The sequence below is a fragment of the Garra rufa genome, chromosome 4 (genome assembly GCF_049309525.1).
Source record: "Garra rufa chromosome 4, GarRuf1.0, whole genome shotgun sequence".
NCBI classification, from domain to species: domain Eukaryota; kingdom Metazoa; phylum Chordata; class Actinopteri; order Cypriniformes; family Cyprinidae; genus Garra; species Garra rufa.
This window is the reverse complement of record NC_133364.1, coordinates 21,607,265-21,719,343: the sequence shown is the minus strand read 5'-3', so window position 1 is coordinate 21,719,343 and position 112,079 is coordinate 21,607,265. Positions and strand designations below refer to the sequence as shown.

Here is a 112,079-nt window from a genome sequence, read left to right as displayed (position 1 = left end):
GTTTGTCTGATTTTCACCAAAATTGGCTCAGATCATCTTCAGACCATGCAGGCAAAAAGTTATGGAATTCAAGTTGATTGGACAAACCGTTCTCGAATAACGCGCTAATTAATTCTACGAAAAGCGCGCAAAAATGGATGTGAGGCCGTATCTCGGCAACGGTTTGTCGTATTCAGACCAAACTTGGTGTGTGTTATAAGAAGCATGACCTGAGGCGTCCTGCAGTGTTTCGTCACAGTGCCACCTAGTGGTCAGGAGATATGAAAAATGGCTATTTTTGCTTATAACTTCTCAGTGGTTTGACCAAAAATCTCAAAACTAGTCTTGTTAGATTCGGAGGAGCATGCCGAGTCGAACCATATCCAATTTTCCCATGTCAGCCATTTTGTGTGTCGGCCATTTTGAATTTAGATTTAAAATGCTGTATCTTGAGAACGGATTAACGTATCGTTTTGACAATAATTACAAAAATGTTCGGCACCATGCCCTGAATGTACATACCAATTTTGGGGCCAGCGCCACCTTGTGGTCAAAAGTTATAACGAAATTTCGAAAAATGCTAATAACTTCTGAAAAAAATGGGTTATTGTAATAAAAGTGATCTCAAAATATTCCTTGAGTCAGACCGAGAACATTGATACCCATTATTCCAAAATTGGCCTAACTTCCTGTTCACCATTTTGATGAATGTAGAAAACCTACTTTTTCGAACTCCTCCTAGACCGTTAGTCGGATTTTCACCAAATTTGACTCGGATCATCTTCAGACCATGCTGACAAAAAGTTATGGATTTCGTGTCGATATTCGAAACCGTTTTCATTTAACGCATCAACGAATTTGCAGGTAAGATGCCAAAGCGCATCAGAAGCTGTATCTCTGCAAAGCTTTGAGATATTTGCACCAAATTTGGTATGTGGCATTACCACCTCACACTGATTACACCACATCAATTTGGTAGCAGCGCCACCTATTGGTCAAGAGTAATGAAGCATTCATTGACCATTAGTTTTTAAATGAACAAAAATGCTAATAACTGTAGATAGCATTAGCCTATTGTAATGAAGCTGGTCTCAAAATATTCCTTGGGTCATGCCGACAACATAGATACCAATTATGCAACAGTTGGCCAAACTCCCTGTCCGCCATTTTGATTTATGTTGAAAACCTACTTTTTCGAACTAGTCCTAGACCGTTTGTCCGATTTTCACCAAAATCGAGTCAGATCATCTTCAGACTGTGCTGACAAAAAGTTATGGATGTCATGTTGATAGATGAAACCGTTTTCGTACAGCGCCTCTATAAATTTCAGGCTTGATGTGAAAATGACTCTAAGGCTATATCTTTGGAAAACTTTGACATAATGACACCAAACTTTGTGTGAACGTTTGTCATCTCACACTAAACACACCACATGGATTTGATAACAGCGCCACCTGTTGGTCAAACCTAATAAGCCATTAAATCATATCAGTAGGCGTTCTACATCACTTTTCTGTCGTTTTGACTAAAATCATCCTAAAATGGCTTCTTTTTACTTATTGTTGCAGTTGGTCTGCTGTTCCTGCCATCGTTAGCTCCTCATTTTCCGCTTTGAGTGCTTGGCCCCGTAATTGCTGCTTGCAGCTATATTTATTATTATTATTATTATTCTTCCGCCGCAAGTCTATGGCAGCCCATAGAACCGCTTGCGGGAAAGTTGTATAATTTGGCACACTGATAGAGGGCCGACTCAACATTAACCATAGCAAGTTTGGAGTCTCTAATTCAAACTCTCTAGCGCCACCACTTGTCCAAACTTTCACTTTCTTTTTGCTAATAACTTTTGAACCGTAAGTCATAAAATCAAAATTCCAATTTTCCCTGAATCCTTGGGTCATGCCGAGTCGAATGAACACCAAATTTCAAAAATCCTAAGGTTTAGTTTTTTTTCTATATTTTTTTGTTTATAAAACCTACTTTTTCGAACTCGTCCTAGACGGTTTGTCTGATTTTCACCAAAATTGGCTCAGATCATCTTCAGACCATGCAGGCAAAAAGTTATGGAATTCAAGTTGATTGGACTAACCGTTCTCGAATAACGCGCTAATTAATTCTACGAAAAGCGTTCAAAAATGGAAGTGAGGCAATATCTCCGGAACGCTTTGGAATATTGAGACCAAACTTGGTGTGTGTTATAACAAGCATGACCTGAGGCTACCTGCAGTGTTTCGTCACAGTGCCACCTAGTGGTCAGGAGATATGAAAAATGGCTATTTTTGCTTATAACTTCTCAGTGGTTTGACCAAAAATCTCAAAACTGGTCTTGTTAGATTCGGAGGAGCATGCCGAGTCGACCCATATCCAATTTTCCCATGTCAGCCATTTTGGGTGTCGGCCATTTTGAATTTCGCTTTAAAATGCTGTATCTTGAGAACGGATTAACGTATCGTTTCGACAATAATGACAAAAATGTTCGGCACCATGCCCTGAATGTACATACGAAATTTGGGATCAGCGCCACCTTGTGGTCAAAATTTATAATGACATTTCAAAAAATGCTAATAACTTCTGAAAAAAATGGCTTATTGTAATAAAAGTGATCTCAAAATATTCCTTGGGTCAGGCCGAGAACATTGATACCAATTATGCCAAAATTGGCCTAACTTCCTGTTCGCCATTTTGATGAATGTAGAAAACCTACTTTTTCGAACTCCTCCTAGACCGTTAGTCGGATTTTCACCAAATTTGACTCGGATCATCTTCAGAGCATGCTGACAAAAAGTTATGGATTTCGTGTCAATATTCGAAACCGTTTTCATTTAACGCATCAACGAATTTGCAAGTAAGATGCCAAAGCGCATCGGAAGCTGTATCTCTGCAAAGCTTTGAGATATTTGCACCAAATTTGGTATGTGGCATTACCACCTCACACTGATTACACCACATAAATTTGGTAGCAGCGCCACCTATTGGTCAAGAGTAATGAAGCATTCATTAACAATTAGTTTTAAATTGATCATAAATGCTAATAACTGTAGATAGCATTAGCCTATTGTAATGAAACAGGTCTCAAAATATTCCTTGGGTCATGCCGACAACAAAGATACCAATTATGCAACAGTTGGCCAAACTCCCTTTCCGCCATTTTGATTTCTGTTGAAAACCTACTTTTTCGAACTAGTCCTAGACCGTTTGTCCGATTTTCACCAAAATCGAGTCAGATCATCTTCAGACTGTGCTGACAAAAAGTTATGGATTTCATGTTGATAGATGAAACCGTTTTCGTACAGTGCCTCTATAAATTTTAGGCTTGATGTGAAAATGACTCTAAGGCTATATCTTTGGTAAACTTTGACATAATGACACCAAACTTTGTGTGCACGTTTGCCACCTCACACTAAACACACCACATCAATCTATTAACAGCGCCACCTGTTGGTCAAAGGTAATAAGCCATTAAATCATATCAGTAGGCGTTCTACATCACTTTTCTGTCGTTTTGACTAAAATCATCCTAAAATGGCTTCTTTTTACTTATTGTTGCAGTTGGTCTGCTGTTCCTGCCATCCTTAGCTCCTCATTTTCCGCTTTGAGTGCTTGGCCCCGTAATTGCTGCTTGCAGCTATATTTATTATTATTATTATTATTCTTCCGCCGCAAGTCTATGGCAGCCCATAGAACCGCTTGCGGGAAAGTTGTATAATTTGGCACACTGATAGAGGGCCGACTCAACATTAACCATAGCAAGTTTGGAGTCTCTAATTCAAACTCTCTAGCGCCACCACTTGTCCAAACTTTCACTTTCTTTTTGCTAATAACTTTTGAACCGTAAGCCATAAAATCAAAATTCCAATTTTCCCTGAATCCTTGGGTCATGCCGAGTCGAATGAACACCAAATTTCAAAAATCCTAAGGTTTAGTTTTTTTTCTATAATTTTTTGTTTATAAAACCTACTTTTTGGAACTCGTCCTAGACGGTTTGTCTGATTTTCACCAAAATTGAGTCAGATCATCTTCAGACCATGCAGGCAAAAAGTTATGGAATTCAAGTTGATTGGACAAACCGTTCTCGAATAACGCGCTAATTAATTCTACGAAAAGTGCGCAAAAACGGATGTGAGGCCATATCTCCGCAACGGTTTGTTTTATTGAGACCAAACTTGGTGTGTGTTGTAACAAGCATGTCCTGAGGCTACCTGCAGTGTTTCGTCACAGTGACTCCTAGTGGTCAGGAGGTATGAAAAATGGCTATTTTTGCTTATAACTTCTCAGTGGTTTGACCAAAAATCTCAAAAGTGGTCTTATTAGATTCGGAGGATCATGCCGAGTCGAACCATATCCAATTTTCCCATGTCAGCCATTTTGGGTGTCGGCCATTTTGAATTTAGCTTTAAAATGCTGTATCTTGAGAACGGATTAACGTATCGTTTCGACAATAATTACAAAAATGTTCGGCACCATGCCCTGAATGTACATACCAATTTTGGGGCCAGCGCCACCTTGTGGTCAAAAGTTATAACGAAATTTAGAAAAATGCTAATAACTTCTGAAAAAAATGGCTTATTGTAATAAAAGTGATCTCAAAATATTCCTTGGGTCAGGCCGAGAACATTGATACCAATTATGCCAAAATTGGCCTAACTTCCTGTTCGCCATTTTGATTAATGTAGAAAACCTACTTTTTCGAACTCCTCCTAGACCGTTAGTCAGATTTTCACCAAATTTGACTCGGATCATCTTCAGACCATGCTGACAAAAAGTTATGGATTTCGTGTCGATATTCGAAACCGTTTTCATTTAGCGCATCAACGAATTTGCAGGTAAGATGCCAAAGCGCATCGGAAGCTGTATCTCTGCAAAGCTTTGAGATATTTGCACCAAATTTGGTATGTGGCATTAACACCTCACACTGATGACACCACATCAATTTGGTAGCAGCGCCACCTATTGGTCAAGAGTAATGAAGCATTCATTAACTATAAGTTTTAAAATGAACAAAAATGCTAGTAACTGTAGATAGCATGAGCCTATTGTAATGAAACTGGTCTCAAAATATTCCTTGGGTCATGCCGACAACATAGATACCAATTATGAAACAGTTGGCCAAACTCCCTGTCCGCCATTTTGATTTATGTTGAAAACCTACTTTTTCGAACTAGTCCTAGACCGTTCGTCCGATTTTCACCAAAATCGAGTCAGATCATCTTCAGACTGTGCTGACAAAAAGTTATGGATTTCATGTTGATAGTTGAAACCGTTTTCGTACAGCGCCTCTACAAATTTTAGGCTTGATGTGAAAATGACTCTAAGGCTATATCTTTGGAAAATTTTGACATAATGACACCAAACTTTGTGTGTACGTTTGTCACCTCACACTAAACACACCACATCGATCTATTAACAGCGCCACCTGTTGGTCAAAGGTAATAAGCCATTAAATCATATCAGTAGGCGTTCTACATCACTTTTCTGTCGTTTTGACTAAAATCATCCTAAAATGGCTTCTTTTTACTTATTGTTGCAGTTGGTCTGCTGTTCCTGCCATCCTTAGCTCCTCATTTTCCGCTTTGAGTGCTTGGCCCCGTAATTGCTGCTTGCAGCTATATTTATTATTATTATTCTTCCGCCGCAAGTCTATGGCAGCCCATAGAACCGCTTGCGGGAAAGTTGTATAATTTGGCACACTGATAGAGGACCGTCCCAACATTAACCATAGCAAGTTTGGAGTCTCTAACTCAAACTCTCTAGCGCCACCATTTGTCCAAACTTTCACTTTCTTTTTGCTAATAACTTTTGAACCGTAAGCCACAAAATCAAAATTCCAATTTTCCCTGAATCCTTGGGTCATGCCGAGTCGAATGAACACCAAATTTCAAAAATCCTAAGGTTTAGTTTTTTTTCTATAATTTTTTGTTTGTAAAACCTACTTTTTCGAACTCGTCCTAGACGGTTTGTCTGATTTTCACCAAAATTGGCTCAGATCATCTTCAGACCATGCAGGCAAAAAGTTATGGAATTCAAGTTGATTGGACAAACCGTTCTCGAATAACGCGCTAATAAATTCTACAAAAAGTGCGCAAAAACGGATGTGAGGCCATATCTCCGCAACGGTTTGTCTTATTGAGACCAAACTTGGTGTTTGTTGTAACAAGCATGACCTGAGGCTACCTGCAGTGTTTCGTCATAGTGACACCTAGTGGTCAGGAGATATGAAAAATGGCTATTTTTGCTTATAACTTCTCAGTGGTTTGACCAAAAATCTCAAAACTAGTCTTGTTAGATTCGGAGGAGCATGCCGAGTCGACCCATATCCAATTTTCCCATGTCAGCCATTTTGGGTGTCGGCCATTTTGAATTTAGCTTTAAAATGCTGTATCTTGAGAACGGATTAACGTATCGTTTCGACAATAATTACAAAAATGTTCGGCACCATGCCCTGAATGTACATACCAATTTTGGAGCCAGCGCCACCTTGTGGTCAAAAGTTATAACGAAATTTTGAAAAATGCTAATAACTTCTGAAAAAAAAGGCTTATTGTAATAAAAGTGATCTCAAAATATTCCTTGGGTCAGGCCGAGAACATTGATACCAATTATGCCAAAATTGGCCTAACTTCCTGTTCGCCATCTTGATGAATGTAGAAAACCTACTTTTTCGAACTCCTCCTAGACCGTTAGTCGGATTTTCACCAAATTTGACTCGGATCATCTTCAGACCATGCTGACAAAAAGTTATGGATTTCGTGTCGATATTCGAAACCGTTTTCATTTAACGCATCAACGAATTTGCAGGTAAGATGCCAAAGCGCATCGGAAGCTGTATCTCTGCAAAGCTTTGAGATATTTGCACCAAATTTGGTATGTGGCATTAACACCTCACACTGATGACACCACATCAATTTGGTAGCAGTGCCACCTATTGGTCAAGAGTAATGAAGCATTCATTAACTATTAGTTTTAAAATGAACAAAAATGCTAATAACTGTAGATAGTATTAGCCTATTATAATGAAACTGGTCTCAAAATATTCCTTGGGTCATGCCGACAACATAGATACCAATTATGCAACAGTTGGCCAAACTCCCTGTCCGCCATTTTGAATTATGTTGAAAACCTACTTTTTCGAACTAGTCCTAGACCGTTTGTCCGATTTTCACCAAAATCGAGTCAGATCATCATCAGACTGTGCTGACAAATAGTTATGGATTTCATGTTGATAGTTGAAACCGTTTTCGTACAGCACCTCTATAAATTATAGGCTTGATGTGAAAATGACTCTAAGGCTATATCTTTGCAAAACTTTGACATAATGACACCAAACTTTGTGTGAACGTTTGTCATCTCACACTAAACACACCACATCGATTTGATAACAGCGCCACCTGTTGGTCAAACATAATAAGCCATTAAATCATATCAATAGGCGTTCTACATCATTTTTCTGTCGTTTTGACTAAAATCATCCTAAAATGGCTTCTTTTTACTTATTGTTGTAGTTGGTCTGCTGTTCCTGCCATCGTTAGCTCCTCATTTTCCGCTTTGAGTGCTTGGCCCCGTAATTGCTGCTTGCAGCTATATTTATTATTATTATTATCAATGTTTTCGCTGCTTAATATTTTGTGAAAATTGTGATTTTTAAAAAAAGGGATTTTTAAATAAAATTTGAAAGAAAAATATTTTAAGAGTGTAATAATGACATTATTATTTGTATTTTGAAATATTATTGGAATTATTGCCGTTCAAAATGTATGTTTTTTTTTTAAAGAATCAAAGTTGCATTTACTTGATAAAAAAACAGAAATATTGTGATATATTTTTACAGTTTAAAATAACGTTTTTCTATTTTAATATATTTTAAAATATAATTTATTCCTATGATGCAAAGCTGAATTTTCATCAGCCATTACTCTAGTTTTCAGCATCACATGATCCTTCAGAAATTCAGATATGCTGATTTATTAATTTTATTATCAATGCTGCTTAATATTTTTTTGGAACCCGTGATTCTTTTTTCTAGGACTTTTTGATGAATAAAAAGTTAAAAACAACAGGATTTATTCAAAACATAAATCTAACAATATACTCCTTTGCTATTACTTTTTATCAATTTAACACATCCTTATTAAATAAAAGCATAAATTTCTTTTCTTTTTTTGAAAGAAAGAATAACAATTTACTGACCACAAATGTTTAAATTGTAGTGTATATTGTTACCAAAGATTTCTATTTTAAATAAATGTTCTTTTTAACATTTTATTCATCAAAGAATGCTGAAAAAGCATCACAGGTTCCAACAAAACATTAAGCCACAAAACTGTTTTCAACACTGAGAATAAATCAGCATATTAGAATGATTTCTGAAGGATCATGTGACACTGAACACTGCAATAATGATGCTAAAAATTCAGCTTTGCATCACAGGAATAAATTCTATTTTAAAAGTATATTCAAATAGAAAACTGCTATTTTAAATTCTAATAATATTTCACAATATCACAGTTTTATGAAACAAAATTCATAAAATTGGTACTCAATTATTAAGTTCTAATTAATTTTTGCTGTTTAATATACTGTAGAAACCATGACTTTTTAAAGATAGGATAATAATAACATTATTTATATTCTGGGGTCAAATATATATAAGTTCAACCGTTTTGCTCAGTCTGAAGGGGTTACTATATGGGCTATTTTGTCCATGTATATCATAATCCATTATTCTACTGTAGTATTATTCTTTCTTGCCAGCTTTTATTTTGGAAAAGTGTGACGGGCTGTGAGGGACTCTTGCTTTGTCAGAGTGAGCTCATGTAGGGAGGTGGGTCAGATTCAGCGCAGCTCCGCCGCAGCGCTCAACAAACATCAGCCTAAATAGAGAATAAGCATGAGCGATCACTGAGCCACTCCGACCTGCCTGCTCAACTGACGGCCATTCACGTGGCTTCATTTCATCCTTATTTTGATCCCCAGCTGTCCGGCAAACTGTCTAATCTGGAGGAGGACGGGGAGGTAAGAATTTAGAAATATGATGGTGGAAATGAATCACAGTGCTGCTATTGTAAATCATCAGCTTTATGCAGGCTCATCACGCTCATAATAAATGATAAAGAAGCAGATGTATGACGACTAAACAAACAATCGCAGTGCTGGTTTGTTATATCATCTATTTATCCATCACGACGTTGTGGGTTTTTGATAAACGAGGGTTATTTGAATATGACCATCTCGCTGTGGTCTGTGTGGGGTGTCCATCTGTTTTTATAAACCTGTCAAACTGCATGTCACGTCCGCAAGGTCACGCACACAGACGCGAGGCCGACGCTCTTAAATCAAGTTTGCGTTTTCCAACGTTCATCTGAACATCGCCGGCTCCTGCACGAGCAGGTGCAGGAGCCCTCTCAGACCCGAGTGGGTACATTTAACAAACAAACAAACAATGCTTAGACGTTAAAAGAAATAAGACGTGAGCACACCGTTACACTGAATCGCGCGGTTGCGATTGGACTTTTTAAGGCACAAAACCGCAAGTATTTGATATTCAGAACAACAACAAACTTGCTTTCGTGATATTGTTTGAAAACAGTTCCATAAACAAGAAATTAATAGCGAATAACTTACTTTTAAGGCAAACATTCGACGATTAGTTGGTATAATTCGTCTCTCCCAAGGAAAATAGTTAAAAAGAAGCCAAACCGTCAAGTTTTGCTTGTCTGCAATTATCAATGTACAGATTGAAAACCCGGCCTGGAGCAGGGTGTATGCAATATAATTGGAACGGAGCGACTGAATAGATTTCTCCATATGACTCAAAGCATTCTGAAATCGCTCATTTTAAATTCCATACCGGGTTTTTCCATTTTCTCGCAAATTAGAGAAATTCAATTCTGTCAATAATGAACGAAATAACTGATCACTTTTTAAATTTACTACAGTGTTGTTAGTTTAAGCTAATATGTTGAAACCGTTTTTTATATTTTATAATTATTATATTTTTAGGTTTTTAGTTGTTACTCTTTAGTTAAAGTTTAGACAATTTTGTTGTGCTTTTGTCTTTCCGTCTTTGTTTTAGTTGGTTCATCAAAAGTGAAAAATGTTGCCTTTGTAACTAGCTAAAATATATATATATATTTTATTTTATTTTATTTCTTATACTTATATTCAGTTCATGTTTATTTATTTCAAGTAACAAAAACTATTTTTTATGGTTTTAGTTAATATTTTACCTATTTATAATTTTAACCTGTAATCAGAATCAGAATCAGAATGAGCTTTATTGCCAGGTATGTTTACACATACTAGGAATTTGTTTTAGTGACAGCAGCTCCACAGTACTATAGAGTGACAGTGACAAGACAAGACATAGATTATAAAAAAGATATACAACAATATACAAGTACACAAGGCAAAGTGCAAAATAGCAAAAACACAATATAATAATATACAAAAAATAAATATGTTATTATATTATTGATGAATAAGTTTGCTATATTTTTATTGTTGTTGGTCACTGTGATGGTGCTGTAATGATGATTATTAATAATAATTACATTATTTATTTAAAAAAATATTTAATATATAATTTACGATAACTGAAGATCAATACATTTTTATGGTTTTAGTTAACCAGTTTCTATTTTAACCTGTAATAATTTACTAAAATTAATGTGATAAAGTAATAATATTTAAAAAATAAGTTATATAATTATGATGAATCATTTTGCTATATTTCTATTGTTGTTGGTCAATGTGATGGTGCTGTTATGATTATTATTAATAATAATTACATGAATATTATCTGAAAATAAATATCATTTACGATAACTGATGATTAATCGATTTTTATGTTTTTAGTTAATATTTTAAACTAATTTTAATCAGTAATAAATTTACTAAAAATTAAATTGATAAAATAATATTTAAACATAAATCTCAAAATTATGATGAACCATTTTGCTATTTTAATTGTTTTTGGTCATTGTATTGATGCTGTTTGGATGATTATTATAAACTGTTACATTAATATTATCTATATATATATATATATATATATATATTTTTTACGATAACTGATGATCAATACATTTTTATGGTTTTAGTTAATATTTTAGCCTGTAATAATTGACTAAAAATTAAATTGATAAAATTAAAAAATAAATCTCAAAAAATTTAATTGAATCGTTTTTCTATATTTTTATTTTTGTTGGTCACTGTGGTGGTGCTGTTATGACGATTATTAATACTATTACATTGATTTGTAGCTAAAAAAATATATAATTTACAAAAAATTATGATTTATAATTTTCTATGGTTTAGTTAATATTTTAACCCATTTATAATTTTATGAATAATAAATAGGTGAATAAATAATTGTATTTAAAAATAAGTCTTATAATTATGATGAATCTTTTTGCTATATTTTTATTGTTGTAATGGTGCTGTTATGATGATTATTAATAATAATTACACTAATATTATCTAACAAATATATTTTATGATAAATTAGCACATTTTTATGGTTTGAGTTAATATTTTAACCTATTTATAATTTTAATCTGTACCAATTTACTAAAAATTAAATTGATAAAATAATAATATTTAAAAATAAATAATTTTGCTATATTTTTATTGTTGTTGGTCACTGTGATGATGATGATTATAATTAATAATTACATTAATATTGTCTTAAAAATAATATAATTTATGATAAATGGTGATTAATCAATTATACAACAATTGTTATTATTATTAATTCTTCATAAACATGTTGACATACTGTACATGTGGTTGGTTTGTTAGTAGGCCTCTTTGGTAAAGGTGCATTCATTTGTATTCAAAGAGCTCTGCTTTGCAAATGATTTTCCTGTTCTAGACTAGCGTGGCCATGACGGGAGGCATGGCAGCGCCACTCCCGATGAGCAATCATACACGTGAAAGAGTCACGGTGGCCAAACTCACGCTGGAGCACTTCTACAGCACCCTGCTCACCCAGCACGAGGAGCGGGAGATGAGGTAACCACAAAAACGCTACAACCCACTACACCTGTATCACTCCACATATCATTTCAGTCGAGTAGTATTTGATTAGAATAAAGCTAATTTGTTGTGGCTGCTCATTTCCCTCTCCTCCAGGCAGAAGAAGCTGGAAAAGGTGATGGATGAGGAGGGTTTACCTGATGAAGAGGTGAGATGCCCTCAGGGAAGATATAGAGTGACCTCAGAGACAGAGTTATATTCTAAACGACTGCCTGAGTTAATAATCACAGTAGTGTCAACAAAAAACCTGTTTTGCTTATCTGCGAAGTAGTTTGAATAGGACTCAGACTGTGTGCTTAGTGTGCCATGAGTATGCCAGTGATGTTTAATGTGTGAACAAAAGAGTATTGTTGCATTTGATTTAAAATGTTTTACTGAGTAGTTTGTATTTTTGTTGTAGAAGAGTATGAGGCGCTCTCTGCACGCTCGTAAGGAGACCGAGTTTCTGCGGCTCAAGAGGACCCGGCTTGGTCTCGATGACTTTGAGTCCCTCAAAGTGATCGGGAGAGGAGCATTTGGAGAGGTGTGTCTGTAGATGTCTACTGTTTAACTAACTGAAGTGAAAGCTCATTAATGATGTTTATATGAAATGCTCTTTGTTAGCAAACCACACTTCCTCACAGAGACTCGTCTCACAATTGATTGCAATGGAGTTTGGCATTAACAACACAATACTATAAGAAACACAGATCAGTTTTATACTGATTTGTTATTATTCAATGAACTATGAGGATGTTTATAATCTTTATCTATATGTTTGTAATTGCTTTATTTATTCAATTTATATTTCAATTTTTTTATTTTCAGTTTTATTTTTGATTTGTTATTTTAGTACTTCAGTTAGTTTCTAAGGCGAAATTTATTCGATGTAATATATATTCATTTTATTTTAGCTTTATTTTAATTAACTTTTTTTTTCCAAGTTTTAGTTAGCAATAAAAAACATTGGTTTGTACTTATTATGCTCAATAATTATTTGCTTTTTTTTAGAATTTGAAACAGCCATTGTGTATTTGTAACAATGTTATTTTATATTTTGAATTATATTTTATGTATATATTTTATGTTATCATTTTAATTTTGTATAAATTTTTGATTATTTAATTTAATTTTTTTTTTTTAGTTAGGCAGCTGTCGGGGATTTGAAATAGCTATTGTGTATTATTTGAATTATTTTTTTATTTTTATTATTTAAATTTATATTATATATATATATATTCCTCATTTAATTTTTCCATGTATTATTTTTTTTTTTTTAGTTATTATTTTTGTTTTGTTTTAGTTAACAGTAGAACACTAGTTAGTTCTCATCCTGATCGATAATTCTTTGCCTTTTTTAGTTTTAAAATGTATATTAATTTTTTTTTACTGTTGGTTCAAAATTATATTTTTTTCATGTAATTATTTTATTTTAGGGATTTAAAACAGCTATTGTGTATTTGTAACAATGTTATTTTTGTTTTATTTATGTGCTGCATATATGTATGTGTGTAGTATGTATATATTTTTGTTATAATTTTAATTATTTTATTTTTGTTTTAAGAAATATTTAATTTGTTTTAATTTTGCTTTTAGTAATTTTAGTACTTGAGCTTAAACTTATTTCAGTTCATTTCTAAGGCAAAATTTAATTTTTCACTTTAATTTTTTTTTATTTTTCACTTTTTTATTTTTATGTTTAGTTTTAGTTGGCAATAAAAACACTAGTTTGTATTCATCCTGATTGATAATTTATTGCTTTTTTAAGTTAGACAGCTGTCTGGAATTTGAAACAGCAACAGCCATTGTGTATTTGTAACAATATTATTTTTGGATTATTTATAAACTCTTTATTTATTTATACATTTTCAGGCATATATATATATATATATATTAGCATTAATTTTTATTTTAGTACTTCAGCTTAAATTTATTTCAGTTAATTTCCAAGGCAAAATTAAATTTTTCCATTTATTTTAATAATTTATTTAATTTATTTAGTTTTAGTTAGCAATAAAAACACTGGTACTTATCTAGTTTGAACATTCTTAGCTTTTTTGGAGGAATAGGAAAGATTTTGATGCCATCGTGAAGAAAAGTGAACTCACATTTCATTGAGAACTTCATCCAGTTCTTCAAAAATCTTAATTTTGTCCTGTTTTCAGGTTCGCCTGGTACAGAAAAAGGACACAGGTCACATTTATGCCATGAAGATCCTCAGGAAAGCAGACATGTTAGAGAAAGAACAAGTATGCACTCCGTTCAATTCTATTTAATTCAGTCATCTCAGAAGTTCACCTGTCTGTCATACCAATCCACTGATAATATCTCTCCTCACCTGTGTTCCTCCCCTGGGGCAGGTGGCTCATATCCGGGCCGAGAGAGATATCCTGGTGGAGGCTGATGGCGCCTGGGTAGTAAAGATGTTCTACAGCTTTCAAGATAAACGCAATCTGTATCTCATCATGGAGTTTCTGCCTGGAGGTGAAGACAGATGTACAAAATGTCACATGTTTTTTTGACTGATGTAGCAGTTAGGGATTTAAGAACTGGAAAAGGCAGTCTGCTCATAGCAGCGCTATGGAAAGTCCTATTTTTAGAGCAGCTGCCCAGAGGCCGTAACTCTTCTGTGTGTGTGTGTGTGTGTGTGTGTGTGTGTGTGTGTGTTCAGGAGATATGATGACTCTGCTGATGAAGAAAGACACCCTGTCGGAAGAAGCTACGCAGTTCTATATCGCAGAGACGGTCCTGGCCATTGACTCCATTCACCAGCTAGGCTTCATTCACAGAGACATCAAACCTGACAACTTGCTGCTCGACTCACGGGTGGGATTTCACCTTTATCTCTTTTATTTATTCACGTGCAAACAATATAACATGGTCACTGTGTTCAAAAGAGATGAATGGGTTTGTAGAAAGCTATTGTACTCAATGAAACTGAACACCTCATAACAGACTGTCTTTGTGATTTGTAGGGCCATGTCAAACTGTCTGACTTTGGCCTCTGCACAGGCTTGAAGAAGGCCCATCGGACTGAATTTTACAGAAACCTCACGCACAACCCCCCAAGTGACTTCTGTGAGTAACTCACATACACAGATTACACAGAGAAACAATACAAATGTGACCCTGACCACAAAACCAGTCTTAAGTAGCACGGGTATATTTGTAGCAATAGCCAACAATACATTGTATTTGGCTTTTAAGCAAAGAATAATAGGATATTAAGTAAAGATCATGTTCCATGAAGATATTTAGTAAATTTCCCACTCTCAGATTTCAGATTTTCAAATAGTTGTATCTCAGCCTAATATTGTCATTTGATAACAAACCATACATCAATAGAAAGCTTATTTATTCAGCTTATTTAAATGTGTATATAAATAATAATAATAATAATAATAATAATAATAAAGTCATATCATAAGACATCAGTTTTCCTGGACAATTACTGGCGAGGAGGCTGAGACCCACTAGAGACCATCAATAAACAAATTTGGCCTCAAGATGATTTAAAATAATATAAAATAACTGAAAATCAAGACAGATTTCCTTTTAGTTCCATTTTTGAAGAACAGGGATTCCCATGGATATTTGAGGAAATCTTGTGTTAAAAGTGAGATTTGTAGACCTGGGAAAGTCATAGAAATAAAAAAATCTTATAACTCCATGGGTATTTTTTTTTATAAATATAGACTTTTCTAGTTATGCTAAGACTAAAATATTTTACTAGGTAGAAATTGTGTAAATGTTACTTTTTAAAAGTTGAAACTAGAAAAGTCAAAAAGGATTAGCAAAAATACTGTAACATCCTAAGTGCAAAACGTCTTGTTCCAAACTTATGCAGCTTTTTTACAATTTTACATCAGTATTCAAAACATTTAAGAAAAGTAGGAGAAGCCACTGAATATAATAATGTTCATATATAATAACTTACTTGCGCCTCAGAGTATGCAAACGAAACACAATAAATGTGGTCATTGTTTTCGGAGTGTGGATGCCTGCTGTTTGGGAACGCAGTTGTGTAACAGTTCTGGGAGGCAATTATACAGAAATACTTTTGCTCAGGCATTAAGGAAAAACCATAACAACATTTCAGATGCTGTGCAACAAGATTGGTCCACTGGTTAGTCAGGTTATGCCGTCCCATAGCACAAAGTCACATGACTTCTCACATGACTCACACCTCAAGTGAGTGTTAATTTTTATGCGATACTTTAAAATGTGCAGAAAACCAGGCTGATGGGAATGTAGCTTGTGGCACCATCTACTATACTTTAAGTGGACCTGTAGGCAAAAGTTAAATAATAAGAAGAAAAACTGTAGGACTCTAATTAACCACACAAAATGAACCATATTTGCTCTGTCTTCCCCTCTTTTAGCTTTCCAAAACATGAATTCAAAGCGGAAAGCAGAAACATGGAAGAAAAACCGAAGACAGCTGGTAGGAGATTGTTTCTTTCTACCTGATCTCAAGACGAAAACGTACCTGTGGGAACTTTTTTTCAAGATGCGAAAGTGAGTCACGATGAAAGAGCTGAAAGATGAGAGATTGGAAAAAACAAGCTAAACGGCATGCTTGCGATCGCGTTTTTATGTCACGTTCACTTTTTATTCATACTACCGGATAGGTTTAGGTGTAGTGGAGATGGTACGTTATTTTAAAACGTCACGGAGCATTAGAGTTATACGCCACTGAATGGACATTTCAAGTCAAAACCAACGTCACATAAAACGTACCCTATATATTCATCTGTTCCGGGACAAAAACTAACACTCTTTTAGCGCCACTCAGTGGATATTTCACATCGAATATGTCACAAAACGTACATGGTGGTATATAATTTGCGTCTTGCGAAAAAGTTTCCACAGGTGCATTTTCGTCATGAGATCAGGTTGGTTTGTTTGTTACAGAACAGAAATTTCCTGGTAGTGTCAGTGATTCTATTCCTTTCAAATACAGGCGTATTCAACCGTCGGCACGCCAGACTATATCGCCCCTGAGGTCTTCATGCAGACAGGCTACAACAAGCTTTGTGACTGGTGGTCTCTTGGAGTGATAATGTACGAGATGTTAATAGGTTAGTAATTTCAGCTACTAAAAGTAAACGGGTCATACCAGGTCAGTCCTTTCTTTCTGTAAAAGCCTTTTACTGTAGCCATTTCCTGTGCTAAAACAGGTGTTTGTTTTGTTTTCCTGTTCCAGGCTACCCACCCTTCTGTTCCGAGACGCCACAGGAAACCTACAGGAAGGTCATGAACTGGCGAGAAACGCTAACTTTCCCCCCTGAAGTACCCATTTCAGAGAGAGCCAAGGACTTGATTCTTAGGTCAGAGATATTTCCATATACAGTATGTAACACAAACCAAAAACGACAAAAACAGTCGTAAGTAGCACGGGTATAGCCAACAATACATTGTTTGGGGCACAATTATCGATCTTTCTTTTATACCAAAAATTATTAGGATATTAAGTAAAGATCATGTTCCATGAAGATATTTTGTAAATTTCCTACCATAAATATGTAAAAACTTAAGTTTTGATTAGTAATATGCATTGATAAGAACTTAATTTGGACAACTTTAAAGGTGATTTTCTCAATATTTAGGTTTTTTTTTGCACCCTCAGATTCCAGATTTTCAAACAGTTGTATTTCAGCCAAATATTGTCCTATCCTAACAAACCATACATCTGGTTTTATGGTCCAGGGTCACATATCAGAAAGGAGTTGAATTACAATTCGAAAACAAAGCACCACTGGGCTTCTGAGGTTAAAGTGATTGTTTCCCTCAAGTAAAGAGTGCCACCGCTTTCAAAAACTAGCTTTTCATTAGGTGAGGTTATTTGAAATTTGATCTGAGCGAACTGTTTGACTATGTTTTAAGGTATTGCACAGATGCAGAAAACAGGATTGGATCAGGAAGTGTGGATGAAATCAAATCTCACGCTTTCTTTGAGTCCGTGGACTGGGAGCATATCAGGTACTTCTGCGCACACACACATACTGTTCCTTGCGTCATCACAGCATCTTCCAGAACTGCAAAATCACTGTTGATAAATGGGACAAATAAAATATTTATTTCGGCAACGTTAATATAAATCAAGCCTTTTGTGTGCAATGTGCATGATCATAGAGAACCACTGTTTGAAGTTAATAACTGAAATTGAACTGTTTAACCTTTTCACAGAGAAAGACCTGCTGCTATTTCCATTGACATTAAGAGCATCGATGATACGTCCAACTTTGATGACTTTCCAGAGTCAGACATCCTACAGCCAGGTAGCGTAAAAGGTTTTTGATAATCAGTTAAAACATAGACGTACTGTACATACAAATACACACACAGACAGAAATTATTTGAATTGGGATAGTTCACCCAAAAATTTAAATACTGTCTTAAGTACTTAATTATTCACCCGCAAGTTGTTCGAAACTGGTTTGACCTTCATTCATCTTTGGAACACAAATTAAGATATTTTTGATGAAATCCAAGAGCTTTCTGACCCTGCACAGACAGCAAAGCAACTATCACATTCAAGGCCCAAAAAAGGAGACATCAAGCTACAAGAATATTACATAATATATATTTCTCTTTACCTCTCATTTCAGTGACAAATGTAACAGAACCAGACTTCAAGTCAAAGGACTGGGTTTTCCTCAACTACACCTACAAACGCTTTGAGGGATTGACACAGCGTGGCACCATCCCCACTTACATGAAGGCAGGCAAGGCGTAAAACTGGCACTGATGCTCTGGAAGAGAAGGATCAGAATGTAAATGACAATTCAAATGCAGATTTCTGCAGATGAAAAGCTTATGCACTGCCGCTTTGAGCTACACAGTAGACCTGTTCTCAGAGGAGTCCCTGGCGACAATAAAGGAAAATGGAAAAAAAATAAAAAGCATAATTATATGGCCAAACATACGGAGAGACTCTCTTGTCCTGCTGCTCAGCTAAAAGGAGACACAAATAGTGTCTAAACGCTCTTCAACACTGGATCAAACAGGGTCACAGATAAAAAAAAAAAAGGGAAGCAGATACATCACTGAAGCCTTATGTTCAGAAAACCTTTTAGGTGACTAAACTGCAATAAAGTTGATTTCTCTCAGTCACTTTTAAGCTTCTTTCCCCCAGGAAGTGGAGAATCTGTACAAACCCAAAATGAAACATATACACTGTTAGACACACTGTATGATATAGTTAACTACCTGATGCTGAATATTTCCCACAAGTGTATTTTGTGTTTTTGTGCAGTTGTTTTAATGTATGATTGCAACCTACCTAGAAGAAACTTGAAGAAGAGGGGTTTCTGTTCTGTTTATGTCGGTGCCAGTGAGCAGCCAGCCCTCCTCTACCTTGTTCCTGTGCATTTCATCCACACGAAGTGATGTAGTTGATTCATTTTTGTTTGATTGTGTGCGTTGTTCACCTATGCAACCATTTTTGTAGTTCTGTTGTAATACGTGTGAGATGTAGCTTCAATCAGTGGTTTTAAAGGGATGATAAATAATGCTAAAACCTGCTCTTCTTTATGAAATTAAGTCTTACAGGGTTTAAAAGGATGAAAATAATCAGCTAAATTGCGTAAGAAATAACGTAAGATGATCAAAGCTTTAACCAAATAACAACTACTTAATGGTGGTAAACGCCGGTGATTGGAGAACACAAATTGGTAAGTTGTATACGGAGTATGAGACATTAAAGTCATCCAAATTTACAAGCTGTCTTAGTTGTTGAGGATATTTAGTGACTGATACCTGCTGTTGTGCATGACTATAAAGTACTGACCGGATAGAAAGGGTAAAAAGAGAGCAAATGCTGTAGCATATGTGTAAAAGATTGGTGCTGGGGGTTTTTACTTAATATATTCTCTTTTGTTGCTTTGTTATCTGTTTACTTGGTGTAAAAATGTAAAAGCAAGAATAAATGTTAAAAACATGGGAGTTTTCACAGATTTAATTGGCTGAGCATGGACCTAGTTTGTAAAAATGAATCGAGACTCAAGCACCCGCTCTAGTGGTGATTTCTCTAACTACAATTTATCATTAGACCTACAGTCGTGGCCAAAAGTTTTGAGAATGACACAAATATTAGTTTTCACAAAGTTTGCTGCTCAACTGCTTTTAGATCTTTGTTTCAGTTGTTTCTGTGATGTACTGAAATATAATTACAAGCCGTTCATACGTTTCAAAGGCTTTTATCGACAATTACATGACATTTATGCAAAGAGTCAGTATTTGCAGTGTTGGCCCTTCTTTTTCAGGACCTCTGCAATTCGACTGGGCATGCTCTCAATCAACTTCTGGGCCAAATCCTGACTGATAGCAACCCATTTTGGAGTTTGTCAGAATTAGTGGGTTTTTGTTTGTCCACCCGCCTCTTGAAGATTGACCACAAGTTCTCAATGGGATTAAGATCTGGGGATCTTGGGCCATGGACCCAAAATTTCAACGTTTTGTTCCCCGAGCCACTTAGTTATCACTTTTGACTTATGGCACGGTGCTCCATTGTGCTGGAAAATGCATTGTTCTTCACCAAACTGTTGTTGGATTGTTGGAAGAAGTTGCTGTTGGAGGGTGTTTTGGTACCATTCTTTATTCATGGCTGTGTTTTTGGGCAAAATTGTGAGTGAGCCCACTCCTTTGGATGATAAGCAACCCCACACATGAATGGTCTCAGCATGCTTTACTGTTGGCATGACTCAGGACTGATGGTAGCGCTCACCTTTTCTTCTCCAGACAAGCCTTTTTTCAGATGCCCCAAACAAACGGAAAGAGGTTTCATCTGAGAATATGACTTTGCCCCAGTCCTCAGCAGTCCATTCGCCATACTTTTTGCAGAAGATCAATCTGTCCCTGATGGGTTTTTTTTGGAGAGAAGTGGCTTCTTTGCTGCCCTTCTTGACACCAGGCCATCTTCCAAAAGTCTTGGCCTCACTGTGCGTGCAGATGCGCTCACACCTGCCTGCTGCCATTCCTGAGCAAGCTCTGCACTGGTGGCACTCCGATCCCGCAGCTGAATCCTCTTTAGGAGACGATCCTGGCGCTTGCTGGACTTTCTTGGACGCCCTGAAGCCTTCTTAACAATACAGTGGAAAGTTTTTTTCGGGATTAAGTTAATTTTTTATGGCAAATAAGGACTATGCAGTTCATCTGATCACTCTTCATAACATTCTGGAGTTTATGCAAATTGCTATTATAAAAACTTAAGCAGCAACTTTTTCAATTTCCAATATTTATGTAATTCTCAAAACTTTTGGCCACGACTGTAGTATTGATAAGGACAGCAAATTTAAGAGTATGAGAAAAGTTTTCAATAGTTTACTTAATGACACTTCTAAAACTAAAACATCAAGCTAATTGAAAACGTTTAATGATATACACTGCTGTTCAAAAGTTTGGGATCAGCAAGACTTGTCATGTTTTTTATGCTCATCATTTTTGATCAAAAATACAGGAGAAAAAAAGGTAATATTGTGAAATGTTATTACAATATATAATAATGGTTTCTATTTTAATATACTGTAAAATATATTTTATTCCTGTGACGAAAAGCTGAATTTTCAGCATCATTACTCCAGTCTTAAGTGTCACATGATCCTTCAGAAATCATTCTAATATGCCTATTTATTATCATAAAATAAATATTTTTGCAACCTGTTGAAATATTTTTGGAACCTGTGATAGAATCTCAGGATGTTTTGATGAATAAAAAGTTAAAAAGAACAGCATTTATTACAAATATAAATCTTAAATCTAAACAGTATGTCTTTTCTATCACTTTTTATCAATTTAACACATCCTTACAAAATAAAAGTATTATTTTATTTAAAAAAAAGAAAGAATAAAAATGTACTGACCCCAAACTTTTGAACAGCAGTGTATATTGTTAGAAAATATTTCTATTTTAAATAAATGCTGTTCTTTTTAACATTTGTTTAATCAAAGAATCCTGAAAAAGCATCAGATGTTCCAACAAAATATTAAGCAGTCCAAATGTTTTCAACATTGATAATAAATCAGCAAATTAGAATGATTTCTGAAGAATCACGTGACACTGAAGACTGGAGTAGCCTTGACCACAGAAATAAATTACATTTTAATGTATATTAAAATATAAATGTTATTTTACGTGGTAATAATATTTCACAATATTATTTTTTTTTTTTTATTATTATTTTTTTTTATCAAATAAAAAAAGCCTTGATGAACATAAGAAACTTCATATGAGACATCTTTCTGATCCCAAACATTTGAATGGCAGTGTATGAAGATTAAAATGTAATACTTTTAAACAAATCGATATTTTGCTAAATTAATATATAATACCATTTAAATTATAATTATATTTTATAAATACAAAAATAAATACATATAAATATAATCCATCATACAGTAACAACAGTAACACTCTATTCTGTAGACCAAAGAGTGTGACTTCCGATTGGCTCAGCTGTGTTTTGGATCCGCCTTCTTGCTCATATGGCAGACCTTTTGTAAACACCGCAAGTGATGTCGGGATCGGCAGATTCAGAAATTAACTTTCGGTTCGATCGTGATGTTTTATAGGTCACAGGTTCAGTAACCTTGATCATTTCCAACTCTTAAAGTTCAAAGCAGTTCGACCAATTCATTTTAAAGAGCCGGTTCAAACGAACGATTCGTTCTAGTAGTAATAGATTCGTTATAGTAGTAATAGATTCGTTATAGTAGTAATAGATTTTGATGATGTTTAGCGTACTGTCTGTGTTCAGCACGTCGATAACCCGAAGCGACTAAAATGTAGTGTTTTTAGTTTAGCCAGAAAGTTTGTATGCAGTTAAATGACTGCTGAGACGTGAAATCAGGTCATTTCCTCAATCTCAGGACTGTGGACTCGCTTTCTGCTAAATCTGTGCAGAACAAATAACACACATGTTGAGATTAAACACGGTTTTCGATACTCAAAAAGATGTTGTGTCAAGCATTTTGGCGAAGGAGGAAAGAGCGAATATAGGTAAGCGGACTTAAGACACTTGCTATATTATAGTTTACTCATTTAATAATAACATTATTAGTAGTAGTAGTAGTAGTATTGATGGTGTTAATAATACATCGCTGAGGGCATGTTCTTATTGTTTATACAAACGTATACACATTCACACAAGTTGATATACTTGTTTATAATGTGTGCAGGTGTTCTTGAGCCTCGCATTCTGAGTGTGGAGAGAGATGGAGGGGTCGTGTACTCTTGGAGAGTAAGTTGGCTTTAGTTTCATGTGTCACTTTAATTTGACAGGTCATGCGCGCTACGTTCCATTCATAGCAGCGCAAGTGACGCGCACAGGGACAATCTGTCGCCAGTCTATGGCAAATGAGCACTACGTGCCATACATACAATAGACACTATAGTAAATGCCTTACATGCAAACTGAATGGATGTCACTGTGTTCACTTCCTGTTATCGTTTTGCTCTTATATAAAAGCTGTATTTTCCAATCCTTATGTTTAGGGTGCAACAGGAACTACACGAATTGGAAAATATGATCCTCACAATACAGAAAATAAGGTATAGAATGGCTATCCATGTTGGAGAGTGGGCCTATGGTTATGTAGTGTCCTCCACTAATATTGGCACCCTTGGTAAATATGAGCAAAGGTGGATTTGAAAATAAATCTGCATAATTTATCCTTTTGATCTTTCATTCAAAGAATTTACAAAATGCTAACCTGTCATTGAAGTAAAACAATAGAACCTAGGGGTGAAATCTCATTATGAAATAAATGTTTTTCTCTAGTTCACGTTGGCCACTATTATTGGCACCCGATTATTGCAATGTCCTTTTCCCAAGATAACAGTTCTGAGTTTTTTCAACAATGTCTAATGAGTTTGGAGAACACCTGACAAGAGATCAGAGACCATTCCTTCAAACAGAATCTCTCTCTTCCCAGCTTCATGTTGGTGCTTCTTCTCTTCAGTTTCTATACAGGGTTCAGGTCAGGGAACTGGGACGGCCATGGTAGAAGCTTCATTCTGTGCTCAGTGACACAATTTTGTGTTGATTTTGATGTTTGTTTTGGATCATCATCCTGCTGGAAGATGCAACCATGGCCCATTATAAGATTTCTAACAGAGGCGGTCAGGTTTTGATTTTTTATCTGCTGGTATTTGATAGAATCCATGAAGCCATGTATCTAAACAAGATGTACAGGACCTCTGGCAGAAAAATAGGTCCATAACATTAAAGACCCAGCAGTAGTTTTAACCGTGGGTATGGGGTACTTTTTTATCCCTGTCTGCACCAAAACCATCTGGAGGGTAAGCTGCCAAAAAGCTCATTTTTAGTTTCATCTTACCATAGAAGCCAGTCCTGTTTGAAGTTCCAATCATGTCTGACAACTGAATATGCTGGAGTTTGCTTTTGGGTGAGCCCGGAGGATTTTTTTTTCAACATGTGGTGATGTGGGGGCTGTTTGATCATTTTATTTTAGGCTTTCTGACCCCAAGTCTCAACAATTCTCTGCAATTCTCCAACTGTGATCCTTGGAGAGTCTTTGGCCACACAAACTATCCTCCTTATCGTGCATTAGGATGATATAGACACACATCCTCTTATAGGCAGATTTGTAACATCTTTAGTTGATTGGAACTTCTTAATTATTGCCCTGATGGTGGGAATGGGGATTTTCAATGCTTTAGCTCTTTTCTTACAGCCAATTTCTATTTTGTGAAGCTCAACAAACTTGTTCTGCATATCAGAACTACATTCTTTGGTTTTACATCTTTCTGATGGATAATTAAGGGAATTTGGCTTTTGTGTTCCTCATATTTATAATCCTGTGGAACAGAAAGTCATGGCTGGACAATTTTATACGCGTAGCCACCCTGGTGTGCTAAAAAAAAATGTAATATTAATGGGAATATACTTCAGAGATATTTTACTTGCCGATAATTTTGGCCAACGTCAACTAGAGAAAAACATTTATTTCATAATGAGATTTCCCCCCCATTTTCCATCGTTTTACTTCAATGAAAGGTTAGAATTTAGTGAATTTTTCAAATTAAAGATCTAAAGGATAAACGATGCAGATGTATTTTTACAGTCACCTTTGCTCATATTTACTAAGGGTGCCAATATTAGTGGAGGGCACTGTAATTCCAATCATATATGCATTATTATAAACTGAGTATAAATTTACAGTCCAGTTAACTTGGATTGATGTATTAAAAATAAATGTGAGAATTGTGCATCACCACGTGCCTTGTGTGTTCACAGCTCCTCTACACTTTTGACAAGCAAGTGTGTGTCAGCAGCTGCTCTTTAAATAAAGAAGAAACACTCCTAGGTGAGACTGCAGGCCAAATAGAAGTTATTTTTAGCAGGAATGCATCATTGTATTACTAGTGTTTTATTTGGTTTATAATTATCTCCTTTTGGGTTTGAGAAGGGGATTACTAATGTGTGCTTTTTCTGTACTAGCGGTCAGTCTATCTCAGTCCACACAGGGAGAAGGCCGCTTTAAACCAGGTACAGGACATCATTCATAACAATATATCATTTACTGTGACTTGATATTAATTGCAGGCCACGACAGGTCAAGCGTTTCACCTAAACCAACTAAAAATAGATGTGCGCAAAACGAGAATGTATTTAGGAGTGTGTGTGAAGTCCCTATATGTCTACTGAAACCCTAATATGGTATATAAATAGTCCTATTTTGCACTTTAATTACATTTAGTATTACATTTATTACATTTATTAATACTAAATGTATAATTACATTTAGTATTACATTTGGGGATGAAAAACAGGAATCATGATACAACCAGTGATTATTAAACTTCATAAAAAGTTATAATTACGTTAAAGAAATAGGAGTGCTGCTAACTGTAATACACAAGGTTGTGTGTGTGTGTGTGTGTGTGTGCGTCTGTGTGTGTGTGTGTGTGTGTATACACTACCAGTCAAAGGTTTTTGAAAAGTAAGATATGTTTATGTTTTTTTAAACATTTTCATCTGCTTACCAAGCCTGCATTTATTTGATCCAAAGTACAGCGAAAACGGTAACATTTTGAAATATTTTTACTATTTAAAATAACTGCTTTCCATTTGATCCTGTGATCAAGCTTTTGTAAAATTATACACTATACCATTCAAAAGCTTAGTCAGTATAATTATAGAAATTAATACTTTTATTTAGCAAGGATGCTTTAAATTGATCAAAAGGGATAATAAAGCCATTTATAACCTTACAAAAGATTTCTATTTCAGATAAATGCTGTTCTTCTAAACTTTCTATTCATCAAAGAAACCTGAAAAAAATCCTACTCAGCTGTTTTCAACATAATAGTAATAATAATAAATGTTTTTTGAGCAGCAAACCAGAATATTAGAATGATTTCTGAAGGATCTAGAGTAATGATGCTAAAAATTCAGATTTGAAATCACAGGAAAAATTACATTTTAAAATATATTCAACTATATTCAACCTCTTTTGGGCCTTTTATTCATTTAATAATAATGCTAATACTAATAATAATGATCAGTTTTGTAAGACATTCAGAAATGTTATTGCATTCATTCAAATAGACAATTTAATAAATTTGACTGAACTCCACTATTTCACTCGTCGTAATTTTCAATTATTAGTTACAGTTTAACATAGTTTTATTTGCCTCTATGGCACAAAGTCACAAGTTCCTGATTCTGAAATATTTTTATGGTTAGACCATTTGAGGAGGAAGAAGCTTCTTTGCAGCTATACCAATATGCTTTCACTTCTCTTATAGGTTGCTGTGGTAACATAATAGTGAAGTTGATAACATAAATGTGAAATAAAGATCAAATAAATCTGTCAGCAATTACATACAGAGTTTAATTATAAGCTTAATGATTCTTTAGTTTGTTTCTCTTTTAAATTCAAGAGGCATATTCACAAATGTATACTAGTTATACTAGAATCTAAATGCATATAAATGAGTTTAGCAAAGGTTTGCAGTCATGCTGTCTAGGTTGTTCTTTAACTCCTGACATAATTCTCTTTTCTTTTTGCTTTAGTGTCAAAATGTTTAACTCTTCTCATTGAGATACACCCAATCAACAACACAAAGGTCCTGAAGGCAGTGGACTGCAAAGTTAAAGTGCAGGTAATGATCAGCTGTCATGTGAAGCTGGTGATGAAACACACATGACACAATACAGAATTCCTTATGATGGTCCAGTGGAAATCACATTGAAATTGTTTGTTTATTTCCCATTATAGTTTCTTTATCCTAAGACATGCCGGACCACCGTATTGGAGAGCCATTTGCTATTGGCGGCAGAGGATGGCTGTATGTATTGCGAAAATATTTCAGAAACTATCAGTATGCTTTATTGCATTGGACTATACCATATGTTGTTCAAGGGAACCCCGGGTATAAAAAATTGTATGGCTATAGAAAACCCATAAAAGATTTACTTTTGTTTAAAAATCCATATGTTTTTTTTTTTACATATTTTGAACTATGGGTGCGCCATTATTGTGATAACGAGAAATGGTTGCACTTGGTGAGCTAATGGCATTTCCTGTTGCTATTTTTATGGCAACACAACTAAAATAAATAACAAATGCAATGACCACAGCTACTGAAAGTGCTTACAGGTGGCGATGGATATAAGTGTAGGCTTAAACCAAATGCTGTACTATTGATTTTTTCCCATAAGGAATCTAAACACCCCTGGATATTGAGTGAAATCCACACAGAGAAACTCCTTCAATGTCTGCGGCGTCATGACAAGCGTCAACATGTTTACATCCTGCCAGGATGGCATCTAGCGTTTCTTGTCTTTGCCGTTTGTAAGCTCTTACATTAGCTGAGGTCTACTAAAAACCTCAACAGGACTGAAGTGGAGAGAACAAAGATGCAGGTCTTTAGGAAGTTTTATTTGTCCACAGGCATCTTCCCATTCTTTTCTCCTCTTCTTATCGCTAGGAAAGCAATGAAGACTTAACATCGCTTCTCTTGTTGCCTTTTCAACCAAAATGTGTCATGGTATCATTTTATTTTCTGAGTTGTGTTGTGGTAAAAATAGCAAAAGTAGCACCAGTAGCTCACCGAGTGCAACCATTTGATGTCATTGAAATAATGGCGCCCACTATAGTCCAAAATATGTATGAAACAATCTGGATTTAAAAAAAAAAAATAATAATAGTCTTTCTTGGGTTATCAACTACATATTTCAGTAAGAGACATCAAAAGACCCAAAAGTCTTACTTTCAAGCCACTAGCTTAAATATATCTGTTGTAATTTTTCATGAATGGTTATTTTTTTGCTACAGATGTTGATCAGTACCACATTACTTTGACGAGACAAGAGGGCTACAGAGTGGTAAGGGCTGCTCTAGATATTTTTTACTATAAAGGATTACAAATCTAATGATACTCTTATGAATGGTGAAAACACAGGTAATGCTGAATCCTGAGCGTCTGAGCAGAGAGAGAGTGGCAGAGGACTTCAGTTGGGTCCAATGGGACTCAGATACTCAAAGACTCTTCTACCTCACTGCACGGGTCAGAATCTCTTTTAATTCACTTTTATTTTTACTTCTGACAAATTTCCAGTACATATTTCCAATATGTCAATCTTTTTTTTTCCACTCTACAGGAGAAACACACACTGAAGTGTGTACAGTTTTACCCCGATCGCAACTTTGAGACTGTGGTAAACATTTTTGTGTCCCATCTGAACTGCTTTATTTTAATAATATTTAGAGAAAGTGATTAATTCAAAACCACTGCTTTTATGTGCAACAGTTTGAGCTTCCATTGGAAATGCCCAACATTTCTTCTGTAACTTCTTCTGTGAGGTCAGTGAGTGACTTAATTCATTTGACTTTGCCGTTAAAGGTGTTGTATGTAATGTTGACGCTCATGCAGGTTGCCATATTGAGCAATTGACAATGGAAGTTTATCAGTTGATTTATCTGCGTTTTAATATGCCTCTGGTCATAGAGCTTTTTAATTAGATGTTTTAGGTTTGGACAGAATCTGTGATCTCTGAGCCAGTTTATTTGCTGCCTTCAGTGGCGTCAATACGCTGTGTTTTACATCAACTGGCAACCCGGGGTGTTCAAATACAATTGGTTAAATTAGCAGTGGGTGGAATCACACAGAACAAAAACAATTTGATACAGAATGCGCATTTTCAAAGTAGAATAACTGGCTGTAGCATTGTTTTTTAGGGAAACAAGTATGTGAACTTAACATTTTTTCTAAATATCTGTGAAAGTATTATTGTGTTACATACAGCACCTTTACAGACATGCAAAACAGCTTAGAATACATACAAACATAAATTATATGATTGTAAAAACCCTTACAGGTTTGTTAACTTTGGGTACGATCACTATCAGGACAAGGATGAGGGTCTCAGGTTAGAGGTGTTCACCAGCCCAACAGGCAAGTTATTTAGCATGTGCTCTTTAACATGAATTCATACTGTGAAATACTGAAACATTGGCTCCATATTCATCTATGTGTTTTTTCACTTTTCTAACTTATCATGGGATAGAGAGTAAGTTTATATTTTCTCCGCTTTTTTGCATGTACTGATTTAATCATAATCAACATGCTTCACATATAGTTTGATATCTCGCATATAATTGCAAAAGCAGTTCCTGAAATCATCCCACAGTAAATCGCCGGAAGGCACCGTATGCTGTAAATCGCCTACATGATTTCTGCTGATCTGCATTTCAGCTATAATTTTGTGTTTGTATGTAATTCATCTGATATGAAGTGGTATAAGTTGTTGTTCTGAATCACTGGATATCTTGAACAGGAACCATGTGTGTTTGCTACAGCCATCCGGTGCACTGGCATAAGGACGCCACCTACACTATTGCGTTTGTGCACAGAGGTACAAAATATCATGCTGCAGTGATATAAACATTCACACAGATCATTATATAAAGGATTAATTAGACTCTCTCTGATAGGTTGCAGTAAGACGTTCACTGTGTCTCTAGAGAAGGGCTGTGCACCTGCTAATTTGCCAACCGTCCATCCTATCTTCATTCATCTGGGTTAGTATAGCCATCATCTCTCACTCAGCCCACAGAAATCCATCCAGCCAAGTCCTAAAGTCTCTTATGTACAGTACATTCAAAGATGGTAAGTGGTTCATCTGAAATAGTGTCACAGGTTATCTTCTAAGTTGATGTTTTATTCATTTCAGATTATTATATAGTGGTTTACCTAGCTGATCATTTCCTGCACCTTATCAACTGCAGACAACAAGACCTGCTCTGCTACAGTCTTTTCCTGTCAGGTAAAGACTTATGTTTTGTTTTGGATTGTTTTGTTTTGGCTTGTTTTGTTTAGACTTGTCTTGTTTTGACTCGCCTTGTTTTGTTTAGGCTTGGCCTGTTTTGTTTCGGCTTGTTTTATTTTGTTTAGGCTTGGCTTTTTTTGTCTGGTTTTATTTAGACTTGTTTTTTGTTTTGGCTTGGCTTGTTTTGTTTAGACTTGTTTTTTGTTTTGGCTTGGCTTGTTTTGTTTAGACTTGTTTTTTGTTTTGGCTTGTTTTCTTTAGGCTTCGCTTGTTTTACTTGGACTTGTTTTTTGTTTTGGCTTGGCTTGTTTTGTTTAGACTTGTTTTGGTTTTGGCTTGGCTTGTTTTGTTAGACTTGTTTTTTGTTTTGGTTTGGCTTGTTTTATTTAGACTTGGCTTGTTTTGTTTTGGTTTGTTTTGCTTTGGCTTGTTTTGTTTAGACTTGTTTTTGGTTTTGACTTGTTTTGTTTAGGCTTTAGTTTGCTTTGGCTTGTTTTGTTTAGGCTTGTTTTGTTTAGACTTGTTTTTTTTTTTTTTGGCTTGGCTTGTTTTGTTCAGACTTGGCTTATTTTGTTTTGCTTTGATTTGTTTTATTTTGTTAAAGCTTGGCTTTTTTGGTTTAGGCTTGGCTTGTTCTGTTTAGTTTTGGCTTGATTTGATTTGTTTAGGCGTGTCTTGTTTTGTTTTGTTTTGCTTTGACTTGTTTTGTTTTAGCTTGTTTGGTTTAGACTTGTTTTATTTTGCTTTGGCTTGTTTTGTTTAGGCTTGGCCTGGCTTGGATTGTTTTGGCTTGTTTTGTTTAGACTTGTTTTTTGTTTTGGCTTGGCTTGTTTTGTTCAGACTTGGCTTGTTTTGTTTTGCTTTGGTTTGTTTTATTTTGTTAAAGCTTGGCTTGTTTTGTTTAGGCTTGGCTTGTTCTGTTTTGTTTTGGCTTGATTTGATTTGTTTAGGCTTGTCTTGTTTTGTTTTGCTTTGACTTGTTTTGGCTTGTTTTGTTTTAGCTTGTTTGGTTTAGACTTGTTTTATTTTGCTTTGGCTTGTTTTGTTTAGGCTTGGCCTGGCTTGGATTGTTTTGGCTCATTTTAATTAGTTTATGCTTGGCTTGTTTTGTTTTGCCTTTTTTTGTTTTGCTTTGTCTTATCTTGTCTGGTCTTGCCTTTTGTTTTGTTTTGTTGTGCCAAAAAAAGGGCTGATCAATATAAATTCTATTTTTAACATATATTTAGGATGATTATAACTGAAATTTGAAATGCCCTTGATACATTCGCTTAAACTGATCCTGCAGTACTGGTTCATTCTGTATTTTCTGTGTGTTTTCTGTGTGCGTTACCTTACTCCATGCTTTCTCACAGGGGCAGATGGTCACATTGATGCCCTAGGTTCAGGCAGAGAGGTTGTGAGAGTGTCTGGCAGCAGGCTGCTTGATATCCGAGCTGGCAGGATTTACACCATGGAGCTCAACCCTGACTTCCTGCTTGAGCTTCTCAGTTCAGGCAGGCCTGAAGCCCAGCGGCTTGCTGCTCTACACTGCATGCTGGTCTTCCTGCAGCCAAATCCTGTAATAGAGGTCAAGGTGAGCGAGAGAGAAAGAAAGAAACAAATAGATTAGTTTTGTAATAAGGATGTGCTGAAAATTCGCTCAAATGTGTGAATCTCATTTCTATGTGGTTTCAGATTATAAACTGGATCAGTGAGAATGTCATGAGCTTTGATGCTTTCGATCAGATTCAGGAATTTATTCTAGGTGAGTGCTTGTGTTTATGTGGCCCATGGCTGTTTAGCATGCAAAACTGGGATTAGAATTAACTGTATATCTCTAATTTCAGCCACTCTGTACAGAATAAGCTACCAGAAGTGTGTGAGCCTAGATAAGTTGTTGCCATACTCCTGTGTGTTCGAGAAAAAGGTGCAATGAGTACTTTTTATAATTACTCTTTCTAAAATATCTGCTGTGAATTTTAATCTGTTTAATGTAAGCATAAAAGAAGGCCTTATATCCTCTTGTCTAGGAGCTTCCTGTGGCTCTGACGGCAATCCCTGGGGTTAAATGCACCCCTGAACTGCTCTGTCAAGCAATAATCAAAGGGAAGGTAAGAGATACTCTAGAATATATATGCATTAATATGTTACATGAAATGTTCTTTCCATGATAAACAGCATTTAAGATGATCACTATTTATAATTTAAAGTCAACTTTGAAATAAAAAATATCCGATTTACTTTCTTGATACATGTTACTGAGCACATTGTGCACGATTAATTTGCTGTATGCCAGATTAGAGACATTAAATGGGCTGACAAATAACTTCAAGAGCAAAAAGCAGTTCACTTTCCAAACACTAGATGGCAGAATTAACAATGGCAGATCAGTACTAGTGCATAGACTGAACCAGACTAAGGAGAATCCATATCTAATTCATTAAATCTGCTTGGGAGAGTTGTTAGCAGAAAACATATCAACAGGAAATGTTTAAATGGTGAAATATATTTAAACTGTCAACTGAAACCAAAAAATTGATAGATCAGAATAAAATTGTGAACCCCCCCCCCCAAACATTTGCCAGGGCTTCAGTCCAGATCGATCACTAAGACACACTTAATTTGTCAAAAGGGAACAGTGACTTATGTGCTTGACAGCTTTATTTATGAAAAATCAGTTTTGCAAATCTTCTTTTGTGATAATGTTGTAATTGTATTTTATTACTGTGGTAATAATTTTGATTTCTCTGGGTTAAAGCCTAAAAGCCTGCAGGGTTACTGGGAGGAGCTACAGCATGTTTTGGACAAGATGAGGTACTTTGAGGCGGTCCCAAGCCCACGCTTCAGGACCAGTCTGATTAAGGAGGACTGGAACAGATTTCAAGCTGCTATGGTGAGCACTATCACCAGGACTGAAGTGACCCAGAATCTATATTGAAATTTAATCAAATTTGTTAAAATGTTTATTTAATTTGGTCAAAAAGTTGAATTATGTTCTGTGGAATTTGTATAAATTGATTAGAACTGATTGGAGTCACAGCACAAGTGTCCATTTTTACACACACATTCACTAAAAGACCCCAGCGGAGCATGCATTTTTTAGTAAATAGAGAGAGACTTTGTTTACACATAATTTTAAAAGTTTTAAATTAAACCCAGGCGAGATGTTTAACAAAAGTCATTTGTAAATCATCACTAAAGCTCAAAAAGTTAAATATTACCCACGGGTGAAACATCGTCATTCATAGAAAATGTGAACACCAGCTGAAGACTGCAGACTTGTGGCGAAAACATCTTTATGGCCATATTGGGAAAGATGTTTTATAATTGAATCCCAGCACATTTGTATGATTTTTCTTGAGAAATACAGAGGTTTAAGAAATGTATAATTCAAACAAATTGCAGAACTGAATAATTACACAAGATTGTTTTTTTATCGACAGCCCTAGTTATAATATATTGAATGGTTAGGTAGCTACATAAATATACATTTATATGCTTTAAAAAATAATATTATATGCAGTATATATTATTTATATTGTTATAAAAATGAAGGGCCTATATTGACTGGTCAGCACCTATGCTACAACTGTCTGTTTAATAATATGCGTTTTTGTTATTGCTGCAGAACTCCGAGAAGAAAAAATCTCCCCGCTGTCAACGCCAAATAGAGGAGAACACAAAAAAGTGGGTGGAGTTCGGCATGTGCCAAATATTATGTGTGCATAGAGACCATTTCATGCAAAGCAAACTAGCTCTTATATGAATAAGTTGAACCTCTTTAAAGTTTTTACTTTTGCTGTTTTGCTGTTGATGTTTGATGAGACCAAGAGGTGAAACGCAGCTTGATATAATTAAAATACTTCTTTCATGTTTGTTTCTTACATGTAGAGTTCTGTCCATGGTGGACACCTGGCGTTTAGGTAAGAGAAACTCAGTTTAAATGGCCAGTTGTGTCAATGAAAGGCCACTTACTTGTGAGATTATTTATCCCTGATCAAATCCTGGAAATATTTCAAACTTTCATGGAAAGTCCCAGCAACTAGAGTTTCAGGGTCACATTCTCTGGTTTGCATGTAATCGGTCTCCAGGTTTGTGCGTAGTTAATCAAGCACCTCTTTAGATACGAGGGAAATGGGAGGAGGAATTCCATACTGTTATATAAGAGTGATTACAGTATCAACTACAAAACACACACAAATTGTGTTAGTCAGAATACCTTCACTTTTTTACAGCTTGTCATTCACCAAAAAGCTTGATTTCCAGTTCCTGTAAAAATAACAGAAATGTGTTGAACTGTTAAAATCGTTCAGTGTTGTCTGACAGGAACTTATAGGGATAGCTCAGGCAGAATGAAAAGTCTGTCATCATTTACTGATACTCACGTTCCTCATTTTGTATGACTTCCTTCTGTGGAACACGAAAGAAGCTATTTAAAAGAATGTTAACGCTGCTTTTTTTCATGCAACAGAATCATATATTGACCAAAAAAGTCTAAATGTGCACTAGTGAGAGTGAGATATGAGAGCTATGATGAGGGCAAGGCTTTTGGGTTCCAAAGAAAAATGAAAGCTATCCACTTATAGCTATTCTTCCTGTGAGAGCGGGCGTAACGGTAATTTGTAAATTTTATGGGTCTGGCTTCCAGTCTCATCTGCGTCCAGTTATTTTTAGCTGTACAAAACAGCTTGTTTTGCTGCTTGATATTGCAAATTGATGTTTCTTACCATATTATTTTATTAATATATCATCGTAATTATGAACACAAACTGTAAACAATTTTACCGTTTACTGCAGGTTGTTATTCTTCTCGTTATTTATTTTCATATAGAGGCTAATGAACCGGAAGTCTTGTCTATAGGCTTACTTCCGTGTTGAAGAATAAGGTGGATATGGGTTTGTAACAGCATTGGATGAGTAAATGATGACAGGTTTGTGTAAACTAAACCTTAAACTCTCACTTACTCTCTGTCCTTCCAGATAAGCGTGTAGTTCCATTGTTTCAAGAGGAGGACCAACAGCAGAGGGTGCTGGTGGGCCTGGTGAGTAGTGGACCTGTCAGTTCATCATCCAGCAGTAGTCAGCTGTAAATCTACATACAAAATAAGCAGATATGCCATCAAAGTAGCTGAAATCAGAGTGAACAGAGGACAAGAGCATTAGATAATCCTTGACAATGACAGTGAGGATAAAAGCACTAATTGGAAAGAGAGGACTTGACTGCCCTCACACAGAGACTTTCCTTAAAATGTTCTTGTGTCCGCATTAGGCCTCAAGATTTATTATTCTTGTATGCACACCTCACTCCAAATCTAACGAGGATTGAATGTGAGATCATCATTGTTAAAATCATCCAGTTGGATAAATCCAATAAAGATTTCATTTAATTTAAAATTTTATGTTTGTAATTTACTGTACAGCTTTCTGGAATACATGATTCTTAGTAGTCAGTAGTCGTTCTACAGTCACATTTCCTTGGATAATGACTGCTAAACTGCATAATTGAGCATAAGCAACCAATTTCCTTTATAGTTATATTATATTCATGTCTCTTGGATCACTTGGTGGTCTTCTTAATTACATATATAGACAGTGGAAATCAAAATTAAAGAACCTGCAATTTCCTAAATGTCAAGGTCACTGCTTAGTACAATTTAAAGTTATCCTAACAGGAGTAGAAGGGCAGTTTTTTTCATAAATGAATTGTATTCTGAAGCACAGTATAAAAAATTTAAATGAGACATTCGAAAACGAACACATAATTTCCGTAATATATGTGACCCTGGACCTCAAAAACAGTCATAAGGTTACATTTTTTGAGATTGAGATTTATACACCATCTGAAATTATACATCAGCCGCTGAATAAATAAGCTTTCCATTGATGTATGGTTTGTTAGGATAGGACAATAATTGGATGAGATACAACTATTTGAAAATCTGAGGGTGAAAAAAAATCACCTTTAAATTTGTCCAAATGAAGTTCTTAGCAATGCATATTACTAATTAAAAATTAAGTTTAGATATATTTACAGTAGAAAATTTACAAAATGTCTTCATGGAACATGATCTTACTATCCTAATGATTTTTGCCATAAAAGAAAAATTGATCATTTTGACCCATACAATGTATTTTTGGCTATTGCTACAAATATACCCGTGTGACTAAGTCTGGTTTTGTGGTCCAAGGCCACATACAGCATGACAAACCCTATTTAACTAGCAGCATTTCTCTAATTTTCACTGAGATTGCAAGATCGCGGGTCGCTCTAAGGTAACTAAAACCCTGCGACGGGAGGCTGTCCTTTCATTCCTTCCATTGCAAGAAAAGTTAGTCATTCCAAAACTGTGATTTCTCAAATATTGCAGCTTTGCTATGACACAAATTCATTAAAGTCCCCCATAAAGGCTGGTCATCCACGTAAGAAAAATGTACGAGAAGACAGGATAATGCAGAGACTCTCAGTGGGGAATGGGTTCAGCACTGCAGCTGGAATTGCTTGCCAGTTCAGTGCTGAACAGGGTAAGGATCTGTCTCTGCATGTTTAAGAAAAGTCAGAATGAACATGCACTCTGCAGAGACCAAGCCTCTCATCAGCAAAAAGAATCACAAGCATCCCCCAATCAGCCTGCAATTTCATGTCATGCAACACAATTCCCAAAGATATAAAACACAAAGACATAAAATATCTGTCTTTTTCAGATGGTGGACAAACTCAGAGAACACTTAAACAGACATTTATCACGACTGGGGAAGAAAAGGATCGATTCACTGGTGGTGAATTATGCTGCAAAGCTGGTATGTGTTTGTGCTCTTGCGACATCATTATGCCAGAGATCTTTTGCAGCACACGTGTTAGCAATTGGCAGCTGTGGGACAAACCTCCTGTCGACTCAAAACAAAGCAGCACCTTAAGCAAAACACCCATTTTTGAGTATTTAAGTGTTTCAAGTTTGCCACTAGATCAACTGATAAACCTATTCTGTGATTAGATTATAAATTGTGGACCAAAATGAGTCTTTAAATATGCACAGGGCGACGACCTTCTGTCCCAGAGCGATAAACTCTTGTCCTTATGCCAAAACACAGTTATCTTCCTCCTGTTTGGAAGATTGGAACGAACCCACATAATGTACTACTCTCCTGTTACGTCAAGGAAGAATAGTTCAAGATATGCACTATATATCTGTTTCCACCAAATTGCCACTGGATCGAGTTAGTCTGGGAAACCAGAGGGGAAGCAGACTTTAGTGGTCCTTCCTGTTTTTAGACCGGGGCGAGCATGAGGATGTGACAACCCAAGCGTGATCATCCTAGCGTAAGCTCGTGTTGGAGCTAATAAGCTTGCTCAAGTGAAACTAAAATGAGCAGGGGTGGTGCTCGGGAATTTTGTGCACTTATTGAAAACAGGAAGGTAGAGTGAGTCAGACTGTCCAGTGCAAACTTTGACAGAACGTGAGAGTTTATTTCTACTAAACATCTTGACAGATTCATATAGGATGGGTGTTTTCTTGAATCTGGTGTTTGCTGTAATATATGTTTTTTTTTGTAATATATGACTGTGTTTTCTGTTTAGCTGGAACTAATTTGGCACATATTGGAACGGATGTGGCAGAAGCTGAAGTTGGGCCCTTGGGTGCTTTGCATGTATGTGCACCTGTCCATATTTTGGGGGAAATGAGAGTGCTTGATTCCTTGAACCTAAATCCTTTAATTCTCTGTTTTAGTAAGCAGCAGGGTAGTTCAGAAGAGTGGGCGATGTTTCATGCGATGTTTCGCATTCTGGAAGCAACTAAAGGCCTCTGCCTCCCCCTCCCTCCAGGTAAGAGGACGCCTGACTGAGACAATCTGAGAACACTTTGAAAACAGTTCTGAATCCTAGTGAGCTGCCTTTTGTATACTACCTGCCTATTAAGACAGAATCCTAACTGAAACTCGTAGTTGCGACTTGGAACGCTCTACATGGGCAGTAACTCACACAAATCTCCCACCTTACATGTAGAGACTCGACTCACAATTGATTCCAATAGAGTTTGATGTTAGCACCTTACTACAGTATACTTTAGCAAAAAGTCTATTTGAATTAGATTTAACATTTTTAATGAATATATCTCAGTATTTAATGACATAAAAGTATATTCACTATATCTAAAATATAGAAAGTACTAACTTACTTCATGACTTTCTACATTTGTCATGGGACCTATGGTATCAGTTGGGTCACTCCTGTGGCCACATAGGATAGTAAATTAGTCCATCAGATGCATACTTCAAAATCTGGGTAGATGTACACTACCAGTCAAAAGTTTTAAAAGGTAAGATTTTTAATGTTTTTTAAAGAATTCTCTTCTGCTCACCAAACCTGCATTTATTTGATACAAAGTACAGCAAAACAGTAAAAAATTGAAATGGTTTTACCGTTTTCTATTTGAATATACTTTAAAATGTTATTTATTCCTGTGATTTCAAAGCTGAATTTTTAATATCATTACTCTAGTCACATGATCCTTCAGAAATCATTCTGATTTGCTGCTTAAAAACATTCATCGTTATTATTATGTTGAAAAAAGCTAAATAGAATTTTTCAGGTTTCCTTGATGAATAGAAAGTTCAGAAGAACAGCATTTTTCTAAATAGAAATCATTTGTAACATATAAATGTTTAATCATCACTTTTGATCAATTTTAAAGCATTCTTGCTAAATAAAAGTATTAATTTCTATATTTCCCACCCTCCCCACCCCCCAAAAATATACTGACTTCAAGCTTTTCAATGGTATAGTGTACAAAAGCTTTTTTTTTAAATTTCAGATAAATGCTGATCTTTGGATCGTTATATTCATCAAATACTGAAAAAATACTGTTTTAAATATTGATAATAATAATAATATGCTTAAAATTTAGCTTATATATTGAAATAGAAAGCAGTTTCTTTAAATGGTAAACTGTTTTTTCTGTACTTTGGATCAGATAAATGCAGGCTTGGTGAGCAGAATAGACTTCTTTAAAAAACATTAAAAATCTTACTGTTCAAAAACTTTTGACTGGTAGTGTAGTAGGTCATCTGAGAACTTTTAGCTTACTTTTCGCGTTTTTTATTTTTAAGTTTATAGTACTATAAGTTCTCGTACTGCTTTTCATCTACTATATAATAGGGAAGTAGGCATCTTTGGATGCAGGGACAGTTCTCTCACCTCATTTGCCATTTTGAATCAGGTCTTGGTGTGGTGTTTTTCTCCAGAAAAACATGATTTTTGTATTAAATTTTTAGCGTAAATGAAGAGTCTTCAACAGCCTTCTTGTTGGGTGTATGTTTATGCTGTCTACAAGCAGGTCACTGGGTCTCACAGAGTTAATGTTGTTATTATATTAAGAAAAAGGGAGCTGCTGTTTATTTTCTTCCATGTTTAGACATATTTAGAGTTTGTTTAACGATGCCAAAAGGAAAAACTGAATCTTCAGTTCTCCCATGGCTGACATTTGAACTCTCTAAAGATTAATCAAATGAGCATCTCTCCAAAATCCAAATGAATTTCCATGTAGCTATTGGGTGTGTCTGATTCTATGACCCAGTGAGGGAAAAAAGCTGTTTCTGAAATCTAAAGTGTGCCAAATCTATCTGGGTGGATCCACACTTTGACACAAATGCTTTGGCCTGGGCTCAGGCCTGCTTGGAAGATGATTAGCAGTGGAGTCACTGACCAAGCGCTTCATTTCTGTCCAGCTTATCTATCAAACTGGTTTGAAGAACTTGTTAAATTGCTTATTATGTGTGCACTTGTAGGTTATTCTACACTCTTAAGTGTGCTCGGAGTCCGTTGTCTCCCACAGCACACATTTCTCCAGTATGTGGACCACGGCCTTCTTCAGCTCACAGAACCATTTGTTTCACGCCTTATGACAGGTATTTATTTGAACACATATGTGACCCTTTTATGCCAAAAATCATTAGGATATTAAGTAAAGATGTCCCATGAAGATATTTCCTACCGTAAATATATCAAAACTTAATTTTTGATTAGTAATACGCATTGCTAACTTAATTTGGACAACTTTTAAGACAACTTTTCTAAATATTTAGATTTTTTTTGCACCCTCAGATTCCAGATTTTCAAATTGTTGTATTTCGGCCTATCCTAACAAACCATATATTCATGAAAAGCTTATTTATTCAGCTTTCAGATGATGTATAAATGTCCCTTTTGTCTGGTTTTGTGGTCCAGGGTCACATTTTAATATACCCTGTTCTGAAAGCTGTCCATTTATATACAGTCACCTTTGAACTCCTGTGCTTCCCTGCAGCATATTCTTGGTCACCGCATTAAGGTCTCCAATAGGCAAAAACGTATCCCTGACCTGGAGAAAATGAATTAGATTTGAATCAAACAGTGACTTTTAGATAAATACGAAACCACATTATTAAAGAAACAATGTTATGTTCTCTTACTCTTCCTGTCTATCTACCTCACAACAGATTTAGATAACAGTGATGCCAACGAGCAGTTGAAGTTCAGTATTCTGAAAAGACTTCCTGAGGTAAGTTTCCTACCTAACTCTTCTTTTGAAATCTGTCTTATGGAATCCGACGCCTGCCTCACTTCTTTCTCAGCGCTTGGAGCTGCTTTTGTAGATGTCAGGATTAATTCTGTTTAGAAGAAAAGGAATGTGAGCATGTTTGTGGTCATGCTTTGGGTCACGAGATGTGCTTGGGCTTCAGTCTTTGTTTTCTAGTCTCAAGGCAGCCAAGTGAGAAAGTGCAGCAGGTGTTATTGTAATTGAATCATCAGTGCATGTTATTCCAATGAATCTAAATTTTCTTCGGAATCTATCATCAAAATAGATGATATTCCTTCTCTGGGATGTAAAAATGTTAACACATAATTAACACAGTATTTTAATTAGGGATAAAATTAATGTTAATCCAATCAGTGTTAATCCAATCAACTCCCAACGTCCCACCCAACAATTTTATTTAATGAATATTCCATTTGAATCATAAATGTCACATTACATGTTGTAAATGCCATTTCATGTTGACATTATGCGTTTATAATTAGCATATGGAGCAGAAAATGAGCCAGCAGTGGGATCACCCCATCACTTCCGCATGCATCTCCAGAGAATACGTCAGGACACTGCTGGAAAAAAATGCAGAGAACATGGTGAATATGGCAGAGATGCAGACACGGTTTCTGAACCAGAACCAAATTATGAAAGGCTTATTGCCTATTTAAGGCACTATGAAATCTGTTTTATTTTTTCCCAAATTCCATTTAAATTTTGTTCCAATTTCCATTTTATTTGATCTTGATTTAGATTTTTTTCTGTTTTAACATTTCTTGACTCTGTTTTAATTATTACATTTTAAAAAGCAAGTGTAATTAATTGAAATTGCTTTTTAACAGCAACAATTTAACAGCAACTTATTAAAAGTTTAACAAAAATAATTTAAGGCCCTATAAAATCCATTTTTCCTTTTTTTTCAAGTTTAGTTGTATTTTTTACCAAATTCTGTGTGTTCCATTAATTTTATGGATTCCATTGTAATGGTTTCATTCAATTTTAATAACCGAAAGCATATCTAATTAATTGATTCCATCTATTCAGGTGACTGTAGTAATGTATAGAAATTTTAATATTAGCAACATCTTACTAAAAACCAAAGCTCTGTTGTATTGGTTAAATTAAAAAAGCATGTCTAATTAATTAAAATAATAAGAATAATGAAATTTAGTTTAATTTTCTGGATTCCTTTTGAATGGTTTCATTACATTTTAATAAACAAAAGATTCTTTAATTAATTGATTTTATATTAAAAGTTTTGTACATTTGGTAAATATTCCTTAAAAATAATGTTCTAATAATAATTTCACTACTAGTGATAGTACTATCATTACATTAAGTTATATATTTCTGTCACAGTTTCTTCAAGTTAAACCAAACTTTTATTTTGAGGTGTTGACCTTTAAGTATGACCTTTGTGTATGATAAAATGCTGATGAAGTGCCTCTCAGAGTTTTATAAACAGACGATGTTTATATGTTCATGTAGGCTACTTCTATATTGAGGCGTAAAACATCACAAGCGTCATGTGCGCTTCAGTATATGAGAAACGCAGAACATGCAGGACTCATTTAAATAGTGTTTTTGCATCTTAATATTCACAGACACTAGTCTGTATGGTGTTTTGATTTAAGTGTACTGACCTACTGTTAATTTATTTGTTGAAAATTTGTCAAATTCCGTGACATTCCGCATTATGGAGTAAATTCCGTTTTTATGACTGGATTTCATGATTTTGTCCACGTTTTCCATATCACGGAAATCAAGGGGCTCTCCCTAATATAGCCTATAGCCTAGAAAGCATGCAAAGAGATGATTCACAAATGCGCAGAACTCAGCGCTGAACAAAAGCTCTAGCATTTTGAGCTGTGAGTGGATTCTGACTAACTTCAACACAATGCGTTTTTAAAGGAGAAGTTCACTTCCACTCACCCCCTTGTCATCCAAGATGTTCATGTCTTTCTTTCTTTAGTCATAAAGAAATAGTTCTTTGAGGAAAACATTTCAGGTTTTCTTTCCATATAGTGGACTTCTTTAGTGCCCGTAAGTTTGAACTTCCAAAATGCAGTTTAAATGCAGCTTCAAAGGGCTCTAAATGATCGCAGCTGAGGAAGAAGGGTCTGATCTTGTTAAACGATTTGTTTTTTGTTTTTGTTTTTTATAGAAAATAACCAATTCATATACTTTTTAACCTCAAATGCTTGTCTTGTCTAACTTTGCGTGTACTCTGTATTCTGGTTCAGGACAGTTAGGGTAGGTCGAAAAACTCATTTCCTCATTTCTATCTCATTTTCTCCTCGAACTTCAAAACTACATTGCTGCAGAAGTACCGACTGAGTGTTTACAAAGTGAACGTGCAAAGAAGATCAAACGCCCTTTACAAAAAAAGGTAAAACAGTGATGTAGGGCAATTTTGAAGTTGGTCGAGAAACTGAGATGGAAGTTTTTTTACATACCCTAACTGTCTTGAACTGGAATACACAAGAGTATATGCAGAGCTAGATAAGACAAGCATTTGAGGTGAAAAAGTATATAAATTGTGTGTGTGTGTGGGGGGGGGGGTTATTTTATTTTATTTTTTCAGAAAATAACCAATCGTTTTAATAGACAAGACCCTTCTTCCTTGGCTGGGATCGTTTCGAGCCCTTTGAAGCTGCATTTACACTGCATTTTAGAAGTTCAAACTCGCAGGCACCATAGAAGTCCACTATATGGAGAGAAATCCTGAAAAGTTTTTCTCAAAAAACATAATTTCTTTACGACTGAAGAAAGAAAGACATCAACATCTTAGATGACAAGGGGGTGAGTAAATAATCTGTAAAAAAATTTGGTCTGTAATTGACATTGTTCAATGCTACAAAACAAAACACATTGTAAATAGAAACCTTTGATGCTCTTCAGAACGCAAACACAAATACATAGCATTTGTCCATTTCACCAGTATGCTATTACTACAGTTTGAGCTGAGGGTGCGTTTCGTTTCTTTCTTGACATGAAACTGGTTTGAATATCTGCCAAACAACTGAAAGTAATATTAGCTTATTACACTAGACGCTGAATAAAATATTACAGCTGCTGTTTAGATGTTCAGTTCTTAATCGATCAAAGAATTGAGGGTTTTGATTCTTTGGAATCTGAATCATAGTCTTGGCTCTCAGATCAGAAAAACTGCTCCCATGTTTACCAGCTAAACACATGATATTTTTTTAGGACTCTGCACTCTTGGACTACAGCAAGTCATGTTTCTATCCTGATTTCCTGCCTCTAAACTACCTCACCAAGATTCTCTCGAACAGGGAGGAACAAGGTACACGTTTTTTTAAAGATTAAGTCATTTATAAAATATGTTGTAGGATAGTAACTGTCATTTACTGTAAGGTAATAATGGTGTGGGTGTTGTATTTCAGCTCAGAACCCTTTTGAGGAGCAGGAGAATGTGGATGTAAGATTTGTGGAGGAGATGGCCTTGAAGCAGACACAGATCAAGCTGGGCTTCGAAGTCAAGTAAAAACAGCATGGTATAAATGGTTGAAGTGGTGAAAAGGGAAACATAGAAAACATTCCAAGAAATTAGGGGAAAAAAGTTCTCCCTGGCCAAAGAGCAAAGTTAGTTTTTTTTTCAGGTGACTACAGTGTTCAGCGACATCCTATTAAAACTGAAGCTCAAAATCATGCTGTTGACCAAAGATGATTCCCCAGCTCTCAGTCTGAGAGTAAAATCATATTTTACTACCCATATGGACACTGATTCCTGATGCCAATACGTATGGGGAAAATTATGCACTTTTCTATACACACATTTGCGATGGAAGAGCACCAACAAAAAAAGACACGTAAAGGGATTTTTTCCCCCAGATGTTATATGGGGTTAAATGGGTACATTTGTAAATATTTCACAAACCAGAAATAAAAAAAAACATATATTCTTTGTATGCTTAGTTTTTATATTCTACAAAACGCGATGCGATCTTGTCGATAGCAATTTCCTGAAAGGTTATTTTATATTGCTGGCTTTGTATGTTTGCAATTATACTGTTTAGCCTTTAAGGCATGCTATTCACTTTGCAGCTGTGTTTAGATGGTTATTGGTTACTTTTCTGTAAAGCACTTTGAGCTACTATGTGTATTAAAACCACACTATTAATGAGGTTGATTATTAAGCAATAGCTGTGCCAAGATGAGGGGTTTGTAATATGCCAAAATGTAAAAAAAATCCAAATGATTTGGCTAAAGACTAGCCTTGCAATTATTAAGCAAATCAGTTTTCTTGCCTTCAGATATTTTTGCAAAAAGAATAAAAGCTCCACAAAATAGGACTTTAGTATTTTGAAAAAGTTTGATTATGTTTATATTTTATTTTCAATTCAAATCACGTCTAGTCCACATTCCCATATATTTTCTAATTTCCCTGTATGACTCAGCTTTGCCTGGCACCAGAGGGCACAGCATCATGTCTAACTCCTCTCCCACCCCTCAGCTCTGGCAGACTTCTAAAGAATCTCTCTGAATTCCCAGCGTGCCACCAGAAGGAGCTTCACTACGCTGCTAAGCATAGAAATTAGACCCATATGACAAACAGGTTTTATGTTGGCATCACCAGTTCTGAGGAAATGGACCAGATCCTTCAGGAATGGGAGCACATCTGGACTTTTATTTTTGTATCTGTAAGCACCATGAGCTTGCAGACTCACTCTAGATCTCAATAGGTTTGTATTTTGGTTTCCGGATGTGGCGAATGTTGGCACCGGGTTCGGTGGGTTTAAAGGGGGTCAGGGCTCCGTAGTGTTTGGGTACTGGTAAAGGATCATCATTGGGGATGTAAGCATTCGGTCGCAGCTCAGCCGTGGTGTAAACACCGTTTGGAAGCTGGTTCCACTCGTCTTCCTCAGCCAGCTAACAAACATAAACACAAAAATGTATCAGTATCACACAAATATGATGTTAATAGCCCTGTGGTTTAAATATTTATGTAAATATTTGAATTAAAGTGTGATTAAAAACTGAAAGACATCTGGGCTTTAGCACAGCCCTGATCCAGCATCACTGTCCTTATAATTGCTGAATGAATTTACATACACCAATGAAGATTGAGAAGTGCATAAAATGTCTTGGTCCCTACATGTTAAAATCAAGAAACAAAATCTGAAGTTATATTTTCCTTGAGGACTTTATGATTGTTTTTCATTGTGAAATTATTGCATATTTCCTCTGCAAATTCCCATTACTGAAATGCATCTGGAAATTAATTCCCATTATTTTTAATGGTGTATTCTCAATACTGTAATGCAGTAATGACAAATTATACAATGATTTAAAGATTACTATCAATAATATATATTTTTCATAACAGGTTAAGATATTTTCATAACAGTAGAGGAAATGAGAATTGGGCGGAGGCATATTGGTAATTTTGATGAAAACACTGTCAAAGAACATTTAACTTAATTTCCTTTATGCAAAATATAATTTCTTGTTTATTTCATCTGATTCATGAAATTAGATGGACATACACTGCAGTTCAAAAGTTTAGGATGAGTAATATTTTTAATGTTTTTAAGAAATCTCTTATATTCAGTTCCATTTATTTGATTAAAAATACAGAAAAAAATTCCAATTTAAATTAACAGTTTTCTATTTTAATATACTTTAAAATATAAATTATGTCTTCAGTCTTCAGTGTCACATGATCCTTTAGAAATCATTCTAATGTGCTGATTTATTATTAATGTTGAAAACAGTTGTGCTGCTTAATATTGTTTTGGCACCTGTGATACTTTTTTTCAGCATTCTTTGATGAATAAATATTTAAAAGAACAGCATTTATTGTAAATAGAAATACTTTCTAACAATATAAGTCTTTACCATCACTTTTTATCAGTTTAACACATCCTTGGTAAATAAAAGTATTAATTTCTTTAGAAAAAAAGAAAATAATTACTGACCCCAAACTTTGAATGGCAGTGTATATTGTTACAAAAGTTTTTTATTTTAAATAAATGCTGTTTATTGTAATGTTTTATTTAAAGTATTACAGGTTCCAAAACAAATTCCAAGTTCCAACATTGATAAATCAGCATTTTAGAATGATTTCTGAAGGATCATTTGACACTGAAAACTAAGGTAATGATGCTGAAAATTCAGCTTTGCATCACAGGAATAAATTCTATTTAAAAGTATAATAAAACCGAAAACCACTATTTCAAATAGCAATAATATTTCATAATATTACAGTTTTTTCTGTATTTTTAATCAAATAAATGCAGCTTTGATTTGCAGAAAAGACTTTTTTCTAAAACAAAAACATCATACTGATCCCAAACTTTTAAACAGCAATGTACGTGACAGGTTTTGTGACCCATAATTCAATATTTAATGGCTATTTCTGTGCTGTTTACTGTAAGATTTGAGTCATTGTTGCATTTGGAAGCATACCCTGGCTTTTTTCTCTGCGTCTGCCTGGCGTCTGTGCTGATCTCGAAGGCAACGCAGCCACTCGTTCTCTATGCTCTCTGAGGGTGGCAGGCCCTGCTCTGCACGCCTCTGACACAGGTCCAGCTGCAGTTCCTTGTCTTTCATCTCCTGCTGTAGGGTCATACACTCCGCCTGTCGCATGGAAAGCTCTGCTACCACCGCCATCATTTTACGAGTGCGCTCTCTGATCTGAGCCTGCACCTCGTTCACCTAAAACACAAACACACTTGCTACAACTCTTGGTTACATAAGCTTATGTGTTTACAGTAACACAGCACATTAGTATGAGGTTTAGTCAAGCTGAAGGATTTGCTAAGAGGCAGGAGAGCTTGCTATGCTTCAGTAATGTGGAAAACTGATGTTTTTTGGAGACCATGAGGTCTGCAGGGTGTCCTAAACTAACCATGTTGCTGTGTGTGCAGTGTACAGTGTTTAAGTTTAAACTTACTTTCTTAGCCAGATTCAGCGTGTCTTCTTTGCCGTTTTCAGCCTTGATGTGGATGCGCTGGGAAAGGCGTGTAACCTGCTCATACACAAGCTCCATTTCCAAGAGCTGAGCCTCCTTATCTGTCAGATGCACCTCTAACTAAAAACACACACAAACCAGTGAGTGAAATTGACTTTTCTTTTTTGATTTTTTAATCTATACGAGTACAAATTCTTCTCTTTCTTCAGTCTTCGACACGTGTTCACAAAAGTACCATGACGCATGCTTGAAGAATTTGTTGAATAAAGTCATTATTTTTGTTTTCTTTGTGTACAAAAAGATTCTCATAGCTTCATAACATTAAAGTTGAACCACTGATGTCACGTGGACTATTTTATCGATGTCCTTACTACCTTTTTGGACCTCGAACGTGGTCAGAAAGTCTTGCGGGTTTGGAACAACATGTGGGTGACCAATTAATGACAGAATTTTCTGGTCACCAAATTTTAACCTCCAAATATTTCCCTTTATGTGAACTGCAACTTTACCTGTTCAATCTTCTTGATGAGCTCCTCAGGAGCCGGATCTTCTCCACTCAGTTTTCTTGCTATGGTTTGGTTCTCCCAAGCCTTTTCTAGCTCAGTCAGTCTGTCTTTGGTCTCAGACAGCTATGGCACAGAAAAAACAGTCACACCATGAGGACACAATTAAAACTGTGGATTCATTTAAAGCCCCTTTGCTCTTATTACACAGACTGTGTGTATCGTGTGTGTTTGTATCTCTCAGTGAGTCATTTGGTTAAACGGCGTCAGGCTGGCGGCAGATGTGTCATTGTCCTTTTTAGTCAGTAAAAAAAGACTACACTGCAGGGCTTCTAGCTATGTCACAACAGAGAAATCATCTGGTGTCAACATGAGGTGGGGTACTTGTTTTGTCATGCTCAATTGAAGACCAAGTGATTGGAAATGTCTTTACACACAGTAAACTCAACCTAACTGGATTGTTATATGAAGATTTAATTTGCTTATACTGTAAATTATAATCTAAAATTTCTCTTAGTTCCTGCCAGGTTAAAACCCAGTGTTAAGCATTTCAAGAAAGAAAGAAATCTAAAAATACAAGTTCACTTGACCTGGGAGAGACCTGCAAGATATTAGTGCTATGCAAGACTACAGCCAGGAGGAGCGACACTTGCACCATTCACACCAACATGAGCCCACAACAGAAAGGCCAAGGACTGGAAATAAAGGTCATCTTTTAGTTCTCCGCAGGCTGCTGAATAAAAGCCTTTTAAAGCAATCTAATGAATTACAGTAATGGAAGGTGGGATGGTGAAGACAGTGTCTCAGTTCTGAGTCTTAATCCTCTGTTTTCGCTTGGCGGTTGTCCTGACATTCCATGAAGAGTAGGCTTGTTCTCTTGGCTTGTTCAGGGTGTTGTGTTGGTACAGGACGCCTTGTGATACACAGTATGAACTGAGAGGTCATCACAAGTTTGTGCCTACACACAAAAATATTTCTTACCTTTTATTTCTTCTTGCAACAACTTTATTTTTGCGTAAGCTTATTATGGAAGCCGTTTCCATCACTAAATACACTTTTTATCTCACAATTCTTACTTTTTTCTCAGAATTGTATTATACAAACTTGTTATAAATTCAGAATTGTGAGATAAAAACTCACAATTCAGACTTTTTTTTAGAAATGCATTATATAAACTCAAAATTGCGAGAAATGAAGTCAGAACTGCAAAATAAAAACTCACAATTCTGACTTTTTTCTTAGAATTGCTTGATGAAAACAATTGCGAGACAAAGTCAGAACTGCGAGATGAAACACAATTCAGACTTTTTCTCACAAAAACTCAATACATTTTTTTTCTCAGAATTATGTAATATAAACTCACAATTGCAAAAAATAAAGTAAGAATTGCACAAGTCTGACTTTTTCTCACAATTCTGACTTTTTTTAAACTGCGAGTTATAAAGTCCAATTCTAAGGGAAAATGACTGATTTGCTCTCAGAACTGCGAGTTTATATCTCACAAGTCTGACTTTATAACTCGCAATTTTTTCTGAGAAAAAAGAATTGTAAACTCAAAATGTAAACTAACAATTGCGAGAAATAATGTCAGAATTGCAAGATAAAAACCCAGAATTCTAACTTTTCTCAGAATTGCAAAATATAAACTTAAACACAATTCTGACTTTTTTCTCGTAATTCTGACAAAAACTGTGAGATAAAAAATTTGCAATTGCAAATTATAAAATCCAATTTTAAGAGGAAAAGGCAGAATATATATAAATTCTGAGAACAATTGCGAGTTTATATATATTCTGACTTAATAACTTGCAATTGCGAGTTTATATCTCCCAATTCTGACTTTTCTCACAATTATGACTCTTTTCTGAGAAAAAAGTCAGAATTGCGAGATGCAAACTCGCAATTGTGAGAAAAAAGTCAGAATTGTGAAATAAAAAGTCGCATTTATGTTTTTTAACTTCAGTGGTGGAAACAGCTTCCAGATTCCAAGTGGCTGACAAGGGAACACGATTAATACCCCCACACTCCTGACATTTACTACAGACTTGAGCCCTACAGCAAGGATGAGAACTAGTAACACAATCTAATATTTGTGTTTATTTTATCTTCTCTTATGCACTAGATGTTTATATAAAGAGACTCTGTTGATTAAACACAGAGGGGTATAAAACTATCAAAGAGATTCTTGCTAAGATGGTTTATTTTAGTTTTATCTCTCAGAAGGAACTATAAATGGTAAAAAGAGCGTATCTGTGAATATGTGTGCCACCTTAGAGGACAATAAATGCCTGGAATATTATATACAATCTAACCTTTACTCACATTCCACTGCTTTATAGTGTGTTTGTTTACCCAATGGTTATATTGTTGAAACTTTTTTTGATTTATGTATCTCTGATAGATCTCTTTGGCTGCTTCACACAATCTGATGCAAAACCATCAGACACACTCTGTATGACTTTTGATGCAGGTACCTGTATCTGTAATAAGATGCTTTCTTCATCCAGTGCCTGTTTGCTGGACAACTGTTTCCTGAAAAGGTTGTTCTGTCTTTCTTGCTCTTTCTGTTTAATTTTCAGGTTGCTGATATTATCCTCCATGTTCTGTATTTTCAGGTTGCTGTCTTCAATCATTTTCACCAGCACATTTACCTTCTCGTAGAAAATACACAACTCCTGCTCTTTTTTTACAAGCTGCACAGCCCTGACAACACAAACACAGATGCAAAGTTATGGTGCAAATGCAACCCCATACTGTAAGTATCTTCTGAACTTTATAATTTCCCACCGCTGGTTGCGTTCTTGCATGGCAGCCTCGTAGCTCTTGCACATATGCAACTTTTTTTGCTCCAGCATGTTGATTGTGTCTGTAAGCTTGCCGAGGCTCAATTTCTGCTCCTCTCGTTTCTGGTGCATTTCTTGCAGAAGCTGTAACACCCTTGAAAGCTCATTCTTTATACGATCTCTGAGCTTGTAGCTGTGAGAATGTTGTAGACGGGACTTTTGCAGCAGCCTAGAATGGAACCAAACACGTTAACCAAGTGTTATCTTATGGTCGTATAGGTATAATGTGAGAGCTACAGTACTTGTCTTTGTTGATAGCGATCAGTTGCAGTGTCTTATGATTTTCTTCCAGTTTGGCCAGCTTCTCTTGCACCTCTGCCAGGTTCTGGTTTGAAATGTGGATGAGACTCAGGTATTTGTTCCGCTCGCCCTTGGTGACTTCATACAGTTTAGCAAACACACCCAGCCTGGTGAGGTTAAAACAGCATTTATAAGTGCACATTTACTAAAGCTAACATACTGGATTCATTCTATATTAGGTAAAAGTCTTCTTTTTTCAAATGATAGGGAGTACGTACCTTGACTGGGTCTCTTGAGTCAGTTTCAAGTGTTCTTGAATGACTAGTCCTTTCCCCTGCAGATCTTGCGTGGTGCGCTTATATTTTAGCTGCAACAACATTCATAAAAATCAACAAGCAGAACAGAATAGCTCACCCTCATCTTGTTCCAAACCCACATGAGAAATAAGCAATATTTCTATCATGTCATTTTTAGGCCCTTGTTATTGTATACTTTTCTCTTTTATAGAAGAAAGAAGACCATAGGTTTGAAATTATATTAAATTTTGAAGTAAACTGATTAAAACGCTCAACAGTGATTGAGTATTTTGGATTGAGTAGTAGGTCAAGGGCTTTACCTGTGCTTTGAGCAGCTCACGGCTCTTCTGCTCTCTTTCATCTGCTTTGATAAGTATGAGATGATGAAGGTGATGAAGCTCGTCTCTTCGTCGATAAGACTCTCTAATCAAAGCCTGTTCCTGCTCCACATACTCTTGAACCAGCTGGACCTTCATCCCTGCCACAGACTGCTACTCTTACACATACACAAAAATATGCAAATGGACACAAAGTCATTTTGAAACGCATCTTGCCACACCATTTAGACATTATGTCAACTGAAAGCCAATCATTATTATGTACATACCTTGCTAATGAAACTGTGATTCAGGTTTTCCACTTCCTTTTCCAGATCTCTTCTTCTCTGCAACAAGCAGTCACCAGCTGGGACTGTCTCTCTCTGCACAAAAAAAATTAAACAACATACAGTTGAAGTCAAAATATTACACACACCTTGCAGAATCTGCTAAATGTTAATTATTTTACCAAAATAAGAGAGATCATACAAAACACATGTTATTTTTTATTTAGTACTGACCTTAATAAGATATTTCACATAAAAGATGTTTACATATAGTCCACAAGAGAAATAGTTGAATTTATAAATATTACCCTGCTCAAAAGTTTACATATACTTGATTCTTAATACTGTGTTGTTACCTTTTTTTTTTTTTTGTTTAGAGATAGTTGTTCATGAGTTACATGACTGGCCGCTGTTCTTTGTAAAAATCTGTATGATTTTTAAATACATCTTTTCACACTGAGGACAACTGAGAGACTTGCAACTATTACAGAAGGTCCAAAAGCTCACTGAAGCTTCAAAAGGAAAAATTAGTCATTAAGAGCTTTTTGAATTTGAAGATCAGAGTAAACTTATTTTGCCTTTTGGGGAAAATGTATGTATCTTCTGTAGCTTCTGAAGGGCAGCACTAAATAATAAAAAGTGATATTTAGGCAAAATAAGAAAAATGTACACATCCTCATTCTGTTCAAAAGTTTACACCCCTTGCTCTTAATGCATAGTTTTTCCTTTTGAGGCATTAGTGAGCGTTTGAACCTTCTGTAATAGTTGCATATGAGTCCCTCAGTTGTCCTCAGTTTGAAAAGATGGATCTCAAAATCATACAGTCATTATTGGAAAGGGTTCAAATACACAAAAATGCTAAAAAAACAAAAACAAAGAATTTGTGGGACCTGATGGATTTTTCTGAAGAACAGCAGGCAGTTTAACTGTTCAGAACAAACAAGGGACTCATGAACAACTATCACTAAACAAAAAAACAGCTGTCGATTATTCAGGCAACCACACAGTATTGAGAATCAAGTGTATGCAAACTTTTATTTCCTCTTGTGGACTATTTGTAAACATCTTTTATGTGAAATAATTTTATCTAGGTCATTACTAAATAAAAAAAAACATTTGCATTTTGTATGATCCCTCTTATTTTGGTAAAATAATTAACATTTTGCAGATTCTGCAAGGTGTATGTAAACTTTTGACTTCAACTAAGAAACGTGTATTTTAGGTCCTGTAACTGTTGTTCTTTTTGGTGAAAAATAACACATTTATAACTATGATGTTGCCATATATTACCAAAATGCTGTTTATAATAGTTTTCAACATCAACTTCCCAACTGTACTTCTCGACAGCTTCTTTAAGAAAAGCTCATTTAATTTCAATGTCTCTTTTTGGAGGCTTTATTCTATTGTAATGAAAAGAAAACTGCAAAAAACAGCGGAACTGGATGTTTGCACATAGTGCTACCAGGCCATGTCTCTTACATAACAATCTCTAAAATCCAAAGGAACTAATAGTTCCTGTTATTATAAAATAACCATGATCAGCTTGTACATGCATAACGTGAGAAAGAAATGATTTCACAGCAATTTTGAAATTCAGGACATGACAAAATATTTGCGTCTGCAGTAATTTTCCACTAAACATTATTCTAAGTAAATGTTGCTAAATCCAGGAAAATCAGGTAAACACTCTTACAGTATGATTACTGATCTAATTTTTTATTATTAGCATTTTTCATAGGATTGTGAAAGGTGAGTGTCTAGATATAGATATAAGAAATTACATGTGTTTTGAGTCACCTGAGCCTGGGTCCTTTCATGCTGCTGTTGAGTATTAGCAAGAGAGTCTCTGGCCTGTTTCAGCTGCAGTTCATTCCTTTTCAGGGCTCGCATGAGTTTGTCTTTAAGCCGCGTATCTCGAGCCAGTTTATCACGCAGAGACTTGCACTCAGAAACAACCTGCTCCATGTTGATGTCCAGCAGACCCCTGTAGTCCAAAACAATCAATAGAGTAGATTTGCATATACTATTTTTTCAGAAATTGCTTACATATTTACATATTACAAAAGTTTTTTTTTTTGGATGCCATCACAATAGAGTTCTAATTGTTTTTGGCAAGAAACTGAAATTACAACCTTTGATCCATGAACATGGCCTCTTTTTCTTTGGTCATCTGCATTTCTTTGAGGAGTCTGTCTTGTTTGTTCTCTGCAGCCACCAGCTGAGACTTATGGCCTTCCAGTTCTCGTACCATCTCTCTTTTGGCCTCCTTTACCATGTTGCACTTTGCCTCCATCCTCTGCTGATTCTCCATGTGCTCCATACGATGTTGCTCTATTACTGCAACCTGCTTTTCCAGCTCCCTATGACATTCAAACAGATACAGCGCAGAATAGTTATTAAAATATTTCATGTGCTTCATGTAACTTTGCTGAAACAAGCAACATACGATTTCTTGCGGGCAACCCTGTCGATCTCCTTTCCCAGTTGAACAGGTACAGGTATGAGAAGCACCTGAGCCAGCTCAGCCTGGTGAAAGACATTGCTAACATGAAATTCACTTCTCAAAGTTCACAGGACATATACTTTAGCCTTGTGATTAACAGGTCTTGCTTACCTCATTGCTTTCAATGAGATCTTTTAAGTTCTCCAGCTCTTGTTGTTCTTTCTTTATATGTTTCTCTTGAGTCTCCATGCTCTCAGTTAAAGTTTTCACTTCCTGTTGAAGCTGAACCACCTCTTTCCTCACCTCCTCACAACTGTTCTTCAGGGACATGTACCTATTTTCTAGCTCCTGAAGACATACAAGATAACTTAAAAATTATACAGTGTTTGTGACTATATTGAAAACCTAGGTTTTTTTTTTTTTTTTTCATTTAAACATGGAAACAAACAGGATTTTAAAACAAACTAAAGGAGCTGATACAATTTCTGCATATTTTTTTTTACAATATACAGCTTTGATAAAGGTGACCAGTAAGATTTTTAATATTTTTAAAAAAGTATTTTCTGTTAATCAAGGCTGTGTCTATTTGATTAAAAATACAGAAAAATAGTAATACTGTGAAATATTATTGTAATTTAAAATAGTGGTTTTCTCTTTTAATATACTTTAAAATATAATGAATTCCTGTGGATTACTCCAGTCTTCAGTGTCAAATGATCCTTCAGAAATCATTCTAATATGTTGATTTATTATTAAACAGTTGTGCTGTTTTTGGAACCTGTGATATTGTTTAAAAGAACAGCATTTATTTAAAATAGAAATCTTTTGTAACAATATACATTACTGTTCAAAGTCTGAGGTCTGTAATTTTTTTCTTTCTTTGTTTGAAAGATAATAATACTTTTATTTAGCAAGGATGTGTTAAATTGATAAAAAGTGACCTTGTGCGTAAAAACCCTTGTGCGTAAAAAAAGCTACACATTGGTGCAAAATGGACAAAAATGTCCATGTCCAAAAACTGTCATAAAAATATGATTTATCAATATTTTTTTCCACTTTCACTGATGTCGATTTTTTTAACCAGCATTTGTTCCATCCATAGATACAAAACATTAATTCATTTTCAGAATTGTAACCCTTTAAATGCTGGTTTGTTTACATAATGCCACAGGTGTTTTTTTATGAAAAAATGAAAAGTAGTAGTTAATTTCCATAAACAAAATGCTAAGCAAATTTTTTTTTCTCTGCTTATTAGCTTCTTGGGTGTATCAGTGAAGAACAACAACATTAATTTTGAGGCATTTATATTTTTATGTAGTGTCGGATTTAAAAAAAAAACAACTAACACTTAGGTCCATAATGGACAAAAATGTCCATGTCAAAAAACTGTCAGAAATGTTATATATTAATCTTTTTTCCACTTTTACTGACTGATGTTTTTTATCAGCATCTCTTCTATTCAAAATGACCAAACATGCTTTAAAAGCGGGTTTCTTTACATAATGCTCACTGTCAGTGGGCAACACGAGCTCCAGAGCTTCCCCTGCTAAGTAACGTCTCTTTATCTTGCAAGCAATGAAATGACCAAGCCCTCAAGCACCAAATATGTATAGGTTTGGCTGTGCGAACACCTGTTTGGCTGTGCGAACACTCAAACTTTGTATAAAATCTACCAGACTAAACAATTAGCATTTTCTTGTGGTGAAAACAAAAACAATGTGTTTAGGGGCTTCTGAACTTCTACATCAAATTCACATCAAAATTCATACATCAAAAACTCACCTTTTATCTCTGTATAATAACAATAACAAATGAAAAAGTGCAATCAATGATTAAAATGGGTGTTTGGGTGAAAAAGAAAAATCCTCAAAGCTCATTAACCTTCCTTGACCTTATTCATAGTTTTCACATGGCCCTATGACCCTGCCAAGGGTGTGACTCATATACATGGAGTGGGATTTTTTTTGAATGCCAGTACAATATAATTTCTTTTTTAAACTAATTACACACAGTAAACACATGCAAACCACACTCTGACATCCTTACCAACATATACACACAATTATAGCTGCATTATTTTTCCAATTGACTCTATGATAGACTATAATACGCATAAGCAGAAAACACGAATAAAGGGAGTATTTCTTTTATATGCCAAATTTGAAAAAATGGCACAATCTAGTAAAAAAATGTAAAATTTGAAGCCTTGCCGATAGAATGCATGCCTATTAGCAAATATTGCATCATTTTATAGTCAAATGGCCCTGGGTTAAAAAATTGCCGTTTTAATGGGTTTCAATGTGGACATTTTTGTCCTTAAGGTCCTGAGTGTGAGTATTTTTTGTACAGAGGGTAAAATTGATTTTTTGAAGAAAATGAGGGTGAAATATTAAAATTTCAATAAAAATAAACACCTGAGCAAAAACGTATGCAGTTGGCATTAACACAGGCACACTTATAACAAAAACAAAATTGAAATGGACAAAAAAAGTCCATTAAGGGTTAAGACTTATATTGTTAGAAAAGCTTTCTATTTTAATAAAATGTTGTTCTTTTTAACTCTTTATTCATCAAAGAATCCTGAAAAAAGTATTACAGATTCCAAAAAAATATTACTGTTTCCAAAATTGATAATAAATCAACTTATTATACTGATTTCTGAAGGTCTGTTACACCAAAGACTGGAGTAATGGCTGATGAATATTCAGCTTGCATCACAGAAATATATTATATTTTCAAGTACATTAAAATAGAAAACAGTTATTTTAAATTGCTGAATTAAAAAACATTAAAAACCATGGCAAACTTATTTGACCTAACTTATTTACAGATATTGAAACATAAATGTAAAAAAAAATTGTGTGTCACTTTGTTGAGTTTTAGATGACGTAGAAGCTTAGATGTTTTATTATTACAGCATGTCACTCTTTTTTGAGTGTGTTTTGAAACACAATTGACGTTTTAGTTAATCTCTAGAGACTATGAATTGTCTGGAAAACCCAGTGATGAATCTATCCTAAATCATCACGGCCCCAGCAATACTTACAGACGGTTTAGCTTGTTCCTGATATTCTTTCTCAAGACAGAGCTTCTCCTCTTTTAGACTAAAAAGGAGAAATAAAATTCTGTGAAACAAATTTAATGCACTTTACAGAAATCAGGACGTGAACAGAATCAAGTTATGAAGCAATTCATACAAAAAGGAACTTAAATGTGCTTGATATAAACTAAAAAAAAAGCTAAATAATCACGTTTAACCACACAGGATATTTTACAATTATAAATGTTGTGGCAAACATTATAAATTTAAACTTAAGGCCATGTGTACAAATATATATCAGCATGAACTGAACTGCCCCAACAAAGAAGCAGATTACAGTGAGCACAAAGCATGCTGTGCAAAGTGAATCCATGTCAGTTTGGCTAAGGATGAAGGATCCACTCTGGACATGCTGTAATAGCCACATGTGTAGAAACTACATCTGGCTATAATATGCCTGCAGTACGAATGCCCATCTAACCAACTGATATACATTAAACACATAGTACAGTGGTTCTCAGACATTTACAAAATTTAGACATAGAAGTTAGAAGTTACACAATCAGTAAATTTACTTGTCAATTAGAAATGTTTTAATGCTTGACTGATTGACTGTGGCACCTCTAACATATAAAGTCATGTAAGCAGTGAGGTTTTAATCAATCCAAATTTACCAGACCAAAATTTTGCAGGCCTAATTTAAAATTAGTAGCTTTCGCCCTTTTTTATAATCAATCACATATGTTTGTTGTACAAGTCACTCTGAAAAAGGTCAACAAACACTGGGAGCAGCGTGAGCCATGACTCAGCATGTTCTTTTCCATGCTGCATTTTGGAGGTGTGATTTTGTTTTCGGACACTAAAACATTTAAACACCTCTACTTTCTGCACATTTTAAATGGTGTCTAAGCTCCATCTTGTTGACACATCTTGTTGTGGTCCTGCAGAGCATCTTACCACTCAAACTGGAACTGCATCTGGTATTCTCTTTCTTCATCCTCCTTCAGCTGGTTGTAGTACTGCAGAAGTGTCTGTTTCAGTCTGCTGACCCTTGTGTCCGGTCCCTCAGGAAACAGCTCGGCCTTCTCTAGCTCCTGCTTCTGCTGCTCCAGAGTGGTACGCAATGCCTTTGCCTCCTGCAGCAGATGCATTTCTGACTCCTGAGAACTTCTCAGAGTTTCATGTAAGAGGTTGAAACTGGCCCTAAGACGAGCCACTTTCTCTCCGGTGATCTTTCCCATGGAGAACAGCTGAGGGCAAAGATGAAAAAGAACTATCAACGATTTAACATTACAATTTCAAAGCTAAACAGACTCATTTCAGGTGCATCTTAATAAAGCAAATCCACATGTGGCCATGCATTTGAACTCCAACATGGAAAGGATGGATCTAAGCTTTGAGTGTCGTTTATCTGAGCACTGAGATTGACGTTTTCTGATTATCAACAGAAAGTCTGAACATGTGTGTTTTTCTCCTTTATAGTGGAGACAAACAAACACAAGGTTTGAAAGCTCGTACTCAAGATATGCTGTAAATCTCTTCCAGATTTGAAGATTTTATGCTTGCTGTTCAGGGCTGGGATCCATCTAATGTTGAAGATCTTTCGCATTAATATTAACTGCTTTCATGTAAGCTTAATATAACTTATAGACAATACGCAAATGAAAACCAGGCTCTGTGAGATAGAGGCTCTTACTGTTAAATTTGTTTGTACTGTCTTGAAGTGCAGTCACAAAAAGTTGCCAAAAAGATCTGTTTTCTATTTTTAATAGTGTAGCGATGTGTTACTTGTAAACTAGCAGCTTTCAACTTTGGACAGTGATTTGTGTGACCATCCTGAAACGATGCAAAATGTATGTCTTTTGCTTTCGTATTAAACTGACTGGATTTTAACTCACAAATTTGTATGCCACAGCAATTGCATTTACTAGAAGTTATATTTTTCTTGAGAAGCAGTTTGAGTGTTATCACTTATCACCTATTTCAAAGAACTTTTATTTTGAGACTTCCTGCAACGAGCCAAGGCAGGAGACTAGCTAGTTACTGTCAATATGGGAAATTATAAGGCACACATGTGGAGGACCAGCTTTGAAGTAAAACACTGGAGCACATATTACAAAAGGCTGTTTGGATAACATTTCTCTGTGCTGATCTATTAAAAAGAAAAATAGGGTACACGATCAGTCAAAAGTTTTTGATTTGTAATGTTTAAAGAATTCTCTTCTGTTCACCAAAATCCAAATACAGTAAAAGTAGTAATATGGTGAAATATTTTTACTATTTAAATAACTGCTTTTTATTTGAATGTTTTAAAATGTAATGTATTCCTGTGATCAAAGCTACATTTTCAGCATCATTACTCCAATCTTCAATGTCACATGACCCTTCAGAAATCATTCTAATATCTTAATTTGCTGTTTAAGAAATTATTATTATTGTTATAATCATCATATCATATTTAAAACAGTTGAGTACATTTTTTTAGGATTCTTTGATAAATAAAAGATTCAAAGATCAGCATTTATCTGATATTTTAAAAATTAATACTTTTATTTAGCAAGGATGCTTTCAATTGATCAAAAAGGATGATAAAGACATTTATAATGTTACAAAAGATTTCTATTTTCTATCTTCTGATCATTCTATTCATCAAGGAAACCTGAAAAAAATTCTACTCAGCTGTTTTCAACACAATAACAATAAATGTTTTTTGAGCAGCAAATCAGAATATTAGAATGATTTCTGAAGCATCATGTGACTGGAGTAATGATGCTAAAAATTCAGCTTTGAAATTACAGGAATAAATTACATTTTAAAATATATTTCAAATAGAAAACAGTTATAATAAATAGTCAAAATATTTCAAAACTCTAATGTTTTGCTGTACTTCAGATCAAATAAATGCAGGCTTTTTGAGCAGAAAAGACTTCTCTTAAAAAAAAAAAAAACATAAATTCAATAACTTTTGACTTGGTAGTGGATGTAAATAATAGCAGACTTTAACTTCTGCAGAAAATTGCAGCACCAGTTCAATGCAACAAAAAGCTCTCGAAAACAAATCTGTGAAGCTATTTCTGGCAGACGTCTCAACACATCTGCTAAAGATTAAGTAAATACTACAGTTTCTTTATTACAACAAGTCCCAAACAAAGCTTGTTCGTATTACAGCCAATACTAAGTAAAATATTACTTTGTGACAACTAATGATCGTATGCCAATACAAACACATTAGCAATACGTAATGCAAACACACAACAGTATGGATAAATGAAAGATGACAATGTTTTGCAAGAAAACCACAGCATTTACAGGAATACATGGAAAGACATATGACTGTTAAATCATGAAGTTCACCCAGAAGTTAATATTCAGTCATTATGCACTTACTCTTGTGTTGTTTCAAACCTCTATGACTTGCTTTCTTTCAGATATATAACAATCTTCCAATTTTTGATTGAGGAAAATTAAACAGTAGAAACTTCTTACAGAAGAAAGCAAAGTCATACAGTTTTGAAACAACATGAGGATGAGTAAATAATGAAAGAATAAATACTGTAGATTAAATAAATAAAAATGTAATTAATAAATACTTCAAATACTGTAGATTAAACTCAACGTAAAAAATTAAGACAAACATCATTCCTAAATACTGAGTCATAGTGCTGTTTCAAGAGAAAGGGTGAGTGGTCCTCTTGGACCAAATTCTTCCTGTGTTGATGTCGACTGTGCAATTATGCAATGCACAGCTGCCCCACCCACACTTTCGTTCTCTCTCTCTCTCTCTCTCTCTCTCTCTCTCTCCTCTGATATTAATGGCAAAGCTGTTGCACTCTGAGGCACTTCTCTTCAGTTCTCTCTCAGTTTGGATCACCATATCTGAGACCATGAAATTGGTGTACGTGTGCTGTTGTCTGCTGATAGGCATCTGGCAGGAGCTAGAGGCTTCTGGTAGTGGCCCCTCTGGGGTTCTAGACAGGGTATCAGGAGGTTCCAGCTGCTCCCAGGTGAGACTAAAACCATCTGGGCAGTGTGAAGATGAGGAAGAGTGCCCGTACCAGATCACAATGCCACCGCTGACCATCCAGCTTCCCAAACAATTCCGACTACTGGAGAAGACCATGAAGGAGCTGCAAAGCTTGAAGGAGACAGTAAACAGGTTGAAGAGTTCCTGTCTGGAGTGCAGTATGCAGCAAGTGGACCTCAACTTGCAGAAGGACAGCGGAGACCCTCCGACAAACAGCGCAGAGCAGAGTCGAGGGGATAGCAGCACTAGAGTCTATCAGAATGGGAACAGCAGTGATAATGAGATTGTACAAAACATGCAGGTGAAGATGAACCGCATGTCTATCAGTCTGAAGAACGCACGAGCACAGATTAACACTCTTCAGGGACGCCTGGAGGAACTTAACCTCCTCAATCTGCAAAATGTTGAGGATATAGTGGACAGAAAAGTTGAGAACATTACCGGGATTGTCAACAAAATCAGCAGCACCTGCACACATTGTCCGGGTCAACAACAACAGCAACAACAACAACCACCACTTCAACGTAAGTTAAATAATTCTAATTCTTATTCAGGACACATACAATCATTTCGATCATTTACAAACGAGAACGTTGTAGTTTCTTTGGTTTATTATCAAGCAAGTTAACTGCCAGGATAGAAGCTTCTGGAATAGATTTGCATATCCTGAAATCTTCTGACTTGCATTTACAAAATCAGATGTGGAATGAAAACAAATTACCAGTGCTTGCATTTCAAAAATTAAAAACTTGCTGCAGGGATGAACCCTGGTCACAAAATCACAAGGTGATGAAGTAATTGTAATAAGCACCACTGAACCAAATTGTATCTTTTTAGGTCATCTACACAATTTTATCAAGAACCACAGAACAAACATATTAAAACATGCACATGTTTTTACAATCTGTATGACTTTAAAGGGACAGTTCACCCAAAAATTACAATTCTGTTAAAATTACCCTCATGTTGTTCCCAACCTGTATGAGTTTCTTTCTTCTGCTGAGCAAAAAAGAAGATATTTTGAAGAATGTTGGTAACCAGACAGTTGCTGGTAGCCATTGACAGTCAGAAACTGTTTGGTTACCTATCCTATATAGAAACTACAGCAGCATTATAGTGCCACGTTCAAAAAAATAATTAATCTAAAATGACTAAAATAAAGTCAAAATGTTTCGAGAATAGAGTCGAAATGTTTCAAGAATAAAGTCGAAATGTTTCAAGAACAAAGTCGAAATGTTTCAAGATTAAAGTCAAAATGTTTCAAGAATAAAGTACAAAATGTTTCGAGAATAAAGTCGAAATGTTTCAAGAATAAACTCGAAATGTTTCAAGAATAAAATCGAACTGTTTCAAGATTAAAGTCAAAATGTTTCAAGAATAAAGTACAAAATGTTTCGAGAATAAAGTACGAAATGTTTCAAGAATAAACTTGAAATGTTTAGAGAATAAAGTCGAAATGTTTAGAGAATAAAGTCGAAATGTTTAGAGAATAAAGTTGAAATGTTTAGAGAATAAAGTCAAAATTATGAGAATAAAGTCCAAATGTTTTGAGAATAAAGTCAAAATGTTCAGAGAATGAAGTAAATTTTTTTTGAGAATGAAGTAAATTTTTTTTGAGAATGAAGTACAAATGTTTTGATAATAAAGTCAAACTTTCGAGAATAAAGTCTAAATGTTTAGAGAATAAAGTCTAAATGTTTAGAGAATAAAGTCGAAATGTTTAGAGAATAAAGTTGAAATGTTTAGAGAATAAAGTCAAAATTATGAGAATAAAGTCAAAATGTTTTGAGAATAAAGTCAAAATGTTCAGAGAATGAAGTAAATTTTTTTGAGAATGAAGTACAAATGTTTTGATAATAAAGTCAAACTTTCGAGAATAAAATCTAAATGTTTCAAGAATAAAGTCAAAATGTTTTGAGATTAAGTTGAAATTACGAGAATAAAGTGGTAATGTTTAGAGAATAAAGTGGAAATGTTGAGAATAAAGTCAAAATGTTTCAAAAATAAAGTCAAAATGTTTAGAGAATAAAGTCGAAATGTTTTGAGATTAAGTTGAAATTACGAGAATAAAGTGGTAATGTTTAGAGAATAAAGTGGAAATGTTTCGAGAATAAAGTCGAAATGTTTCAAAAATAAAGTCAAAATGTTTAGAGAATAAAGTCAAAATGTATCAAGAATAAAATCTAAATGTTTAGAGAATGAAGTCGAAATATTTTGAGAATAAAGTCAAAATTAAGATAATAAAGTTGAAATATTTAGATAATGAAGTCAAAATTAAAAGAATACATTTTGAAATGTTCAGAGAATAAAGTCAAAATTACAAGAATAAATTCGAAATGTTTTGAGAATAAAGTCGAAATTCAAGAAAAAGTCTAAATGTTTAGAGAATAAAGTTGAAATGTTTCAAAAATAAAGTAAAACTTTTGAGGATAAAGTAAAACTTTCTAAAATAAAGTCGAAACTACAAGAATAAAGTCTAAATGTTTAGAGAATAAAGTCAAAATTACGAGAATAAAGTCAAAATTTCAAGAATAAAGTCGAAATGTTTCGAGAATAAAGTTGAAATGTTTTAAGACTAAAATCAAAATGTTTCAAGATGTTTTTTGACTTTATTCTCGAAATATTTTGAATTTATTCTCATAATTTTACTTTATTCTCATAATATTTCAATTTTATTCTTGTAAATTCAACTTTATTCTCAAAATATTATGACTTTAATCTAGTTTTTTTTGACGTGGCACTAAAAAGCCTCACATAGGTTTTAATTAACATGAGGTTGAGTAAAAGTGATAAAAGATTTTTTTTTAGGGTGAAACATTCCTTTCAGTTCCTGATGTGTAGAATTATATAGCATGCCTAAAAGTCTCTCTCTCCACAGACCTCACAAACATAATTTCCAGAGACTGTTCTGAAATCAGCATGCTGGGCCATAGAAACAGCGGGGTTTATCGGGTGACCCCTGACCCTAGAAATGCCAGCTTTGCGGTGTTCTGTGACATGGAGGAATTTGGAGGCGGGTGGACTGTCTTGCAGCGTCGCATCAATGGCAGCGTGAACTTCAACCGCACCTGGGCTGAGTACAAGAAGGGCTTTGGTGACCCTAAAGGCGAGTTCTGGCTTGGCAATGATAACATCCACCTGCTCACCAAAGCCAAGGACATGATCATGCGCATTGAGCTCGAAGACTTTGAGGGCACACGTGGATATGCCAAGTATGAGCAGTTCTACGTATCCAATGAGTACCTCAATTATCGGCTGTCTTTAAGCGGATACTCAGGAACTGCTGGAAATGCTCTGCAGTTCAGCAAACACTTCAACCATGATCAGAAGTTCTTCACTACACCGGACAGAGACAACGATAGGTACCCCTCAGGGAACTGTGGGGCGTACTACGGATCGGGCTGGTGGTTTGATGCCTGCATGTCAGCAAACCTCAATGGCAAATACTACAAAACAAAGTACAAAGGGAAGAGAGATGGGATCTTCTGGGGCACGTGGCACAACCTGACTTCTGAGTACTACCCGACAAACTACAGACAAACATTTAAAAATGTTAAAATGATGATAAGGCCAAAGAATTATGCACCCTAAGCTAACTGATGTATAAATGAACAATTATTTTTGGGGCAGTTATGCACTTTTCCTCAAGAAAAACTTATATAGCTTGTGATTCATTACAAATGCTCAAACGGCAACAGAACTGCCTTTAAAATGAATGAATTTGTTTTTGCAAGGCATATAAAAATGCTATCCATCATCTAGTCTAAATATACCAGGTTTCGAGTTATGGTTTCATGTTTTTGTGTATGTGCTACTGCCATCTAGTGTTTAACTGGTTTACTACACCATCCTCTTTTTACACTCCTGATGAGTGCTTTTTTTAAAAATAGCTAATTTGATTTATACTATCTATTGATTTGCTGTTGGACTTTTTTCAATTTTGAATGGATATATTTACTGAAAGTTACTTTTTTAGGTTAGATGTTTTGTACAGGTTTAAAGCTAACAGGCATGGACTGAAGGCCCATGAGGTTGATAAAAATGAAATATACACTACCAGGCAATTTTTATGTTTTTTAAAGAAGTCGCTTCTGCTCACCAAGCCTGCATTTGTTTGATCCAAAACACAGCAAAAACAGTACTATTGCGAAATATTTTTACTATTCAAAATAACTGTTTTCTATTTGAATATATTTTAAAATGTAATTTATTCCTGTGATCAAAGCTAAATTTTCAGCATCATTGTCACATGATCCTTCAGAAATTATTCTAATATGCTGATTTGCTCTTCAAGAAACATATCAATATTTAAAACAGTTGAGTACATTTTTTAGAATTCTTGGATGAGTAGAAAGATCCAAAGATCAGCATTTATCTAAAATAAAAAGCTTTTATAACATTATACACTATACCATTCAAAAGCTTGGAGTCTATAATTTTTTAGTTTTTTATATTTTGAGGAGAAAAATGAATACTTTTTTTTTTTTTAATTGAACAAAAATGATGATAAAGACATTTATAATGTTGCAAAAGACTTCTATTTCAGAAAAACGCTGTTTTTCTGAACATTCTATTCATCAAAGAAACCTGAAAAAATTATACTCCGCTATAATAATCCGCTACTAATAATAATAATAATATTGGGGGGGGGGGGGGGGGGGGGCAGCAAATCTAAATATTAGAATGATTTCTGAAAGATCATGAGACTGGAGTAATAATGCAAACAATTCAGCTTTGAAATCACAGGAATGCATTTTACATATAAAATATATTCAAATAGAAAACAGTTATTCTAAATAGTAAACATAATTCACAATAATACTGATTTTGCTGTATTTTGGATCAAATAAATGCAGGCTTGATGAGGTAAAGAGACTTCTTTAAAAAAATATTACAAATCGTACTCTTCAGAAACGTTTGACTGTTAGTGTGTATCTGACATTTAAGGAGGAAATGTACAGTATTTATTTCGAAAGCATGGGATTTTAAAAGATTTTAAAGTATTGCTGTGTGACTAGACCTTGATGAACAGTGTTTTTTACTTACCAGTCAGAAGTTAATAAGTTTAGTTTTTCTAATCATTATTAGCCTACTTTTTCAGAAACTGTTTGTATATTGGAGAATTTTTATCAATCACCTCAATTTGTGCTTTTAAAGGTACATTCATATTTTTTACAAAACAAATAAAACTGTATCTAAACGTTAAGAGTTGGTTTTGGTCTTTCTCGCACACAGTCATTCAGTCATTACATTTTTGTACTCAACTCAATTTTGATACTGTATGTTGAACAGACTGTTTCCAAGACACGTCATCAGTCTGTCATATTGGCAGCACTGAAAGAAAACAATTCCACTATGCAACAAAACTTGCATATTTTGCTATTTACTGCTGCTGAAAATAGTCAATTATTGTCATGTTTTGGGCTGTACTAATCAGTCAGGAAAAACATTTGGAGTACTATAGCCTGCCAAAATATTGCACCCTTTCCTGCTTACTAAGTCCTTCTCTATATGATTTAGCAGCTTCCACGCGATTGTTCCATGGTTTAGGCAGCATAAATTAGCAGAAAAACATATACACTAGTACATTAACCGTGCAGTCAATGCTGTTGTTTACATCCGAGTATCGCCAATATGGCCGCATATCTGGGTAACGTAAGTGCAAACCCTTTATATACAAAAACTGTATTTTGTATAAGACAAATTTGGACTTCTTCATCCAGTTCAAAAGTTTACACCCCCCGCTCTTAATGCATTGTGTTTCCTTCTGGAGCATCAGTGAATGTTTTAACCTTTTTAATAGTTGTGTTCGAGTCCCTCAATTGTCCTCAGTGTGAAAAGATGGATCTTAAAATCATAGTCACTGCTGGAAAGGGTTAAAATATACAAAAGATGCTGGAAAACTGAAGAATCTGCAGGACCTGGAATTTTTTTTCTGAAGAACAGTGCTCAGTTTAACTAGATCATACAGGTAACCACAGTATTAAGAACCAAGGTTTCCCAAACTTTTGAAGGGGGTTATTTTAATAATTTCAGCTATTTTTGTGTCTTGTAGACTGTATGTAAACATCTTTTATGTAAAATATCTTACTCAGAACAGTACTAAATAAAAAATAACATACATTTTGTATGATCTCTTTTATTTTGTTAAAATTATCCACATTTTCACAGATTCTGTAAGGGGTTCCCAAAATTTCGCATTCCACTGAATACTGAAAGAGTTTTCTGTACAGATCAACTACCAATATATATAACAGTTGTACTCAGAGTAATAATCACATTAGTTTCATGGTACTTCACCAGTTTCAAAGGAAGGGAAAACACAGATGAACTAGATGAATTATTATCATTTTCAGAGCTTCTACCTGTTCCAGGCACTGCAGGGCCGGATTTGATGATATGACAGCAGGTTGTTCATGATGTGGATCAGCTTCTGGAGCTATTGCCGAAATGGGCGTGGCCCTCTGACTAGAGCCTTCCTCCTCCTCCTCCTCCTCAGAGCTCCGCCCCTCTGATTGGCTCATGAGCTACAAATAATACATGTTACTTTTAATGACAATTATATGAAAATTATATTTTAATAAGCTAAATCAACGCATTAATTCTTTCCCACTGCTTTACATAATCTTGACCCTGAAATCAAACGACACCTCTGCATGATTTAGCACTTCACTGCAGCTGTAGACAATTAACCTCAATAAATGGACCCACGGAAAGTTATATAATGGAGGAATCGTTTAGATGAAAACGGTGTTCAATCTTTCGATCACAGTAACAGACGGTAACGTTAGATATCATGGCTCAACATAACGCTGAACTAACGGACGCGGCACAGAGTTATTCAGGTTAGACTGTTAATAATTTAAACAACATTATAGTATAAAATACTGTTGTCGTAGTAAAGCGTTTTACTAGTAACGTTATTTAACAGATATTCTGCATTTTAAGCACACATTTTAGACAAAGGTTCATTTTTAAGCTGTTGAGATGGTCTCAAGCACTTCTGACCTAAGTTACTAACGTTAATTATGTTACTACCAAGTATTCAGTGCGAGTTAAACTTTCTATATTTTTAGTTGCTTTCGTGTTACTGTATGTCAAGCAAGTTATCTCGACGCTATCTTTAAAACATACCGTAATGTTGACGTTTTTCAACCGTGAAGTGTCTAAATCTCTGCCGTTTCAGTCTGTTTTGTGCGCGTGACGCGGTCTCCATAGCAACTCTTTCAGAGGGGATCAAGCGCGCGCACGCGGAGCAGCAACGTTGAGAGCTTTTGGCGTTTCTTTCGCTTAACGTTTCTGACATCTTAACCATTTTTCCGCAGGTACAGAACCGGAGAAGAGCTACAAAAGTGTGTTTAAAAGTAGACAGCCGTTAGCGTTCTCGCCTAACCGCCAGTACGCTTTGGCCGTCGTCGCCCCTCTGCAAAAACAGGACAGCTGTGAAACTGGTAAGAACCACAACATTTGCTTTTCCGTACTGTGTGACTGACAGATAAGTGTGCAGGTTTAAAAATAACAATTATAATAGTCATTACATTTATCCCGTTTTATTATGAAGTGAAAACTAAGTTTATGCGCTTGAAATGGCTCAGAATGATTGTACGTAACGTTACTACTATTGGTATTGCTTCAGTGTGTGTGTAGTATGCATATATTTTTTTTCTGCATAAAATGCCAGAATAGCCGCATCCTTTTTCAAAATGTCCAGTTTTGAGCTGACTACAGAATACCATACACTTTAAAAAATAAAGGTTCTTTATTGGCATCAGTGGTTCCATAAAGAACCTTGAACATCTATGGAACCTTTCAAATGCAGGAAAGGTTCTTTAGATTTTTAAAGTGTTCTTCAAAAAGATTCTTTAAGGAACCGTTCATTAAAAGTTCTTTGGGGAGCCAAAATGGTTCTTCTATGGCATCACTGCAAAAACACCCTTTTGGAACCTTTATTTTTAAGAGTGTATTCCACAAAGCTATACACTTAAAGTTCCCCTGAAATCAAAATTAAAGTTTTTTTTGGCTTTTAGTATGAATATATTAGCCTTAAGATTATCTATAAGCTAGTGTGCTTCAAAACAATGACAAAATTCGCTTTTACAAGATATGGGCATTCAAAACTTACTGTCTCGTCACTTCCGCCAATATGAATAAACGATTTTGATGATATCACCGTGCACTTCAGTTTCTCATCAAACGTTCAGTCCAATCAAATGCTCTCTAGAGTCTGTAGCTTCCCGCCCCCTACACAGAGACGCAATAAGACAGAGCAGATCATATGCGCTCACATGTGCGATCGGCATGTCTCAGCATGATTATGATCACTATTTTGTTTTCATATTGAATCTATGGGGTAATTTATTAGACTGCTGTCATAAGCTTACAAATGCGGCTTTACCGAGCTCAACGGCTCTGGCCCGAGCAGATATTAATGGAACGCTATTGGCTCTTCAAAATAAGTGGGCGGGGCTTAGCGATATGTTTTTTTTTTTTTTTTTCAGTTAAAAGTACGTCACCACATAGAATAACGCTGCGTGGTTCAAGGCACTTCAGTGGACCTTTAAGAGGATTATATATATATAGCTATTGCTTTATATAGTAGAGATAGTATGCAGTACAGTATTTTGTAAGCTAGTGTTCACTGCAGTTTTAGCACTGGCCTGGTGCCTCAAGAGTGTAAGTGGACATCAACTGCATTATTTGTGATGGCCTGATCTAATGAAATTATGACTTTTCCAGTCTTGGCAGATGACGGATCTTCAGGAGCAGCTTTACCTGCTCATGCAGATAACCAAAGAGAAATCCAATATGATTTTTTTACGTTGAGACGTCCACGTTATGACGCATACGATAATTGGCTTTCGTCAACCCCTTTCGAGCCATTCTCTTTTGATGAGCGGGATGCTGCACGGAAAGTTCAGCGTGAGAGGAGACTACAAATGATGCGCCAGGAGCAAGAACTGCAGTGGGTGAGAACGCTGTCCTCCGAAGGTGCTGGAAACTAGAGGTTCTCAACTCTGGCCCTCAAAATCTACTTTCCAGCAGTGTTTGGCTCCAGCCTTGATCAAACTCTCCTGCCTGTAACTTTCTAGCAATCCTGAAGATCTCGATTAGCTTGTTCACGTGTGTCGATTAGGGTTGGAACTAAGCTCTGCAGGAAAGTGGACCTTGAGGGCCAGAGTTGAGAACCCCTGCTGTAAACGATCAAATGTAAAATGCCTGTTTTGACTTATTTTTCAGGTTTCAACATTTAAAGCGCATCCAATAAGAAGATACAAACCAATTGCTCAACTCTGCAGACAGTCCAAGAACCATTCACAACAGTCGGACTAACGTCTAACGTTTTAAGTTTTGTCTTGTCACTTTTAAATGTTTTAATAAATAAATGTATTATCTGTACTGAAACGGGCTGTACTTTTCCAATCTGTTAGTCAAATGGGTGAAATGGTGGTTTAACTACAGAAACGTTAGAATCCGTATTTGATTCTTTTGCACATTCTGCACTCAGGTACAGGTTATTCCTACTATACAGTGTATTTTAGTGTCCCCATTATGTGTCTTTCCAGCTAATGAATAAATTGTAACGTTATATAATTGTTTGTAATGTTCCTTTAGCTCATAAGTTTTAAGTGCCTGAACTAAACCATTATTCCCTGATATAAGCTTGTTACAGACAGTACAGCATAACCGTAATCCACACATTGTCTACTCATTACTAGTGAAAAGGTTTCACCTTTATACCATAAAAAGAAAGTTAATTTCAACTTTGAAGACTGATTCTCCTGTCCATGCCAGTCTCTATATGGGCCGTTCTAGTAATTGTGCAGTTAATTTGCGTATTGTATTTTGGATTATTTTTCCTCTTTCTGAATTTGACACTACCGAAACATGGTAATGTATAACTTAAGAAGGGTTGTATTGATCTATTCAGATTTTGTTTGCATCTACCGTGTATATATTTTAATAAAATTAAGTAAATTATCATTTTAACAATATTTCAAATGTGATTTAAGACATTTCTATTAAGAATCCAATCTTTGTAAAGGGCATAAAGTTAATCAGGCTGTTTCTTGTTTCGATGTTAATCAGCACATGGTTAGCTAGCACAGTTCTGAACAGTTGTACACGCATAAAAACTAAATTGTATAGAGAGAAAAAAAAAACTGTCTCACAACAAAAACTTAATGTTTCAGTAGTGACCTTTTTAGATACTTTTAAGCCTAAGATGCTAGTCAGCACATGGTAAGCTAGCACAGTTGTACACAGATAAAAACTAAATGTTATGGGGTAACACCCAAAAAAAAAGGTGTGTCAGACTTTTGAACACATTTACCTTAAAATTATAGGACCTATATACTCTCCATGTAGCTATGAGAGGTGACACTGGAATATTTCCTGATCATAAATATAGGGGTGTAGTTAAAATCAGTCTCGGCCAAAAGACTAAAACCAACCCTTTTCCTGGAGATCTACCTACCTGCAGACTTTAGTTACCGCCCTGCTTTAACAAAGCTGTCTGTAATTATCAAGCGCTACCTAAGAGATTAATTAGCTTGTTCAGTTGTGTTTGATTAGTTTTGGAGCTGAACTTTATTGGATGGTAGATCTCCAAGAACAGGCTTGGGCACTCCTGGACTAAAACATACACTGTTTCGGTAGTGACTTGAAAATACGGGGCACATTTTTTTCAAGTTTCATGGTTTACAAAGAAAATATAAAATGCATATTGTTTTCACTTCTACTTCTAAAAAATCTAAAATCATTTTTTTCAATATAGTTTTGAAAGTTGAAATTTAGAGGTTGGGGATCGGGATAGCCACCTCTTAATTGAAAGTACCCACAAAATTATGATTTTATATATATTAAGCTTACTAATATTTGAAACATTATGTGTTTCAATAGATAAATGTGTTTTTTGATTGTGGGACAGCAGTTCGCACCAATTCTGTAGAATGGCCCACATCACTTTCTGGTTTCTCCTCAACCTCTCCAGAAGAGGGCGATGGATCCCCATTTTTGTTCCCAGATGCCTTTTGTTCATTGCTATGCTTCAGAAGAGGCCATTCTCTCTTTAAAAACCCAAGACATTATGTAATCACAAGCCTGTCTAAAGAGCTTATTACTGCAGGTTTATCTGTCAAGATTAATTTAACTGTAGACGTAGATAGTATTTCTCATGCTCCAGGGCTAATATATCACATGAATGAAATGCTTTGGGAATTTGTGGACCATAATGAGTGAACAAGTTCTCTCCATCTCCATCTCAGCAACAAGCCACTAGGGAGACTAGACACAAAAGGTTGGATGAGAATTTAGAATCATAAAGATGAATGCGAAGAACAAACTCTCCGTAGAGGGAGAAAAGCTTAGTGTGAGTGGGTGGATGTATAGGGTATTTGCTCCATGCTGGACATTGCGTCTGTGGCGGAAGATGGAAGTAATTACCAGTGTCTGTCTGCCAGAGACCATAGACCGGAACCCTTTGGAGAGAACGAAAAAAGCAGCAACCCTAAATTGACACAGATATACAGAGAGAAAGGCCTCAAACCACAGTACTTCTATTCCACAGAGCAGAAGCTCCCCTCCCAGCCACAGTCATCTAAAGCAGTCACTTCCTGTAGGATTTTTCCTTCTAGCTTAAGAATATGAAAATACTGCATCAAACAGACATCTGTAAAATCTATACAGAATCCGCAGAGACAAACATATTGCCCTGGGAGTCACCTCACATGTGGTGGCAGCTCTGGTTTATAATTTACAACGGTGCAAACGTTTACAAATGCCACCCATCTAAATATCCATATATTCCACACCATTGCTGTAAGATTCTGTCTTCCAATTACGCACGTGAATCTCTCGAGACTTTTAGAAATTACCACCAGTAATTCTTGAAACACACAATTCTGCTTTTAAGGTTTTGAGCTGTTCTGGTGATGAACCGAATGAAAAGACTTTCATGAAAGCTTTGTGAAACTTGAAGAATACTCTATGATTATCCTTAAACCAAAATTATAACTTTGGAGAAACTTGGAGCCCGGAGGGACATTCTGTACAATCTGAAAGCTGACACCCGGTAAACACAGGAGACATGTAGAGACATTGTCCGCTAATATATGACTATAAAAACCTTGTAAAACATTATAGAAAAACAGCCAGAAGGAAAAGCAGTGCAAGAGCAAAAAGTCTGCAATGTCTTATCTTTCATCAAGTATTACACAAGGGGCTGAATGGTCCTTTTGTTTGGGGTTTCTGGTACCACACTGGGGAGAACAACCACTGTGTTTGGGAATATGATGTCTAAAGTGTAACCAAAGGACAGAACAGGACAGAGCTAACCAACATAGCCACATTAAAACTGCCTGTTTTCATCCCAAATAAGGATACAAGCTCAAGATGCTGTTTTTAAAGCCCAATTAAGCCTGAAAATAAACCTATTCCTAGTAAAAAATAAGTCATTAATGTCTCAGTGTTAAACAGGCTGGAGAGCTATGATGTACAACTTTTCCTGATATCTTTTCCAGCTTAATCAACCAGCCCGCTGAAGCCGTGTTGGGTCACTACGCTGAGATTTGGAGACGGCCAGCGTGCTTTGTCAGGTGAAATCATTTGTGCAGATGTTTGCACAAGTCTTTCTGTCCACTCACAATCTCCAACTCTGACCCAAAGGTCAGACATCTGTGGGAGAGGAGCTGTGGGAAAAGGTTCAGAGAGTGGAGTCTCCCCCTCTTACCCAAGAATTGGAGAAACAGTCATTCAAGGAGAGCAGAAAAAGCAGAGGGTGCACCATCTGGTTTGCTGGCTGAAGTCCTGTAGGTGCACAAGCCCTGTCAAAAAGAAAAAGCCAATCCTTGCATGGAGATGCAGAGGAGGCTCTAGAGAATGCAGTGTTACGAGATTAACATCTGCAATGCTGTATAAATCATATTCGGTTCAGATTTTCAGATTAGTTCTGCCAAACAGACATCTGAGATAGACGTTTGTCTGTCATATCAATTAATGTAAAAATTACATCTATCCGTAATATATGATATACACACACACACACACACATTAGTCAGCCCTCTTGATTTTTTATAACCACTCCTGGCTCATTTCCTCTTCTCCGTCTCCTGAAGAGCCACCTGCAGACACAGAACACAGGAAAACATTGGGAACAAGCCAAACCGCACTGCCCCGTTTCACATTATTCCCACACTCTCTCAGATACGGTCAGTGCTACATGGTCAAACTGAACAATATGCAAACAGATTTTTGGTGTATGTTTGAACATCATTGTTTGATTGATATTTCACAGCTTTACAGACCTGAAAAAGTCTTTGTGTGGATAACAAGCGCTAAATCAGGATTACAACAGTCGTTTTTCATTTTCGTTGCTGAGGAGTGAGTCTAGTGAAATTACTGTTGTCTGCAAAAGAAAAATTTGAAATACTGTATCAACCACATGGAGTCCAGTGACTAGAATGACAGCAGCAACCATGGTTCTCTTCAGAAGGTCTCCTGTACTAGCGAGGTTGCACCCTGGTTTATCTTCAGTGGGAAACCAACCAAGAGCTGGAATGTGATAGTGGATTGTTTAAAGGGTTCAACCAAAATGAAAATTGTGTCATTAATTACTCACTGTCATGTCATAAATTCTGATATTTTTGATGAAATCCGATAGCTTTCTGACCCTGCATCGACAGCAACGCACTACCAACGCCCAGAAAGGCAAGAACATTGTTAAAATAGTCTATGTTCAGCCCCAAATTTATTTCTAATGACCTAATAATTTCTAATGTAATTAAGTAATAAATGATATTTAATATGAAACATAGTGCAGTAAAAAGTACAATATTATGCTTTGGAATGTTGTGAGGTAAAGTTTTCTAAAGAAAAACACTCTGATAAAGTACAAACACTTGAAAAGTACTTTTACAGCAGAGTAAAAATACTTCACTGCTGTCCGCCTCTGTTTTTATTCTATGGTTTAGACAGCAAAAATGAGCAGAACAGCATATTCAGTAGTACATTAACTGTGCAATCCATGCTGTTGTTTTAATCCAAGTATCGCCAATATGCCCGTGCATCCGGGTAACTGACCAAACCGTGACGTAAGTGCAAACCCTCTGTAAGTAAAAGTGAATTTTTGAGTGCTACACCCATGCATCTTGTGCCTAAGTTGTGTGGAACAACAGGAAAATATGACTTTGGAATTCTGTTGTCAAAGAGACAAACTTGATACCTCCCAGAACAAACAAGGATAAACTTTGACTCTTTCTTCCACGAATCTAGTTGAGAAATTTGCATGTTTAGCACTTATATTTGCAGAAATCTCTAAATAACCAGCCGATAAACTGCTACGAATATGTTTCTTGATAAGATGTTGCAACTCCAGAAGCATTGCATTGGGAAACGAGCCAGAGATGACACAAGAGACGCAAGGGAAAGAAATAAATGAGACTCAGACAAGAAGCCGTCCTGCAGGAATTGGCACTAATGTGAGAGAAGAGGGAAGGAGGAAGTCACAGTGGGAGGAGATGGATATAAGGACAACAAGGCCGTTTATCTCTGGTTTGACTACGATAAGCGGACACTGCCCTGCTTTGCTCTTTTGGCATGTTTTGACTTTGTTTTGTAAGGGTAAACTGAGTTATATTATGACTACCATTTTCATGTTGCTGTTTTCGTAACCATTGTTAGGATACATATGTTGACACATAGTAGGTTGTTAATGTAGTGTAGTTTTAATATAGCCAAGGCCCGCCCATGAGGCCATATGACTGACAGGTAATGTTTAGGGGCTCTTGAACTTATTTTAACTACCTGATCTCATGACAAAAACATACCTGTGGGAACCTTTTCACAAGACACGAAATACATACCAGTAAGTACATATCAGTGCAGTTTACAACAGAAATGAACACTATAGAGGTGGTAAAACAGCAAGCACTTTTAATCATTTTCAAACACAGTTATGATTACAGCTCCATATGTTTTGCTTTGCGAACATAACTAGCTTGTTCGGTATCGCTAGCCAGCAGGAAATTGGACTTAGGATGCGGAATCCTCGGGTACAAATTCTGTGAAAAACATGACTCACGATGAAAGAGCTGAAAGATGAGAGATCAAAAAAAACGAGCTAAATAGACATGTTTGCGATTGCATTTTTACATCACATTTGTTTTTGTTCATAGTATTGGGTAGGTCTTTTGTACCGCGAACTTTTAATATTTCACATACTTTTGAAAATCATTGTCACAGTTGCAAACATGATGGCTTTCTTTATTCGCTAATCTCTCTGGAAAACTTGCATAATTCTACCAATCTGATGACTACGTCGAAACTCCTGAGGTGTTTCTAATTTTGTGTGGGCGTGATGTCTAAAGCTTAGACATCACATCATTTAGTGTTGACTTATTCATCTTCTGCAATCTTTTAATGCATTTTAAACATGTACATGTGTGGCCTATTATATATGTTTTTTAAAAAAGAAAAGCTGACCTCATGCTCTGGTAGAGTTCAAAATATGGGTTATGCAACTGTTTTGTTTGACAGTCTTTGATAAGGTTTCAGCAGCTGGGCTTTCAAGGGATATGAGGATCTAACTGGTTTTGATCTCACAAAGGCTTCTCAGTTTTTAAATAAACTTCATCACTTGTTGCCTCTCTCCCTAAATTTTTAGCTGTTCACAACTTCTGGAATCATTCATTAATCTTGGAACATCAATGTTCTGTTTATAAACCTTACAGTTGAAAATCGTCAATATTCCTAGCGAAATAATTGCTTGCAGAGATAACTGGGCTGGAGGAATGTTTACTATCAAGTTAAACTCATGAAATATTGATAGGCATAAAAATAAACAGATAGACGGATAGCTGTAATACAGAAAATTACAGTATAAAGCAATGGGTCGTCTATTTAGGGTCAAACAGTGTAGGTCAAAATGAAACCAGATGCTGTGGGAGGTTCTTAATCATAAAACACTGCCAGATAAATTAATTCTGGAAAAGCTTGGGAATTTAGACTCTCACATTCCATTTTTTTTTTTAATTAAAAATAATTGCATTGAGTTTGTAAAACGTGTAAAAGCTTTTTGTCAAGGGGCAAGGGTTAGTTTTTAAGAGCTGTTCACAGCCGTGTTACAATTGCTCACGGTTGAATTCGTTTGACATATTTGTGCCAATATCTAGCTTTTAAATGGAAAAACCACAGAGCCTTCAAAAGATAGGGCAAAAGAAACTATTAAACCATTTTTATAGATTTGCTATGAGGAGAAGTGTGGTTTAAAGCTTTGCAGAACTGTGGCAAGGGCAAGGAAAGAATATGCAAAAATTATGTGGCCATTTTTCCCAGTACATTATCTAAAACGCTCTGCTTTTAAATATTCAGAACTGTGATAAAGAACTAAAAACTGTGTAGATACACTATTACATTAGATAGGAAAATATCAAACCAAGTGTTTCTGCAAACAAATCCAGCCAAACAATTTCTTGGCACTAACTTAATTTTCCCTAGTCATTTTTGCCATGAGGTTTATCCAATTGGTTTCAAGCTGAGTTGTGGACACACAGATGTAGCAGAGTAACCATCACATGTATCTCGCTTTTCATTAATCAAATGTTATGTCATTGGGTTATCTAATGTATTGACATTCATAAATGCCTAAATGCTCCTTTTAGTAACTCTCTGGCAGTCCCCCATATCTTCCACTTAAATACTTAGACTGGCAAACTCCAACAGAGCTTTGATGTTTATGCAGTCAGCTGCTCTGCAAAAAGAAGTCAGATGTTTCAGTTTTACTCATCCAGCTGAATCCTGTATCTCCCCATTAGCATGGTGGCAAAGGAATATAATCATTCCTCCCACCCTCTCTAACTTCATTTATCTCTCATATCTTGCAATCTCAGCCTTCTGGGTTTCCCAGAAATTATTCTGAGATTTATGGATGGGTACAGCTGAACACTGAAAGCGACAGGTGCTCCAAGTTAAAACATTACCAAGGCAAATAGCCTGAGTCATGAAGCGTTCCCACATTGATCAGCAATGAGATCATCTAACAAGTTCATGCAATAGTACCACTTTTCTCTTGCAGCTCTCCCACATGCATAAAATTAAAAGCAGATTCATAACTGCTAATATTTAGCATACAATTTCAGTCGAGTAATATAATTCTTTAAAAATAAAACTTTAACTCTGTATTGGATCAGTAAATACATCACAACAGGAGTTCAAATACACAAAAATGCTAAAAACCAAAGAATCTGTGGGACCTGAAGTTCTTTTTCTGAAGAACAGCAGGCAGTTTAACTGTTCAGGACAAACAAGGGACTTATGAACAACTATCACTAAACCAAAAAAAAAAAAAAAAAAACACACACACAGCTGTGGATCATTCAGGTAACAACACAGTATTTAGAATTAAGTGCATGTAAACTTTTGAACAGGGTCATTTTTTATAAATTTAACTATTATTTTCTCTTGTGGACTGTATGTAAACGTCTTTAATGTGAAAAATCTTAATCAGGTTAGTATTAAAAAAATAAATAACATGCATTTTGGTCAAATAAATACCATTTTGCAGATTCTGCAAGGTGTGTGTAAACTTTTGACTTCATACCTAAATATACACAGTACACACATATATTATGTAAAAAAAAAATGGACACGATTAATTGCGATTAATCGATCTAATCAGAACAAAACACTTTGCACATTCTCGCATGACACTTTAATAACAAAACATTTTCTACGTAAACGTTACGTAAACAATGAGGAATCTATATGTACATTCTAAGACATCTTCAAACACATCCTGACTGTCACTGGTCCTTGTCTGGAAGTACAAGTGCTTTCCAGTAACAGTGGATCTTTTCAAGTCTATAAAGTTTAGAGTGCTGCTTTACTGTCTGTGTTATGGGTGAGTCATTCAATTATATTTTAATACAGATGGGGAAACCACAACACTGGCGCCACATCACAGCTATAACAGTCTCACTGGCTAAAACGTACACACAGACATGCTCCACCACCGTAAAGCTGCTCTACAGATGTTCGTGAGTAACCTCTGCCTCTTCCCCTGCATACATACATCACAACACAAGTATGTGTTCTATCAGGAGGGAAGGCACAGAAAAGAGAGCATAAACAAAATCAGCATGTCAAGTCTATCAACAAACAAGTCTGGTCTCCTGTGCACCCCATACACAGAGAAGGGTTCCAACCAAGACATGACACTATTCTCGAGCATGTCCATGTGCGTACTGTATTTGCATGCATCTACAGTACCTTCTTTGTAGACAGCAGATGTCTTTACTGGTTGTCTCTCTACACTGTCAGACATGACTCTTGTGTGAACCTAAATGAGTGTGCCAGGGCTGTTGGGCTCTTGTTTGAGCTCTTATTCTCTGCCCCCTCATCTGTACCCCCTGAAACTAGACAAATGGATGGCGACAGGGAGGCCCTGCCAGATGTGAGCCATTTAGAGCATAAGTGGGTCCACTTGCTTTTCCACAGAGGAACCTTGAAATGATTCAAATTCCTTTAGAAATGATAAACACGGTCTGAAAATAGAAATAACACAGGAAATAACATTTAGATAGCAGGCACCTAGATCTGTTTCTTTTTCTAAGGTGTTGTAATGCACGCTGCAGGTGATAAAATTGAAACACGGTCGCTATCAGTGCTACTTTCATTATGAAGGAGGGAATTATGGATAATGTACTCACCCCCTTGTCATCCAAGATGTTTATGTCTTTCTTTCTTCAGTCGTAAAGAAATTATGTTTTTTGAGGAAAACATTTCAGCATTTTTCTCCATATAATGGACTTCTATGGTGCCCCTGAGTTTGAACTTCCAAAATGCAGTTTAAATGCAGCTTCAAAGGGCTCTAAATGATCCCACCCGAGGAATAAGGGTCTTATCTAGCGAAACGATCTGTTATTTTTTTAAAAACATTTACAATTTATATACTTTTTAATCTCTACACAGAGTACACACAGAGCTAGACAAGACGAACGTTTGAGGTTAAAAAGTTAAACAGTTTTTTTGAAAATAACCGATCGTAATGTTTTAACTTGGAGCACCTGCCGCTTTCAGTGTTCAGCTGTACCCATCTATAAATCTCAGAATAATTTCTGGGAAACCCAGAAGGCTGAGATTGCAAGATATGAGAGATAAATGAAGTAAGAAAGGGTGGGGGTATATATGATTACTATAAAAAATACATTCACAAAGCAGTCTGGAGTGAAATGATTTGTGCAAACAAACTTATTTAGGTAGATTTTGATCCATTGCATCCTCAGTGGTTTAGATTTGGGGAGAAAATGAAGGGATTGCATACAAAACACTGTTAATGTTACAGCTGTTTGTCTTTCATAAGGATTTATTCTTTGCAAAGAAGGTCAGACAGTCATACAGAAACACAGGTTGCTGCAGAGTGTGACAGAGAAAGAGAGGGCTTTCTCAGTTTTATATCTCTTCCCTAGCCTCCAAGGTTACATCTTTAAGCAACTGGTGTTTTTCCGTCCCACAGGAAACACAGAAAAACTCCTTTTATGGCACCCAAGACACCCTATAGAAGACCCCCCAACCCCCCCCCCCCCCCCCCCCCCAGAGGCTTTTGGGGACCAAAAGTTAATTTACTCTTACGACAGTTCTATATAAAGAAACCATGTGCTATTCAAAAGAAACACACATAAAGGGTAAAAACAAATTTTTCTTCTACAGTGTGGATTTTTTATTTTTGTAGGGTCATTGTGTTCAAACACTGCCAACACCCATTTATGTCCAAACACCATGTAAAAGTGGATTTTGCATAATAGGTGGCCTTTAACATGCAGAGACAACTACAAATAAGCTAAAATGCCTGAAAAGAACACTGAAGCTCTGCAAGGTTTGAATGGTTCAACCAGTGTGATTTTAGAGTGGGACTTCAGTCCCTTGCGAAAGTATTCATACCCCTTAATTTTTTGACATTTTGTCTTATGTTAAATAACTTTTTTCCACATCAATCCACACTCCATACACCATAATGGCAAAGCAAAAAAAAATAAAAAAAATTTTAACATCTTTGCAAATTTAATAAAAAATAAAAAACTGAAATGATTCCATTGCATAAGTATTCATACACTTATCTTTTTATGATTTGGAAAGGCACACAACTCTTAATAAAAGGTCTAACAGATGAAAATGCATATCAGAGCAAAAACCAAGCCATGAGGTAAAAAAACCTGGCTGTAGAGCTCAGAGAGAGGATCGCATCAAGCCACACATCTGGGGAAGAGTCTAGAAAAAGTCCTGCTGCACTGAAGGTTCACGGAAGCATGTAGTCTCTGTTACCCTTAATGGAAGAAATTTGAAACAACCACGAATACAACTCTTCCTACAGCAATGGATGGAGAAGAAAAGCTCAATGCACCGAAATATTGAGATTTGAGCCTTAATGAAAACCAGTGACAACCAGTCCAGAGCATTCAGAACATCAGACTGGGCAGAATGTTCACCTTCTAACAAGACATTGAACCTTAGCACACAGCATGAGTGGCTTATAGACAACTCTGTGAATGTCCTTGAGAGGCCCAGCCAAAGCCTGTTCTTGAACCCAATAAAACATTTCTATAGAAACCTGAAAATGTCTGCCAGACCCCATCCAAGCTGACAGAGCTTGAGAGGTGAAGAGGTGAGGCAAAGAATGGCAGATAGTTGCCAAATGTTGATGAAAAGCCAAAAAGACTTGAGGCTGTAAAGGTGCTTCAGCTAAATACTGAGTTAAGGGTATGAATACCTATGCAATGTACTTATTTCAGTTTTTTTTATTTTTCAAACAAGTTATTAAGACAATTCTGTTTTTGCTTTGTTATTATGGTGCATGGAGTGTGAATTTATGTGGGGAAAAAAGTAATTTAAAACAGTTTAACATAAGGCAGTAACATAACAAAACATGAAAACAAATAGGGGTATGAATACTTTCGTAAGACACTGTACCTGTAAATCAAATGGTCAAGGTTTAGCTTCTTAACAGCTCTGATTTAAATCCTAATTTTAAGGTGAGGTGCTTGACATCTCAGGAGATGGTTTGCCTGTTCAGAAAAATCCAATTTAATCTGCCACCATTTTATAGTGCAGAATTAATACACTTCACCATTAAATACAAAATCCTCATTGTGGTCATCTTAAAATACAGAAAATGCAGAAATAATACTCCATAAAACAGAGATTTGTAGTACAAAGGAAGTTTGTTTTGTCTGCCTGGAATGAGAAAGAAAAGTGACTTGCCGTTAAACCTCTGTCATGCACATGTCAGTTTAAGGCTAGCGGAGAAAGTGGAGACCACACATCTGTGAAAACAAAGTGTGTATACCGCAGGCTCTGCAGTTACATAAATCACCCTCTAAAAATAAATCATGCATTGGTTGCTGAGACATTATGTTGTTTATCTTCAGCAGGGATGACGTCACGCATGCAGAAGGAATCAGGTGGTGTCATTTTTCAAAGTATCGGAAGTGAATCCAGTTTCTCTGGCAGACTGCAGAATGAACTGAGCGTGATTTGTTGCAAAAGTGCCTAGATTGGACACGTGAAGAATGAAAAGTTTGTGTTTGGTTGTTAAAATCCTCCCAGCTCCTACAATATCCTTACATTCACACACTTCCTTATCCCCCTCGGCTGTCCTCCCATCCAAAAAATAAAGTGCGTACAAGGGTTATCTTATTTACGCTGACAACATGAAGGAAAGAAAAATCTGAGAGAAAGGAGCTTTTAAATTTATCCCAGTTGCATAACTCTTTCTAGTACTGCTCATTAACCTCATCTGCTCGTATTTTCTTTAAAAAACAGACCATCTTAAGGGGCGTTCATGGTCCAAAATGCAAGAAGTATGGCAGTAAAACTTGACATGCCGTTTTAAAAAATGTGGTGCTCATGTGCTCAAGTGTAAGACGCCACAAAAATTGTGAGACACAAGTGCAAAGGTCAAAAACATCTGTTTAGTGCATGCTTCCATTTAGCTTCTGAGATGACCTTCTTATGATCCAGGTTGGATAATACTTCTGGTAGCTGGTGGACCAACAGAGCCAAGATGTTCCTCATCAAAACAAATGCGATCACCTGCACTGCCCTCCAAAGGCAAAGTGCAGTAACTACACATTTGGTCAAAATTGAGTTAAGGCTAAAAATGGACTTTGTGACAACTGTTTTGTATTGTGGAAAAGTCTTCTGGTTCAATTCTGTCCAGTTTCAGAGAAACGAGAGTGTCAACATGTTTGACTAGCTGTTGTAAAAACTTTAAAAGGCATTTTTCTCAGTTTCAGTGTTGGTGTAGTTACTGCACTTTGCCTTTGGAGGGCAGTGCAGTAGAATGGACTTTGTGGTGATACTAATCAAACATATATATGCTAGTGGAAATCCTCATTAGATAATCAGTATCAGTTTTTGAAGGTGTTTGTTCCTCATCTAAGCCCCATGCTGTGCTTTCTCTTGAACTCATTTAGGTTCAGAAGAAGCTGAACCTGGTTTGGTTTTAAATGGGATGGTCTACTTGAGGTGTTTCATCACAGCTCTGTTCGGAATCTATGACAAATAAAACCTCCATGCTGGGTGTTACAGCTGTCTGGCTGTGGTCTGTTGGGCCTTGTTGTAAAAGGCTGTAACGAGGAACAGATTTGTCCAACAATTAGCACATGTTGCCGTGACATAGGTCCCAATTACTTTGCTTCCTATACAGACACAAACTTGTGTAGCATGTTGGGACAAGAAGGTAAGAACCTCTTTAGGGCACATTCAGGTGTTGGTTCAATCTATAGTCAGCGTGCTCAGACGCAAATATCGGGAAGAGGTTGTTCTAAGCTTATTTGTTGATGCTGTTGTCCTTGGATATTTTTTTATCTCTTAGAAACTGACAAGCAGACACAAGTTTCTCTAGAGTCTGAACCATGCAGACTTGTAGGCACATGCTCTGGAGTGAGAGATGAAAGACAAGAAGATCTTATCTCTTTATCCTGTGATTTATTAAGAATCTTTCTGGATGGCTGAAAACTTAGTGAAGCTTGAAGTAATAGGTCAGTCATGATAACTCTAGGAATACCTTTCAAGTAGCATAATGGATATGACGAGTTAGTAGTTTGGCCTTGATGAACTGGACCTGCTTACTATTGCTAAGAAAATACATCTGTCATCATTTACTCATCTCCATATCATTCCAAATCTGACTTTCATTTCTCCATGGAGCTCAAAGGAGAACTTCATTAAATGGACTGATCCTATCAAGCATCAAAAATTCTTCACTTTCTTTCTTCTGCAAAACACAAAAAGAGAAAATACAACCTATGGGCTATAATTCAAAGTCGTCTCAAGTCACAAGATAATTTTGTGAAAAGACCAAATTGTACATCATCCAACAGTGGGCGATCACCTGCTGAGCCTTTTTTTAAATTAGTTTTTAATGAGTCGAACTAAAGAATCAGGTCATTGTGAGTCATGAATCATCTGGTTCAGTTTAGTGAACTAGATCAGTTTATTCAGTGAAAAGATCACAATAACGATTTTTCCATGATCCAGGGATCACTACTTATTTAAAACATAGTTCACCCAATAATGAAAATTCTGTCATAATTGACTCACCCTCATGTCATTGCAAACCCGTAAGACCTTTGTTCATCTTTAGAACTCAAATTAAGATATTTTGATGAAATGCAAGAGCTTTCTGACCCTACATTGACAGCACACAACTACCACGTTCAAGGCCCAGAAAGGTAGTAAGGACATTGTTAAAATAGTCCATGTGACATCAATAGTTACGAGAATACTTTTTATGTGGAAAGAAAGCAAAAATATAAACTTTATTCAACAACTTTCGTGTCTGTCTTTGATGTGCGTCCAAAACGCTTGCATCCATTTATCTTTGTTTGTCTGTTAAAATCGGTAAAGCTGGGCAAAAGTGGTGCAGAAATTGTTGAATAAAGTAATTTTTGTTTTCTTCATGCACAAGAAGCTTCTCATAGCTTCATAAATTTAAGGTTGAAACACTGATGTCACATGGACTATTTTAACAATGTCCTTACTACCTTTCTGGGCATTGAACGTGGCAGTTGCGTTGCTGTCTATGCAGGTCCAGATTTCATCAAAAATATCTTAATTTGTGTTCCGAAGATGAACGAAGGTCCTACGGTTTTGGAACAACATGAGGGTGAGTAATTAATGACAGAGTTTCCATCATCCTGTTTTTTTGTGCATTTTGCATCAGAAACAAGTAATGGAAACGCCAAATTTTGAATAAAACCTCGCTTGAGGTGGTTCTTGACGTGTGCAAAAAAGGGTTAACCCCTTAACTGTCACCCTCCCCTCTGTGGGACGCTCAAGTTTACTTCACCATTTTACAAATAAATCCTAATCTAATCATGACACACTCTATATCGTTGGAAACGATATTTTTTTTGTGTTACAAATTATGTAGGAAAAATAATAGATTAATTTATGACAAGAGTGCACCTCAAAAATATACTACATAACAGGAGTTCTGACCTTTGTCACAAACAGACTTCCTTGTTGCCTTTTTCCCTATCACACTTTAGAAATCATAAGAAATGATATATCAGTTGATAACTTAAAATCTTAAAATTCACCCTTTGAAAGCCATTTTAAAATCAGACATTATATTAACATGGAAAATGTACATCAAAATCATATTACAAAATGTTTTTGTTCATGAATTATTAAAATAATTCATGCGCTATGGACAGCATAACCTGACTAACCAGCGGACCGATCTCATTGCACAGCATCTGAAATGTTGTTATGGTCGTTCTTAAATGCCCGAGCAATGTTGTTAAAGTATAATTGCCTCCTAGAACTGTCTTACATGACCGCGTTCACAAACAGCAGGGATCCATCCGTTTTGTCTGCTCACTCTGAGCTGCTAGTAATTTATTGTATGAAAATTCTTATATTTTGTGGCTTGCCCTACATTTCTGTCAGTTTATCAGGAAATGACCATTTTGGTTCTCTTTGACTTGTTAAATGTAAACAGAGTACTTATGTAATCTTTTATGCGATAATTGTTTTATGATATATTCCATATTTTGCGCTTGGATTGAAAACTAGTGAATGATTAGAGAAATACTTTTTTAGGGAAATTTCTTCAAATCCAAAGCAACGATCTCACAAAGCAAAAACTCTCACCTTGAACCCAAAAAAAACAGATCTGCTAACTATAACACTAACAAAATCTTTTTACATTTCAGCAAGGCTATATGTCCACATGAAGCATGACCTTTACTTTCGGAAAGAAAAACACATTTACCCCATTCACTCCTGACACACTTAAGAAGAAAAAGATGAAATATGAGACAAGTGAAGCTTGGTTGATACATAGACACAGCTGAACTGAGCCACTTTATAAGTTGCTGAGATATGAGCTCCGCCAGCTGCACAAATACAGTAATGTAAAGTAAAGTTAAAGTTTGATCTAATGAATTACACTGCAAAAATCAAGAAGGATTGTATAGACAAGTAAAAATTATTTTCTTGTTTTCAAAAAAACAACAACTCAAAATTAAGTGAGTTTTTGCTTAGAACAAGCCAAAAAAATCTGCCAATGGGGTAAGAAAAAAATCTTATTTCAAACAGAAAACAAGATTATTTTTCTTACCCCATTGGCAGATAATTTTGCTTGTTTCAAGCAAAAATGTACTTAATTTTGACTGTTTTTTCTGAAAACAAGACAATAATTTTTACTCATCTAGAAAATCCTTCTTGATTTAAGAATTTTTAGATATTTTGGCTGGAAACAAGACAAAAAAGCTAAGCTAGAAAAGCATTTTTTGCATTGTATGTCTTCCTGATTTGCCATTACGAATAAATGACATCTGCGTCTACACTCTTAAAAACAAAGGTGCTTCAAAAGCGATGCCATAGAAGAACCATTTTTGGTTCCACAAAGAACCATTCAGTTAAAGGTTCTTTAAAGAACCATTTTTTTTGCTTAACTTTTTGTGAAACAGAAAGGTTCTTCAGATGTTAAAGGTTCTTTCTGGAACCATTTAGGAAAAAATGTTCTTCTATGGCATCGTGAAGCACCTTTATTTTTAAGAGTGTACATAAAGGTGCGATTATTGAAAAATCATCTTATGGATCAACATCGCAACAGAAATGGTTTTGTAACAGGAGCCTTAAATTTGATACTTGAAAGCAAGTTGGCACAAATATTGCTGAGGAATGGCTCTGGAAACAGATACAGATTGCCAGTTTCCAAATATGAACAAAAGTTGTTCTGCATAATATCAGCAAGCCTTATAAATCCACACTTTCACTATTTCTCTCAAACACTCACACACACACACACACACACACACACATACAACCCTCTGACATCGCTTTTGGACATTAACTCTTTGTTCATGGTAGATAGAGTGTTATGTGCATAAGAGACACGTTGAAATCTATGCCAAAGTCCACTCTGTCTGCGTAATGCCCTTCACAACAGCTGCATCATTTCAATCCCTGGAAGAACCAGTACATGCTGTCTTTTTACATAAACTTCAAGTTTTCAGTTCAGGTTAAACAGTTTTGTACCGGACTTCAAGATATAGAGTCATGAAGGATTTCCTCACAAACGAATTAACAGAATGTGCTATTGTTTGCAGCAACTCGCATGATTCAATCATAAATTAAGTCTTTGAAAGCAGATCAATAATTTTTACGTTTTCATTTATTTTTTTGTAATTCAAGTGCTTGAAGAAAGGAGGAGCTTGAACGCAAAGCATTTTTCTGTGTCTAATTTACCAATTCAAAACAAATGTTGACCTGATTTCTTTAATTTCACAAGTTTAGGATAATTCAATTCAAACTCGACTGGTTACAATTAAGGTTCCTGTCCCTCCAGAAAGCTGTAGCTAAAGTTAAGCAGTTATGTTAGTGAATCCAACTGGGGGCAAACTACTATATTTCATCACTCATCAAGGCCTCAAAAAGTCCAAACTCAACATGTGAACATGGAAATTTGAGAACTGCACAAAGACTAGTGTCCTAACAATACATCTTTCTGTCAAACAATTCAAGTGGTGCATGCATAATTACATTATCTAAGTCTAAGTCTTAACATCCATTTTTTATCACGCTTTACTGGCAATGTCCAGGCCTGTTCAGGAACAGGATTTGAGGAGAATGTCCAAATTCGTTTTCATGCTAAAATGTTCCTATTCCTGGGAGTGCATGTTTGATTACATCATGTCTTGAGCAACTAAATGCGGTGAAATCAAGAATGTGTTTTTGATTCCAGCTGGGAACCGGCCATAGTTTAAACCCACAGGGTATTTTTACACATTAGTAATTATAACAATACAGTAAATTATCCATTACCATAAATACGCTCGTGCACTGTCTACTGTGAAATTTTCCAGAATTCAGTATAGTTTAATAACCTCAGATGACTATTAATACAGACTATACAGATTAATCATATCCCTATGGAAGCACTGCATCTATGCCAACAGCAGCAACACAATGCAGTTCCAATCGGCTCGTTGATGAACGCCAGAAAAGAATGTGAGTTTTCTTCTTTGTTTTGTTTTATGAGAAACATACAGGGTAAAAATAAATTTGATAAGACATTCTGATCTTATCTTTTTTTAAATTTAAAGTTTGCATGAACAAATGTCTCTGTCCTCCACTACACAACTACACAATGGAAATGTTACATAGCAGCTCACTCAATAAAAATACAAATCTAACTGATCAAACATCAATTTAAGTCAAAAACACATCTGGAGACAAAAACCATTGACAAGTTAAATTAAAAATGTAATGGTAAGTGAAAGGTTTTAGTAGTATTGTATTGTTAATGGTAACAAGGTTAGTTTTGGGCACAAAACACAACTGCTTTTCCAGTAATTGGAGGCTGAATATCCCTACTTTGCAACATTACTGTGAAAATAAAGATATATAATCTGTAGGCATTTTACATTTTTATCAGTTTATGCACTCTCTGGGAATCAAACCCTCATGTCGTTCCAAACCCATAAGACCTCAATGCTCGTACGTATTTTATGATTCTTACAACCTCACTATTTTACGTACGATTTGTCTAGACCCCGGTGATGGGTAGGTTTAGGGTGGGTTTAGATGTGAGTCATTTGTACGAATTCATATGAATTTAGGAACTCATAAAATACAGATGCTTTGCCATGATATCGGGTTGTAAGACCTTTGTTCATCTTCGGAACACAAATTAAGGTATTTTTGATGAAATTAGAGAACTTTCTTGACCCTGCATAGACAGCAACGCAACTGACACGTTCAAGGCCCAGAAAGGTAGTAAGAACATCATTAAAATTGTATTTTATGAAGCTACGATAATACGTCTTTATTCAAAAATGTATTTCCTTATTATGGAAGCCTATTTCTGCTACGTAAGAAAAAATAAATGCCCTTAAAAAGTCAAAATTATGACATACTTAAGTCACAGTTGTGAGATTAAAAGACTAAATTATGACTTACTAAATCAAAATTTAGGAAAATTTACTAAATTGAAATTATGACTTACTATGATTTAAATCATAATTACAAAATAAAAAGTCAAAATTATTATTTAAAAAGTCTGAATTATGACAGTCAAAATTATGAGACAAAAATTTGAAATTATGACTTAAATCATAATTACAAGATAAAAAGTCAAAATTATGACCAAAAAGTCAAATTATCACATAAAGCCGAAATGATGGGATACAAAGTCGAAATTATGACTTAAAAAGTCAGAATTATGACAAAGTTGAAATTATGAAATAAAAAGTCGAAATTATGACTTAAAAAGTCAAAATTATGACAAAGTCGAAATTACGAGATAAAAAGTCGAAATTATGACATAAAAAGTCAAAATTATGACTATAAAAAATTAAGTATGTCATAATTTTGACTTAATTTCAACTATAAGTCATAATTAGGACTTTTAAAGTCAATTTCAACGTTTTATCTCATAATTAGGACTTTTAAAGTTGAGATGGACGTAAGCGACATGAACGCGCATTGAAGACTGACAATGAAGAGAAGAAATAGTTAAATAAAGTCATTATGTTTGTTTTCTTGTGCACAAAAAGTATAGCTTCATAACATTACTGTTGCACCATTGATGTCACATGGACTATTTTATTGATGTCCTTACTACCTTTCTGGGACTTGAACGTATCTGTTGCGTTGCTCTCTAGGCAGGGTCAGAAAGCTCTCGGATTTCATCAAAAACATCTTACTTTGTGCTCTGAAAAATTAACGAAGGTCTTACATGTTTGGAACAACGTTAGGGTGAACAATCAATGACAGAATTTTCATTTTTGGGTGAACTATATCTTTAAGTCATGAATACTCCAAATTAATACTACTGGCAGACAGGAGAGTAAAAGATTTGGCAGTCTTTTTTACTAAGAGAAATTTCATCAGCCCCCCAAAGGTCAATGCGTTCTAGCTATTAAACTTGGTGCACCATGGATTTTTGGAACGGTCCAGACTGTGAAAATGAGCCAGCCTGAAAAAAACGAGTAGAGAAAAGAACAGCTGACGACTGAATAAAGATAAGTTTACAGATTGCACTCACGTACACTCTTAAAAATAAAGGTTCTTTATTGGCATTGATGGTTCTGTGAATAACCTTGAACATTCATGGAGCCTTTTTAAATGCAGAAAAGTTTATTTATAGTCAAAAAAGGCTATTTAGATTTTTAAAATGATTCTTTTCCTTCAAGAACTGCTCACTGAAAGGTCCCAGCTAGCAGGGAACGTTCTCAGAACATTGGCTAACATTCCGTACATGTTTGGTTAATGTTTCAGAAAAAACATTTGAATGTAATGTTCCAAAAATGTTTTAAGAACGTTTTGTTATTGTTTATGTTCCTATAATGTTAAATATTACTAAAGCGAGAACTGCTTGGTAATGTTCTTAAAACATTTTTAGAACCAAAAATTTCTAGCTGGGGTTCTTTAGGAAAGCAAAAATGGTTCTTCTATGGCATCACTGAAACAAACACCATTTTGAAACCTTTATTTTTAAAAATGTAGTAATTTTACGCTCAAGAAAATAAGTACCATGACTTTTCCAGCTCTGAAAATTATTGATATTTTCAAGGAAACCAGTTGTTCTAACTTTGTCTGTGTAACTTTTTGGATGTAGTTTAACTAAAAAACAACACACACAAATACAAGAACTGTCTTAATTTGGGTTATGCAAATAGTCTTTTAGGAACAGACACATCAAAGTTCTCACTGCAGGGCAGCTCGTGTTTCTACACAGGGGCCCAGTAATAGGGCTAAGTGCTGTAAATTTATGAGGTGATATTAACAAACATGTAAAAAAAGGAAAAAAAAAACTGTCCCAAGGGCATGCCAGAGATAAAAGCAAGCAAGGCTCCCAGTGCTTCAATCAACTTTCAACTTTTCAATTTCAAAGCAAGATGGCATTCGTTCATGCTGTGGAAATTTTGTTTGTTTCGTGTTTACGCAACTATGAGCACAAATGCAAAATGCATCTAATAAATGCAAGACGGTTCTCAAAGCTACGAAGTTGCTCAAGATGACAGACAGATGTGCCAACATTTCAGCTTCACAAGTAATATTTCATTTGAAATCTGAAATCCTGTTATCATTTATGCACTCTCAAGCTGTTCCAAACCTGACATTCTTTCTTTCCTTGAAACACTAAAGGAGACATTTTTAATAATGTATTCCTTGTGAGTTCAAGTGAGAATTGTGAGAAGAAAATTTATGACCTAAATGAACTGATCGATTCAAAATGACTGAAAAGAACAAATTATTTACAAATACGATCTCATTACTTCCCTCATGAACAAAGTTGTGCCAGATGTCATGTCACAATTCCATTTTTGGGTGAACTACGCCTTTAAAACAAGTCCAGAAACATACTTTCCACATTGTTTGAATGGGGTTGCCTCTTCCAGAGTCTCTTTGACATCAGACTGATGAAGAGCCTCACAAAGTGCTGGAAGTCTGGAGGCGGTACAGTTGTAACAAGGACATGTGGGTCTGCTCGCCTGCACAGAGACGCAACGTGTAATTTAAAACCAGGCACAAGCTTGGGGGCTGCACTGAGCCTCACACACACATATGCTCATGCACATACACACACATACAGTCAGACCGCTGAGTTCAGGCATCCAGCGCTGCACAAAGCTCATGACAGGACTTAAAGATCAGCTAACAGGACATATCCAGATTGGATGAGATTTCGGATGCATTTCCCTGTGCACAGGTACCTGAGGACTTACATTTTGCTTGTGCATGTTTGCATGTGTGTGGGGAAATCTTTCTAGCAGTGCCAGTGGAGATGGACGTACATTAAGTCATGCACTCTTGACTCTCGACTGTAGTTTCGTAACAGAGGGACTGAATGCTTCCTGCAGTCTTAATTTTGGCAAGGATTTGGGCATTGACTGGAGTTGGTTTGTGTGTAAAGTTTGTTTAGCAATTGTGTCTCTACTCAAGATAAACTGTCAGGCTGTACACGCTGGTTCAGGAAAGTAACTGGGTGATTATTCTGAAATGCATGTTTGTGGTTGTCTTGAAAAAAAAAGCCTGGGCAAGAAAGTATTGATTTTTTTTATGTGCGTCCAAAGGTTCCTCTGCTTAAATATATGTGCTAAGAAAGTTTTTTGCTTAAAAGGAGAGGTTTAATAATAGTACCACTTGATTTTTTTTAGGGTTGAGCTAAAGTTAATTCAGGAAAACAGTTTGATAGAAGAAAAAAAAAAAACATGAGTCCTTTCTGTGCAGGAAGTTCAAATGGTTTTAATTAAGCACTGCTGGCCATGTAAGCTAGTTCTCTCACACACATACACACACACACTGTGCTGATAACCGGGGTCTATACAGTGTGGGAGGGGGGCGAATTCTTCTTAAGGTCTCTAACCTAAATTATTTCAGGTCTTTATCTCTAGAGCTAAAATAATCAGTAGCATTCCTTTAGATGTACTGGGTGATCTGGAATTTGGGTGGCATGGAAATTTAAAAAAAAATAAAGGAGTTGCAAAGAAAATATACACTCCCCCTCGCATGCTGGACAGTGAACAGTGCCTGCGTTCTGCTCCATTTCCCATTGAAGTTTTCCATCCTTTTGGTTCTTCTTTCTTTCTATTATTGTAGTAAACCAAGGCTGATGCAGCCAGGGACTCACACAAGGACTGTGTTATACTGGTTCATTCACCTGAAATGCTGACTGCTTCTGTTAATATCCGCTCTACTAGCAGAATATACATATCCCAGTCAGATCTGCACACAGGCTCTGTTTATACCTAGGATTAACATGCGGTTCAGTAATTGGATTGCACTTGACTGCATAAAACATCAGTTATAAATGTACCCAAGACTGTTTTCGGATCACTGAAATCAAATTCGAACGCGGCCAGTAAAAAGGTACAAAAGGCCCTGTATTACAATTTAGTCTTGTTTGGCCTCAAACCTGGTCTTAAAAGTTTCCTTTAGTAGACCTTAAAGGGACAGTTCACCCAAAAATGACAATTCTGTTATCATTAATTATTCACCCTCATGTCGTTCCAAACCTATAAGACAATTCATTCAACTTCGGAACACAAATTAAGATATTTTTGATGAAATCCGAGAGCTTTCTGACCCTGCATAGACAGCAACGCAACTACATTCAAGGCCCAAAAAGGTAGAAGGATATTGTTAAAATAGTCCATGTGACATCAGTGGTTCAGCCTTAATTTTACGAAGTTATGAGAATACGTTTTGTGCACAAAGAACTTACAATTGGAAATACGTGCCTCTATATACATTTCTGCAACGCTGTAATTACGTACCTTATTGCATGTTTCGCAACAGTTTTAAAGTGAAATGTCCAGAGAGCGGCGCTAAAGCACACGTTCAATACGTAACCATGGCACGTTTTTATTACGTTGGTACAGGCAAGTATTCTGCGATTTTATTACGCTGCTTGAGGCACGTATTGTGGCTGTTCAGAATTAAAATATCCAGGGAGTGTCACTAAAGGTTAATGCTCTATCATGCTGGAAATATCCCGTACACCAAACCCAACCCTAAACCTAACCGATAGAATTAAGGCATGTGTACACCGGAACGAATATCGTGTGCGATTATTGGCAACGTTTAACGCCTTGTGACTAAACAAAGGATGCCGATGTGAGTGTACACACCGACACACAAAACGCCAGGCGTAAAAGCGTCATTTTTTTATAGAACGCCTCTGGCTCGTTTTTTTGGTTTTACATGATGCGTAAAAACTGGCTGACCAATGAGATTGGTGCTTTTGTTCACATGCCCGAAGCTGCTGAAGCACAAAACAGTGTTACCGAGGACACGACGAGGAAGAGGAAAGTAGACGAAGATGCCTCAAGGCAAGATGAATGTAGAGTTGCTGGTGTCATTGGTGTCTGAACACAAAGAGCTTTTTGACAAACGCGACAGCAAATACAAAAATCTTGATAAGAGAGAGTTGTTATGGAGAGGAATTGCAGATCAAATAGAATTCGATGGCGAGTTTCATTTCACTTAATTTTCTTTCATGTACATAGGCTTGTAACTTGACAAGCGCGTAAATACTAGCTCTCTTCTTCTGTGTGACAAGCAAGTGTCAGAAGCGTGAAGTTTCGCAGCGCCACCTTGTGTACCGAGGTATTTCTGTTTTTCATTAAGTACCAATGGACCAATGGCGAAAAACGCTGGTGATAAGCGCGCACGATATTCGTCCCGGAGTGCACAGGCCTTTAGAGTTAAATACATAGATACATTAAATACATAAATACATAGAGTTAAAAACATAAAAACACATTTGTTGATGCAGCTGTGCTATTTTAACTTCCTTTTCCGGATTTGAGCTGTTTTGTCGAACCGTAGTTTCAGGGGGTTCGTAACGGAGCTCTTCATCATTCAAGTACAACGCCATATCAGGTGAGCTACCAAGCAAACCTACTGAATTAGAAAACTCATGCATATGAAGCTGTATATGTGACGACGACATTCAGAAGTATACGTTTTAAAATCGCACAGGATGTTAAAATTGTTTTGAGGTTATGACATAATATTCTGCAAGTTATTGTGTGAAAAGTAGGCTTTATTAATCAAAACTCTGTGTGTAAATGATACTTTGTGTGAAAAGGAATAAAAGTTGTCAGAGTTTTACTGCCTTCAGTGTTCATTTCAACTGGAAACTGCAGTGATTCGTACATATAGGTACGTTTTGTTAAAATTTGCAGAAATGTATATAGAGGCACGTATTTCCAATGCGCCTATGTTGGAACAAAACTAAACAAATAAACAAAAATTCTTCTTGCTGTTCTGGAGCATGATATGCGCTAAAAGAAAAAGCAGGGGAAAAAAAACACATGGACTGTGATTATCACATAACATGTTCACATGATGTCATAGTCATGCCATTTTATCACTGGAAAGAGAGAACATGGAACCGTTCCTGCTAATTCAATTTGAACAATTTAATTGCATGATACATCTGTGAAAAGAACTGCAAAGCAACGTAACTGTAGACTAGAAGAGTGTTGCCTGTCAGAGGTACAAGTCTTGCCAAGACCTGTTTGTAGTTTTACAGTGTCTTGAAAGGCAGGGAAAGCCCTGAAGCTCTAAAACCCATTGCTAAATTTCACTGATATCTGCTAGTGAGGACAGATGAGTGCTAGTGCTGTGAATGGTTCAATGGCAAGTTGCACAATAGTTTTTTCATAACAGACTTTTGGGCAGATGTTCAGCAGACTGATCAGGCTGGTGACAGAATGATTACAGTACACCATCCCTGTTCAAGTTAGTGTATTTTTACTAGCTCTTCCTTTCCAGTTCAATCTTGTTTCTCCTGTTAGTGTATTAAAAGCATGCATTTTAAACTGTTGTCTCATAGAAGAGGGCTATAATATATGTAACTATCTGTCATCATTCCTATTCATCTTAATTCACTTTCCGGACTACCCAGACAAACAGAGCAATGTTTTGAAAGCGCTATAAAGACACAGTCCTTATGTTTTAGAAGTAGTCAATCAACAAGGGCTTATGGATATCTTTGGGCACGACAATGGGAGCACTGCGCAATGCACAGTGACTCAGGCCAAGTCTAAAGGAGGTAATTATAACACTAATGTGTGAGCAAACAAAGAAAACATGTAGGAAATCAAAAGGACTTATTTGTCATTGTTATTAAAATGTAAAAAATGCAGCATGTCTCCCCACAAGGCAAATATTGACATAGCAGGGTGTGGGCTCATAAAAAGGATTATGCCAGAAATCGGGTTGTAATTCAATTCTGTTTTAATGCAATCGCTGGGAAAAGTGGTCATCCAAATGTGTTAGATCATTTTTAATTATAGTCAGAGCATTAAGCTCCGCTGATCCTTGACATGCGGTAATGAGAAGTTTTCCTACTCCAAGTAAGGAACAATTTATGACGGACTATTAAATTGTTGAACATTATTGCACAACAAAGGGTGAAATGCAGCCATGTCACAAAAGTGGATGCCAAGTGTGCATTAATTTTAGTAATTCAATGCATATTCTATGCTAAATTGTATCACAGTTACCAAATGTACCTGTCCTGGGGTTGATTTTTGAGATTTACATCATCTGAAAACTAAATAAATAGGCTTTCCATTGATGTATGGTTTGTTTATGAATGTTTAGCTGAGATACGACTGTTTGAAAATCTGGAATCTGAGTGTGCAACAAAAAAAAAAAAAAAAATGGAGAAAATTACCTTTAAAGCTGTCCAAATTAAGTTCTTCGCAATGTATATTACTAATAAAAAAAATTAAGTTGATATATTTACGGTAGGAAATTTACTAAATATCGTCATGGAACATGATTTTTACTTGATATCGTTATGATTTTTGGCCTAAAAGAAAATGATAGTGATGATAGGTTAACAAACCTGGAACCACTTCACAACAGTGCTGTTACAGACAACTCACACCTTGTAACATCTGTCAACCAATCAAAATCAAGAATTCAACATATCTAAAGATAATGAATTTCTTGGTTAATGTTTGTCACAGGTGAGGATTTGTGTGCAGTGCAACAGATTTAATGAATGAAGTAATAGGACTGGCACACATATGTGTGTACAAATACTCCAAACTTCCTTTCTGTCAGCATCTGTGTGTTTTAAACGGATAGTTCACCAAAAACTTCTGTCATTAATTACTCACCATCATGTCATTCCAAACCTGTACGCCCCTTTGTTCATCTTTGGAACACAAATGAAGATATTTTTAACAAAATCCAAGAGCTTTCTGACCCTAGACAGCAACTGACACATTCAATGCCCAGAAAGGTAGTAATAAAATCAATAAAATAGTCCATGTGGCATCAGTAGTTCAACCGTAATGTTATGAAGCTACAAGAATACTTTTTGTCTGCAAAGAAAACAAAAATATTAAATTCAATATTTTTGTTTTCTTTGCACAAAACAAGTATTCTCGTAGCTGCATAAAATTAAGGTTGAACCACTGATCAGCGGCATGCACAGACCTCTGGAGAGGCAAGGGGCGAAATGTTTTTGCAGTGATGCCATAGAAGAACTATTTTGGGTCCCCCAAAGAACCATTTTGAAGAACATTTTTAAAACTAAAGAACCTTTTTCGACTATAAAGAACCTTTTCTGCATTTGAAAGGTTCCACAGAACCATTGATGCCATGAAAGAACCTTCATTTTTAAGAGTGTGGACTATTTTATCGATGTCCTTACTACCTTTCTGGGCCTTGAACTTGGTAGTTGTGTTGCTCAGAAAGCTCTCGGATTTCTTTAAATACATCTTAATTTGTGTTTCTGAAGATGAACAAAGGTCTTACGTTTGGAACAACATGAGGGTGAGTAATTCTTTAACAAGTAATTCTCTAAAATTCTTTCTTCTTGCTATCTGCTTTAATTCAAAAAAGTTCAACAATGATAAACAGCCACAATCAGTATGAAAGGCTGTCCACGAAATCTTTACATGACAAGCTCAAGTCAATCTGCCTAGAACAGTAGTTTTTTTTTAATGAAAACATTAAAGGAGAAGTTAACTTCCAGAACAAAAATTTACAGATAATTTACTCACCCCCTTGTCATCCAAGATGTTCATGTCCTTCTTTCTTCAGTCGTAAAGAAATTATATTTTTAGAGGAAAACATGTCAGGATTTCTCTCCATATAGTGGACTTTGAACTTCCAAAATGCAGTTTAACAATCCCAGCCAAGGAAGAAGTGGCTTATCTAGCAAAATGATTGGTTATTTTGTTAAAAAAAAATTACAATTTATATACTTTTTAACCTCAAATGCTCGTCTGGTCTAGCTCTGCGTGTACTCTTGTGTATTCCGGTTCAAGACAGTTAGGGTATGTCAAAAAACCCCAATCTCATTTTCTCCCTTTTGTAAAGCGTTTGATCTTCTTTGCACGTTCAATTTGTAAACACTGGATCGGTACTTCTACAGCAATGTAAGGACGATTTTGAAGTTGGAAGAGAAAATTAGATGGAAGTTTTGAACCAGAATGCAGAGCTAGACAAGACGAGCATTTGAGGTTAAAAAGTATGTAAATTGTCAACATTTTTTTTTAGAAAATAATCGATCATTTCGCTAGATAAGCCCCTTCTTCCTCAGCTGGGATTGTTAAGAGCCCTTTGAAGCTGCATTTAAACTGCATTTTGAAAGTTCAAAGTCACAGACACCATAGAAGTCCATTATATGGAGAGAAATCCTGAAATGTTTTCCCCAAAAACCATAATTTCTTTACGACTGAAGAAAGAAAGACATGAATATCTTGGATGACAAGAGGGTGAGTAAATTATCTGTAAATTTTTGTCCTGGAAGTCAACTTCTCCTTCAATGTAAGTGCTTAAAAATATGAGCCTCACATTTTGACCTTTAAACCCTTTGGACGACAAATCTAAACATTTCCATTGTAAGTGTTCCAGAAGGGAACACAAAATAATATGTTGTGGATTGAGCTTAACTTGCATTAAACCTTCAACATTGCTTTGAAAATAAGTACAGTCCTATGGGTAAGACATTGGTTCTTTTCATGTGTGTACATCCTTTCTCTCTCTCTGTTCGGAATGCAGCTCTTGGTAATGCAGTTATTTACATTTCATTTGCCTTTTCTCAGGGACCGCAGCTGTGCCCCCTCACTCTGACTAAAGCAAGCTCTCGGTTTATCAAAGTTACGCTGAGACTCTACTTGACTGGTTAACCCAGCTGCTGCTGTTTGCCATGCGGCTGCTCTGCGGTCTGCTGCTGCTGCTGTGCCTGGTAGTCTGGGCAGCTGAGGCACGAATGGGTGGAAAGGGACGCCGAATGCGGAGTCGAGAACGTTCAAATACCGTCAAGCGGTTTGCTGCAGACTGCAAGGAAAGTACACTCAATGGGGAAAAGTTCTTCGACTGCCAAGATCGCCATCTGACAGCCGTGCTATTGGGCTGGCCGGAGGATATTCACCACCTTCTGCTGGCACGGAACAGAATCAAGGTGCTGCGAGACGACACTTTCAGTCAGTTCCGAAACCTGCGTAGTCTGGATCTCCAGCAGAACGAAATCTCTCGCATAGAGGAGGGAGCGTTCAACGGCTTGAGCAGACTCACTACTTTACTGCTGCAGCACAACCGTCTGCAGGTGGCGAGCGAAGGCATGCTGATCCCCATGCCGCAACTTAAGTACTTGCGACTCCATGACAATCCCTGGAGGTGTGACTGCCAGCTGGACAGCCTGGTCAGGTACATACAAGTGCCTAGTAACCGTAACATTGGCAATTACGCACGGTGTGCCGAGCCCAGGGAGTTCTCAGGGAGGCAACTGAAGAAGCTGGATGCAGAGCTGATGTGCACCCCTCAGCATGAGAATATATTGATCCCGCATCCGGACAATCAGCCCCTACCGGCTCCACAAAAAAAGTCTGACGCAACCTCTCTGTGCCATACCTACGTCCACCCTGTGCCCCGTCTGGACTGCAGGAACAGAGGTGAGAAAGCTTTTGCTCAATATTGTGAGTTTTTTTCTTGCAGCGGGACATTTGGGGAGTAGTGGGAGTAAAATCAATTTGTGGTTCTGAAGAAACAGAACACATCGCCCTGTTCGGGAAAATCCAATGATTCACAACTGGCTTGGCTAACCATCGTGGCTATAATGGGCACTGTAAAGATGGGCACAGTATTTTCTGTTTATGTTGTGTCCAGTAACAGGGAGTTACCAAGAAAGATTGAGCAATCTTTTAGGCTGACTGTGACCTCAACTGAGGTATCATGAACAATTCAGTCCATTAAACTAATTCTATTGGCTGAGACAGATTTCACTAGGTACTCTATTATTGAATAATACATCATTATATTTCAATAATTTCATAGTTGTTGTATGAAACAAGAATATGAAAAGATCTGTGAAGGAGGCTGCCAAATGAAATGCAATTACACAATTAAGCCTGACAGAAAGACGAACAGGGGTAGTCTGAAAATGTGTGGTTTCTTTTCAGCAAATTGAAATGTTGAAGTGGTTTCTCTGCTGTACCAGTTAGGGCAAAGTGTCATTCATTCCACAATAAACCATCACGCAATGAGTAATGCTTTCCTCAAATCCATGCTAAAGTAGCTTTTCATGTTTATTGTTTAAGAAACACCTCCCCTAAGCCCATTGAGTTTTAACAGACACCCTAAAGGATTGTGGTGAGCTTGGTGGGGGGTAATTGAGAATGAATTGGGAAAAGTCAAGTGAGAGGAGGCAATATCTCCATTGGGAGGTGATTGGCTATGACCGGTTATGTTCGGCTATGATTGGTTCCAACCTCTTGTTGTGTTTGTGCACATTTCGTGTTCGCAAAACAGTCTGAATAAACAATATAATGCCATTAATGGGAAGCCTAATTTAAAAAAGTAAGTAAACAACTCACACTCTTAGATATAACCACTTTGTTCGTCAAAGTAAGGCTTAAAATGGTATGAAAACACGATATGTGGGAGTATTGAATGAGTACGTTTTTGTTGAAAATGTAAATCTTTGTTTGAGGAAAAATCGAAAAATGACCAATATTTAAAGACCTTTGATGACTGATGAACCGAAAAATTCAAAAATAGTTAAAAGTTAACTATTAAAAAGAATAGCTAAAAGTTCACAAATAAAAAAGAGGGTTTAAACTGTTACTGCTTTGAGTAAAATGCTTAAAAACACTAACTTGAGGAGATTAATACTTGGCTTAAATTGGCTCGTTTCAGAAAACCACTGCACAGCAGATAGATAGATAGATAGATAGATAGATAGATAGATAGATAGATAGATAGATAGATAGATAGATAGATAGATAGATAGATAGATAGATAGATAGATAGATAGATAGATAGATAGATAGATAGTATTCTGCTGACTCAGCATGTGGTAAGTTACTCTAATTCACAGCAGAGTGGAACAAATGTCTGGAAACATGAAATATAAGATGTAGAGAACTAGCGGAAAGGGAATGAGCATCTTTCCAGCTTCAACATCTGGAGACTCTTCTCTAGAGACACATTAATGCCATATTCAGACTGATATCAAGACACCATAACTTTTCTGAAGCTTGAATCTCAGTGTTATATTTCAAAAGCTGTCTGCAAAACAAAGGCAAAATTCATATAAAATGAGTCCCTTTGTAAATCGGTCCCCTGAAAAAAGTCTTATCCAAGTCAACTTCCAAAGCATAGGAAATACCACATTACTACGGCTATACATGCAAATCTCCAGGGAAATCTGAAGACAGTGCTGGTCTGTCTTACGCATGTTTTAAAGCATCTCAAGGAAGAACTTAGGACAAGAGGGGTTTGTAAGAGGGGCTGTAAGATATGACAAAGTGGCATTCAAATTTCACTCAGAGAAGACAGATATAATTCTGCATTTAACTATAAAAGAGCTCTTTGTCAGTACATTTTTCTCTTCTCTGGAGGCCTGAGTTTCAATCTTCTGCACATGAATTTGAGTGTTTTGAGTACTCTATCTTGTTAAGTGAGGTTTATTATTTTGAAAAACTATCTAAATGGGCTCTGACATCCAGAGCGAGATGAAAAACACTGCCAGGCCAAAGACATCATCAGGGTTAGATGAGGCAAGCAGAATGCATGTGATAGAAAACAGCCAATGTAAAATAAACGAAGTCAGATGGATTTTGAAGTCAGTGGGATTTGGACTTCTCCTCATCAGAAATATTGAGTCAGCAGTCTGGAGCTGAGGGAGGCATCCTGAATCACTCCCACGAACGAAAAAGTCACACTTTTGTAGCGTTACATCATCTGTTCGGGGACCTAAGGGGTAAAAGCCCATTTCTTTTGTCAGCATTAATCGCAGAAAGCCCTTGTAGGAATCTTATGGCAAGAGCGAGAGTCTAAAAGCCAAGTATTAGTGATCTCAGCTTCTGGGAAGGCTTTTCCCTGAATTAGTTACAAGAATAACGGCATGTTCAATTCTTTGGGTACAATCTCCGGAGACACTGTAAAACAGTGTAAAATCTACTCTAGTAGTAACTGTGAATCTGATCTGTGTTTATATAGGTGGCCAAACAAAAGAAAAATGTAAAATCTGAGCAAGGTCTCTTATTGAAGGCACTTTATGGTTTAAAAACAGGTGCTCTGGCAGGTCAAAGCAGGAAGTGCAGCTGTATCTGTTCTGCATGGCGCATTGCTTTCGCACATGTCAAGCAGACAAGTCCCACGATAACATTTCCGAATATCACAAAGACAGTGATGTCTCGCAGAGTTTCGAGTGTTACCACCAAACGTGTGCCATGTGTGCGGTTTTAATAGCTCTCATAGTGATGATATAAATAAATATAGGCAAGGCACGGTTTGCTGGAGCCACCCAAAGTGCTGCGTTGAGCTTTCGAGTGCCCAGAATCTTCCAAAATAAATAGAGAGCTCCTTCACAACGTTTACTGTCACAACATGCTTTGCATGCAATTTAAGATCCATATATACTTAGTTTGAATGCCATTATCAGTGTCTGAGAAAATGACTTTAACAGACCACCAACGAGGAACCAACTGTACAGAACTTCTAACCATTGTCACGGCAGATGTTTCCATGTATGGTTAGCCTGCTGGAAATCATTTGGAAATACAGAAAGCCCTTTAAAGTGCTTTGCAAGCACACTGTCAATTTTGTTCTACACAATATTCCCCTGGGAATCAAAAAGGAAGCAACATTTGTTGCTGAATGCACTGTCCGTCAAACGTAATTGTGCTAATTATGAAGTTACTTTTTCCAATAGGCCTACATAATTACAGTAATTCAACTCTTCTTCCATAGACCTTAAAACTGTGCCGGCTGACATCCCGCTGGATATTGTGAGACTGGATTTATCCAGAAACAGCATCAAGCAGCTGAGACCAAAGGAGTTTGTAAGCGTTAAAGACCTAAAGCTTTTGAACCTGAGCGGAAACAGTCTGGAAAGCATCGACACAGGTAAGCCGATGGTACACAACCAAATCCTGTCCTCAAGACATATACTTATTTGATTGTCAATGAATGACAGTACAAAGATGATATACATAGTGCAGGAAACAGATGTTTGGCACAGCAGTATTTGACAAGGAAAGAGTCTCAATATTAGAAGTCTGACATTAAAGCATCTTGTCAAACACTGAATGAAAAGACACCAGTTGGGGAATTCATGAAAGGTTAACTAGAAGCCAATAATAAAGGCTACATTCTGTGTGTGCATGAATAGTGGTTAAGGATTCGACTCTGGCCTCTACATCAGGCTGAAGAGCTTACAGTGCCTTGCGAAAGTATTCATACCCCCTCATGTTTTTTTCACATTTTGTCATGTTGCTGCCTTATGTTTAACTGCTTTAAAATATTTTTACCACATTAAACTACACTCCATACACCATAATGGCAAAGCAAAAAAAAAAAAAAAAAAGTTTTTAACATCTTTGCAATTTTTTGAAAAATAAAAACTTAAATGCTTCCATTGCATAAGTACTTATATTACATATATAATATAATTATATTATATATATAATATATTATATTACATTATCTGGGACAGTTGAAATCTACCTCAAAAGCATTCATATTGCTTGTAGATATTACTACACTTCAAGTGAAGTTAACCTGTGGCAAATTCAATTGAATGGGTATGATATGGAAAGGCACACATCTTAATAAAAGGTCTAACAGCTGAAAATGCATGTGAGCAAAAACTAAGCCCTGAGGGTAAAAAACTGCCTGTAGAGCTCAGAAACAGGACTGCATCAAGCCACACATCTGGGAAAGAGTTTAGAAAAACTTCTGCTGCATTGAAGGTTTACAGAAGCATGTAGTCTCCATTACCCTTAATGGAAGAAGTCTGAAACAACCATGACTCTTCCTACAGCTGGCCTCCTGGCAAACTGAGCAATTGATGGAGAAGGACCTTGGCTAGAGTGGTGACCAAGAACCTGATGGTCACTCTAGTTAAGCTCCATGATCAAATATGCAGATGGGAAAAACTTACAGAAGGACAAACATCACTGCAACACTCCAACAATCTGAACTTGTGTGGCAAGACTCAGTCCTCTTCTCAGTGAAGACACATCAAAACAAACTTGAAATTTTTCAAAAACATACCTAAAGGTTCCTCGGATTGTGAAAAACAACATTCTGTGGTCTAATGAACCTTAATTCAAAGCATCATGCTTGAAGAAAACCAGGCACTGCTCATTACCTGCAGAATACCATCCCAAAAGTGTGCCAGTAGCAGCCTCATGCTGTGGGGTTGTTTTTCAGTAGCAGGGACTGAGGGACTTGTCAGAGCAGAAGAAAAGCTCAATGCACCAAAATATTGAGATAGCCTTAATGAAAACCCAGTCCAGACTCCAGAGCATTCAGAACCTCAGACTGGGCAGAAGGTTCACCTTCCAACATGGCAATGAACCTAAGCACACAGCACGAGTGGCTTAGACAACTCTGTGAATGCTCTTGAGTGGCCCAGCCAGAGCCTGGGATTTAACCCAATCAAACATTTCTGGAGAAACCTGAAATGTCTGCCAGACCCCATCCAAGCTGACAGAGCTTGAGAGGTGAAGAGATGAGGAAATGTTAATGTGCAAATCTTGTTGCATCATACCCCCAAAAAACTTGAGGCTGTAAAGGTGCTTCAACTAAGTACTGAGTTAAGGGTATAAAGACTTCTGCAATGTACTTATTTCATATTTTTTATAGATTTGTGAAGTTCTGACAATTCTGTTTTTGCTTTGTCATTATGGTGCATGGAGTTTAGATTGATGGGGAAAAAAGTAATTTATAACAGTTTAACATAAGTCAGCAACATAACAAAACGTGAAAGAAATTAATACTTTCACAAGGCACTGTATATGCCCGACAATCATTTATCAAAACAATGAATGAGTGAAAGAAAATTACGAGTTCTTTGGGAAAGTAAAGCAGTCATGAGAGAAAAGTCTGCCTCAAATATGCAGCACAGCTATCAAGAATTGTTGTTGTGGAGAAAGCAATAAACATCAGCATGTTAATTTTCAAGCCTTTACCAATTAGAGCAAACAGAGCAGGGGGGTTCCCGGAATTGAATTGCTTGTAAACATTTGTAGGCTATTTCTTGCTGAGCAGACACATCTAGCAGCTTTGGGAATCCTGTAATCTTTCTTCCATGAAACACAAAAGGACTTGTGTGTAATAGTCTGCTAATGCCAGTGTTGTCAACATGTGGGATCTGTGGAGGTGATTTGAATGAACATTTGCGAATTATCTTAATGATGGGATATATGTATTTGGGGTCCCGGGGTTAGCTAAGAGTGGGTGGTGTGTCCCTGAACCATAAAGCTATACAATAACTTCAGTGTTGGGATTTAAGCCTTTAAGAAGGGCTGAATCTCTCTTAATTTTATTTCCACAGTCTGTCAGATACTGTACAGTCAACTGTTTGGCTTAAAGCAAATCCACCATTTCCAAATTTCCAAAGTCATTATAAATGCCATATATTTAATCAACTCACCACTATATTCCCCTGCCTGCATTTTTTACAATCAAGCCTACCCAAAAATGCTTCCTCAGATGTTTATACATAGAATTCACATTTGTCTTTTTCTCTCACCACAAAGAGAAATACAAACAAAAACAAAGTACTTGCTGATGCTGCTATAATTATAAGACACTTAAGCCTTTCTAAACTGCCTAAAAAATGCACTTAATCGCAGTCAGTTGGCCTCTAATGAACAGACCAGCAGGGTGTGTCATCTAATGGTTTCCTAGAGAGGTGATAACACAGATTCAGTTACACTACAGGCTCAGGAACTGCAGTCTATCTTCTGCTTAGTTCATCAGTCAGTTCAGAGATCACAGTGAGAACAAAGCTTGAACAACAGTTGGCAGATTGAGCTCACTTTAATGTAAAAGATGTGTAATTCATTCAGTCCTATTTGCTAATAATTAAATAAATGATGCCTCTTACTGAAATGTAGTAGAAAACCTATAAAATATCTACGTTACTTAAGAAATCCACTTCGTTTTATACATATGTTGAACTATAACTACGGCATTATTTCAATGACGTGAAATGGTTTCACCTGGTGAAATACTGGCACTACTGGCACGATACGATGCCACATTGTGCGGCTTTTTGTTGTAATTTTCAGTCAAAGGGCAACAAGAGAAGCGATGTAAGTCTTCACTTCTTTCCTAACGAAAAAGAAAAGAAGAAAAGATGCTTGTGGACGAATAAAACTTCCTAAAGACCCATGTCTTTGTTCTCTCCACTTTAGCCCTGATACCTTTGAGGCTATTAGTAGACCACAGCTACTGAAAGAGTTTACAAATGGCAGAGACAAGAAACGCTAGATGCCGCCCTGTCAGGGTGTAAACATGTCGTCTCAGCCGCGACAGGAGTTTCTCAGCGAGGATTTCACTCAATATCCAGGGGCGTTTAGACTCCTTGTGGGGAAAATCAATGGTACAGCATTTGATTTAAGTCTACATTATATCATGACCTTCAAGCTCTTTCAGTAACTGTGGTCATCGTATCAGAATTTGATTTTTCGAGGTGTGTGGTAAAAACAGCAACAGATAGTGCCAGTAGTTCATGTAATTGAAATAATGGCGCATCCCCATAGTCCAAAATATGTTTAAAACGATGTGGATTTTTTAAATAACGTAAATCTCCTACATATTTCAGTGAGACATCATTTATGTTATATTAAGCCTGTTTTATATATAATAATGCATAACCAGGAATTCATATTTAATAATGCATTGAATAAAGAGACTTACAGCTTTTGTCTGTTTCCTGTAGCTGCTTTTACAGGCCTGCTGTACTTAGGAGAATTGGACCTGTCCAACAACAGTCTGCGCTATTTTCAATATGGTGTTTTGGAGGACCTTTACTTCCTGAGAAAACTGTCTCTAGAGGACAACCCCTGGATTTGTGATTACAACATTCATTACTTGATCTACTGGCTGAAGCACCACCCCGCTGTGTCCTACACAGGTCTGGTGTGCAATGAACCAGAAGAGTTTCGCGGCTGGCCGGTGGAAAGCTACGTCAAGACCTACAACGCGGAGTGTCCTAAAGACAAGCAGCTGAGCCAGTTCTCTGACACTGACCCGGCGGCCACCGCACCTCAGGAGTTCACAGCTGAGATAGAAGAGGAGGAGCTGGGGCCCAGACCTTACAGAGGGCCCAAGAAATTTGAGATCATCCGTCTGACTTAAGGCGGAAACTGTGATGCTGTTGGGAACTCTTTGTTTTAATTTTGACATGAACAAAAAGTTTCCCCAGCCAAATTTAGACTGTATGAGAGATGAAACTTTAACATGCTGTCACATTCGCAGATTCATTCAGTCCAATTCAAGAATTCAAGCAGTTGATGTTTACGTATTTTTTTAGCATTTTTATGAGTAATTTTGTAAATTGAATCATGATGAATAAAAGTACAGATTGATTTGTTTTTTAATTCACTGATGAGTCTGATGATTGTCCATTAACTAAGTATGCACACAGTCACAATGCTTAAAGGAATATTTTTTTTTTTCTCATCATTCACATAGCTAAAATTGTTCACATATTTGAATAGTTAATGTTTAGGTTCGAAGTATGCAACAATTTCATTAAATTCAACTAATTTGATCAGCCTGAAGATGCAATATATAGTGCTCGTTGTGGCATACAGCAGTGTTGTGAAATTTATTCAGACACATTTTAGGATACAACAATGCATAAAATATCTTGTTTTAGGCTCATGTAAGCATAGGTTTAATTTTCCTTTTCCATGCAAGCCCACATGTTCAATTTTCCAACAAGATATAGCTCAAAGAGAAACAGAACAGTCTATAAAATGGAGACGTGTATGTTCACATGAAGTCAGTCCTGTGATGTATATGTCTAGAGAACATTGGCCATGAGTGACTGAAACATTAGAAAGGCATTTTTCTGAGGGGGAAGGGCAAGCGTAGTACCACAGTTTTTCTCTCGAGCCACATTTTTATCTCCATCCTGTCTGAAAAGAAACAGATGCGAGAAGATTACGGATCTGGAGTTTATGTCACTGCTTTGAGAGGATGCAATGAGTGAAAAATCTGGGGGAAATTTTTAGCAGTTCAGGTGGAGGGCCATATGGGGACTCCATGCATTTGAGTGAAAACATGGCAGGAAATCAAAGTAAATAAACGGATGAAAAGCTCAACCTTTTTAATTAATAATTGTTCTCAGGAGCACAGATGTTTTCAGCATTAAATCTGAGTGGTGTGATTTCACTTGACTTTGCATCCCACTCTTGGCTTGCCTTAAAGTTATAAAAGATTTTAGAGTTATGAAAAATACAACAGATTGAAATACTTTGTTTAACTGAGCGAAAAACTTGTGACATCACTGGAGTTCCTGTACTTGGAGAGCTGTTGAGAAGTTTGAGTGATAAATGCCCTGAGTAAGTGAAAACTGAGGCGCTGATTAAGCTCTCAGTGGGAGTGAATACCTACCATCATACTGTGACCCACAATGCAGAGCAGAAAATGAGAACAGCGAGTGTTGTCACATTTTCCACAGAGGCTTACTGGGAAATGGAAAGCTGATTCACACAATGATGGGAAACATGGTTTTTGAATATATCATTTTAAAAAATCATCATATACAGTAAAGGCCAATTCACAACTCAAAAGACGTAAAAAATTTTAAATACCAGGTTAATATGTTAAGGGTGCTATAAACATTTTTTTTAGCTTTCCTTACATAGTGAAATGGCAGCGGCTATCAGGTATGGAAGCCTGTTTCCGCCACTGAAAAAAAAAATTGCAATTGCTAGTTTACATCTCACAGTTCTGATATTTCATTCAGAATTGTGAGGTTTAAACTTACAATTGCAAGTTATAAAGTCAGAATTGCATTATATAAACTCGCAATTGCAAATTATAAAGTCAGAATTGAAATATATAAATGCACAAATCTGAGAAATAAGGTCAAGTTCATCAAGTCAGAATTGTGAGATTGTAAACTTACAAATTCTAAGAAACATATCAGTCTTTTTCCCCTCAGTATTAGACTTTATAACTCGAAATTGTGAGTTTGAGAACAATTCTGAGAAAAAGTCAAATTCTGAGAAAAAAAAGTCAGTATTGCGAGATATAAACTTGCATTTGTATTTCTCAAATAGTTCATATCACACAATTCTGAGAAAAAGGTAAGAATTGTGAGATTATATCACGCACTTCTGAGAAAAAAAAGTCAGAATTGTACATTTATCTTGCAATTCTGACCCTATAACTCACAATTGAGTTTATATCACACAACTCAGAAAAAAAATTAAGAAATGTGAGTTTTTATCTCACAATTCTGACTTTAAAACTCGCAATTCTTAGATTATATCATGCAATTCTGGGATAAAAGTCAGAAATGTGACTTTATGTCTTAGAAATTCTGACTTTATAACTCACAAATTGTGAGTTTATATCATGCAATTCTGAGAAAAAAGTCAGAAATGTGACTTTATATACTGCAATTCTGACTATAAAACTTGCAATTCTAAGTTTATATCACACAACTCTGAGGAAAAAAGTCAGAAAACTGACTTTATTTTTTGTAAGTTTATATCATGAAATACCAAAAAAAAAAAAAAATGTTTTTTTTTTTAAGTCAGAATTGTAGGTTTATATCTTGCAATTCTGACTTTATAACTCTTTTGGGAGCCTGTTTCCACCACTAAATAAAAAATTAATACTGAATTTATAAATGCAACTTTTTTTCTCAGACTGAATTGAAAAGCCACAATTGTGAGATATAAACTTAAAGGTTTGGAGAATTAAGTCAGAACTGCTAGATATGAACTTGCAATTGCAAATTATAAAGTCAGAATAGCGAGATACAATCTAGCAATTCTAAAAAATAAACATGCAAATCTGCGATATGTGAGATATAATGCAAGATATAAACTCACCATTCTGACTTTTTTTTTTAGCATTGCAAGTTTATCAAGTCAGAATTGTGAGATATAACTCGCATTTGTATTTCTCAAATAGTTTATCATGCAATTCTGAGAAAAAAGACAGAATTGTGAGTTTCTATCACGCAATTTTGAGGAAAAAGTCAGAAATTCAAGTTTTTATCTCACAATTCTGACATTATATCTCTCAATTGTCAGTTTATATCATGCAATTCTGAGAAAAAAATCAGATTTGTAAGTTTATGTCTTGCAATTCTGACTTTATAACTCACAATTGTAAGTTAATATGCAATTCTGAGAAAAAATTCAGAAATGTGAGTTCATATCTTGCAATTCTGACTTTATAACTCTTTTAGAAGTCTGTTTCTGCCACTGAATTAAAAAAAAAAGTAAATGCAAGTAATAAAGTCAGAATTGTGAGATATAAACTCACAATTTCAAGTTATAAAGCCAGAATTGAGAGATATAAACTTACAGTTTGGAGAAATTAAGTCAGAACTGCATAATATGAACTCGCAATTGCAAATTATAAATTCAGAATTGCGAGATACAAAAAAAAGTGGAAAAGTCAGAAATTCAAGTTTTTATCTCGAAATTCTTACATTATATCTAGTAACTGTGAGTTTATATCACGCAATTCACAAAAAAAGTCAGATTTGTAAGTTTATGAACAAAAATGTATATTCAAAACAAAGATCGAAAGTGTAGCAAGAATGGCAGGCATAGAGGCTTCTGATTGGCTAAAAGGAGTGGATAGCTAGCCTGATGGACTATTGCTGACAGATGTGTTATTTCACTGATATCTGCTAGCTAGATGATCCACCTATTTTTGTGGGCGTGGCCATTTGTAAATTGAATGTGTCTGGCTTCCTGTGTGAACCACCTCCAGCTGTTTTTAGCTGTACAAAACAGCTAATTTTGCTGCTTGATATTGCAAACTGGTTTGTCTTACCATATTATTTT

The 112,079-nt window shown here is 36.0% G+C and overlaps 6 protein-coding genes across 6 annotated transcripts; 5 read left to right on the top strand and 1 right to left on the bottom strand.

The window, feature by feature from the left end:
* The first annotated feature begins 8,789 nt into the window (after positions 1–8,789).
* On the top strand, positions 8,790–19,514 carry stk38l (serine/threonine kinase 38 like). Its single transcript, XM_073838160.1, has 14 exons — positions 8,790–8,985; positions 11,846–11,985; positions 12,106–12,157; positions 12,410–12,532; positions 14,154–14,237; positions 14,349–14,472; positions 14,660–14,814; positions 14,964–15,066; positions 16,371–16,432; positions 16,952–17,069; positions 17,195–17,318; positions 17,875–17,970; positions 18,178–18,269; positions 18,600–19,514. The coding sequence occupies exons 2-14, from the start codon at positions 11,858–11,860 to the stop codon at positions 18,725–18,727; spliced, it is 1,389 nt and encodes a 462-aa protein (XP_073694261.1). The 5' UTR covers positions 8,790–8,985; positions 11,846–11,857; the 3' UTR covers positions 18,728–19,514.
* A 3,385-nt stretch (positions 19,515–22,899) lies between these two features.
* gsap (gamma-secretase activating protein) lies at positions 22,900–44,975 on the top strand. The gene is made up of 31 exons (XM_073838204.1): positions 22,900–22,987; positions 23,167–23,228; positions 23,483–23,539; positions 25,248–25,317; positions 25,452–25,499; positions 27,030–27,118; positions 27,235–27,304; positions 28,294–28,343; positions 28,421–28,525; positions 28,620–28,676; positions 28,769–28,821; positions 29,337–29,413; positions 29,796–29,873; positions 29,953–30,039; positions 30,192–30,284; positions 31,640–31,860; positions 31,962–32,031; positions 32,114–32,193; positions 32,297–32,377; positions 33,025–33,159; positions 33,895–33,953; positions 34,158–34,189; positions 35,247–35,308; positions 36,969–37,064; positions 37,843–37,913; positions 37,994–38,088; positions 40,050–40,169; positions 40,740–40,801; positions 41,323–41,427; positions 44,039–44,135; positions 44,236–44,975. Exons 1-31 carry the CDS (start codon positions 22,906–22,908, stop codon positions 44,334–44,336), a joined length of 2,565 nt encoding a protein of 854 aa, XP_073694305.1. The 5' UTR covers positions 22,900–22,905; the 3' UTR covers positions 44,337–44,975.
* A 424-nt stretch (positions 44,976–45,399) lies between these two features.
* On the bottom strand, positions 45,400–68,282 carry ccdc146 (coiled-coil domain containing 146). Its single transcript, XM_073838104.1, has 17 exons — positions 68,124–68,282; positions 58,692–58,984; positions 57,741–57,798; positions 54,866–55,042; positions 54,698–54,777; positions 54,384–54,611; positions 54,049–54,235; positions 52,255–52,347; positions 51,968–52,138; positions 51,630–51,718; positions 51,354–51,518; positions 51,056–51,280; positions 50,743–50,971; positions 48,275–48,394; positions 47,748–47,885; positions 47,261–47,509; positions 45,400–45,721 (listed from the first exon to the last, which is right to left on the bottom strand). The coding sequence occupies exons 1-17, from the start codon at positions 68,280–68,282 to the stop codon at positions 45,521–45,523; spliced, it is 2,862 nt and encodes a 953-aa protein (XP_073694205.1). The 3' UTR covers positions 45,400–45,520.
* fgl2a (fibrinogen-like 2a) lies at positions 61,574–66,372 on the top strand. Its single transcript, XM_073838106.1, has 2 exons — positions 61,574–62,282; positions 64,637–66,372. Exons 1-2 carry the CDS (start codon positions 61,619–61,621, stop codon positions 65,347–65,349), a joined length of 1,377 nt encoding a protein of 458 aa, XP_073694207.1. The 5' UTR covers positions 61,574–61,618; the 3' UTR covers positions 65,350–66,372.
* Positions 68,283–69,073: 791 nt separating the features above from the next.
* Positions 69,074–71,291, top strand: sinup (siaz-interacting nuclear protein; the record flags this gene model as incomplete). Its single annotated transcript, XM_073837778.1, has 3 exons — positions 69,074–69,209; positions 70,495–70,724; positions 70,996–71,291. Coding segments are annotated over 3 exons (459 nt in total), but the record flags the coding sequence as incomplete, so codon positions are not given.
* Positions 71,292–92,787: 21,496 nt separating this feature from the next.
* On the top strand, positions 92,788–108,638 carry lrrc17 (leucine rich repeat containing 17). The gene is made up of 4 exons (XM_073838276.1): positions 92,788–92,977; positions 99,846–100,694; positions 103,996–104,151; positions 107,978–108,638. Exons 2-4 carry the CDS (start codon positions 99,950–99,952, stop codon positions 108,394–108,396), a joined length of 1,320 nt encoding a protein of 439 aa, XP_073694377.1. The 5' UTR covers positions 92,788–92,977; positions 99,846–99,949; the 3' UTR covers positions 108,397–108,638.
* Positions 108,639–112,079: the final 3,441 nt, after the last annotated feature.

Excerpts from the sequence above, each read along its gene's own strand:
- stk38l (XM_073838160.1), top strand. The coding sequence starts at position 11,858 with ATGACGGGAGGCATGGCAGCGCCACTCCCGATGAGCAATCATACACGT. Across the intron at positions 12,158-12,409 it reads AGGGTTTACCTGATGAAGAG|AAGAGTATGAGGCGCTCTCT; the intron begins GTGAGATGCCCT and ends TTTTTGTTGTAG. Across the intron at positions 14,473-14,659 it reads CATGGAGTTTCTGCCTGGAG|GAGATATGATGACTCTGCTG; the intron begins GTGAAGACAGAT and ends GTGTGTGTTCAG.
- gsap (XM_073838204.1), top strand. The coding sequence starts at position 22,906 with ATGTTGAGATTAAACACGGTTTTCGATACTCAAAAAGATGTTGTGTCA. Across the intron at positions 32,378-33,024 it reads AAGCAATAATCAAAGGGAAG|CCTAAAAGCCTGCAGGGTTA; the intron begins GTAAGAGATACT and ends TCTGGGTTAAAG. Across the intron at positions 33,160-33,894 it reads ACAGATTTCAAGCTGCTATG|AACTCCGAGAAGAAAAAATC; the intron begins GTGAGCACTATC and ends TTATTGCTGCAG.
- fgl2a (XM_073838106.1), top strand. The coding sequence starts at position 61,619 with ATGAAATTGGTGTACGTGTGCTGTTGTCTGCTGATAGGCATCTGGCAG. Across the intron at positions 62,283-64,636 it reads ACAACAACCACCACTTCAAC|ACCTCACAAACATAATTTCC; the intron begins GTAAGTTAAATA and ends CTCTCTCCACAG.
- ccdc146 (XM_073838104.1), bottom strand. The coding sequence starts at position 68,282 with ATGAGCCAATCAGAGGGGCGGAGCTCTGAGGAGGAGGAGGAGGAGGAA. Across the intron at positions 54,778-54,865 it reads ATCTCATTGAAAGCAATGAG|GCTGAGCTGGCTCAGGTGCT; the intron begins GTAAGCAAGACC and ends GTCTTTCACCAG. Across the intron at positions 47,886-48,274 it reads TCATCAAGAAGATTGAACAG|TTAGAGGTGCATCTGACAGA; the intron begins GTAAAGTTGCAG and ends GTGTGTTTTTAG.
- lrrc17 (XM_073838276.1), top strand. The coding sequence starts at position 99,950 with ATGCGGCTGCTCTGCGGTCTGCTGCTGCTGCTGTGCCTGGTAGTCTGG. Across the intron at positions 100,695-103,995 it reads TCTGGACTGCAGGAACAGAG|ACCTTAAAACTGTGCCGGCT; the intron begins GTGAGAAAGCTT and ends CTTCTTCCATAG. Across the intron at positions 104,152-107,977 it reads TCTGGAAAGCATCGACACAG|CTGCTTTTACAGGCCTGCTG; the intron begins GTAAGCCGATGG and ends TGTTTCCTGTAG.